The sequence below is a fragment of the Malania oleifera genome, chromosome 11, assembly GCF_029873635.1.
Source record: "Malania oleifera isolate guangnan ecotype guangnan chromosome 11, ASM2987363v1, whole genome shotgun sequence".
Taxonomy (NCBI): domain Eukaryota; kingdom Viridiplantae; phylum Streptophyta; class Magnoliopsida; order Santalales; family Ximeniaceae; genus Malania; species Malania oleifera.
Window position 1 is genome coordinate 68032520 of NC_080427.1, and position 144179 is coordinate 68176698.

Consider the following 144179-nt stretch of genomic DNA (forward strand, 5'->3'; position numbering starts at 1 on the left):
AACAAGAATAGACCAATTGATAGAGCTCTGTGACCATAGGGAGCTGGGACCCTGTCACACAATGTAAGTTCTTGGACTAGGGAGGTGTAATTCCCCTAGAGTTGAGTTATTTTTGGGTATGTGATGGGTATATATATATGTTGATACTCTAAGTGTTGTATTTTGGTGGTTAGGTATGTATTATCTTCTGCTGTTAGGTTATATAAATAAAATGACTTTTTACCCGGTACCCAATGCGGGTCGGGTCGCATGAATGGTAGTAGGGTTATTGACGTGGCCGATTTGTGAATGTTGTGGATGACGAGTGAATATTTATTTATTATTGTTTAAAAAAAATTGTATGAAAATCGGGGTGTCACGGTGTGGCAGGCCTATTGTACTTACAGATATTTTTGACTCGGCAATGGTCGACCAGCCATTGTCGGGTACCTCCTTCAGGCTGCACGACCTATCATGGGGGGTAATACATGACATCAGCTAGCTATACATCCTGGGTAAATTTTAGTATTATCAATTATATCAGACATTTCATGAACAGTATGATTTATTAGAAATTATGTAAGTATATGATTATTCAGTTATATTATGATGAATGTTTTATAGCATATGAAATGTATTGTATATGTATTATAGCACTAAATATTCATGTTGTCACACAACTGTATTTAGTTTATTTTCCCTTACTGAGAGGTGTCTCACCCCCAACTTAAACAATTTTTAAGAAACCCAGAAAAACCGGCGGATCGAGGCTGCCATTGAGTTAGTTTGGTACCACTCCACTAGGAGGGTAAGTTTTGATCTAGGAATAAGAGGTTTATGTTGTGGGTTCTTGGATATGTATATATTTTTGTATTTTTGGAGATTATATATAAACATAGTGTTTTGGAATTTAGTTGACTCTTGTATTATGTTCTTTATGGTTTTATGGATGTAAATTACATTTACTGCTGCCTAGGTTTCCGTTGTGTATGACAGGTGTGTCCCCGTTACCCATGGGTTCGGGTTGACTATATTATTAAATATATTTTATTATGTGATAAGATAAGCAGGTTGTTACAATATGATTTTCACTCTAGCTCGATTGATGATTCTTATGCTAAATGTTGTGTTATGTCTCATGCTGAATCATCTGTTGATAATACTGTTAATGATGTATGCAATGATTCCTGTGAAAAGTATTGCAACATATCGTATGATGAATCATATGATAATCTTTGTGATAGTCCTGTTGAACAAGCATACAATGATTCATATAATTACTATGATATATCTTATAATGAATCATGTGATGAACTAAATGTTAAAAGCATGCCCTCGTATGAAGAACTAGAAAAGGCTTCATTTAAATTTCATAACTTTCTAGTTAGATTATCTAAGTAGGAAATTGTACTGAAAAATGAAAATAAAAGATTGGAAAAACAATTAAAAGATTTGAAAAATTATCATGTCATCTTAGAAAAGAAAAAGATTGTGAAGGTATTGAAAATTATCTATTTAAAAAGAAAGATTGAAGATAATTTTGAAATGATTTTCAAATCCAAAAATGGAAAGTATAGTTCAAACAAACCACTAAGAGTTAAAAAGAAAAACATTTTCAAAAAGGATTCATCCTTCAAATCCCATAAGCATCCTTATACCTCATCAAGAAAAAAGAGTTTAAATAAGCATAATTCTTCACGTATATACAAAATATGCTTACTTCATGAAAGAAAAGGGCACGAGTGGTTTAACTATCTACTTTGAAGTGTCAGAGGCTTAGAAAAGGAAATGAAATTTATAATCAACAAGGCAAACCCTGTAGGATCTAAGGAAGATCGAATTCCAATAGAAATTGTATAAATATTTTTATCTTCCTTTAGTTCCTAGGTTTAGGAGTTGTCATGACTATAGGCTTAGGAAGTGGTTTATGCTTAAAATAAAAATTCTTAGTATATGTATTCACCATACACTTTTGTCATACTAAGAATCATAAGATCAGTAAGCCAATTCAAAAATTGAATAAAATCCACCTCCAAATGGACTAGGCATCATTTCTAAGTAAATATTTCCAAATGCTTAACTCATGCTTAAATATAATACTTTAAGTTAAGCCACTATTTTCCATTGCACAAAATTGAGTGTTAGGGTTCCATCTTATATCATATATCACTATATCCTAAACGCATTTTTGAATATGAAATACCTAAATCAAAATCAAGTCATCACTCTAGGCTTAAAGCACTATTGACCATAAATGACCAACATATATTGAGTGCTTTTCACAAGACATCCTTGAAATCAAAATTAAAGGCATCCACTAGGAGATTGTTCCCTTTGAGTTCAAAATACAAATCCTCTGATTCTGGTTCATCTCATCCATAGGAAAACCTTTACCACATCATGATCACATCTCGTAAAGATCCATTCTCTCATTGGTTTGTATCCTTACTCCAAAATAGTGATCATATCTAAAAAATACTTTCCATTCTTCAAAGAACATCGTTCTTCAAACTGTATTCTCCTAAATGCTCTTTATCTAAATAGCTAGGACTTACCTTCCAGCCTGCTTATTCTATTCAATGTTCTGCTCCACCTAAATACTCTTCTAAGCTTAATGATAATCTTATTATCCAAGAGTATTTATTCTCTATAGCTCAAACAAAGCTCTCAAGTTTTAAAATTAAATCATTTAGAGCTTCATATCATTTGACTATGTTGAATGGCTAAATTGGTTGCTTAGGTCCTAATCTTGATGAATGTGTGTATCCCAAAGTGACTTATGCACATGTAGTTATCACTCAAAGTTATTCGAACTGGGTCTCTCACGTACTAAAAATCATAAGAAAAGAGGCAAATATTGGCTTAGTTCACTTAAAGAAATATCTATTGTGACTTTTTGGTCCTCTAACCTAAAAGCATTTAAAGCCAAGATATAATCATAGAAACTTAAAACACTTGGCTAAAGAACTTGAATAATCAGAAAACGGCATAAAATGAGTTGAGCACATAACTCAGGGGGAGCATATATTTTTTCATGGTTATATAAATTAAAATGCTCTCATATTTTTATTTCATGCCTAAATGTCCATATGATTACTGCACTGAATTCATAACTCTCCATGGTTATTTATTGTTCATGGTATCTAGTTGGACTATTTGCATTTTATATGGACTGTTGATTATACTATTGGAATACATGTTTAGTCTTGAATGCCTCTTGCATGGCGGATGCATTTGATGAGAATTGCATGCTGGTAGTGGATATAGGTTCTCGTGTGCCTTGAATTGAATTATAAATTGCTTATTTGAAACTATTAGATACCGATTTTATGGAAAAAATTCAATTTACAAACGACATGCTGCCAAAATTTTGACGGGAATTTTTCCAAAAGTAAAACCTTGTACATAGATAATTATGGTAAAATTAATGTTAAAATATTTTTGAAATGATGAGTAAAAACTCAAATAAATAATTAAATTTCATCCTAACATAATCATCAAACGTTTAGAAAGGCTCAGATCCATCCCTATAGGAAGTGCATAAATGATCCATACGCATCACTTTCATCTACTGAATTATTGAGGCTCCTATGAAATCCTTGAACATTATATCTTGCGCTTGAAGTTTTATGGTTTGATATGGAATGTTCTTAGGTCATGAATATTATTGCATGCCTTAATATATATCTTCTGATGCATCTATGGTCTATAGGGACAATTATACCGACAAGAATAAATATAGTTGATTAATAATCAGTATGGTTAGTTTAAGAGATTTAAAATGAATGACTTATATTCTTGACATACTAAAATCAATCTTGATGAGTATAAGTTGTTTATTTCATCTAAGTTATAATTCAAATTGAAAGGGGGAGCATCTAAGCATAAATTCCTATTTTGTTTTGCTCACAAATATTTTTAGCTTAGATATATTATGAACTCACTATGGCATGTGCTTAACCAAAATGATCTTTGTAAAAATCTTAAGTTGATATATAATTCTTTGCCACATGTTATTTGTGTTTGCCATATGATCCTTACTTTAAATTGTTTGACATCTTTAGGATCATTGTGGTTGTGATTTTTTGGTTATATTTTAGTATGTGCTTAATTGACAAACCAAATAATTTGTACTTGCTTGCTTTAAATTAAAATCTTATTTTTCAGCAAGCAAACCCTAGTATTTATTGAAAATTATAAGGAGATATATATATATATATAGACACACACACATTTATGAAAGCAAGAATTGAACTTATATAGAATATATTTTATGTCTTACTCGTGTGGTTAAATGTCTTCATGACTTGTGCTTTCTCTGTATTAAAATTTTAAGTCATGAAATTATATACATTTTTTTTTTGTTTAAAAAATTTACTAAGGATGTTGCATTGCATAACTGGTTTATTGATAATACATGAAATGCATGTAAACTAGTTAGATCATTTTTATACTCAAATCTTTCATAGTCTTATGATATGATTTAAATTGCTATGGTTTGTGCATAATTCTGGTCTAATCATGTTTTTTATGTCATTTGAACCTTTTAATGACCAGTTATATAATTTGTGTGCTTCATTGCTATATTTCATGTTTTGTGAATTTGTTTATGGTGTGCAATGCATGACTATCATATTTTTTGCATATTGATAGTTATACTCTTGTTTATTATTTTAATCCATACTGGACTGTTTGAGTTGACTATTGTGGATAATTATATATTTGAACTCAATTAGGTCATTTCTATACAAACATGTTTTTGGAAAATGTTCTATTTTCAAACGGCGTGCTGGCGAATTTTCTTAAAACTTTCCCAAACCATATCTTATATATGAATGATAATTATCTTTTATTTTCCTATATACTTAAAATATTTATCTAGGCCCTTTTTGTTGTTGCCAAAAGGGGAGAAGTAGGCAAGTATTTGTCATCATCAAAAAGGGGGAGATTGTTGACCATATAGGTCATTCCCAATTTTGATAATGACAAATACTCTTTGTGTTTGATGACCTTCAAGTTTGTGTACAGGATCATACTAACTGGATCATATTGATGGCATATGGCGACTTGAAGAGAAGCGAAGACCCAACATATTTATTCATTGTATTTTCTATTTGGGTCTATAATTTTAATTAAGAAAAGGTCTGTAATAATTTGCATATCATGCATGTAGGATCTATAAGCTCAAGATTTTAGAGAGACCTTAGGGATCACCCTTGGTCGACCGACGTAAGGTTTTTTGGCGTACTTAAAAAGACCTTAGAGAGACCCTTCCCGGCACTTGAACTTAAGAAAGTCCCCATAATAACTTGCTCAATCAGGGGATCAAATTGAAATGGATTGAACATAATAGGCATAAAATAATAGAGGTCGGACGACTGAAAACTAGGTGTTCAAATCACCTCAGGCGCCCGAGCTATTGGGATGTCAACGATTTAACCTAACTTCAGGTGATCGAACTAGAAGTGAACCTACCGTCCACAGGTGATCAAACCCTTTAAAGGGAACTTTTCACCAACTCGGGCCACCGAATATTTGAGTTCAAAATAGGCCTTGGGCGACTGAATTTAGCTTCGGGCACCTGAACCGCGAACATAATGTTTCTGACTTTTGCTCAGCCAATCGAACCTAAACTCGGGCGACCGAACCTTTTAAAATGTCTTTTTAAGTTGATTCTATTTGGACGACCGAACCATAGTTCAGGCACCCAAATCTCTCGGGTTAAATTAATTTTTATTGAAAATTAAAAGGGGTAAACTGAGTTAATTTTTCTAAACTTATTTTAAACTTTTCTAATTATCCCCATCAAGTCCCCAACGGTCAAAAATTTCCCCTTGCCTATACATACATGTTCATTTTCTTAGATTAGCAAAAATAATTAAAGTCAAATTCTCTCAAAATCAAAAATTCTATTTTAGCTTATACTAATCCCAAACACTCTAGAACTTCATTTTTCTTGATTTTTCAAGTGTTGTGAGTATATTTAGAGTGCTTGGGCTTAAACCTCATTAGCTCATACTCTCATTTGTTGTGCTTATTATTTTTATTATTGAGAGTAAAACTTAAAGTTCTTCCACTAATTTTATTTGATAAATCTTGTGTGGGAATACTTAGAAGGTTGTTGTTCTTGCATTGTCATTGCAAGACACCTAAGTCTATACTTGCATTCAAACACTCCTTGTGCTTAGCATATTAAGAACATCTTGTTGCGTTTGTTTGAATCATCTTGCTAAGCATATTTGAAACCTTGATATGATTTTGCAATATTCATATACTTATTTAAGTGTTTAACACACATTAGAGCACCGAGCTTATAGTTCATACATACTTGAGGTGCATTGATTATATTGTGCGTAGTGGTACATATTCGCTTGTGTAAGAAGTATTTTCGTGTACGCAAAGTTTTATATTCGTTGTATTCTAGGCGTTGGCCTAAAGAGGGAGATTACCCCTGTTGAATAGTCTCGAATTGGCTTAGACTCGATTAGGAAAGTTAGGTGCGCCACCATGGTAAGGCGTGTTGTATTAGGTGCCACTCCACCCATTTAAGTGAGCTGTAGTGGAATCCTTGTACTGGTGTAGCCAAGGCAAGGACGTAGGCACAGTTGGCCAAACCCCGATAACATATCATGTGTGCACTTTACTTGTCCGTAATTTATTTTCTACATGTGTATGTTATTTTATGAATGTTGTGCATCATTTAATTTCCGCATATTATCTGTGCATTTGGGTTAATGTGTATATAAAAAGACCCTCGGTTGTGAAATAGTGTAGTTGGATTAGCTAAACCTAGGACAAAATTTTAAATACCCAATTCGCCCCCCTCTTGGGAATACACCAAAGTTAACATTATAGTTAATATAATTCTATATTGTTATTTTTTTAATTTAAAATAATATATTATGATGCATATGTTTTAAATTAAAATGTACTAAAATTTTTTCGCTCCAATAAAAATTTGGAGATAAGAATTCAACCAAATGATCAAATACATTCACCTAAATTAGAGTTCCAAATCATCAAATACATACATACATACATACATACATATATATATATATATATATATATATATATATATATATCTTAGTTCAAGACACAAATTAATCAAACTAATTTACAAATCATTACATGAATTCAACCCTAAACCCTAACCTCAGATTATCTAACAGCAAATTAACCAACAACATTTACACATTAAATATACAACAATTTCAAATCAGCCAAATACGAATAATGGAATGAAACCCTAACCTCAGATTGGGTGCTTCCAGATGAAACTTCCAATCATAAAATCGAAAACATTGAATACTATTTTATGAATCCAAAATAACAAATCTTCAAATATTTCAAATTAATCTTGAATGAAACCAACAACTCTCAATGATATCAAAATAGTTTTAGGGCAAGAAAAATGCATACCCCATTGTTTGATTTTTATAGCTTACTTTCCAACAATCTTGTCCACCCTCGAACGGTCACCTGCTACGAGTTCTCAAACAGTCACCTGCGAGTAGGCTGCTGTTGCTACTGCTGCTGATGTCCTCTCCTCTTTGCAACTCTTTTCACTCTGCATTCGCAAGGAAAATGAAGGAGAAAGGAGACTTGAAGGGCCGAAGCAAATCTCGCTGGATGGTCCAACGAGATTTACCATGCGTTAGCACCTGCTTGATTTTTTAAACAAATCTTTCCGAACCATCCAATGAGATTACGTAAGCAACAAAATGGGAAAATTTTTTCCAATCAAATTTTTATTTAATATTTTATTAAAACAATAAAATCAAAAATTGAAAAAACTACAACTTTTAGTGTCAAGTGTAGCCAATGCCCGCCATTCCAAGTCCCATATGAAATGGAAATTTTATATTTATTAATTAACTAGAATATTAAAAGAACAAATTTATTCAAACATTTATTAATATTAAAGTTTAATAGATAATATATTTACTTCTTAATATACATATATTTTTAAACTAGTGCTATTTACTTTAGCAAATCCAATGCTAGGTAAATTTGACTTGGGCTCTAATGAGGATTCTAAGGGAGGACCCTCATTCTTTGGACTCGATAAAGAAGGTCAGTGGTGAGAGTTGGGATGCTACTTGGGGAAATGGAGGACTAGGTAAGTCAGTGCCAAATCTCAAGAATGGGAAGACCCAATTTTAGTCCTTAGAGCTTAAGAAACAAGTAGTGGGAAGGAGGATACTAGACCTCATTTCCAGTCTTCAGCACTCCAAATTTCAAATTTGGTTGAACGAACTTTGGAACATACTCAGAATATTAATAGTTTAGAGTTAGAATTAGATTGTGGTGTTAAAAATGTAACTAGCCTAAAAAAGAGTTCAAAAGCTAGGGTGGTAAGAAGTAAAAACCAAGAGTTGTTTTTAGGGAGGTTCAAGATGTCTTGTGTTCGAAATTCAGCAGATTTGAGGGTAGTAAGGTGTATGATTGTCGAAGGGCAACTCATATGGGTGTCAAGATAAAGAAGGTGTTTGAAGAGAAGAGAGAAAATTCTTGTATGATAGGGATAAAGTTTTTAAAAAGAGATTCTAAAGGAGAACCTAGTATAGTGGAAGACTCTATTACAAAGAAGAAGGTTGGGTGTAGTAGTGAGGAAAGAAAAGAAAAGAAGATAAAGAAATGGGGGCTTTTTCAAATTCAAAGAATGGCGATTTTAATTTGACTATGGTGGGGTATTGTTGTTGGATGAGATTCGAAAATAATATGGGTATGTTTCTAATTCTTGCAATGAAGTAGGGAATTTATTTTATGTTCATCATTCCTTTTTGGAAGGTCTAGAGGGAGCATCTATTTTTGAAATGAAGGTTTGGTCAATAATTTATAACACGGGGATATAACATTGCCTACTCCCATGGACGAAATTCCTAAGGACTTAAGTTAAAGATCTTTTGTATAAAATGGATTTAAAGTTTGATGATATTGGAGGAAATGAAGTTTTCTTAGATGGTCACGACATTCATAAATTGAAGAGTAAAAAAGAATTAGTGATTTGAAGAGCTTAGTAAATTATGATGGAAAGAGTTTGAAAAAGGGTTTCATTAGTTAATTTTGTTTGGTTTCATGTTGTGATGTTATATTTTTTGGTTTTTGTGTTTTTTTCTTTTTTATGTTTCTTTTTTGTGGACTCCTTTTCCCAACACATTGTACCTTCTTCTTTTCCCTATTGTTGGTCTTACAAGGCTTAACATCCTATTTTGATCCTGACAAACAAGTGGAACTTAACATATTTGGTTGAGTGATGATATTTCAGATCTCACATATGTGAAAGCAAGGTCAAGTACTCACAAGGATCAATTGAAACTTATATTCCAAAGAAACATGATCATATGAAGCTTAAAGAATACTTAAAGGCATGGATGATATATTAAAACTTGATGACTATGAGAGGATGAACTTGATACGAAAACTTGAAGAAATGATGGACTCAAAGCATGGACACACATGAAGATTTCAAGAGATGAAGGATTTAGAACCTTAAGGAAATTTCATGTAAGTACTTCAAATAATTTCAATATGGATGCATGAAACTCTTAAGTTAAGTACTTAGACCTAGATACCTTTTAAAATACATGGAAAATATTTTTATAAGGTCAAAAATTATTTCAAAAAGGTTAGAATCATTTTTGGAAAGAAAAGCACCAAAAAGAGGATTTTCCAAATATTGTTAATTTTTATACATCCACATTGATGAGCATTTTTATCTATCAAAAACTCATTATTTTAAAAATTATTCAACATTAAAGTTGTAGGATTTTCTTTTAGATTTCTTTTGATACCAAGATCAACTAATTTGCAGATGTATAGAAACAGTTATGACCAAAATACTAAAGGGGGGTCAAAGCTGTTAGCACATTAGAAAATTGTTTGGTCAACCGACGACCAAAATGAACTGCATTCAGTCAATCGACTGACTAGTTAACAGAATTGATTTTTAGGAGACAGAAAGCACTCAGTCGCCTATCTAACTAGCTGACCCTGTATAAACACCCACCTAGTCGCCTGGTCAGCCAACTGACCCTCCGAAAATTTAAATTTTGACCTTTAACGAGAAAATTCTAAAAATTAGTTTTTTTTAAATCTAAATGTTATAAAAACATGGGGGATACTCCAAGTCACTTGGGGATTAAGTTACATATTTTTTCAAGTCTATAAATTAGTCTCAAGATCATTGAGTTAATTACCAAGAATCAAATTCAACTATCAAACTCTCTCAACTGCTATCATCATTGAAAGACTCTCTTGCTCATATCTTGTGCACGAATTTAACTGAGTATTGCTGACATTCAATCACCAATCTTGTGCTACAAATTCTAAATCTTTCAATCATTGAATGAATTAATCGGTGATATACAGTGCTGAATCAATCATTCAAGTTAAATTCCATATTATTATTTACTTTGAAGTATATTATAGTGCTGAATTGTTGTACTAATCAGCTCTATTTGTGAGCATTCTTTGTACATCTATTTGATTTGTATCTTGTAGATATTGATGGTTCAAAATTATTTGAATTGTTGGTTAAGTGTGGGGATATCGCTTAGAGAGGCGGGCTCTAGCCTAATTGAAGGAGTAACCGAACGAAGGTATATCGTTTGGAGAGGCGGGCTCTAGCCTACGAAGGAGTGTGTAAACAGTGTTGTTCCGCCCAGCAAAGGAAAAATTTTTAGTAAATCCTTTGGTGGTTTCCCAAAGGCAAGTACATAGGCGGGGTATAAGCCAAACCTCATAAAAATCCCGGTCTCACTCTCTCTTTCTCTTACTCTTTTTTTTTAGTACATATAAATTGCGTGGATGATTTAATTTTTAATTATATATACTACGTATATTTGGAAATCAAGTAAACTTAGAGTCTAATTTTGATTTGGGTTACGGAAATCAAAAGGGAATACGTTGGTTAAACCATACTTTGCGGAAACCATAAGAGAGTACGTTACTTGGTTAACACCCAAAGATAAATTTACTAAGAGTTTATTTGAATTCTGAATTTTGGGAAGAGTGTGAATGTTTTGTTGAAAATCACTTTGAGAAAGCTAATTCATTATCAAAAGGATTGCAATTAACCATAGGGCTTGAATCAAATTTTCATATTTATAGGGCTGCAAACAAACAAGAGCTGAAATCTTGTACCTTATATCTTGGTTTGGATATTGTGTTTGATTGGATAATTAGTTTAGTTGATCGATTGGTTACTTGATTCTTTAAATAGTTGTATTGATTGTTCTAAAGGAACTAAGTTCTTGTGTGATTGAAAAATTAAACCAACAAGTCAAGAATTGGTTAAAAGAAATAACAGAGGTTAAGAAGTCTCAAAAGAAATTAAAAAAAAAAATTTAAATCCAATTCACCCCCCTCTTGGGACTACATCTTAGTTTTCAATTGATATCAGAGCGGAGTTATAACAAATCCTAACATGTAGTTATAGAATAATCTAATGGCATACATAGGAGTAGCTCCCTTCGAAGAGGGTCAATCCTCAACCTGACCACCCATCTTTTGTGATTTAAACTATACTTTTTGGAAACAACGTATGAGAATATATCTTCAAACTATGAATTGGAAAGCTTAGGAGGTTGTCATAGATGGTGACCTAATTCCCCTTAAACTAGTAGATGGAAAACAAGTTCTTAAGGAAAAAATTGATATGATAGACTTAGATCATAAAACACTGCAAGTTAATTCTAGTACTATGAATGTTTTATATTGTGTTCTAGATGCTAATGAATTCAATAGAGTCATGGCTTGTAAATCGGCCAAGGAAATATGGGACAAGTTAGAAGTAACTTACGAAGACACTATAGATGTTAGGGATAATAGGATTGATATGCTTACAAGTGAATATAAAGCTTTTAAGATGAACCTAGATGAATCTATAACTAGCATGTACACTAGGTTCACTCACATAATAAATTCCTTACATGTCTTAGGAAAAACTTACACTACTTATGAGATGATAAGGAAAATTCTTAGAGGGTTACCACCTATATGGGAACCAAAAACCATTGCCATAATGGAAGAAAGAAATTTGAAAAACACCTCCTTAGATGAGCTAATAGGTTCTCTACTCACATATGAAATGTCAATGAATGAAAGGAGTAGAAAAATCAAAGTCCAAGAATCTATAAACTTCAAAGCTTCAAAAGAAAACTCTAGTAGTGAAGAAGAGATGGATGAAGATGAACTAACCTTCATATCTAAAAAACTTGCAAAGATACTAAGAAGGAAAAATAAATTCAAAAGAAAATCCAAATTTGAATCAGATGAAGAAGAGGAAGAAGAAATTAGCAAAAAGAAATCTAAAAATAAAACTCCTACATGTTATAATTGTAACAAAGTTGGACATATAAAATCAAAATGTCTACTACTAAAGAAAGAGTCTAAGAAGAAAAATAAAAAGGCCATGAAAGCCACTACTTGGGACAACATGAGTACAAGTAGTTCAGAATATGAATCAAGTGACCAAAAAGTTGCTTATACTTGCTTTATGACTTGGGACGATGAGGAAATCTCCTCGTCCAAATCCTTAAATAATTCTTGTGATAATTCATCAAATGAATCCAATGATGAGTGTATGTCATCTTATGATGAATTACAAAATGATTTATTCAAAGTACATAAGATGCTAATCAAAGTAACTAAACAAAACACATCATTGAAAAACAAGATCGATGGAATAATGAAAGAGCTAGAATCAAGTAAGATTGCTGAAAATGATAAAGATTCAAAACTCAAGAAAATAGAAAATAAGTATGATGCTACAATAATTAGAAGCTAAAAATCTTGCTGAAAAAGAAAAAGATTTGAAAATCAAGAAATTAGAAAGCAAGAATGAAAAGATGATAGAAGACCTTCGATCTCTATCCTCTATGGAATATGAGAAAGATATATATATATTTCTGAATTAGAGGATAAAATTAGAAAATTATCTTCAAGAATTAGAGAAATCACTAAAGAAGGTTGATAACAAGAAAGATATTGAGATAAATGATCTCAAAAATCAAATTAAAGATAAAGAAAAGATCATTTACAACTTTATAAAAGGAAAAGAAAACTTTGACAAAATAATAGGCTCTTAAAGGATGACCTTAAACAAAGAAGACATTGGATTTAATGGCGTTGAAAATAAAAATAAAAAGAATCTTTACATGGGTTATTTTTCAAAAGTATCCAAAGATTATGCTAGCACATCTTCTAATGCCTACACTAACATCATATGCTATCAATGTAAGAAAAATGGGCATATAAAGTATGAATGTCCATTTAAAAGAAAGAGTGTAAAAACTAAATAAGTTTGAAAAATTAAAGAAACATCCATTGTTAAACTATCTAGACCCAAAAAAATATGGGTACCAAAAATGAAATATTAAATTCTTCAACTTCAATTGATATTAAATTTATGGAATATCATACAAATATATTGAATAAATTGAAATGGAGAATAAGAATAAAATTATTCAAGCTTATCTTATTGAAACTCACGAAAATTGTTGGCCTCAAATCAATGAGTGAATCATACAAGGCATAAAATAGAAAGCATTAGGATACATGAAGTTTGGACGTTTAAATGAAATCAAATGAAAAGAAAATCTAAAGCAAATAGAGCTTATTGATAAAGAAGAAAGCTTGGCATAAGAATTGTTAGCCGACTGACCATACGTTCAGCCGACTGACTAAACAAAACCTTTAAAGAGAAAGAATAGGTCAGCCGACTAGACAGAAGCTCAACTGATTGACTGAAGGAAAAACTGTTAAACAAGTTTGAAATAAAATACATAAGCAACATAAGAACAATCCATGTAAAAGTATAGTACAAAGTGTAGACACCCTATTTTTGCCCTAGCCAAATAGAACGAGGGGTTCCCTTTTTATTATTATTATTATTAGTATTTTTATTAGTTTATTTATTCTTACTATTATTATTATTATTATTTTTCATTAGTATTATTATTATTACTTTTATTTTTATTTTTACTTCTATTTATATTATTTATTATTATTATTATTATTATTATTTATTTTCATTGCTATTAATATTATTTTTAACTTTTATTATTATTAGTATTTTTATTTTTATTAGTACTATTATTATTATTATTATTATTATTATTTATTTCTGTTATTATTATTATTATTATTATTTTTTTATTATTTTACTTATTTTTATTACCTTATTATTATTATTATTATTACTATTATTATTATTATTATTATTATTATTATTATTATTATTATTATTGTTATTTGATTATTATTATTTATTATTATTATTTATTTTCCTACATTATTATAAGTAATTTATTATTATCACTATTATTCATTTATTATTATCATTATTATTATTATTTTATCTTTATTATTTTTATCTTTACTATAATTATTTATTACTATTTACTATTTAGTATTATTATTATTATTATTATTATTACCTTATTGATATATTATTATGATAATTATTATTATTGTTATTTCCTTTTTCATTATTACCAAAAGCCTAAAAAAAAAATAAAATAAAATGAAATCAAAAAAAAAAAAAAAAAGGAAGGTTTCTTAGGTTTTCAAAATTTTTCTTTTTATATAACAGAGGCGCTGCACAAAGGAAACAGGGCCGGGGAGAGGGAGCGCACACACCGACAGCACGCACAGAGGCCAGAAAAATTTTTGTGCTCCTCTTCTTCTCCTTCTTCTTCCCAATAGTCTCCGGCTACTAGCATCCGCCAACCACAGCCACGGCTACGTCCACACCCGGCCATCATCTTGGCCGAACCGAGAGCTCGCAGACCACCTGTTCCCCCCGAAATCCCCTCCGCAGCACATCACCACACAATAGCCTCTAAAGCTCCTTTCACTCTTCCGGCCAGCCGTGGCAGCTCCAGCCGAGCACTCCCACCGCAGTAGTCTGCAACCACCTGAGCCCAAGGCCATCACCCGACTCCACGCACCAGACCAGCCGGCCACCAAACACCAGCACAGCAGCCAGAGCAACTTCAGGCTTCTCCTCTACTCCAGACCTCCTTCTGCAACTCTCCGTGAGCCACGCCCCGCAACCACCCGACATCAACCTCCAAGCACCACAACCGCCGGACCTCTACAACACCATTCAGCAGGCACGGCCCTCCTCTGCTCCAGCCGAAGCCCACACAGCCTCCAACCCCTGCTGTGAGTTCCCTCCACATATTGACACACACACACTAACCCACACAGTGCACACACACAACATACACAATACACACGTGCACGTATATTTTATTTTCTTTTCTTTTTTTATTTATTTACTTATTTATTTTTCTGTTTTTTTTTTTATTTGTTTTAATATTTAAAACTGAAGGCTTCATGGGTATGTATATTAATGTATTATTTGTTGTAGTTGGCATCTAGGCTTTTTATTATATATACGTAAAACTTTTAATAGTGTTTATGGTTTCATTTTATTGTGGTGATATTTGTTTAGATTTTTTGTGGTAATTATTTTAAATACTAATCGGTTCATGCTCATTATTGTAGGATTTTGTTTTACTGGGGAGGTGAGAGTTCTATGGTTTGATATTTAAATGTAATAAGTTTTAATTGTCAAATATTATCGAATGTGTTATACCTGTGTTATACATTTAATATTTAAAGTTTTTTTTTGGTCATATTTAAGCATGTGATTAACACTTAGGGTCATGGTCGTGTTTATTTAAATAGGTTGTGTTCATTGTTCTTGTATATGCATTTTTTTTTTTTATTGTTTGTATATTTTTTAGGTTGATTTTAGTATTTTATTTGTTTGTATATTGGTTAGGGTGGTTTAAGGTTATTAAATATTTTTATTCGTATGTTTATTTAAGATGCTTTAATATTGTTGTTATTCTTTCATTTTTTTTATATATATATTGTTTGTATATTAATTTAGGACAGTTAATTTTGTTGTATTATTATTATTATTATTTTTTATCATTATTAAATATTCATTGTTATTGTATGGGGCATTTTTAATATTATGGTATATTTCATCATACATATATTTTTATTTATTTATTTTTATTCAGGATGTCCATATTTATAAATACTAATTCGTTTATCTTCATTATTGTAGGATTTTTCTTTTTATTGCCAAGGTAAGGCTTCAATTGTAATATTTAAATGTTATAATTTATGTTGTCATTTTTTTTTTTTAAGTGCGTAATATTTAAGTTGTATGTGTAATATGTATTCTTAGGTTTCGGGTTTTTTATCTTGTTGTGGTTCTTATGTGTAAGATTTTTTTTTTTTTATATATATTATTTTATTCATGCATATATTGTAGGTTAACTTTATAGTATATTATTAGTATTTTAGAATTTTGGTCATGTTATATATCATGTTAGGAGTTTTAGTAGATTAGTTGTAGTGGTATTTTAAAACTATAGTTGTATGTGCATTCTAGAATGTTAGTCATATTAGGTATTTAATAACTTAGGATTTATAAGTAACATCGTGCATATAATTTAGTATTTTAGGTAACTTTTAATATAGCATCTTGAGTAATACTATATATTTATTATTATTATGATACTTTTAGTATGTTAATTATTATGGTAAGTTTAATATTTTAGGTAATATAATATTTTTGGTGTTTTGGTATCATGCTATTATATGGTATGTTTAGTATATATAGTATTATAGTAATCTATTACGTATTATATTATTTGTAGATATTTATTATTGTTATCATCGTGTTTATGTTTATTATGGTATGTTTAAGTATTTTTATTTATAACACACATGTAGTATTTTAATATTATGATATGCTCATTATCTTAGTCTATATTATATGTTTATATTCTACTATTATTGGTATGTTAGATATTTTAGCTTCTGTTATATATGTTGATTAGTACATATTATGGTATCCTAATACTCTAGTTTATTATTATTTTATTTATTTATTTATTTATTTATTATGTTTAAATTATTATATCTATTATCCAAAACCTCCCAAACTAGTATTTTCATTCTTAGGAAAACCCATAAAATTTCTAAAATTTGGGAGCATATTTTATAAAGTATTTTTAATTTTTAATCCCTATGATTTTACTGCGGGGGTATGAGCCTTCGGGCATCACGTACCCTAAGCTCTGAGGGAATATATATGTATATATTATCTTCATTTATTTATTTATTTTTCACATGTATTTATAAATTCATAAAAAGGAGTAATTTAAAGACTTATTAGGTTAACTTAGGGATAATTTCAAATTAATTAGGTACCGTTCGTAAGAACGGGCGCGTAGGGGGTGCTCGTACCTTCCCCTCGCGTAACCGAACTCCCGACCTCAACTCTGGTAATGTAGACCGATTCTACCCCTAACGGGGTAGTAATCATGTGTTCTAACCGCACTAAAGGTTGGTGGCGACTCCGATATTCCATGATTTTTCCTTAAAAATTAAAAATGATTTTGATTTCGCCGCTCGGGGCACACGCGCTCCCGGGACGTCGCGACACAAAGCACATGATATGATTTACTCCATGCTTATATGAATGCAATATGATACATGTGTACATCTTAAATTTGGTATCGTGAAATTTTTAAGGAAAATGAAAATATTGATAATTTATGGCTCACTATATTTCAAAAATTTGAGCATAAAGTTATGAAGCATGATTTAGAAACATAAATTTTGATATGAATTGATAAATTCTTGGCCATGTATGCTTATGATGGATCACATGGATAAATGGATAAATTTGAATCTAAATAATAGAGTATTTATAAGTTGTGCATAATGTAACATTAACATTGGTATCTATAAAGTGTATTAGTATCCATGAATATATAAATTAGTATTTAAGCATGACAAATATAATTGATATGATATTGGTATTTATTATCCATGAGCATATACATCAAATGTTTAAAATATGGACGATAAATTTAGAAAACATAATTGGTATTAAATCTGAATGAATTAAATTCAAGGGAAGTATTATGACTCATAACTTGCATTTTGTTTCTCCCTAATTTTTTTGGTATAAGGAATTATTTTTTATTGGTATCATAAATTTTCAATTTGAGTCTGGTATTAAAATATTCAAAAGTTCAATTGGAATTAGAATTAATGAGAATCTAAATTGGTATCATATAATTGATATGCATGATTGATATTCATATGCTCAAAAATATGATTTATTTTGTTTATATCCTACTCTTTTTGATTGATGTCAAAAGGGGAGAAGTTTTGAGCAAAAATTGAAAATTGAGTGTGGTATTGAAATATTTTGAAATTTTGAAACATGAATTATATTTCAAAAGGGAGAGAAGTATTTGACAAATGGGAGAAGTACATGACATTGAATGATTTTGAAATTGGTATTGATATGCATGATATTGAATGATCTTAAAATTGGAGTTGATAGTAATCTTGATCTTACAAATATGTTGAAGATGATGCTTATTGAAAGGGGGAGTCTTTTTAAGGCTTACTCATATTTTTGCTCGTTGTTTGTTATTATAAAAAAGGACGAGATTACTGGCCTTACAAAACTTAACATCCTATTTTGATGCTAACAAACAAGTGGAACTTAACATATTTGGTTGAGTGATGATATTTCAGATCTCACATATGTAAAAGCAAGGTCAAGTACTCATAATGATCAATTGAAGCTTATAGTCCAAAGGAACATGATCATATGAAGCTTAAAGAATACTTAAAGGCATGGATGATATATTAAAGTTTGATGATTATGAGAGGATGAACTTGATATGAAAGCTTGAAGAAATGATGGACTCAAAGCATGAACATACATGAAGACTTCAAGAGATGAAGGACCTAGAATCTTAAGGAGATTTCATGTAAATATTTCAAATAATTTCAATATGGATACATGAAACTCTTAGGTTAATTACTTGAACCTAGATACCTTTTAAAATACTTGAAAAATATTTTTATAAGGTCAAAAATTATTTCAAAAAGGTTAGAATCATTTTTAGAATGAAAAACACCAAAAATAGGATTTTCCAAATGCTGTTAATTTTTTTACATCCGCATTAATGATCATTTTTCTCTATCAAAATATTATGATTTTAATAAGTATTCAAAATAAAGTTGTAGCATTTTCTTTTAGCTTTCATTTGATACTAAGATCAACTAGTTTGGAACTGTATAAAAAAAGTTATGACCAAAATACTAAAGAGGAGTCAAACCTATCAGCACATCAAAAAATTGTCTGGTCAGCCGACTGATTAAAATGAACTGGATTCAGTCAACCGATTGACCAGTTAATAAAATTGATTTTTAGGAGATAGAAAGCACTCAGTCACCTGTCCAGCCAGCTGACCCTGTATAAACACCCACTCAGTCTCCTAGTCAGTCAACTAACCCTACGAAAATTTAAATTTTGACATTTAACGGGAAAATTCTAAAAATTAGTTTTTTAAATCTAAATGTTATAAAAACATGGGAGATACTCCAAGTCACTTGGGGATTAAGTTACATACTTTTTCAAGTCTATAAATAAGTTTTAAGATCATTGAATTAATTACTAAGAATCAAATTCAACTACTAAACTCTCTCAACTGCTCTCATAATTGAAAGACTCTCTTGCTCATATCTTGTGCACGAATTCAACTGAGTATTGCTGACATTCAATCACCAATCTTGTACTACAAATTCTAAATCTTTCAATCATTGAAAGAATTAATCGGTGATATACTCCATTGAGCTTCAAGTTAAATTCCATATTATTATTTACTTTGAAGTATATTATAGTGTCGAATTGTTATACTAATTAGCTCTATTTGAGAGCATTCTTTGTACATCTATTTGATTTGCATCTTGTAGATATTGATGGTTCAAGGTTATTTGGATTGTTGGCTAAGTGTGGGGATATCGCTTAGAGAGGCAGGCTCTAGCCTAATTGAAGGAGTAACCGGATGAGAGTATATCGTTTGGAGAGGCGGGCTCTAGCCTACTGAGGGAGTGTGTAAACGGTGTTATTTTTCCCGACAAAGGAACTGTTTTTAGTAAATCCTTTGGTGGTTTGACAAAGGTGAGGACGTAGGCGGGGTATAAGTCGAACCTCATATAAATCCTAGTTTCACTCTCTCTTTTTCTTACTCTTTATTTTCAGCACATATAAATTGCGTGGATGATTTAATTTTTAATTATATATGCTACGTATATTTGGAAATCAAATAAACTTAGAGTCTAATTTTGATTCGGATTGCGGAAACTGAAAGAGAGTACATTGGTTAAACCATACTTTGCAAAAATCATAAGAGAGTACGTTACTTGGTTAACACCCAAAGATAAATTTACTAAGAGTTTATTTGAATTCTGAATTTTGGAAAGAATGTGAATGTTTTGTTGAAAATCACTTTGAGAAAGTTAATTCATTATCAAAAGGATTGCAATTAACCATAGGGCTTGAATCAAACTTTCATATTTATAGGGCTGCAAACAAACAAGAGCTGAAATCTTGTACCTTATATCTTGGTTTGGATATTGTGCTTGATTGGATAATTGGTTTGGTTGATTAATTGGTTACTTGATTCTTTAAATAGTTGTGTTAATTGTTCTAAGGGAATTAAGTTCTTGTGTGATTGAAAAATTAAACAAACAAGTCAAGAATTGGTTAAAAGAAATAAAAGAGGTTAAGAAGTCCTAAAAGGAATTAAGAGAAAATTTTTAAATCCAATTCACCCCCCTCTTGGGACTACATCTTATTTTTCACCTATTTTATATACTTCCTTTTATTATGAAAAATTTAATAAACTGTGTGTGTGTGCGCGCACGCGCGTGCACGGTATTGTAGGAATATATCCCAAGAATTCAAAATTGATAAATTTGATAAATTTATTATGAGGAGTTACATTCTATTTATAGTGATAGAAGAAGAGAAAATTGAATATTAGGCATATAATTTAATGTTGCTATATCTATTGAGTTGTGGCTCATATTTAGAGGGTATACACTTGAAGATTATTACAAATTGGATAAGAGTTCCATGCACAAGACCTCCCTATCTTCTTAAACTAGTTAAGTAGGGGTGCGTTAGGGGGTGCCAGGGGGGAAGGGGGAAGCCCCCTGTGATATGGTACAATATGTTTGAGTTAGGGTGTAATGTAACTAAATATCATATAAGGGTATTTTGGAGTTTTCATATGGAGCTATGTATACCCATTGTAAATAAGGGTTGAAACTTAGGCAATTTTTTCATTTGACATTGAACATTGCACAGAGACTCCATCAATGTAGGATATTGCCAAACCATGTAAATTCGTATTCTTCTCCTCCCTTTTGATTTTCTCTAATTTTCATATTTTTTATGTGTATGCGTGTATAATCTTAGGTTATAATTTCACAACAATTGGTATCAGAGCACCAAGTTTGTGTTAGGTTTTCTAGGATTTACATCTAGATCACAGTAAGGATAAGCAGGGTGAAGATCAAATTCAAAAAGTTTGATGGTAAAGGGAACTTAAGCTTATAGCAGATGCAAGTAACCAATTGTTGGTTCAACAAAAGGTTTATAGGGCTCTAATAGGAGAGAAACTTAAGAAGATGGATGAAGATGTATGGATGGAACTAGAACTGATCGCCTTCCGTACTATCCGATATTGTTTCGTGGTTATGTTGTATTTAATGTGATGTAAGAGAAAATTGCAAAGGGTTTATGGATGAAACTATGAGAGTTTGTATATGATGAAGAACAACACTAATAAATTACTCTTGAAGGAGTCATTGTTCTCAATCAGATTCTCAACGACTTGCTCAAAGTGGATGTAAGAATGGAAGATGAAGATAAAGCGTTGATGTTGTTATCTTTTCTACCTTTTTTATTTGAATACTTGGTTATGACATCACTCTATGAGAAATCCACTATAATCTATGAAGAGGTTGCTAGGGTTCTTAAATCAAACAAGGCTAGAAGAAGAATCAACAAAGATGACCATGAACCAAAGGGCTTAGTTTCCAATTGTTGGCCTAACAATGCTTAATTTCGTTTTAATAATGACAAACCAAGACATCTGATTGTGCTATCAAATGTAACAACCTCAAAAATAATACCAATTTTTTTTCCAAGTACGTATAGATTGATAATCATTTACTCTAATACCCCTGTAATGACAATTGAGAAACACCTATGCAGTGGAAAACATAAAACTATACAGTCATTATTACAATACCAGAATTTAATATTATCCCCAAAACATATATACATAACTACACATCTTCCCAGCAACATCTACCAACAAAAACCCTAAATGCTACTCCAAAAATAAGTCCCCCTGAAAACACTTACCCTACAGACAGGGCAGTGTAAATGATCTCTTTATCTCCGAGCCTGATCTGCTTGTCTGGCTGGATCACCTGAAAAATGTTAAATTACTGGGATGAGACAACTCTCAGTAAGAAGAAATATATTATTAATAATGTGTGGCATCTGAGTTTACATGAACTATAAAATAACAAATATCTGAACTACTATAATAGGTAAAATTAAATATTATGCAACTCACACCTATGTGGTTTAAAATACAACTGTTTTTGAACTTACTATTTAATCATACTTTTATAATCTATAGGTAAGTCTGCTGATTTCTGTAAATATATATATATATATATATATATATATATATATATATATATATATAACTATGAAATTTCCTTGGAAAATTGTATGTCATGATTTAACCACTCATGACAGGGTTGTGCGGCCCATAGACGGGACTTAACACTGATTGGCTTATTAGGATAAGTCAACTGTAACTCTATCAATCATCAGATCGACCACCTTGCAATCCCTCCAAAGGTATGGTAACTGACATCTCCCTCATCAAACCAACCTCCTCAACCCAGATTTTTGAGGAGTCTGTAATCCCTCCAAGGCGCAATTGATGAAAATCCACACACTATCTGAGATATGTGGTTGCACTCTAATCTGAAATAGTCATGGTACCGTGCTCTGCTGATTGAATTTGAACTGAACTGATTCATTAGTGATCTGATACTATATAATAATATCCTATATATATATATATATATATATATTACTATTTTACCATGATTCTATTTCTAGTGAAATAACCATAACATTGTAATAACTGATCTGAATATACTATGTGTAAAGACCTAAAAAATAATAGCAATTAAATAAAGAGGAAAAGGAAAATTTAAAGGAGGTAAAGCAAGGTTTGTCGACGAATGCCTTGGCTTCATCCACGAACTCCCTCATACAGTTCGTGGATGAGCTTTAGTGCCTCATCGACAAAGAGATACCGAGAAGGGGACATGCAAATGCTTTAGTTCGTTGACGAACTCATTATCCTCGTCAACGAACTTCCTTCTTCGACTCATCGATGAGTCCACATGTCTCGTCGACGAAGCCACGTGGCAGCAGTTTATATATATATATGCAAAATCAAATTTTTGGGCGAAAATTCAGCTGACTCACTCTCTCCCTCTCACTAGATTTTCAGTTTCTCTCACTTCTCTCTAGATTTTCGGCTCCAATTCTCCCTGGTTCGACGATCAGAAGCTATCACGATGATCTTGGGGAGATTCTCTGCAACTTAGCTGAAGCAGAATTTCAATTTGAGAAGTTTGGGAACCATCCCAAAATCAGGGTAAGTAGGTTATTTAAGGGTTATTTGGCTTGTAGATTTTTTTGAACCTAGATTTGGTTCTAGATGTTGCTATACAGGTGTTTGGGATGGTTAAATTTGGATGTTGTGAATTCAGGGTTTTGGGACTTATACTGTAAGCAGGTTAGGGAACCTAGTGGGTGTTCTCAGGAACCCAGGAAAATGATAAATAGTTTATTAATTCAGAAAATGTGAGTGTGAAAATTATTCTAAAAATTCAGTTAATTAACAGGGAAATATGTATGTATATAATTTCAAGATTGTGAAATTATGAAGGTCGTGGGCATAAGTTAGAAATCACTAAAAGAGTCTAGTTTGTCAGGTAAGGAAAATATGCTACGCTAGAAATTTTAGAAAGTTTATCAGTAATATATATGTGTTTTGGGGTATATTCTATGGAGTATAAATTATCTTTATTATCAGAAAATACAGATTTCAGTACAGGGATTTTTATTTATTTAGTTGTGTGGCATGAGTTAATATCAGGACAATTCAGAATTTATACATTTTTTCAGAATATCCTCATATACAATATTTTGGCACGGAAAGATGCTTTACCAGATTTTATAGAATTATGAATTATAGAGTATATACAGACATATGTTTTACAATTTTTACAAAATACCATGATTTCCAAAATTTCAAAACCATAATACTCAGGTATTACAGTTTATTCAGTTCAGATATTACAGATCATATATATTACAAATCAGATATTACAGTTATATTTCAGATATTACAGATAAGATATTACAATTATTTCAATTCAGTTATTACAATATTTTCATATTAGTTTTACAGTGTTATAATTATTTTGGAATCATGATGAAAAAGTAAGATAATTATATATACATCTCATTACTAGTCCAGTCGGCGTGACTATTAACAATTCAACATCTAACTGTTGTGCCTCAATCCCAGATAACTTAGCATATCCTGAAAACACGAAAGAATGAGTGACACTTGTGTCAAACAAAACTATAACTTTATATGGTAAAACAGTAATAATACTTGTCACGACGTCACCAGCAGCCTCGGCATCTCTTGGCATCAATGTATAAACTCTCGCTGGTGTTGTGTTCCTCTGCTAGCCTCCGTGGGGCGCCTGGTAAACACTTCGAAACGGTCTATGAATTGGTGCGTGGGTCAACGGTCCCTGACATTATTAAGCTCTATGACCAACTCTCCCACACCGGTAACAGGCATTCTCTCCTCTTCTACATTCACCTGGATGTCTCTGGCCACATCTAGGATAAATAGGGTAAGCTTGCTCTCCCTAAAACCCTCGGTGTCCTGTCATCTGTCTCTGGCCTTCTCTGTACCGATCTCCTCTCCATAGACCCTGGCTGGAACCCGCCTGAAATCCAAGAGGCGTGGGCCTCTTCCTCTGGCTTGGTACACCTACATATGTCTACTTGCTCTCCTCTGCTATGGTGGCTCTGTCAACAAGTTTAGTAAAGTTCTGCATCTTTAAAACCGCCACCTGCTTATATATGTTTCGCCTCAAGCCCCTCTTAAACATTCTAACCTTCTTAACTTCATCTGACACTATATATGGAGCAAATCGTGATAGGTCGATGAATTTTGCCGCATACTGCTGAACCGTCAATGGTCTTGGGTCAAACTCAGAAACTCTTGTACTTTAGCCTCTTTGACTGTGGCAAGAAAATATCTGTCGAAGAATATGTCTTTGAATCGAACCCAGGTCGTAGGCACTGGTATAGGTCTCTGCTCCTCCAGTAATCTAGCAGTCGTCCACCATCTCTCGGCCTCCCCTGCCAACTTATACGTAGCATAAAGAACCTTCTACTCATCGGTGCAGTGAATCACTACTAGTATTTTCTCTATCTCCTGCATCATGTTTTTAGCAACTGCAGGATCAGCTGCTCTTGAAAATGCTGGAGGATTTATTTTCGTGAACTTCTCTATCGTGCACCCCTACGCTGTATATAAACCTCCCTACTCTCTGGAGCTCTGTGCAATCTTAGTCATGACCTGCTGAGCTACAATGCATAATACCACCTTTGAATCCTCGCCTCCTGCACCAGAAGGCGCCCTGCTCCATCGTCACCACTAGTGTGTGTACTACTTCCTCTAAGGTCCATCCTGTAACACACCAAATTATTCTGAGATTTTGAACCTCGTAATTCTATTCTAACTAAAATATTCCCTATACATCTTATCACTAATTTAAGGTTTAGACCTACAACATGGCAAAAAGAAACCGACGATAGTTTACTATGGTTTTCCTGAAATTGTCACCCTAGAAAAAATACAGAAACTGCCCCAAAATTCCTGCTTCCAGACTGCAGAACAGAACCCTAAATTCTCATCCTAGTTTCCCAACATTAACTCACTGATATTTTGTTCTATCCTCCTCAAATTCCATTCCTATATTTTGATATTGTTTTTCGCTGTACTTTAGAGTCTGTAGAACCTAACAACCTAAGCTTTGATACCAAAATGTAACGACCTGAAATTTCATTCCATTTTTTTTATAAATATACTGCAAAATAAAATACCCTAATACCTCTGATAATGTCTGCTATAACATCTCAGACCCTAGGTGGGCACTAAGGAAATTCCTGTCCACAGAATAATAAACTTATGCAACGGAAAACATAAAATCATACATCCATATATACAATACTAGAATCCAATATTTTCCCAAAATACACATACCTAATTACTCATCATCCCAGCATCTACTACCCAAAACACCCAAATGTTACACAAAAATACAACCTCCTGATAACACTTACCCTACAAGTAGGGTAGTGTAGATGACCTCTCTACCTGCGAGCCTGATCCGCTTATTTAGCTGGATTACCTGAAAACTGTTAAGTCACCAGGATGAGACAATGCTCAGTAAGAAAAAAAATATGCTATTACTAGTGTGTTGCAAATGAATTTGCATAAATAATATACTAATAAATAACTGTACTGAGATACCATGTAAAATATAATACTGTGTTACTCACACCTACATGACTTAAAATACACTTGTAATATCTGAGTTTTCTATTTAATCATACTGCTAGTATTATAAGATATCTGCTGATGATCTGTAAATCTATACCTTGAAAACTGCCCTAAAAGTTGATGGGATATGAGCTGACTGGCAACATGTGGTTGCCTACTACACATGAGAGAGAGCTAGAGAGCGCAAGAGGTCCTGCAGGAGCTGCCCCATGTACCATCTACTGCTGAGATCATGACAGCCATCACCGATCTCTCCGCTTCGTTTCAAGAGTTCCAAGTCTCCATGACTGAGCAGGCATCTTCTTCTCAAGCTAGACTTGACTCCTTTTACAGCGAGTTCACTAATTTCCGGTTCGAGGTGCGGGCTAACTTTCACATCCTTGGTGAGCGACTGCGAGAGATGAATGATGAGGATATCGGTGAGGACGACCAGATGGAGCTGAGTGGGGAGGAGGGAGATGATGATCATGACGACGGAGAGACCTAGGAGTGCTTCATGAGGATTCAGTCCATCATTCTACAGCTTCATATTTTATCATCTATGTTATTCAGATACATTTCTTTTATTGGGTCTATACCTATACTTAAAATAGCTTATACATCTGTTCCTATTTGACTTTCACATTCACCACACACACACACAGATGCTATGATATGGTGACTCTGCTATTTGATTATGATATATATATATATATATATATATATATATATATATATATATATATATATATATATATGTAGTACTTTGGTTTGCATATGTTTGTGTTTAAATGATTACTCTGTTAAAATACATGTTTAGTATAGAATGCCTCCTACATGGCGGATGCAATGGTTGAGAATTGCCTGTTGGTAAACTATAGGTTCTCACATGTCTTACTCTTGAAATGCAGCCTGTTTGAGAACCGCTTTTGTGCAGGTTAATTTTGGGAAATGTCCTGTTTACAGACGGCATGCTACCGAATTTTGTGTAGACATTTGCCCAAAATAATTGAGATGATGTGCTTTGCAAATATGATCTACACATAAAATCTAAATTCTTACGCTTGTCTCATTTGCATTATTTGATTAAACTCCTTGGGGCTGGTTGTGCGTATCTATTTAGAACTGGCAGATTCTTATGGATTGTTTACATCTTTAGACAAAATATTGCCAAATTTTTGAAACCTTTGCACATAACCTAATATCATTTTCTTAATGCTAAACTCCTTAAAACTTGAGTGTGTTTCTAAGAAAATTTGTGAATTTTACTCAAGTTGATTTATAAAGAAAATGCATATTCTTAGAGGGAGTCCTTTATTTCAAAATCACTAGGCTCTAAGAAAATATATATATACATATATATCTTGCATTCACTGCTATATCTTTTGGAAAAATAATAACAATTGGTATCAATGTGCACATCTTGGTAAACTTATATTTGATATCATGTTCATTTTAAAACTAACAATGTGTCCTTATAACTAGTGGTATTTTTTTAACAATTGGTATCTTCTCTACCATGTAGTTATAACGATTGGTATTAGACTCACACGTTCAATATACTATACCTTATGGGCATACATGTCTGTTTTGGAAACCAAAGATGATTATGATAAAATTAACTTTAAAATATTTTTTGAAAAGATGAGTGAAAACCAAATGAAAAATTAATCTTCATCCTTACATAATCATCCATTAGGGAAGTATAGAACATTAAGATTGTTGATGTGCTACATGCTACTTATACATGATCCATATTATGTTTGGGTTAATTGATTGAAATATGCTATATACTATTCATTATAACTCCAAACAGGTCACTTAGGTACAGAGTTATGATTGGGAAGAGTCTACTTTCAAATGGCATGCTGTCGAATTTTTTTTAATCTTCCTAATATACCTCTTGTATCTAATTGATGTTCTTTGCCTTCGCGCTTTATTGCTTAAACCTTTTTGTTGTTGTCAAAAGGGGGAGAAGAGGCAAAAGTGGTAATACTGTGCTTAATCACCCTTATGCATAAAGTCAGGGGGAGCCTTTCTTGGCTGAACCCATTTTTACATAGGGTATTTGTCATCATAAAAAAGGGGGAGATTGTTGACCACATTGGTCACACCTAGTTTTGATTATGACAAATACTCTTGATACTTATGATTGTACTGAGAATTGCATGCAGGTTCACCTTATGCGTGCTTTAGGACTAAAAGACATATCATGATGACGTGAGGTGTTTGTGCCGAAGAATGAAAATATATGTGTTATACTTTATATTCATTTGATTATTTCTTCATTCTGGGATGTAATTTATTATGAACTGTGCGCATGTATGGCTTGTAATAATTTGCATCATGCATGGTAGGTAGGTATGCTCAAAATGACCACATTTGGACTTTAGGTATCTACACAAACCTTAGGGATTTTTTCCGGTAGAATAGAAAGTCCTTAGATCTCTAAATGCACAAAAAGTCCCCATTATCATCTTCATATCATGGGAATTACAATTGGCTAAAATGTGGACTTAAATTGAAAAGGTTGAGAGGGTTTGGGTGACCGAACCCATGCCATGTAAAGCGACTCAGGGCGACCGATCAGAGTCAACATTTTGACTTAGCTTCGAGCGACCGAACCTCCTTTGAATGTATCTTCCTCGGGCACCCAAATGCTCTTCAGGGCACTTTTCAACTACTCGGGCGATCATCTATTTACGTTCAAATAGAGGCTCGGGCGACCGAACTATCTGGTTCGGTTAACCGAACTCAGCTTTGGGTACCCGAACCTCGGACATTTAGCTACTGACTTTGATTCAGCCAATCAATCCTCAACTCGAGCACTTGAATCTCTTAGAGTTGCATTTTTGACTGCGTCTATTTGAGCACCCGAACCTCAGGCCGGGCACCCGAACCTTGCAGGTTAAAATAATTTCTATTGATTTTTAAATGGGGTAAACTGGGCTAATTTTCTTAATGATGTTTTAAACAATTCTAATTATACCCATTGTGTCCCCAACGGTAAAAAATTCTCCTTGCCTATATATACTAGTTCATTTGTCTTAATTAGAAAGGATTAATAAACTTGATTAGGGCAAAAATTATCTCAACTCTCAAAACCCTAAAAACCCTATATTAGCCAAATATTTCTTGCAAACACTCACATACTCCTCATTCTCTTTCTCTAAGCATTGTGAGTATCTCTACAAGGCTATTGTGCTTAAATCTCTCTAACTTATACTCTCTCTTAATATATTGATTAATTGATTTTACTTTAGAGTGTAGCCCAAAGTTCTTCCACCAATTTCATTTGATAAATCTAGCGTAGAAAAACTTTAAGGGTTTTGGTTCTTGCATCATTGTTGCAAGTTAACTAAACATAGATTTTGTGTACAAAATCTTTTCTCAACAAGCTAGTCTTTCAAACAACTCCATTATGCTTTATTCATTGAAATATCCTTTTGAATTTGTTTAATTTATCTTACTTAGCATATTTGAAATCAGATCGATTTATCTTACTTAGCATATTTGAAACCCTGATCTGATTTTGTGATATTCAAATAGTGTGTTTCAAATCTTGCTTAGATATACACTCTAGATCTGGACTGAAAATATATACGTGATTGAGTGTTTAGCACACATTAGAGCACTGAGCATATTTACATATCATTTGTTCTTACATTATTGGTTGAGCTATATTGGTGCACACATCTGCTTGTGTTGAAGCGCATTTACGTGTATAAGCAATTTATACACATTGGTTGTATTCCAGGCACGGACTTGAAGAGGGAGACTAGTCCTGTGGTATAGTCCTGGATTGGCTTAGACCCGGTTAGGAAAGCTAGGCGCGTCATCCTGTTAAGGCGTGTCAGTTGAGGTCAGCCCCTTAAATTGACCTGGTTGAATAGGTGTCGCTCCACCCAGTTAAGAGAGCATTTTAGTGGTAATCCTTGTACTGGTGTAGCCAAGGCGGGGACGTAGGCACAGTTGACCAAACCCCGATAACATATCGTGCGTATTCTTTACATTTCTGCAATTTACATTTACTGCACGTGTATGGTTGTTTGATGATTGCATAGACTGACCCTAGGCTAAATTACATTATTATTAATATTTGTAGACCTAGGTAACAAATTTTTAAATACCCAATTCACCCCCCCTCTTGGGGTTGCACCATTACTATCATTTAATCTAACTGAAATATTTCATTAGGATCTGATACTATATAATACTAATATATAATTATCTTACTATTTCATCATGATTCCAAAATAATCATAACACTATAAATCTGATTTGAAAATACTGAAATACCTGACTAAAATAATTGAAATATCCGACTGAATAAACTGAAATATCTATCTGAATAAAATGAAATATCTGACTGAATAAGCTGAAATATCTGAGTGTTATAATTTTGAAATTCTGAAAATCATGGTAATCTAAAAATACTGTAAAATATCTGTTCCTAAAATATGTCTTGTGAAATATCTATCTACAAAATATTTGTCGGTAAATATATTGTAATTCATATTTATGTAGAATCTGGTTAAACATATTCTTGTGCAAAAATATTGTAAATCATGATATTCTGAAAGACTGTTATAAATTCTGAACTGTACTGATATTAACTGATGCCACACAACTAATAAATAAAAACTCTTGTACTGAAATCTGTATTTTCTGATTATGAAGATAATTTATACTCTGTAAAATTTGCTCGTAGAATATGGTAAAACATATTCTTGTGCAAAAATATTGTAAATTATGATATTCTAAAAGACTGTTATAAATTCTAAATTGTACAGATATTAACTCATGCCACACAACTAATAAATAAAAACACTTGTACTGGAATCTTTATTTTCTGATTATGAAGATAATTTATACTTTGTAAAATTTGCTCATTTATGAAGATAATCTATATATATATATATATATATATATATATATATATATATATATATATATTATTGATAAAATTTTAAAATTTCTAACATAACATATTTCCCTTACCTATCTGACTGGGAGACTTGCCTCCAATTCAACCATCATGCCCTCGGCGTACCAATCTCAAAATCCTATAATTACATATATACAAATTTCTCAGTAAAACGTTGAATTTCCCAGAAAATCATCATACTCACATTTCCTGAATCTGCCTATTCGTAATTTTCTAAATTATAATTTACCTGGGTTCCTGAAAAAACAACCGCTAAGGTCCTCAACCCATGCCTGCAGGGTCCTAAAAACACCATAATCCTGAAATTATAACACACTAATTTTACTCCACAAAACACTAGTATATTCTCATACAATACAAAATATGAGCTCAGATAAACTTGATAATACTGAAAATACCTAAATAATCTACTTACCCTGATTTTGGGATGGTGTCAAAGTTACCCTAATCAACAATCTGTTCCAGCAGACTTGTAGAAAATCTTCTTAGAATCAATGTGGCGGCTTTTGATCGTCGAAACAGGGAGAAACGAGGCGAGAATGGTAGAAAGAAGGGGGAAGAACCGAATTGGAGAGAGAGAGAGAGAGAGAGAGAGAGAGAGAGAGAGAGAGAGAGAGAGAGATTTTGATTTTCCTCGCTGAAATGTCATTTTTGGCTATTTATAGGCATCTAGCCACATGGCCTCGTCAACGAGTCCAAGAAGGAGATTCATCGACAAACACATAACCCTCGTCGACAAATTTCAGGCCTTAATAGCCCTTTCGGCAAGTTCTCGTCAACGAGACATATGTCCACGTCGACGTGTCCAAGAAGACTTCTCGTCGACAAACATTCGTCGACGAGACCCTACTGAATCCTCCTTTGAAATTTCCTTTTTTTCTCATTCTTTTACAATTTAATTGCAATAATTCTTCGGGTCTCTACAATCCAAGACTCTGTGAGGCGATTTGAACCTAATGAAATAGAAAGCATATCACCATCACTACTCTTTAGGTCTCATTCTTCCACTACATTTGCTTATTTTGACGAATCCTCTTCATTTTCTACATTCCCTTTCTTCCCCTCCGGTCACTCTGATTTTATGTGCCCTTTTTTCCAGCATTTAAAACACTGAATATCCTTCTTCTTCCTAGACTAGGACTGAGATTTATAATTACTCAAATTCGCTCCAAAACTTGCTTCTCCCACATTCATGATTACCCTTCACCACAAGCCCTTCACCTTGTGAAATCTCATCACTTCCTTTAATGAAAAACTGGCAGAGCACTTGTAACCTCTTCCAAATTTAGGGTTTTTTTTCCCTTATGTCCGAGTTGCAACGAGATTTTCATACATATGAGACGCAAGTAGGGAATTCAATAGTATCAATGTTTTGTCTTCTTCCTCGAACTTTACATCAACCCGCATCAAATCACTTATTATCATATTGAATACATTGATGTGTTGGTTCAAGTCTGAACCCTTCGCCATCTTAAGCCAATACAATTTCTACTTAAAATACAATTTGTTCCTTAAAGATTTGGACATATACCAACTTTCCAGTTTCTACCAAACTGTCACAAGAGATTTCTCATTCATGACGTGATACACCACATCATCGGCCAGACAAAACCTGATAGTCGCCACAGCCTTCGCTCCCAACTCCTTCCAACTTGTTTCGTCCATGCCTTCCGGTTGTCCTCCATATAATGCATTCACCATACCTTATTGCACTAATAGACCTCTAACCCTTCTCTGTCATAGTACGAAGTTTCTCGTTCTATCGAATGTAATAACATCGAACTTTGCAGAAGAAATTCTAGAAGCCATTATAACCTAATGCTCTGATACCAATTTGGTGTGTAAATTAATGCGTAATGAAAAACCAAATCACACAATACAACAAACAACGATAAAATATATAGAAAAACACAATCACACAAATTATATGAAAGCAATTAAACAATGACACAAAGAATTAAGTGGTTTGGCAATACCTACATACACAAGAGCAAACGATAGTGATTTTCACTATCTTATGTCAAAAGACATAGATTACAACATACAACATTTATATATAACCTTCTTGGTGGTTCCCCCCCCCCCCCCCGGCGGAAATCCAACCTATTCAACTTCCTACTCCAAAATTTGAAAATCAGCACTGAGAAATCGAACAAAACCGTCGACGATTTCAAGCAAACCGTCGTTGGTTTCTTCCTACAAGTCAATTTCTCTATTTTTCTATCATGTTTTTTTCATACATACATTCTACTCAATATATGAGCCACATATTACAACAGTATTTGAAGTGAGCAGGGTAATATTCCAAGCTAGTCCATATTATTGGTTGGACAAAAAAAGGCCATCCTAGTGATCGAAGTGCTTACGACTCAGCTTACCTTCCAGGTTTATCCGTTATCGGTTGGAGGTCATTTTTATGACCAAGGTGCTTATCCTTAACTTGGAGCAAAGGCTGTTCTCCAATCATCCTAATAGTTCTGATTGGGCCATGGAGACCAACAATGATGCTGAGGTGGGCCGAGGTGCATGGCAGCCAAGGTGGACCTAGGTAGACTTGGCAAAATGGATAAAAATCCTTTAATCCGACCCGCATCCGATCCGTTTTAACCGACTTATCATCAACCGCTTGCTAAATGAGTCAAATATGGTTTTTAATTTTCATATCCGCCTCCTTAGCGGGTCGGGTCGGTTTTATCTGGCGGATATCCACCAAACCGTTTAAAATTTCATAACTAATTAACCCATAAAAGCTTAAGACCTCAAGCCCAGCAGCCCATAAAAGCAGTGCCCACTACCCACTACCCACACGGCCCACGCTCACCACAATCCACATATTGACACGCACGGAGAAGCAGCAGAAGCCCACACCACACAGCCACAAGCAACCCCTGCGGCCTGCCCCCTTCTCAAGTCTCAAATCCTCACCTGATTAGGGTTTCATTTTCATCCTTTCCAGCTACGCAGCCACATCCCAGTGATCGGTGATCCCACGACGTCGAGTCGACGGTGATTCCCATTGCCGTCGCTGACTGCCACCCACAGCCACGGCCACGACTCACGAGCCACGATTCCCTCGCGGCCTCACCGACACCCAGTCATCCTTTGCGGCTTGCAGTTTCGCCCAGTCATCTTCATCTCTCGCCAGCCACTCGGCCTCGGCCCTGCCCCTCGCTCAGTCTTCCTTTGCACTTGCAGGCCTCGCCCAGTCGTCCCCTTTGCGGCTTGCAGGTTCTTAGCATTTTTTATTAAAAGTTATGGTACTAAAGATTAATATCTTTCTTGATATGATCCAATAAAAAAAAATTTAAAATTCTTTGATGCACTCACTAATAAATGCACAAATATGTATGAATTGCATTTATATGTCATATAGGCAATTATCAATTAGTGACCTTTAGATGGAAAAATATACTTGTTTGAATTTTAGCAGGTAAGGGTGAAATAAACAACAAGTGCCTTATAAGAGTTTTTGAGATCAAGTTAATGAGTTAAAAATCATGTTTTCTTTTCTTTCTTAAAAACAAATCCAAGTTAAAATGCGTTAATAATAAACCTCAAGGGTTGAATAAGTGAATATAATTTTAGATATCAATAGTTTTTGGGAGCATATATTTCTAGGCTTGAATTTGAATTTGTGTTGATTTGCAAGAAATTTAATACAATTTTGCATTATATTTTGTCTAAGTTTACACAATTTCAAATGTAAGACCCGAAACTCATAGTCTCAAATGTAAGATAAATTCTTGGGAATTTAATTGGCACATTTTTTTTAAAGATTTATTAAAGCCTAATCTTTTCTTTTAAAAAAAAAAAAAAATTAATTGTTGGATAGTTGACATATATCTACGAAGATTTGAGTTTGTTAGAAACTGAATTTATATATTTATGAAAGGGCAAGCTTACCAACTTTGATTAATTGACATCTAAAGGTAATTTTGTCCAAAAATTTTTGTACCATGTGCATAGTTAATTTCATTAAAAGTTTAGCATTATTTCTTAACTGAAAAGTTTTAGTGTCAACTAAAACATTTAATCCCATTTCATAATTTTTTGCAGTGCATTACAAGGATTTGGGAAAAAAATGTCTTAGTCAATAGCGAATTCAATTGATCAAAATGATGAAATGAGTGAAGAAGAAGTTCAGTTGCCAGATTCATCAAACACAGAACCTACAAAAGAAACAACTCAACAGGTAAAAAGAGTTAGGAAAAAAACATCTAGTATTTGGACAGATTTTGAGTTGATTGAAAGTGGAGATAAACAATATGCCCAATGTAAGTATTGTCCTAAGAAATATTTCTACCATAGTAAGAATTCTGGGACATCAAACTTACATTGTCATACAAAAAAATGCATGGGAAAGAAAAATAATGATCTGAAACAAATGCTAATGAGTCAAGGTGATGGAAAGTTGTCTCTGCATACCCGAAAACTTGATCAAGTTGTACAACGTAGGAAGTTGGCAATGGCAATTGTGAGACACAATTTGCCATTTTCTTTTGTTGAGTATGAAGGAATTCATAAATGGGCTTTAGAATTAAATCCAGAGACAAAATTTGTGACACGAAATACTGCAAAAGCTGATGTTATGAGGGTTTTTTTCAAGGAAAAAGAGCACATTCTTGAGCTTTTATTGAATAATTCTAGTAGAATTTCTCTTACTTCGGACTTATGGACTTCGTTAAATACTGATGGCTATTTATGTTTAACTGCACATTTTGTGAATAAAAATTGGAAGCTTCAGAAGAAAGTATTGAGTTTTTCAAGCATGCCTCCTCCACACACTAGTCTAGCACTTAGTAACAAAGTCATGGACTTATTGGTGAATTGGGGTATAGACAAGAAGCTATTTTCCATAACATTGGACAATGCTACATCCAATGATTGTTTTGTAGAGTATTTGAAGTCTAATCTGAACTTGAAAAATGCTTTGGTAAGGGAAGGAAAATTTTTTCATGTTCGCTGTTGCACTCACATATTGAATCTCATTGTCCAAGATGGCCTAAAATTATCTCATTTCGCTGTGGACAAAATACGAGATTATGTCAAATATGTGAAGCATTCACAATATCGAAAATTTAGATTTCATGAATGTTGTGAAAAGGTAAGAGTGCCATGTGTGAGAGGATTTCGCCAAGATTGTCCTACTAGAAGAAATTCTACTTATATGATGCTTGAAAGTGCTTTATACTATAGAGATGCTATTTGCCAATTCAGGTTTAGTGAGGAGAATTTCAAGTTTTGCCCAAACGATGACGAATGAAAGGAAATTGAGAAAATTGCTAGTCTCTTGAAGGTTTTTTATGACTTGACAAATCTTTTTTCTGGGACATCTTATCCAATTGCAAATTTATACTTTCAAGGAGTATGGAAGGTACAAGTAACTTTACTTAATGCGGCATTAGGTGATGATGTCTTTTTAAGGAATGTGGCTACTCAAATGCAAGGGAAATTTGACAAATACTGGTCAAATTATAGTAAAATTTTGGCAATGGCTGTTATTTTGGATCCTCGTTTCAAGATACAATTTGTATCTTTTTGTTTAAAAGAAGTGCAACCAATGTCTTGAAAAGATTGAGTAAACGACATTCAGCGTGAGATGCATTCACTTTTTGATGAGTATGTGAAGCACCACTCCCCTTCAACTTTTAAGAAAATGCCTTCCTTTGAAGCAACTATTAGTCATGATCGTGGTCATATGACACCTATTGCAACATCAGTTGATATGACACTAAAAGTAAGATTTTTTTTAAGTACAAATTTTATTTTACTTTTATTATACATTTATAAAATTTTTATATTTCTATTGTTATATACTTGTTTTTAGGGCTTTAAAACTTTTGCTAAAGAAGATGAAGAAGCTCCAATGTCAGAACTAGAAATGTTTTTTAGAGAGAGGACGGTATATTGTGATAAAGAATTGGATATTTTGGACTTTTGGAGGAGTTATGAATATAGGTATCCAATTCTTTCTCGAATGGCAAGAGATATCTTATCAATTCCAATATCAACTGTTGCATCGAAATCAGCATTTAGTATTGGAGGAAAAGTGATAAATATGTCACGTAATTCTCTTACGCCTGATAATGCTGAAACTATCATTTTAACTCGTGATTAGCTATATAGTCAAGGAGGTATGCTTATTTAATTATATTATAATTACTATGTATTATGCAATATTTATTTATTTATTTATATTTTGAATTTTGAATATAGTTGAAGATTTTGTAGATAAGGAAGAACTTGCTGAAGATATTGCTCAAGCTGAAAGAGCAGGTCATACCTCATCTAGTGTATCATCTTGCTCTTTTTGACTTTATTTGAATATTACTACACTAGCACAAGTTGTGCAGCCAGTGCTTCTATTTATCTTCGAAAATTATGTAGTCAATAAATTATTGTTTGTTTGTTATTTTAACTTGTAGTATTGAATAAATTATTTGTAAATTTTTTTCCCAATTTGATAACTTGTAACTTTTGAGATGCTAATCAATAAGTTCAATTTATGTTATTCGATTCATAACTTAAATTATATTTTGAATTCTTTCATGATAGGCACACGAGGAGAAGAAGATGAAAGCTTTGATGTCACAAATGAAAGCATTTCAATTAATTTAAGGCATTCAAATGATTTTGAAGTTATTTGAAGGATGGATTGAGATTTTTTTTTTAATTTGTTGATTGTTTTATTTTGAGAGATTCACACGATTTGACAATAGTTGTATTTAAAAAAACTCACATGCTGTAACAACAATTATAATGTTTACATTTTAGACTCACACGAGTCACACAATTTGAGTTTTTATTTTGAGTTGGATTGAAATTAATTTATTATGTTTTATTGCTTATAGTTTTACTTGCATGAATTAGGAGTTGTTAATTAGTATAAATGATTGAATGATTGATATAGTTACTAAAAAAGTTAATACACAAACTAATTGCAAGTTATCATATACAATTTAAATTATTATGACAAAAATAAATTATTAATAAAATTATATTTGAGAATGGCGGATTATCCGCCCATCCGCCATGAATTATCCGACCCGAAATCGCCTAATTCGCCACTTAAACGAGTTGAATATGGATTATGATTTTTTCATCCGATAATCCGCCTTATCCGTCACGAATAAACCGACCCGATCCGCTTTGTCAGGTCTAGACCCAGGTGCTCCTTTTTCCATGTTGATGTGGTTGTGAAGGTTGTGCTTAAGGTAACCTTCCTTTTTTATCTTTTTTTTTTTCAATTTGGATCTATCTTGACTACATCAACAAAACAAGTGTCACAAATGTGTGTAGACAGGCTGCCTCTTCTCTAGGTATAGTCAGACAGCTTATGGGAATGTATCCAACCATATGAAATCAGTCCAAACTCAAAAATACAATTTTCTCGTCAGAGTTGTGGACAACGCCATGAACTTGCTTTTGCCCTTTGTTTTTTCAGTCAAAAGTTCACTATTTGGCTGCGTCCCTGAGCTAAATCGCAAGCAGACGACAGGTCTACTGCAGTGCCCTAGCTTGTCTCCCTTCAGAATAGTATAGAGAGAGAGAGAGAGAGAGAGAGAGAGAGAGAGAGAGTAGCAAAAGAGAGATTGTTTCTATCTCCAATGAAGTGGGAACCATCCAACCGCCCGCTCTGACCAAGAAAGATATGGGTATGTGCTTATCAGCTGAAGGTCGGCTAAAGAGATTTCTGGCTACATCTGCAACGGCGGTAAGCAAGCTTCGACCAACGAATGACACGCGTATACCTGTAGTCGACAACTGACAGTCGGAGGCGGTGACCAGTGGTGACTTCTCTCTCTTTGGCTTTAAGAAATTGATCATTATAATCTTTCATCCATCAGGGTGAAATCATCTTCCCTTCAACATTAAGAAATTATCAAAAACTTCACCGCCCCAGAATCGTATAAGAACTCCATCATCGCCATGATCGTCTCCGTGTGCTCATTCCCTGAGTTCTTATACTGTACTACAATGTCTGCAGGATCAGTGAGTAGCGGCAACCATGCCAGCTCTTTCGAGGCATTTTTCGAAGCCTGGTTGGTTCGCCAAGCACACTACCTCGACGAACTCCTCCACGTGCAGCTCAACCTTCACGAATCTAGCGAACATGACCTCAACGATTTGGTTTCGCGAGTCCTGGCTCACTACCAACAGTATTACGCGGAGAAATCGATTGACTGTCACCGCGACGTGTTTGTCCATTTCTCCCGCACCTGTTTTAGCTCCTTCGAGCAGAGCTTCTTCTGGATCGCTGGATTCAAGCCGGGTCTGGCGTTTCGACTCGTGGCTGATTCGGTGGGGGATCTTTCGGAAGAGCAGAACCGCAAGATAGGGGTGTTGAGGGAGGAGACGAGGGCGGCGGAGAGAGCTCTGGCGGAGGAGCTGGCGAGGGTTCAAGAGAGCGTGGCGGCGCCGCCGTTGTTGAAGGCGGCGAGGCAGGCGGAGCGAGGAGGAAGGATGGGGCAGGCGGAGGAGATGGTGGGGAGCGTGAGGGTGGCAATGGAGCGGGTGGTGGGGAGGGCCGACGCGCTGAGGATGAGGACGACGGCGAGGGTGGTAGAGATACTGACGGCGGCACAGAACGTGAGGTTCTTGGCGGCGGCGACTCAGCTTCAGACCAAAATTAGGGCTTGGGGTTTGGAGAAAGACGGCGAGAGAGGAAGGAACCGGTAGCAGAGTGATAGTGTGTGTTCGCAAGCCAGGTAGAGAAGGAGAGGAGAACCTCTTTAGTGTGTGTGTGTGTTTTTTTTTTTCGTATCTTTCTTTTTTGGGGCATGCTCTGGCTGCCAAAGGCTCCGCACCGCAATGCCCTTCTTTTTATTTATTTATTTATTAATAAATAATTTTTACCCTTTGATAATTACTATGAAATAACTAATTTACCTTCTTAATTTTACTTACGAGTGAAAGTCAAAAAATAAAATTTTTAAAAATAAATGTAAAATGTGAATAATTTTTTCTTGAGATAAAATTAAATATAATTATATTTTATATTTTATTTAAATCTATACATCTAAATTCTAACCTCTCACATATGGAATTTGCGGACATCTTTTAAGCCTCAAAAGACTTGGGCAGTATATTCCTTTTGCTATGTATATATGCTGACATAATTTTATGTCCTACTTCCGAATTCCAACATGAATTTATTCGAACTCCTAGGTTTTGTAGAATTCCACTCCCAAAGCTCACTTCCAAATAGAAGGTTTAAGTTATAAGTAAACCCAAAAGTGTCGAGCCTTTTTCTTAAATGAATTTAAATAATGGATCTCTAATTTTTTATATAATATATTTACACAGCACAACCTAATAATTTTTATATGCATTCTACAAACCGATTAGCAGGGGTGATATCCCCCAATTAATCCCTCCATGCAACTAAAGGGTAGAAATGCCATCCAATGCTCCACTAATCATTACTGTTGTGAGTTCTACAATCGCTAAAACATAATTATCCTCGTCCCTGACTTAGGATGATCTTTATACTCATTTTATTAGTCAATTAACATGAAAAGCAATACCCGGTTTTCTATTCATCCCTGGCGTGACTTTTGAGCGACCCTGCTCAAGCTTCAAGCTTCGAGTGATTTGCTGCTCCTCTATGCATAGAATTTCACCGACTATTTCAGAAACAAAGAGAATAATCAGTTGCATTGAAATTCCTTTCTTTTATCTTTATTGCAAGGCATACAACAGTAGCAAATTATTATGCTTCATTATATTTTTGTTCAACAATCTGTGTATCAACTAACCCATCTACCAAGGGATTTGTCCCGCCAACAAATTCCCAGGTATAAGTCCACAAACAGAATTTATGCAGTTAAAGGCGGCTCCTTTGGTTCAATGCAGCAGGTTTGATGCTGGCAACGCCAGTTACTTCCCTGCCAGTGACCAAGCTGTTGATGTCGTAGGTGCCTTCATACGTATAGATAGGCTCCAAATCGCAGAATGCCTGAAAGCCAACAAAAACAGTACATTAGTAACCTGTTCATAGTTCATACTAAGGATCCCTGCACATGGGAGGGGTAATGCCTCCCCATCTCTTCATCTTTATTACATTAAAAATCATGGAATCCATATCCTTCAGTTGAAAATTGACAGACAGTAATATCCAATGCTAGGGAATTAACAGAACAAGGCACAGATTTTGTCCTTACACACTCACGCTATTATATCCATCACTCTTCTCTACAAGTTTCGGGCAACACAGCCTAATGATGGGATGCTGTTAGATTGGCTCTAATGACAAAGCTTAAAACTCCCAAGCTCTTAACATGTGACAAGGTATGGATCTCATCTCACATCAAAACAGCTTCATCATACATCATTCATCCACCAGAATTTTTTCCGACACCATTACATTTCCATCATTCTTCTAATAGAAGTTTTTGCATCGCTCACTAAAGAATATCACATGCATTAGACAAATGTGAGACCCTCCAAGGAATTCCTGCACAAATCAGGGGGCTCGTAAAAACAAACTGCTGGTGAACAGTCTGAAGTCTGAAACTCGCTAATCTTTGCAACACCAGCTCTCTACGAGTTTTGTTTGCGAGCCTGAACTCAATAACACTCAAAGCACAATGTCAACAAAATATTTTCCTATGCCTTTTTCCCCCATTTTCTCTAATTATGTAATGTCATATGCCCCTGTTAAGATTTGATTAAAATAATTCAAATGAATGATCCAACTTGAAGATAGATCTCTCTCTCTATTTATAATACAAATTAAATACATTCTAATGACAATAATACCGTTACTAATTGTCATTAATTAACATATTAACACACTTAATAATAATAATAATAATAATAATAATAATAATAATAATAATAAAAGTAAAGCTGGAGCATAAATGTCATATGCTCTTAACTTGTTACAAAAAAATTTAACATGAGCACCCCACAATGCTTTGGTTAACAAAAAAGCAAGCCGCATATCCGACTTCACATAAGCGGTAGTAATGAAATTCTGCACAAGTTTCTCCGAAACAAAGTGGCAATCAACTTCAGTGTTCTTCGTTCGCTCATGAAAGACCGGGTTGAAGGTAATATGAAGAGCAGCTTGATTGCCACACATCAACTTCATAGGCTGAGAATGAGAAATACCCAATTCTTCCAACACGTTCTTTAACCAGACAAGTTCACAAGCAGTGTGAGCCATAGCTATATATTCTTATCAGCACTTGACCTAGCCACCACAATTTGTTTCTTACTCTTCCAAGAAACCAAATTATCACCAACCAAGATACAATACCCAGTTGTGGATCTCTAGTCGAAAGGCGACCTAGCCCAATCTACATCTGCATATCCATGGATATAAGTGTCCTCTCCCTCGTGCACCTTTATGATATCTCAAGATGCGAATTATTGTAAAACAAACCTTGTAAACCCTAGAGCCTATAAGTAATTGCTACGAACACAAGCTCTGGGTTCCTCTTTGGCCTCTCTTAGGTGAGTGACAGACCTAAGAAGTCATTGAAAGCCAAGTTAGAGTAGGAGTAGAGTAGTTTCGGTTTGTGTATGGAGTGTTCGACGGCTTGTGACAACTGACGACGTTCATGCAACAGCCGTGTGTATTAGGATCTCCTCTTGTACTTTTGGCGTTAGTGACAAACGTTTGGAATGATAAAGGGATGATCTTTTTACTCATGCTTTCAATTTACTGCTTTCCATTTACTTGCTATGTGTTTGATGAAAGATTACAAATAAGGATAAGCACTGCTACGTATCAGTCAAAGGAAAATAGTCGGCTACAGAACCGCGGAGGTGTTCATTATTGTTGATACAGGGTATACTCCAGTTCCCGACCGTACTCCGGACGGTTGGTGCACCCTTACTACCCTGTGCCCTCGATCACCCCTCTCCCGCTTTGGCCCGCTCGGGTTAGTACTTCTATGGAAGTCTGGATAAGTGTAGTTAGAGGCATGGCATCCAGCGTCTAATTCAGATCACAATTTCGCTTTGTAAGAGTAGGGTAATTTAGAAATTTACTTGCTTTCCGGTAGTTTAGATTTACTTGCTTTCATTTACATGCTTTCCAGTAGTTGTTAGACAATCACCATTGCAAAATACCATCTTTCACTTCTTTTTCACAAGACTTTAGTAAATTAAATTGGAAGTAGTTTAATATTTGCGCTTCAAGTCTCCGTGGATCAATACTCTACTTATCCACTTTCTACTGAACTTGGGATAGTTAGGTTTTATAAATATTATTTTTTGTAGTTAAGGACCCAAGCCTTGGCAAGCTTACCAAATAGTATGATCATCAGACGAGGAAACCAAAGGCATGGTAGTAGAAGCAAGAGGGGACTCTCTTCCTTGGAGCCGATGTTGTGAATACACCTGCAAATTAGTATGATCAAGACAATGAGAAGGGCTCAAACTACGTGGAGACTCAGATGGTTGGTTGGGCAAGGATAGCAAAGTATAATTTAGAAGATTAGGTAGAGACACATTGACCTCAGAAGCACTCAGTGACTAGGTGTGGTAAGGTATAGACTCAAAAACAATAATATCAGGAAAAAAAAAAACACAACATAAGAATATAACAACGATATCCCTTTTGAGTATATGAGTAGCCCAAAATGACAAATTTTATAGCACGAGGATTCAACTTATCCTTTCCAAGAGTTAGTTGATGAACAAAGGACCCACACCCAAACATGAGAGAAGGGAGAGAAAATAAAGGTGAATTAGAAAAGATAATAGAGTAAGGAATTTTACTACTACGAATAGAGGCTTGCATTTTGTTGATCAAATAACAAGCAGTAAGTATAGCATCACTTGAAAACACTTTTGGTACATGCATTTGATAAAGTAAGGTGCGAGTGATTTCAAGAAGATATCTATTTTTCTTCTCTGCAACCCTATTTTGTTGAGGAGTGTGGACGCAGGATGATTGATTAACAATACCAAACTGAGTCATATAAGTGGTGAATTGTGGACTGAAATACTCTTTAGCATTATCACTTTGAAGTTCGAAGTATTCAAACTGGCAAACCAAATTGAGTCTTTATTTTAGAACAAAAGGCACAAAATACATGAAATAACTCAAAACGATTTTTATTAAATATAACCAAGTCATTCTTGAATAATCATGCACAAAAGTTACAAAGTATAGGGAAACCAACTTGGACACAACCCTACTAGGACCACAAACATAAGAATGAACTAGCATAAAAGGGCTCGCAACCTGTTTATTGACTCGGAAAGAGAAAGTAACACGATGGTGACTTTCCTAACTAATAAGACTCACAATTGAGACTAGACACATAAATCATACTAGGAACAAGGCATTTTAACTTTTCTAATGAAGGACGACCAATGCAATAGTGAATTTGAAAAGGTGTGGCAGCAGCAGTGCAGCTAGTAGGAAATAGGAGATAGAGGCAAGTGATAGTCCACCAGCTTCACACCCTCCACCAATCATCTTCCTCGTCTTCGAATCCTAAATAACCATAGAATCAACGAAGAATGTCACTAAACAATTCATGGATTTAGTAATTTTGCTAGCGAACATAAGATTGAAAGGAATTTTGGAAATATATACAACTGAAGGAAGAGAAATTGAAGTGGGATTAACAATCCCAATTCCTTTGAATGCAATGGTGGATCTATCAGCAAGAGTAACACAAGGTAAATTTACAAGACATTGAAGAATGGAGAAGAAGCTAGGTATACCTATGATATGATTAGTGGTAGCGGAATCTAACCCAAGGACTAAAACGAGAAGTACTAGATGGCAGGCATACTGTGGGATTACTTGTTTGCGCAAGAGATGCAATGGGAAGAGAAGCTTATTGCAACACTTGATATTATTGGAACTTGGAATACTCTTCCTCTAACATGGACACAGTATGTTGCCCCCCACTCGGCCCCCAATGGTGAGGATTCGATGGTGGTTGCATTGACAACACATGAAGGTCTATCGTAAAGATCTCAACACTACTCAATAGTATAATTACTCCATCCACAATAAGTGCACTGGCGAAGAGTACTTCTACATCGTCCATCTCTAAGACTACAACCACTCGAACCACCTCGATAACTTTTTTGCGGTCATTTGGTAGAGAACTAGCTTGATGCAAGAGCAAGAGATTGCGTGCTAAAGGAAGCACGAATGACACAAGAATAAACATCAACAAATTATGGCAGTTTGGCACGTATTTGGGACTGGACTGCTTCATACTCGAGTCTCAAGCCTACTAGAACACAAAGAACTGTTATGTGCTTCCTTTACTTCTGTATCTCATGAACATCGGCAGTTATCAGCAGTTATAGGTTGCACAATGTTAAGCTCCTCATGAATACGCTTCATCTCTTCAAAATAATCCGCAATACTCGTATCTCCTTGTTGTAACTAAAAGTACTCATGGGATAAATCATACATACATGTAATGTTACTAGAGTATAGAAGTTTGACATGATCCCAAATCTCTTTGCACGTATCTAGATGCATACACATCCGTGCAATTTGTGGCTCCATCAAATTCCACAAGAGGGAAACAATCAAGGCATCTTCTTAAACCCACGTCTTTTCTCTTCCCATCAGAAGGATCAGATTGGAGCAAGTGGTCAAATTTTCCTAATCATACTAAATAAACTCGAACAGTTTTAGACCATTGAACATAGTACTTTCCATCCAACTTTTGAGTCATTATTTATGGTAGCGATGTAGGAAACAAATTTTTGGGATTCATAGACTCCATATCAACACTCACAAATCAGCAACCACACCAATGTCAAACAAGAAGAACAATCAAAACCAACAGGAGCAATCACAAGCTACGTGAAGCATTGACGCAACCATGGACAAGGTGAACAACTCACCTATGGATATAGCACTGCCACAGCCTCACAACTGAACATACAAATGCTGCCACTGCTCCAAAAAACTCACAAAGAAGCCTACGCAGACATTGAACAAAGATTACTTGAATACTGCGGGTGCATGGTCAAAAAAGGTTGGACTTTTTAGCAAGAAACAGGCCCAACAGCTTAATAATATTGTCTAGAGAAGGAATAAGAACATGGCAGAGGGGAAAACAAAAAAAAAAGGTCAGAAATTCACTCATGCGCTGACATGCAGGGTCGGTACTGCCGGAAATTGGTCAGCACGTAGGGGCCCGTGAGGGCTCCTCTGGCGATGGGGTTTTGTGGGGTTAGGTTTCGGGGGGTTTCTATTTCTAGGTGTATGGTTGGTTTTGTGAAATAATGTGGGGTGGAGGTGGATTTGGGAAGGATAGCTGCGGAATGGTTTTTCCAGCGATGTTGAGGGGATAGCGTTTAGGTTGGATCACGCTTTGATACCATGTTAAGATTTGATTAAAATGAATGACCTAACTTGAAGATAGGTCTCTCCCGCTACATATAATCCAAATTAAATACATTCTAATGACAATAATACCCTTACTAACTCTCACTAATTAACATATTAACACATGTACTAATAAAAATACAAAAAAGACATAAAGAACCTCTAACAGCCCCAAATGTAAATTTCAAGATACATCAATGATAGCCAAGTAAAGCTGTTAATTTGCCAGCAGTAAATATTTGCTGTCCTAGTATGTTAATCCTAAATAATAGATTGAAATTTTTTAAGCACTATGTATAAACAAACAAATTTTATAGCCATACCATAAAACGTATGATTTGAATGAAGCCAGCAAAGGCAGCAAGCAAGAAGTTCAATGCCATAGGAACAAATGCATTAACATTCTAGTTTTATCTTTTTTCTTTCTTTTGGGTATAATGTAGGAAATTCTTCTTGGAGTTAGTAGGTTGAATTTCAAGACATGACTTTGAGCTGAAAATCAACTCATCTTCATATGATGCCACTTGGATTTGGATTCTACCCCATGAAAAATGCAGTATGAACCACCCAACAGAGTCCAAATCCAATCACCATAATGGTACAGAAATAGAGAAATATCCGAACAAAACCTTTGCAACAAGAAAGTCGGACAAGATTCCGTTGCCACCAAGTAACTCCCGCCCAAGAGCAACAGTCTCCCTCGCTCTCAAGGAAATCCAGGACTGGAAATTGAACAAATATGTCAACAGCAAAAATAATTTGATAAAAAAAAAAAAAAAAAAGACTAGAAAAAAGGGAAAAAAAAAAACTAATCTAAAATTTTAACCTTACCTTTCCCAAGCTTGCATGCCCAGGAGTCATTTTACCTTTCTCATACAACTTGCAAAGACGCCAACCCACAAGAATCATGCCCTGAACATCACCCAGCATGCGGACAAGTTTCTGTTGGTTTATTTGGAAAGCTGCCAATGGTGCTCCAAACTGTTTTCTCTCATTTAGATACCTATCAATTATACAGAAAATTAAATTAGTATACCAAAATAATGTGCTAGAAAAGAATTTAGCCTGCATTGCTCTGTAAAAACTACACAAAAACCATTTTTTGCAGGTGCCTAATAGCATGCTGTTGGGTTGAAAGTTATAGCATAAAAAATAGGTTGAAAGATATAGCATAAAAAATAAACATTTTGTATTAATTCCTGTGCAGTATTGCAGCTCTTACAGAGGCAACCCTGACTTACCCTCTTAAAGAAAAAGGGAAAAATAGGAGAGACACAAAAACACATGCACAAAAAGAGAAAGGAAGACAGAGATTTCCATTATCAAAACAAAAGGTGCAATCTCACATGCACATGATGTGTACCACACAGTATAGAAGATAATAAGCGACAGAACAAAAATAATTTGAACCAATGTTACCTGGTATGAGGAATATTCCTATTTGAGGAACAGGAACAGGATTGTGGTATAACACATAGTTTAAAAGATAGTAAGTTAGAGGTACACATCCATTGGTATATTAGTAAATAATGTGTGTAACACTAATATATTTAAGAGAAAAAGTTGAGGTGTGCATAAATCTAAAACAGATATCTTATTTGGTGAAGTAGATTGAAAATGATTTGAGGATAAAATTATGATGTAATAACACACCACTTTCACTAATAAATATATATTTATATGAAAAATATTGAATTAAAACTTTTGAATGGCTAGATTTAGCATTCTTTAGAACAAGAATTTACCATGTTTTCAGATGTGCATAACAATTTGCAGTTTGTTGGGGTTAGCAACTATGTTTGAAGCATAGAACTCCAAAACTTCAAAATTCTCACTTCCTAGACAACATAGAATAGTTGAAAGCGCTAAATGCCTGTGTTGATGAATTGCACTCAGTTGCAATCAAGATCAGGGATTCATTGATTTGACTTTAAGCAGACTATGAAGCTTGAGATCAAAATTCAAAACTATTTGTAGCAATTAAACAATTTTACTTTGGACCTCCAATGGCATAAAGAGTACAGAGGTCTGTGCAGGATTTGTTGTCTGTGAAGAAGTGAATAGATCTATAGGATAGCTGGGGTGGAGGGGGTGAGGGGAACACTCATGGTTTTAAATAGTAATCGGGGTAACATTGCAAAACAGTCATAGTTGTAAGGGGAAGTGGATGTTACACAGCAGCTGAAGTGGATGTCACACGGCAGGAAGCGGCTGCAGCGGCTGTAAATTTCTTTCGAGCACAGACAACTGTGCATATATGATATATTGAACTTATAAATATTATTTTAATGTAATTTGAATCACTTTATTCTATCTACAAATACTATTTTGTTGGGAAAATAAATTTTATATTAATTTCAGCATGCTGTTTGTAAGAAATTATACATACATATACATCCCTTCTCCTACCCTCCAAGGCTAGGAGCCTTGTGGCCGAGGGATGCCCTTTATACATACATATATTATTGTTGGAAGAGAATATGTTATTTTAGTATTAGGTTGTGTAAATGGGGGTATTTTTGTCCTTAAGAATTTATTATTAATAATACATAAGAAGGCAGACCTGGGGTTGTACGTAGACTCCAGGAAACTACTGCTAGTTTTTCCTCTTCTTCTCTCCTCCAACTTTACAACATGGTATTAGAGCATTGACCTCCTTTAAATCTGATTTATCTAAATTGTTTTTGATACTCTTTTTTTCATTTTTTTTCTTATCCTCCCCTAATCTGTTCTCAAATCTGATTTTATGATTCGTTTGAGTCTTTTAGGGACACCCTTCCTCTTAGTTAGGTTGCACCAGCATCTTTGGTAGGGCTGTGTGTTTTTGTGGTTATTTGCTGATGTGAAGTCAGTTATACTCAGTGCCTAGAATTCTGCTGTCTCTGTTCCTTTGTTCCACAGTCTAGGGGATCAGTTGTATTCTGTTTGTGGTTTACAGTGTCTTCGTCATTGTTTGCTGGTAATCTTGTACCAATTTCTGGTTGGTTTTGATCGGTCTTCCTGTCCTTTCCTGCATTCATTTCCAGTTGCTGCTAGCCATGATGCCTATAGCTGCTGCCAGGTTGTTTATTGAATGTCGGCAGTACTTTGCTGTGGCCTGCCCTGTTCTTTGTGGTTAAGTAATTCCTCCAAGGATATTGTAAGCTCCGTTCTGTAGTCATAGCTACCTCTTGAAGTTCTGTAGTCATAGCTGCCTCTTGAAGTTCTGTATTTTGGAAGGTCTTAAGTGTTATAAGTTCAGAATTCTTGAAGTCCTGAAAATGCTGTTTAGTGCTAGTGTGTGCTGCCTTACTTCTTCTCAAGCTCCTTCCCATGATAATAGAGCCATGGTTACAGCCTCTAACCATAGTAGGGGAAGTTCTGTAAGTCAACGAGAGGTTTGGATTGTGGTCCTAGCAGCGGTTGTGTATTAGGACAAGGGGTTCGTTGTGGCAATTATCGTATTTGCACACATTGTGGCAACTGGCAAGGACAATCATACTGTTGATTGCTGTTGGGATCTCCCTGGGAAGCCAATTTGGGCCAATAAACTTCTTGTGAAGGGTGATTCAACTATTGACACTTCAAATACACCTGCCACTCCACTAGGGAGTTGAGTACGTCATCTATTGTGTCACTGGAGGATTTTTACAATCTTGCTTGTATGGTTCAACAACTCCAAACTCAATCTTTTCTATCTAGTTCTATTGCAGCAAATTTAGGTGCAACCGGGCTTCTTGCCTCTTCATCCTCCTCACTTTGGGTTATAGATTTTGGCACCTCCTCCCATATCACAAGTAGTCATAATTTGTTTAAGTTCCTGAACCCCACTATTTTACACGCTAAGATTTCTCTTCCTATTGGTTTGGTTACACCGGTTTCTAGTTCTGCCAATATTCATTCAATTCCTTCTACACCTCTTTTCTATGTTATATATGCCTAAATTTTCCTTTGAATATGATCAGTCAGTTAGTCAATTAAAGTCTTGTAATTGTTTCTATGACAATCTTTCCTTCTCATTGTGTTATTCAGGATCTCGAGAAAGAAAAAAGAGGATTGGTTGAGGGCTTGGGAAGGATGGCCTATACTATTCCAACAAAGGTCATAATGGAACCAGTTCTTGTCATAAGGCTTCTTCCATTTTTACTCATGGTGTTTCTCCTTATAAATGGCACACCTGTTTGGGTCATCCATCCCTTCAAAAACTACAAGTTTTTCCTATGCTCAAGTCCATCTCTCACTCTAGAATGAGATAGCTTCTTGCGGAAATAATTCTCATTAATCGTAACATAGGTACAGGTCTATATAAATGATATACAGCAGAAGAATGGAAGGAAAGAACCAAGAAGGAAAGAACCAAAGATGCTAACTTCTAAGGAAACTAAATACTCTAGGATATTCACACATTTACATCTAAGATTCTCTTAGAAAAATAGGAAAGTTAACTAAACAGATTTGAAACTTTCCAACACTCCCCCTCAAGCTAGCTTGAAGATATCTTCCACAGCCAGCTTGCTAATGAAGTTTTCAAACTGTTTCTTCGGCAGTCCCTTTGTCAGTATGTTTGCTACTTGCTCGGTGGTCGAGATATATGGTAGACAGATTACGCCCTCATCAATTTTCTCCTTGATAAAATGCTTGTCTACCTCATCATGTTTAGTTCTATCATGAAGAACTGGATTGTGAGCGATAGCTATAGCAGCTTTATTGTCACAATACAATTTCATTGGTAGTGAATTAGTAACCTTTAATTCTTCCAGCAGCCTTTTGATTCATAGTGCTGCACAAATTCCATGAGCAACAGCCCTAAATTCTGCCTCTGCCCTACTCCTTGCCACCACATTTTGTTTCTTGCTGCACCATGTTACTAGGTTTCCTCCAACAAAGGTGCAATAGCCAGAAGTTGATCTTCCATCAGTGATACTTCTAGCCTAATTTGCAGTGTATACTTCAACCTGTAAATTCCTATGTCCTCCAAATAATAAACCTTTACCTGGAGTCCCTTTTAAGTACACCTTAGAATCCTGTACACAGCATCAAAATGCTCGGGTCCTGGTGAGTGCATAAATTGACTTACCACGCTTATTGCAAAGGCTATGTCAAGACGTGAATGAGAGAGATAAAGGAGTTTCCCTACCAATCTTTGGTATTGCTCTATGTTGATCACTTCTTCAGTCTTAGCTGGTTGGAGTTTTATGTTCAGCTCTATAGATGTTTCTGCTGCTTTGTACCCTAGCAAACATATTTCTCTAAGTAAATCAAGCACATACTTGCGTTGGGAAACAAAATGTCCTTTCTTTGACCTGGCAAATTTCATACCAAGAAAATACTTCAAGTTGCCTAAGTCTTTGATCTCAAATTCCTGAGCAAGGATCTTCTTTAACCTCTCTAGCTCATTGCTATCATCATCTTTCAGAATTATATCATCTACATAGACAATAAGGATGGTCATTTTACCTTCACTCTTGTGTCTATAGAACATAGTATGATCGGCTTGACCTTGGCTGTAGCCGTAACTCTTTACTACCTTCCCAAAGCGAAATCTCTAGGAGATTGTTTGAGTCCATAAAATGATTTCCTTAATCTGCACCCCTTGCCTTTGCCACCTTTCCCTTCAAATCCTGGCCGTAGATCCATAAAGACTTCCTCCTCTAAGTCTCCATTTAAGAAAGCATTCTTCACATCTAGTTGATATAAGGTCTAGTCAGAGTGAGCTACTAGAGAGAGCAACATGGATTGAGTTCATCTCGGCTACAGGACCAAATGTTTCCTGGTAGTCAATTCTATATGTTTGAGTGAACCCCTTCGCCACAAGTCTTGTTTTGTACCTTTCTATACTCCCATCAGCCTTGAATTTTACTGTAAATACCCATTTACAGCCAACAGTCTTTTTCCCCTCCGGTAGGTCACCAATTTCCCAAGTGTCGTTAGCAATTAGTGCATCCATATCTTCTTGAACAGCCAATCTCCATTCCGGGCGATCTAGTGCTTCTTGAATGGTTCTTGGAATAAACAGATTAGAAACATTTGTGAAGTAAAGGCCTTATTAGAATCGGAGACTCTATGATAGGATAAATGGTTGGAAATAGGAAATGTGGTACAGGTTCTAACTCCTTTCCTAAGGGCAATGGGCAAGTCAAGATCAGAAGAATGATCAAAACAAGGATTTGGAGATGATCAAAACAAGGATCTGGAGAAGAAAAAGTACTTGGAGTATGCGAAGGAGGACCAACTTGTGTAGGTGATGATGATTGGCCTTGCTCTGGATTTGATGAAAGAGCTCTATTATTCTGATGATTTCTTCTTATAGTATAACACGAAGCTCAGATGAGGGAATATATGATAGTACTTCTCCCCCTGTTTGTGAATCAAGGTATGCCTTATATAGGTAGACTAGGATTTCCATTATTTTCGCTAGTTAAAGTATCAGTTCCCTGGCCCTTTCAAGAGTGGATGTCAATGTCAAGGAAAACATTTAGAAGAGGCTTAGAGGTTTTCCAGAACTCATCTTCAATTTACTTTTTCTCCCCCTGAGGATAGTTATGGCCAAAAAAGGGCTGGTTTTCAATAAAAACAACATCCATACTAATATGAATTTTCCTAGTCAGAGGGTTCCCTTTTTTATTAGGAGCATATCCAAGGAAAACACATTCTTCTGCCTTAGGATCAAGCTTGGATTGAAGATTGGTAAGTATATGAACAAATACAGTGCATCCAAACACTTTTAGTGGCAGAGCTGATGTTATCCGACATGTAGGAAACAGTTTTTTTAGGCAATCTAAGGGACTGAGATAGCTTCTAGTGGAAATAATTCTCATTAATTGTAAAATAGGTACAGGTCTGTATAAATAGATGTACAGCAGAAGAATAAAAAGAAAGAACCAAAGATGCTAACTTCTAAGGAAACTAAATATTCTAGGATATTCACACATTTACATCTAAGATTCTCATAGAAAAATGGGAAAGTTGACTAAACAGATTTGAAACTTTCCAACACTCACTTTAAGTATTCCGCATATCAGTTGGGAAAGCATATTAGGGCATTTTTTTACATCTAGAGTCAAGTCTTGCAATAAATCAGTTTTTTTTTTCTCTTATTCATTCAAATATTTGGGGTTCGTGTGAAGAATTTGACTCGTCATCAATACTTTGCGGATGATTTGTCGCAAATGACCTGGATCTATTTGTTAAAGAATAGGTCTAAATTTTTTATCTATTTACTCAAATCCAAGAAATAAAAACACAATTTGGCATTGGTGTTCAAAATTTTCAATCTAATAATGCACTTCAATTTGTTCAAAATGAGCTTCAGTCCTTTTTTCTTTGCCAAAGAGATTAGAATGACGTAGTTGAATGAAAAAAATAGATATTTACTTGACATAGCATGGTCTCTACTCCATCATATGCATGTTCCTAAAACCTTGTGGACCAACGCTTTTTTTACATGTTTTCTCCTCAACTAGATGTCCTCTAGTGAATTAGGGAAAAAAAATTTCCTTCTACATTGTGTACCTAGAAGCATCCATGTTCTCTGTTGTGGCTCATGTTTTTAAGTGCACGTGTTGTTCATGTCTCACATACTGGTCAAGACAAGTTCTCTTCTCAAGTGGTTAAATGTGTCTTTGTTGGGTAGTCAAGAACTTAGAAAGTACATAGATGTTATGATCCTCACACTCGTAAAAAATATGAGTGTCGATGTCACCTTTTTTAGGTGAGTATTTCTCTATTGTCAGGTCCTCCTTGGATGAATCTATTTTGATTCATATGGTTCTCCCTATGTTGGTCCTCCTGTTCATAACCTTATACCTTTCAACAAATCTAATCCTCTTCCAAATCCATCTACTGACATGAGGTTTATGAATGACAAAAAGAAAGCATAAACATCACTACCACCATGCAGTTGCCTTTTTTGCCCATTGTTGTTACGACTTATGGTTCCAGAGATCTATCCCAATGTGACTTGAGTTTGCCCATTGCTCACCAAAAAGGTACTCAAAACATGTACTCAGCAGTCCATAGTTACTTATCCTGTTGCTCATTATGTTTCAGTTTTTCACCATCTTAATCCTCTGTGTTCTTTTGCATTGTCTATTTCCTTAATTCCTATTCCTTTCCCGCATGTTGAACACTTGCTAACCCTGGGTGGAAGCATGCAATAGATCAACAAATGCATGCCTTGATCACAGGAATAAGCCATATGGAGAGTCAAAGACTCACATGACTCTTTCTCTCTCTCTCTCTCTCTCACACACACACACACACACACATCTGCAATTGGCATCTAACCATTACACAAGATGACCCATCGCCATTGTTCAGCTGCATGATGAAGTGAGTTTACTAGACCCATGACCTATCGATCTTCTTGCAGATTAGTGCATTGGAATTGGGCAATCTCTCTATCTTCTTCGCAATAGAAAACGAAAGCTTGTTTTAGATTAAAAAAATCATGGGGGCTGTCAGCATAGCAACTCCTACGGCACACAATTGCAGCTGTAATGGCCACTACGCCCATCACCGTGACCAAGTGGCCATCACGGCCATGATTTCTACTCTAAACATTAAAGAAATCTAGAGCATGGTTTTAAATTGCAGTTATGGGTAGCGTAACATAACGGTAACAAGTGTAACAGGAAGCGGGGGTAGCGGATGTTACATAACAAGAAGCAGGTGTAACGGCTGTGAATTTTTTTGAAGAACGCACAACCTTGTGCATATTAGCGTACTTGCATTTTTAAGCTTTTAGCCCTTCTTAGAAAGAGTTTTAGTGTATTTTGGATCCTCTAGTTTGAGTAATTAAGTTATTTGGTAAGGGCAACAAGTTTACATTTGTTTTAAACCACCATTGATAAAAAAATTACATGTGTGTGCGTATTTATACTTCTCATTGTTCTTATCTATGATAAATTCTTGTGTGCGCTAAATTAATTAATAGAACAAAATGCATTATATACTTCATTAATCTATTAGACACATAAGACATACAAATAATACAAATATAAAATAGCTAGAAAAGAAGAAGGTTGAAGTTGAGAAATATAGAACATAAATATCACATTACTAGTATTATCAAAATAAAATATTTTCCTAACAAGTTAGTATTTTCAAATTGTTAATTAATGCATCTATTGGGAGTATTTAAAGAAATAGTAAATTTTGTATTATTGTCATCATTTTTATTATCTTTTCCTCCTCTTGCCACTTGGTATATTGAGAATGATATATGAAAGAGAGGGAAAAAGTGAGAAGAAAAAGTGAAAAAATAATTTTTTGATGTAACAGTTCCGTAGTGGTTACGTAACAGCCGTAGCAGCCTTTAAGTAGTGGTCGCGGTCCGTAACGGCCGCTACAGCTGTGATTTTTCTTCCCACCGATTTCGTGGTGTGTAACAGTATCGGAAACCCAAAAAACCGTTACGTAACGGTCGCGGCGTTTGTTTAAAACCATGGTCTGGAGAGGTATCAGAGGGCCAATTTTCCATTAGGTAACAGCTGTTATGCTACGCAACATCCGCTGGTATTTAAAACCATGCAAACACCACAATCACAAAAGATCCAAGTCATTTCAACTTCACTGATGATAGTATTGAGGTTCAATTTGGTACAGAAATATGATTCCAATTTCCAAGAGCCCTTTTTTTTTAGAATAAAGAAAAATAAAATAAAATAAAGTACCAGCTTCAAATGTAATTTTTCTACATCATATTACCTGTGGCACATATCGTAAACGCCCATAGAAATGCCAATGGGTTGCCAGGCAACCATAACACGTGAAACAGCCAGCACCTGCTACCATGTCATAATAATTAAATAAGCTTCTAACACTAAAGGAACACAGAAGACTACAAAAATAAAATGGTACAACATTGAAAGATAAATAAAGATGATATGTGAAATAGAACGCAGCTGATCCAGTCAATGGTGAAAAATGAGAAACAAAAAAATCACCGAGAACATGGTAATAACAGAAAGGTGCAAAAAGCTTCTGTTCCTTACATGTCACTTTATTCTTATTAGCATGTTGGCAAAAGCCACTGCTTAACTTGAAAATTTGTCTTTAAAAGAAAAGCATGAAAGATGAAGAACAAAAGGAAAAGGGTGGGTGAGAAGGACAAAGCCTCGATTTTCCTTAAATGATACTTCATGACAATTAGCATGCCAGAAAAAAAATAAAGAATCCCTACTCTAGTTCATCATAAATATCAAGCTATCCTTTTGGTCATCCTGAAGATTTGGAAGTGCATACATAGCAAGTCAAATTTCAAATTATTTTTACCCCATTGCTACAGCAATGTACTTTATTACACCACCAGCAATCAGTTAGGCAGTTGGAAGTTACCAAGTCCAGGAGGAAAAGATGTATTATTCAGATGGATGATTAGTCCCTAGAGATGTGCTAAACATGATAGAGCAGCCAGTAGAAATCCGTGAGAAGAAACAATCCCAAGAACTAAATAAGTTCTCATTTCCAAGAAAACATACGATTACAGTTTTACAGTTGCAGGCTTGCAGCCCTTACATATCGAACAAAACTGGCCATTAAAATGTATAGAATTTTATGGGTGACATCTCATCACCACGGAGGAGGATCCTTCACTCCAACAACAATAAGGGTTCACCGAACGACGAGATATCTCACACAAGGGAAATCCTTCACTCAACTTTACACCCTCTTTCTAAGTGGATAGAATGTTCTTGTGAATTATAGCTCATACCAAGAAGATGGGCAATTACTTCAAATCAAGAATAACAAACTTCGGTAACTTTTCATAAGATAGTATTTCAGTTTGGCGTTATAGTTGAAAATCTACAGAACTGCCAAGGCAGGATAATTGAAAAGACAAAAAATGGAGATGAGTTAGATATTACAATTCTCTGAAATGTAAAACATTTTCCCAAAGTAACTGCAGTAGATTCTACATATAAAGTCACCCCTGGCAAGTCTGGAGTGCCAAACTATGAGAGATGCCAATAGAAGGGATCACATGTCCAGAGTGTTCTGTTTTGAAGGGAGACGTATGCCCAAGCACGCATTAGTCAATGATGTAATGGGTGCACACACATATGAACTCCCAACCTCCTACGGCTTGCTTCAACAAAAATTGCCAGCAAATCCATTGATTTCCCGCTTTCAACTAATTAAAATAATGTTACGTGAAATACATAGTAGTTAAAGGCACAAGGCGCACTAAGGCGTAAAGGGAAGGCACCCACCTCACCATTATTAAAATCATGCACAATGCCTATTTGATGGGTAATTGATATATGAAAACACATCAATAGTAATATTAAAATTTAAAATGGCAAATATTCAATACCAAAACATAAATGCATAGAAATTATGACAACCAAGTACCAAGTGAAACAAACATAGTTCAACATAAGTAATTATGCATGCAAGAGTTCAATCTTCAAATTAGAAAGAAGAAGCAGAAGAAGTACTGAAGAAGAAGAAGAAAAAGAAGAAGAAGCCGAAGAAGACGGCAACAGCAGCAGCAAAATCCTAAAGATGAAGAAGAAGAACAACTGCAAAGGAAGAAGCAGAATAAGAACTGCAAAAGAAGAAGAAGCAGAAGAAGAACTGAAGAAGAAGAAGAAGAAGAAGAAGGCAACAGCAGCAGCAAAATACTAAAGAAGAAGAAGAAGAAGAAGAAGAAGAAGAAGAAGAAGAAGAAGAAGAAGACTTACTAGTTTGAAACAGCCTGACAAATCACGAAGACTGGTGATGACGACTCAATGGCTCGAAGCCTCTCACATATTCGAAGGCTCTGGCGAAGGCTCTCTTGCTGGCAGAAGGCTCGAAGACTCAAAGACTCAAAGACAAAGGTCGTGCTGGTTTGAAGGCTTGAACCTCAAAGACGAAGGGCACTTGCTAAGGCTCTCTAGCTGGTGAAGGCTCGAAGACTAGAAGGCTTGAAGATGAAGGCATTTCGTGCTGGTTCGATGGCTCAATAAATCATGCTATAGTTCACATGTTTAAGGATTTTGAAAAGGTATATGATGCTGTTCAGAGATAAGTCCCCAGAGTTCTTTCACAAAGGAATCAAGTTAAATGCGGAAAAGATGCTATTTCAATATTTCAAGAATAAAGTTCTATGTCTAGCAAGCAATATTCTCACAATTGATTTTAAACTAGCAAGTATCAATATTTAAGTCAATAGATTCAAATGTGGTACTCAAGTATGGAATTTCAGACTTTCAAGCAAAGGCTTTAATATAAGCAAGGGTTTACAATATATAGTAAGGATTCAAACACAAGTACTGAAATTACCAAGAGAATTGTTTAGATGACTTGACGTTGTTCAACACAAGTCTTAGATCACGCCAAAAAATTCCTTGGAAAAAGCTTTGAAACACCGAGACAAACGCAGCAATGTAGTGGAGGGGAAGTGGAACTGCTGTAAGTATGTAATGATCCAAATGAATGTTGAATTTACCAATCAAAATGATGGTTGACTTGACGATATTCTACACAAAATAGAACTCTCCTGAAGTCCTTTGTGCAAACTTTGAAATGTAATATGTATGCTGCAATGGAATCGTGGATTGTTGGCCTTGGGTGTAAATTGGTGGTGGCCGTGTGGGTGATGGTGGGAAGTCGTGAAAGTGGGATAGGGATGGAGTCGCTAGATAAAATAGTGGTCTCTCACCACCTGATCTCCGAGGAGAACGACGTAGCCTCTCACTACACAATCACAAGGATTGGACAAAGTTTAACAAGCTTCAACAAGGAAAAACTTTTTTAATTCAATAAAAATACTTTTCTCTCTACATAGTTCTTACAATGAATGGGTATATATATAGCTAGCATAGGGGGACAAAGCATTAATAAGGTTAGCTAGCATAGTGGGGCAAAGACATTAAACAACTAACAATTCCCATACAAGCATGGGAGGCACAAATAATAAAGACACCAACTTACTAGACACGCAAATTACTCTTACAAGTTACTAACAAAATAAATGCTCCAACTTTCTAGACACAATAAATACTAAGCACAACTTACTAACACTCCAACTCACTAGACATATTCACACAATTTCCTAACATACACATGCAAGCAAGTTGTCTTGCATGTTTACAAATTAAATACAAACAAAAGTCAAAGGGAGGCCCAATTTGTGTGGGACCAATGGTGCCGTGTGGGGCCCACAAGATTGTGTGGGACCCACATGAGTCTTGAACTCGGGCTTACTTTGGCATCTCTACTCGGGTCTTTCTTATACTGAAAAGTCTTCAAAACAAGTATTCAAATAATCCATTCAAAATCTACAAACAATTAACCAGTGTGGACATCGGGAGGTCGTCCACGTGTCATCATGTCGGCAAAGGAAATGTGGACATTGGGAGGCCGTCCACATGTGTCGCGGTCCGACTATTTTCACACCCTTGTGAAGGGCTATGCGGCGCTAGCTAAAGCACTCTTGTTTTAACTAACCAGCCTATCGTTTACCAACATTCATCCACGATGCACTTTCATTAACATTCATTCAGATAGCAGCGGAAACAGTAATCAATTCATGAAAGTTGTGGCAAGCAAGCAGTAAACATTGAAGCAAACGTTATTCATTAACAAATCCTCCGTTGACATGGGGTACTTAGCGAGGGAGGCAAGTAGGCTAAGCATGTTGACAATTGCTAGTGAGTTTTACAATGATTGATGAACACTCACCCTCCCCTAAAGAGATTTTTATGTAATTATCATCCTGACACTAGGAAACATCAAAGTGACCAAGGAGTCATACTGCCTTATTTGGCATACAAAGACACTATTAGCAGAAAATAACCCTACACTAGTATTTACATGATGGAAACCCATCCAAAGCACACGAGATAAGCGGTCACAGGCAAGCGTAATGCCCTGAACAAGCTCAGCTCGTGACACTCTCCCCCACTTATGCGGTCGACGTCCTCGTAGACTTTTGGCGGTAGGTACACTTCAAATTTGTCCACGAATGGTTGAATATCTTCCGCAGAAATCCAGTTGATTTCTTTGTCATCAAGGCATTTCCACTTCACTAGGAACTTCTGCCGCTTCTTCCTTGAAGATGTGAACTTTCTGTTTGCAAGGATCTCTTCAACGTCATGTCTGTCAGGTTGCACTGTCTTCAACTCTGCTCTATTGGACTGACTTCTGCTCAGGTCATTGGTGTTGGCGTTGAATGGCTTGAGGTAGCTGACATGAAACTGCGGTCTTCTCCCCTTATCTGCCCACTTCTTCATCTGCTTAGAAGCTTTCTCCAGGTAGGCTTAGGCAAACCTTGCATTCTGTCTCCCTTCACTGGTGAAGATGTACGCCCTGGGACTCTTTCGTCTGTACGGCTCACCCACTGTGTGAGGTAACAGTGGTAGTTGGCCTGTAACAAGCTCAAAATGGCTCTTGTTGGTTGTTGAGCGCCTTTGGGCATTGCCACAAAATGGAGCCACATCAAGTAGTTACACGTCATTCTTCTGGTTGTCGTTGACACAATGGCACAAGTACTCATCTAGTAGCTCTCTGAATCTCTTCATTTGTTGGTCTATTTGTCGGTGATAACTCGAAGAGATGTCAAGATGTGACCTGAATATCCTGAAAAACCCTGTCAAGAAGTTGTTAGTGAACATTAAATCTTGGTCACAAATAATAACTTGGGGAACACCCCAATGTTTCACAACAGTCACAAGGAACAATTGTGTTGTCTCCTCAGCCGAACAATACTTTGGTGCTGCCATGAAAGTACCATACTTCTTCTGCTCCCCCTTGTCTTGTTGGCAAGTGAGACAAGTTTTGGTATAATCAACCACATCATCCCGCGTGTACGGCCAATAATACCTCCCCAGTAGTCCTATCATTGGAGTCATTCTCCGCGAATACCCCTCAACGAACTTCCCGCATTATTTAGTAAGGCCAAAAAAGGAACGCAACTTCTTCACTGTCGTGGGGATCTTCCGTTCTTGAATCATCCTTACCTTCTCCATATCCCTCTGGATACGACCTTGTTCAACCACTTGACCAAGGAATTTGTTGCTTCGCCGAGCGAAAGAGAAATTCTCCTTCTTCACATCCAGACTGTTTCCCCTCAACCTGTCAAACACCTTTCGTAGATGTTCTTCATGTTTCCTTTGAAACAACACTGATGCTCCCAATGGTGTTTTGGAAGGGCGAACACATCCCGCTTCCAATTCATCAAGTTGCTTCCCCAACTCTACTATCTCTCGAGGCGCAATCCAATATGACCCTTTAGTAGGTGGTTTCACTCCTGATAACAACTCGATCTCATCCTCCACAGTCCGTCGTGAAGGCAAATTGTGAGGCAGCTTATCTAGTAATAGCTCCTTATACTCATCCAACACCGCTTGGATGGTCGTAGGCTCCAACTCTTGGCCTACTTCTTTGTCTACCACCACCGAGGCTAGACGTGTTTGCTCACCCTGACCCAATCCCTCATTGAGTTGTATGGCTGAAAGGGACTTCCCGTCGTCTCCTTTCGTTGCAACGACTTGCACCATGCACGAGTGATCTCCCATCAGACACAGGGAACCAGCCAAAGGCATCAGCACTGCCCTCGTTCTCCTTAGGAACTCCATTCCTAGAATGACTGGAAAGTCATCCAATGGCACCGCTGTAAAATTCGCATAACCTTCCCACTGTCCCAGCTTTACAATCACTTGCTTGGCTACTCCCAGAGTAGGCTGGGCTACAGAGTTAACTGCTTTCATGCGTCCCGTATCCTTCTCTAAGGATAAGTTGAGTCTCCATGCTTCCAACTGCGAAACAAAATTATGAGTAACCCCCGCAAGTACTCTTCCCATTTATCCTCAAGTCCACAAACATTAACCCTTTTGCTTGTGTAACTTTTGGTGTTTTTTCCTGCTTTTCCCATGCGCTCACCAACCGCACCGAACCCACCCTCGGGGCATCATCCTCTTCCTTATCGTCTTCCACTGCCTGCTCTGCAATGGAAGTCTGTAAAGCATTAAGTGATGCTTTGTGAGGGCACTTAAAAACTCTATGAGGCCCACTACACAAGTGGCACAAAATTTTACTCTTCCCTTTTCCATTGGCTGTGTTGAACCCTTGAAACGACGAAACTTCCTTTAAGGTTGATGATTTAGAGTCAGCTCCCCCACTCTTGGGTTTGCCATTCTTGAAAGACTTTCCACAGTTTCTCTCTCCGCCAAACCGTTTGGACGAAGCGGTATCATCATCAGCATAGTCAGTCAAGCGTTCTGCAGCCGCTTGTGCAGTTGACAAGTCTTGAACCCTTTGCCTATGAAGTTCAGTTCTTGCCTACGGTTTCATCCCCTCAAGAAAATAGAACAACTTGTCCTTCTCCGACATATCCCGAATATCTAACATTAAAGCAGAAAATTGTTTCACATATTCGCAGATCGACCCCGTATGCTTGAGATCTCTCAGTTTTCTCCTTGCATTATACTCAACATTCTCAGGAAAGAATTGGGCCTTGAGCTCTCTCTTCAAGTTTGCCCATCTATCAATTACACAGCTTCCATTTTTAATTTCTCTATACTTGGTACGCCACCACAGTTTGGCATCACCAATCAAGTACATGGTCGCAGTATCCACCTTTGCCTGTTCTGAGGCCATCCTCACAACGCAAAAGTACTGCTCCACATCAAATAAGAAGTTCTCTAACTCCTTGGCATCTCAGGCACCCCCATATGTCCTAAGTTCTGGCACCTTAGTCTTGCTAACTCCCGGAGTGTTGGAGTTCCCCATAATGAGAACCATCACATTCATCTTTGCATCCAGATCTGCCATCCGGGCCTCCAAAGTTTCCACAGTGTGGTGAAAGTCCTCTGACATTTCAGTTGTCAAACTTGCTTGATGCTGCTATGATCCCATCACTTCATCAACAAGTCCCCTCAGTTGGGCCATCTCATTGGCCATATTGTTGGTTGTCTCTTCAACCTGTGCTTCCAATGCACTGATTCTTTCAGCGTTGTTTGGTGCCATGGTCACTTACCAAAGCTTCCCACATCCAACGACGAAGGCAATCGAATTCATGTAGCAACTCAACCTTGGGCTCTCACCAAGTGTCATCGACTTGGCTCTAATAATGTTACGGTCCGACTATTTTCACCCCCTTGTGAAGGGTCGTGCGGCGCTAGCTAAAGCACTCTTGTTTTAACTAGCCAGCCTATCGTTTACCAACATTTATCCACGACGCACTTTCATTAACATTCATTCAAATAGCAGCGGAAACAGTAATCAATTCATGAAAGTCGTGGCAAGCAAGCAGTAAACATTGAAGCAAACGTAATTCATTAACAAATCCTCCGTTGACATAGTGTACTTAGCGAGGGAGGCAAGTAGGCTAAGCACGTTGACAATTGCTAGTGAGTTTTACAATGATTGATGAACACTTACCCTCCCCTAAAGAGGTTTTTATATAATTATCATCCTGACACTAGGAAACATCAAAGTGACCGAGGAGTCATGCTGCCTTATTTGGCACACAAAGACACTACTAACAGAAAATAACCCTACACTAGTATTTACATGATGGAAACCCATCCCAAGAACACGAGATAAGCGGTCACAAGCAAGCATAATGCCCTGAACAAGCTTAGCTCGTGACAACATGTCACGACATCTGAAAATGACATAGATAGGGCATGCTGATCCCCATCATCTTTCCCGAGCCCTAAAGAATTCTTCTCCAAAGAATCAGAGGTGAAGTACTAGGAGTAACATTCTGAGTTAAGATGAAGGAGATCTCACCTCTCCATTTGACTAAGTACTTTCGGTATGATCCTGTTTGTGTAAACTTTGTCTTGTCATCCAAGATTACATCAAGGCTCTTGGGCATGGGTAGGGGTAGAGGCATAGGCAATTTCGGTTTTTCAGGTTCAAGAGGAGTGGGAAATGGAGTGGGGTCACCTACAGGGTTAGAATTTGAAGGTTCCACAAAAGAAGATGCTACAAGAAATGGGGTGATATTTTTAACATTAAAAACATTGCTTATGCTAAAATCATCAGGAATATTAAGCATCTAAGCATAAGAACCAGTTTTCATTAAAATTTTGAAATGATCCATCTTGTTAGCATGTAACTTCCTCACCTTTCCTACAAGAATTTGCTCAAGACGAATACAAACCATAACCATATCACCCATTAAAAATTCTTTCAATATGCAATGTATATCAGCACAATATTTATGATGTTCAAAATTTAAATTAACCTTCATTCTTACTTAAGAGTATAGATTGTGTATATGCTTTGCAAAAACATCAGTTGGCTCACTCACTCTAGACTTAAGTGGTAGTGGAATAAGATCTACGGGCTTCCTAGGACTATATCCTGTGATAACCTGAAATAAGCTAAGGCATGTGGTCCTATTCACTACTTCAACTTGCCAATTGGTTTGTGAGTGATAAGCACTAAGATATTTAAGTTTGGTGCCTAACATGGTCCTCAAGGCTTTCAAGAAGTAACCTATGAGTTGTACATCTTCATTGGTAACAATGGTTTTGAGAAAGCTTTTCTCGGTGACAATCTTGTTGGTTGCTTTATCATTGATGCACATCCCCCAAGTGTCATCTTTCTTGGGAGTAAGGAGAGTAGGGCGGGCACATAGACTTATGGTATCCTGAATAGAGTCATGTTCCCTCATTTCATTCACTTGTTTCATCAACATCTCATGTTTTATTGGGTTTACTTTATGATGTGATAAATGAGGCAAAGATGAATTAGGAACAAGATCCGTGACATGTGGAATCTTTCTCACAGGAGATAACTCACTAGGTGGTTCAAGAATGACATTCTCAAACTTGGAAAGTATAGGTGATACTTCCAGTGTTGTGTCATGCTCAAGAAGGGTTGTTTCAATCTCCTTAGTAACATCCACTAACACTACCGTTGTATTTTGACTTTCTTACTCACAGCTTTTTACTCATGGTGTTCAAGGATTCACCACTAGTTTCTTTCTTTTCCTTTTTCTTTTTCTCACTATCTTCCCTTTCAAGTGTTGGGTTCATGGTGGGACATTGTTTGGAAAAATGTCTTTGTACTGCACTACCAGAGCTTTGGTGAGAGTATCCAGTCATAGGTGCTTTTCCTTTGTCCATAGATTGTTGGATTGTGGAATTGCTCCCTCTAGAGATATTTTGACCTGATTTCGCTGGTCGTGACTTGTCATAACTCTGTATCTCTCCCGAGTATTGACTCATTTGAAGACCTATGGGCCCGTTAGTCATTTGCTCAAAGTCATGAGCTAAATTATAGGCCTGTTCAAGGGACTCAGTATGATGGGGGAACAGTTTTCTCCTCAATTAGGGCTTTAATCCTAGGCAGAACTGGGAGATTTGCTGATTAACAGTCTCATAGACATCACATCTTATAGACAACTCATCGAATTGACACATGTATTCTGAAACAGTCATGTTACCTTGACGCAAGCTGTAAAGTTGATCTATAAGGTGCTCTCTATAACTAACGGGTACATACTTCTCCCTTAACCTATCCTTCATTAGATCCCAAAGCTCAATGGGTCGATGATCTAACCTCGCTTCCTGCCTCTCGACATTCATCCAATAAAGCTTGACTTGCCCCATTAACTTCATTTTTGCAAACTTAACCCGATTAGGGTTAGTCACCTTACACCAATCAAAATAGGAATCCATCCCAATCAACCAATCTTGGAAGACTTTAGGATCCATCTGCCCATCATACGTGGGGGCTTCTATCCTCATCACATCCTTGTAAGGATCACAATGGTCCCTATGGTAAGGTCTCCTAATGTGAAAGTCATCAATGTCATAGTCCTCATCATTCCAATGTTGGGCATAGGGCTCATGAAGTGGGGGTCTCTTAGCAAAGTCATCTTAATGAGTCACTCACCTTTGTGGAAGAAGAGGAGGTCTTCCTCTAGGAGGCATAGGTGGTTCTCTTTCATCATTAATCCTACGACCTCGGAAAGAATTCCTAACTTGAGCAGACATCTTAGGGGTTGGGGAAGGATTCAAACACACTAGGGAAACCCTAGAATGGTGTTTGGTCACACAAGGTAGGGTCAAGTGTAAACCTAACCAAACTAATTCAGAATATAGGTGGGCTGTTTTGGGCAAAATCCTGAGTTGTTTTAGTCTAAACCTGCGAGCTACGGGAATGGGACTTTGAGGGTTCAGCCTAACTAAACCTAGGCTCTGATACCAAGATGGTGTAGGACGGGTAAGGGTGGCCTAGTCCTACGGTTTCAACCCTCACACAAGCACACACACTCGAGACAATTTGATTTAAGAAAGCAATTAACTAAACATAAACACAATAAAGCAAGCTTCATTTCACATGTTTTAGGATTTTTAAAAGGTGTATCATGTTGTTATGAAATAAGTCCCAAGAGTTCTTTCACAAAGGAAACAAGTTGAAACTGCAGTAAAGATGTTATTTCAATATTTCAATAAATAAGTTCTATGTTTAGCACAGCAGTATTCCACAATTGATTTATACTAGCAAGCAGTAATATTGAAACTCTAAGGATTCAGATATGCAATTTAAATTTTGGAATTTCAAAATTTCAGGCAAAGGGTTTATCAAATATGAAAGTGCAGAATTTGAAACTAAGGATTTAGTAATAGTAGGGGCTGTAAGATATAACAAAAAATCAATTAGAAACTGATGTTACCATGAAAGTCTATGGATGCTTGACATTGTTCAACATGCAGTGGGATCGCACCTGGAGTCCTTTGTGCAAGCTTGTGAATACTAATAATGAACGCAGCAATGTAATGGAGGGGAAGTGGAACTGCTATAAGTATGTAATGATCCAAATGAATGCTGAATTTACCAATCAAAATGATGGTTGACTTGACGATATTCTACACAAGATAGAACTCTCCCGAAGTCCTTCGTGCAAACTTTGAAATGTAATATGTATGCTACAATGGAATGGTGGATTGTTGGCCTTGGGTGTAACTTGGTGGTGGCAGTGTGGGTAATGGAGGGAAGTTGTGAAAGTGGGATAGGGATGGAGTCGCTAGATAGAATAGTGGTCTCTCACGACCTAATCTCCGAGGAAAACAACATAGCCTCTCACTATACAATCACAAGGATTGGACAAAGCTTAACAAGCTTCACAAAGGAAAAACCTTTCTAATTCAATAACAATACATTTCTCTCTACATAGTTCTTACAATGAATGGGTATATATATAGCTAGCATGGGGGGACAAAGAATTAATAAGCTTAGCTAGCATGGGGGCACAAAGATATTAAACAACTAACAATTCCCACACAAGCATGGGAGGCACAAATAATAAAGACACCAACTTATTAGACACATTAATTACTCTTACAAGTTACTAACAAAATAAATGCTCCAACTTTCTAGACACAATAAATACTAAGCACAACTTACTAACACTTCAACTCACTAGACATACTCACACAATTTCCTAACATACACATGCAAGCAAGTTGTCTTGCATGTTTACAAATTAAATAGAAACAAAAGTCAAATGGAGACCCAATTTGTGTGGGGCCAATGGAGCCGTGTGGGGCCCACAAGGGAGGCCCAATTCGTGAGGGGCCAATGAAGTCGTGAGGGGGGCCACAAATTGTGCTAGTTCGAAGGCTCGAACCTCAAAGACGAAGGGCTCCTGGGATGGCTCTCTTGCTGGCGAAGGCTTGACGACTTGAAGATGTGTAGACGAAGCTTGGACTGCTAGTTTCGTGCTGGTTCGAAGGCTTGAAGACAAAGCCTAGATCTGCTACTTCGAGTTGAAGCCTGCTGGTTCGAGTCTGGCTACGTTTTCTTTCTTAAAAGGTTAAAAAGAAAAATGAAGTTAAAGGTTAGATATCTTAGGCACGACTCACTATGCCTACATGCACCTATTGAAGGTCGCCTCGCCTCAACCCTGATGAGGTGCTAGCTTCGTCACCCCACTGCACCTCACACCTAGGCCTTTTGACTACTATGGTGAAATATATTAATTAAAAACTTTGGATCGTTAGATTTAGTGTTATGGAACATTCCACGTGTTGGAACATTCGTACCAATATGTAGTTCGCTAGGGTGTTAGCATTTTCTAGTAACTATGCATTGCACAAACTTTATTTCTAAAAAGGCTTATAATAAGTAATCTTCTTTCAAAATGTTGGTAAAATCTTGATAGAGTAATGAGTTCACAGAACAACAAGAGATGTACAGGCGATGAACTTCCAAATATAGAGATCATATCCTATCTATAGAGTACACTTTTGAGATTATCAATCATAGATATATGATATTTAAAAGAATAATTAAAGAAGCGATCTTTTAATGGAGCCAGTATACCATACCTTGCTTGTATCCCGAAAAGAATTGACACCGGGTAATCTGTCCTCATCGGGGACAAAGACTTTCTTTAAGAGAATATCTCCATTTTGAACAATCCGCAAGCCAATTTTGTTTTCTATTTTAGTAGCCCTTAGTCCTGGGGCGTCCTTCTTCACTATATATCTGAAGCAGGCAAAAGAAGCACAAACATGTTAGGAAAAGGAATTTACCAATATGGAACTCAAGTACAACTACAAGAAAATCATACCTAATGTTGCAAGCACAAATTCAACCATTCAAGTATCATAATAAAACTTCAACCTAAAGGAAAGGAAGCACAAACTACCATTTCATTATTTCCTACATAGAAACATTAGCACATCACATGAAACTAACCACCAATTCGAAGGCTTTGTAGAAGTTCGTTGTTCACTGCAGTTCATTTCCTATTCAAAAATTACAACGCCACACCCATTTGCCATCCTATCTTCTTTGGAAAAATGTAAGAAAAGGGGGTCTCACTTGAATGTGTGTCAAAATCCCCACAGGTACAAGGTACAGCCCTTCCATATATGTTAGAAGTTTTTTAATCACTGCCTTGCAAACCATTATTCACTTAAAGGTAGGGGTGTACAAAAATTACCAAAAAACCGAAAACTAAACTGAAACCAGACCGAAATCACAAGCGGTTCAGTTTTTCAGTTTTCAGTTTCTGGTTTCGGATTCCGTTTCCAAACACATAAATTTTTGGTTTTGGTTTCGGTTTCAAAAATATAACCAAACCAAAAAAAATCAAAAAATCGATTTAAATAAAAAATTAATATATAAATTAATATAACTACTTAATATATATATGGGATGGGGAGTGACCGAGTGAGGGACTAGGGTTTCACTCGATTTCTCTCTGCACTACGAGTCACCGATGCCTCTCTAAGTCTCTGCCTCTCCCTCAAATCAGACTTTCGGATCCGATCTAGGTCTCTCTCTAACTCTTGTCGTCGTCGTTGTCACTCGTCACTGGCACACTACTCTGAGCCTTCGAGCTATCGGCAACTCGCCGACTCTACCTCTCTCAAGTTCTCTTTCTCTCTCGGACTCTCTGTCTCTCAACTCTCACTCTTCGCGAGAAGCCGAGAAGCTCGCCAGTCACCTTCTCAGTTCTCGCCTCTGCTCTGCGCACGCAGCGCAGCTTTGCTGCACCACCCCTGCGGCTTTGCCTCCCTCCCCTTTCCTCTCAACTCTCAAGCAACAAAGGACCTAAGGTACCACCCTGCTCCGCTTATTAACTTTTAAATTGATCCTATATTCAGCAATTATCAAGGAAATAAAATTGTAGAATATTGAAATTCTTTCTCACTGTCCTTAACAACGAAACACTAAAAATTGGATCCTTTAAATTTTCCTTTCCTTTCCCAATGTTCTCTAAGTTCCAAACAGGGCCATGAGGATTTATTCTCATGGCAAAGATGTCACTATCCTCAAAGAGATAGATAGCAGATTAAGCAAACATCAAGCACAGGAAAAAGATGATGAATCTTCCCACAATGCTAAAAATGGGGTATGTCCCTGCCACACCCAAGCGATCATTGTTTTGAAAGAAAAGATCATTGTCGAAGATTCTAGAACCAAGAACTTCCATGATTGTAGGGAATGGTATGACAATAATGTAATAATTGCAAAATGGTTTTAATATAATTTAGTAATGGAACTGTTTTATGAAATTTAAAGGACCTATTGGCTCTATTGTGCTCTAGAGGGTATTGACTTGAACTCGTTATCCACCAATTGTGGCGAAGGCAAATAAACCCTTAACCTTAAGGAATGGACATTTGTAACGTGCTTTGAAGCCACTTTCTACTACTTAAATCATTTGTATCCACAACTTGTAGAATCCTATATTCACTTTAAATGTTGTTATAACAAGGTGGAATTTTTGCCATTTTACATGGCTTTTAAGACATAACAAAGACTTAAATTTAGCTGTAGGATATGATTTGAACTCTTGCTTGAGTTGATGCTGGGCTGGCCACAATAAATTTTAAGAAATTTAATGCTTTTGCCATCTTTTGTGTGAATATCGACTTAAATATGCCTCATCTAATGAATTTGCACCTATGCATGATTTTTATAAATGTCTGAATTTGGGGACGACGCAAGTCTCAATACAACTCCTTGTTCGAGCCCAAACCCAAGTCCACGCCCAAGCATGAATATAGAATTAGGAGATAATGTTGCTACTTCAGCAATAGAGTTGGGTGAGAAGAGGAAATTTAAATCAAGATCAGAGGTATGGGACCATTTTACTAGATTATGTGTTGATGACATTCCATAGATAAAAGCTCAATGTAAATATTGCCCGAAAGTGTTCTATGCTGATTCAAGAAGAAATGGAACAAGAGTTTTGTGGAATCACTTGAATACACGTGCTAAGTATCTCTATAGGAGACCTCGTGATCGTAATCAATCACAAATTAACTTCAAACCATAAACAAAAATGGAAGAAAAACAATTAACATGCCAAATATATGATGCCGGTGTTCTTAGAAAGGCTTTAGCATATATGGTGATAGTGGATGAATTACCTTTCAGATTTGTGGAGGGACAAGGTTTTAAATATTTTTGTGGCCTCATGGACCCTAGATTTAAGGTTCCATCACGAGTGATAGTGGCAAGGGATTGTCTTCTTTTATATGGAAAAGAGAAAAAGAAATTGAAAAAAATTTTGAAACATAGTTGTCAACGAGTTTGCCTTATAACAGACACTTGGACGTCTTTACAGAATGTCAGTTACATGTGTTTAACTGATAATTTTTTTGACAATGAATGGAGGTTACAAAAAAAAATTTTAAGTTTTGGTCCAATTCCTAATCACCGAGGGAAAGTGTTAGGTTTTGCTATTGAGAAAGCTTTGCTAGATTGGGGAATAGATAAATTTTCTACTAATACTGTAGACAATGCAAGTTCTAATGGTACAGCCATTAGTTACTTAAAGAGGGTGAACAATTGGAAGGGTAGTGTGCTCAATGGTGAATTCTTGCACATGAGGTGTGTTGCACATATCATTAATTTAATTGTGCAACATGCATTGAAACTTGTGGGAGATTCAATACTTCGAATTAGGCAAGCAGTAAAATATTTAGGCAATCACCTAGTAGAACTGCAAAATATAAAGAGTGTGCAAATGAGGAAAAGGTTAATTGTAAAAAACATTTGTGTTTGGATGTGCCTACTAGATGGAATTCCACATATATGATGTTGGACACTGCTCAAAAATTTCAAAAAGTTTTTTATAGATATGATGAAAAAGATTGATATTTGCACTTGATCTTTCGAGAGATGGTGGAAAAGGAAAGCCAATGGAAGATGATTGGGATAATGTGCGGAGGATGGTGCAAATCTTAGGATGTTTCTATGAATTCACTTTGCGTGTTTCTAATTCTAATTATGTGACTTATAATACTTTTTTCAATGAAATTTGCATGGTTAATGCTTTTTTTGGAAAATTGGTGCAATAGTGATGATTTTGAATTAAGTGAAATGGCATTCAAAATGAAACATAAATATGATGATTATTGGGGGAATCCAAACAAGCTGAACATGATGATGTTTGTTGCCACCGTTCTTGATCCTCGATACAGGTTAGAGTATGTGGACTGGGGCCTTTCTCAACTATTTTCTCCTCCTACATCATCAATTTTGAGAAAAAAGGTGAAAGATGTTCTTTTTTTAATGTTTGATGAGTACAAAAATGAGGGTAGACAATGCAATGGACCTAGTGGTAAAACTTCTGAAATTAGCTCCGGTTCTTCTAGTGGTAGGGACCATTTGGTGGATGCTGAGCAACCATCAATGAAGATAAGGATGCTTATGGTAGATAAATTCAAGAGGCATAGGTCAGAAAAAGGAGGTGGGGAAGGCAAGAGTGATCTTGATAGGTATCTTCCTAAAGACCTTGAAGAGCCAAGTCATGAATTTGATATTTTAGGATGGTGGAAGATATTTCCTATCCTTTCACAACTAGCACATGATGTTTTGGCTATCCCCATAGCTACTATTGCCTTTGAGTCTACATTTAGTACGAGAGATCGTGTTCTTGATTCTTTCAGGATATCATTGACTACTAGGATTGTGGAGGCTCTTATATGTTCTCAAGTTCGGTTGTGAAATTCACCATTACCAGTGAACTATGAAGAAAGCCTTGAAGAACTTGATAAACTTGAGAAAGGTAAAAAAAAAAAAATTCTTACAGCATCTTTTCACATTTACTAGTTGTTTTATTCTAATTATTGTTTTGTATTTATTTTCTCTAATTTATTGACTTTTTATTTTTCATTCATTTCAAAATTTGATTAAATTGGCATAAATTCTTCTAGTATTGACACCGTTGATGATATATTGGTAAGATTATGTGTTCATCTCTTTTTATGAACAATTGAACATTGATCGTCAATTTAATTTTATCTTGTTATAACTTTCATATTGTTTCATTTTATTAGGAACCATAAATGATGAATCATGCTTGCATGGAGATTGGAGAATTCAAGCTACAATCTTTGAAGATTGAAGAATATGGATTGAAGAATGTGGATGACTTCAATTTCTCAAAATTTTAAACCATTGATTTTCTCTTTTGATGAACTATTTGAATGTCTGTTTTCATTTGTAATTTGGGATTTTTATATTTTCTTTGTTTATTGTGAATGTTTGCTTGCTTGTTTTATGAAATTAGGGATAGAGAGATTTAATTATTAAAGTGCCCAAGGATTGGGACATTGTGGTTAATTGATATGTAATTCGCATTATGATGGTTTGTAGGAGCCACTAAGCTACTAAGCTAGTAGGAATTAGGAACAAAGAGAAAAAGGTCCAACAAGACATACACGTTTTCAGCTGTCTAAACAATTTAATAGGTTTAATTTTGTTAAAATTATGAAACATTATAAAAATCAAAATGCCCAATAGATTCTCAACAACCCTAATGAAAAATAAATATTGAATATTTTGAATATCAGTATTTTGAAAATTGGTTAAAAACCAAAAAAAGGGTAACCGAACCGCTGAATGTTCAGCTCTCCATGAGATAACACGTTCGGGTCGGTTTCGATTTCAGTTTTGGAATTTCAAAAACTGCAATTTTCGGTTCAGTTTTCAGTTTTGCCCATAACCGAACCGCACAAAACCCGATTACACCCCTACTTAAAGGTAGCATTTTCTGCCTAGACTGCTGTTCGTCACATGCCGACTTTGTTCATAAGATTTGAACTGCCTTTTTCTCTTTAGTCTGATTCCCCTATATGCCTTGGGTTTAGACATGCCAATGCATGCACTGCACCTGGTGTTGGGATTCTAAAGATTGGAACATCAGGGCAGATTCTTCACACCTCCCACCCCCACTGGCAACAACAACAAGCCTTAAGCCCCACTAGGTGGGGTCGGCTATATGAATCCTTTTCAGCCAAATCACCAGATCCAAAGTATTTTCCTCTATTAGATTAAGGGCTATTAAATCATTCCTCACTACCTCATTCCAAGTTATTTTAGGCCTACTCCTACCCTTTTTCATGCCAGTAACCATAACTCACTCACTCCTCACAGGTGCTCTACTAGGCCTGCATTCCAAATGCCCAAACCATCTAAGTCGCTCCTCCCTTATCTTGTTTTCAACCGGTGCTATGCCTAAATTATTGTGTAGATATTCATCTCTTACTTTATCTTTTAATGTTAAACCACTCATCCACCTTAACATTCGCATCTGAGCAACTTTCATTTTTTGTACGTGTTTCTTAGTTGCCTAGCATTCTGATCCATAAAGCATAGCTAGCTTTATAGTCATCTTATAAAACTTTCCTTTTAATTTTAAGGGTATTCTACGATCACAAAACACACTTGACACACTCCTCCATTTTAAACAACCTGTCTTAATTCTATGTGCTACATCTTTATCAATTTCTCCTTCACCTTGTATAATAGATCCAAGATATCTAATTCTATCAGTGCTATTTATCTCTTGATTATCCAATTTAATCTTCTCTCTGTTGCTACTCCTTACATTACTGAAATTACATTTCATTTATTTTGTCTTATTCCTACTTATCCTAAACCTTTTAGACTCTTATGTGGCTCTCCAAAGTTTTAGCTCCACTCCACTCCTACTATCATTAGTCAACACGATATCACCTACAAACAACAAACACCAAAGGATCTCATTTTGGATATTCCTAGTAATTTCATCAATTACTAAAGTAAAAAAATAATGATTAAAGTAAAACTTTGATGTACACCTATTGTGATTGGAAATTCTCTAGAATCTCCTCCTACAGTCCTAGCACTAATTACTACTCTATCATACATATTCTTAATGGCCTCCGTATATCTACTGCAAACTCCCTTCTTTTCTAATGCCCACCAAAATACCTCCCTATGAACTCTATCATAAGCTTTCTCTAGGTCAATAAAAACAATATGCAAGTCCTTCTTTCTTTTCCCTAAACTTTTTCATTAAACTTCTTAAAAGATAAATAGATTCTATTGTTGATCTCCCAAGCATAAATCAAATTGATTTTATGAAATCTTTGTTTCTAATGTTATTCTATATTCAATTACCCTTTCCCATAATCTCATCATGTTGGCCTTACAAGGCTTAAAATCATGTTTTGATGATACCAAACAATAGGAACTTAACATATTTGATTGAGTGATAATATTTTAGGATTCAAGTATATGAATAAAAGGATGAATACTAACAAGAATCATTGAAAGCTTATACATCAAAAAAAGATGATCATATGAAGCTTAAAGAGTAAAGGCATGGATTCCAAGATGATATATCAAAGCTTGAAGATTATGAGAGCAAGGATATTAAAGAGAAAACTAAAAGTATATTAAAGCTTGAAGACAAGATGGAGCCAAAGCAAGCATGAAAACTTAAGTGTTTAGAATGTCAAAGTCTTAAGAAGTCTTTATGTAAGTATTTCATATTTGAATATCTTGAAATATGTTGAAGCTCTTTAGGATGCCATATAGACTTAGAGACCAAATTTTTGAAAACCCTGGAAAATGCTTTTTAAAAATCCTATTTGAGTTTTTGAAACAACAAGGAATCAAAGACGTAAAAATGAAAGTTTTTGAAAAGTTGAAACAATTCAACCGACTGACCTGAATGAACTATGTTGACTCAGCCAACTGACAAATTGGACTATCTAGCCGACTGACCAATTTGAACTATGTTCACTCAACCGACTGACAATTAACTCCTAAAATTCCTGTACAGACAGAATGGTCTCAACCAACTGACCTATACAAAAACAGGTCCAGTCGAGTGACTCAACCGACTGATCCACAGAGTTTTTAAAATTCAAAAATTCAACGGGAAAATTCTGAAAAATTAGGTTTTCAAATTTAAATGTTCGGGGGCACTCCAAGCAACTAGGGCAACAAGGAAACTCACTCTAAAAACTCTATAAATACTCCTTTAACCCAATGAATTAGAAAACCAAGCATTACAATCAGCATTCAAGCATTCTAATTGCTAAAGCTCTCTTTTGCTCAAACCTTTGTACAACCGAATTGCTGAAAGTTTCCGAAGAACTGATCTTTCCTACACTGATTCATACTACTAATCATCATCTAAGAAGGAATCTTGGTGAATTCTATACTTACGCTTTAATTCTATTTCATATTGATATTTGAATTTTGAAGTATATAGTGCTGAATTTGTACTAATCTGCTCTATGAGAGAGTGTTCTTGTACGCAACGATTATCTTGTATTCTTCCAGTGTTTTCTGACGATTCCAGGTTGTTGGATCGTTGACCAAGCGTGGAGTATCACTTGGAGAAGTGATTACTTCAGCCTATTGAAGGAGTGCCCAAGCGTGGGGTATCGCTTGGAGAGGTGTTGCTCTAGCCTAGTGAAGGAATGGTTGAGTGTGGGATATCGCTTGTAATGGTTTTGTTCCGCCCGGAACAGGTATAGTGGAATCCTTAGGTGATTTGCCTAAGGCGAGGACGTAGGCTGGGGATAAGCCGAACCTCGTAAAAAACGTGGTGTCATTCTCTTTCCCTTACTCTCTTTATTTTTCAACATACCTATAAACTGCGTGGATGATTTAAATTCTTGATCATATATACTACGTAGTTTGGAAATTAAATAAGCTGAAGATTAATTTGTTTTTGGGCTTGCGGAAACCAAAAGGGAGTACGTTGGTTGATCAATAATTTGCGTAAACCGTAAGGGAGTATGTTGATTGGTTAACACCCAAGGACTCTTTAACCGAAAGTTTATTTAAAGTCTAAGTTTTTGGAAAGAGTGTTGGATTTTATATTGCGCATCATATTGAGAAAGCAAAATCATTAATACAGGGTTTTATATCAGCAAGCATACTTTCTCAATCTTTACTTTAAGTACTGAAACTTGCAAGCATTAAAATCTACCTTTGAATTAATCTTGATAGTGCTGCAGTGCATACATGGACTTGTGCTTGGTAAATCAATTGATTGGTTGTTTAAGTTGTGTGGTTGTGGATTGAATAAAGAACTAAGTTTTTGTGTGATTGCTAAATCAACATGAAGTCAAAAATTCATTAAAAGAATTAAAAGTGGTTAAGAATTCATAAAAAGAATTAACTAAAATTTTAATAACTCAATTCACCCCCCTCTTAGGACTACACCTTGGTTTTCACATCATATGACTCATAATCTTAATTCCACGATAATTATTACAATTTTGAATATCGCCTTTGTTTTTATACAAAGGCACTAACATACATTTTTTATACATTTTCGAGGGCATTCTTCAGACATTTTCTTGATTTTTATAATATTATTGAATAGCTCAATTAACCAAATAATTCCTTTACCCCCTAAACATTTCCAAACTTCAATTGGTATTTTATCTAGTCCTATAGATTTCCCACTTTTCATCTTTTTTTAATGTCATCTAAACTCCAAGGACTCTAATTTTGCGAATAAATCTCCTATTTTTAATCTTCTCTTCATTTATCACTTCCAAGTTCAATTTTTCATTTTGGTTTTTATTAAACAACTTATCAAAGTATATCTCTACCACCTCTCTTTTATGTCTTATTTAATTAAGGCATTGTCATTCTCATCCGTTATACATTTTACATCACCTAAATCTTTGAATTTTCTTTCTCTAACTCTAACAAGTATATAAATGTTTTTTTCTCCTCCTTTTGTATCGAGTTTAGTATATAAAGTATCATAAGCTCTATGTTTAGCTTCATCGATAGTCTTTTTAGCATTTTTTATCGCTTCTTTACATTTTTCAAGGTTTTCTATATTTCTAAATTTTTTTCATATTTTATACCAATTTCTTTTTCGTTTTTAATGGCATTTTGGACTTCTCAATCCCACCACCAACTTTCTTCACCACCCAAGTATCTTCCTTTAGACTCACCTAAAACCTCTTTCGCTATCCTTACAATAGAATTTGCCATTTTATTCCAAATAATATTTGCACCAACCTTATCCCCTACTATCCAATCACACTCTTTGTTCATTTTATCTTTGAATTTTACTTTATTATCTTTGTTCAAGTTCCACCATCTAGTCCTCTTGTGTTGATTTATGTTACTCCTTCTCTTCCATTTTTTTTATTTGCATATCGAATACAAAGACTCTAGGTTGTGTAGCGAAACTTTCATATGGAATAACTTTACAATCCTTACAAGATAGACGATCCCCGTTCTTAGTTAAGAAGAAATCTATTTGACTTTTATTGTACCCACTCTTGAAAGTTATTGAGTGTTCTTGTCTTTTTATAAAGCAAGTATTCAATATAACCAAATCGTAAGACATGGCAAAATCTAGGATTGTATTACCGTCCTCATTTTTATCTCTATATCCATGGCCTCCATGTATCCTCTCGTATCCTATATTATCCTTGCCATGTGACCATTCAAATCAGCTCCCATGAATGTCTTTTTAGACATTGGTATCCCTTGTAAAATACTGTCCATATCTTCCCAAAATTGTCTTTTCAAATTTTCTGCTAAGCCTATTTGGGGTGCATACACATTAATGACATTCACTATCTTCAGGCCTAAAACTATCCTAATTTTAATGATCATATCCCCTATTCTTTTAACATCTACTACACTATATTTTAGGTCTCTATCTACAATAATACCCACCCTATTTTTATGTTTCTCTTTACCAGTGTACCAAAGTTTAAATCCTGATTTTTCAATAACTTTTTCTCCTACACATTTCATCTCTTAAAGGCAAATTAAGTTAATTTTCTTTTAAATATTATTTCCACAATTTCCATACTTTTTCTCAAAAGAGTCCCTATATTCCAAGTTACTAATCTTATCTTAGTTTCTTGTGCTAACTTATTAACCCTCTCCACTTTATATTGACCCGATCTATTCCCTTGATCTAGGTGAATTTGGTAAGAATTCATGATAATAAGATACGACAAAGTTTTAAATTGGTTGTCCGCTACCTAATAAAACCATGCTCCTTTATCCAAGCTTGGGAGTGGCTGTGTACAAAGAATTTGTGTTACACAAGCAAAATACACGTTTGCTTTTTTTTTTTTTTTTTTTTAATAGCAAAATTATTTCACATAGACTATTTTCTAAGTCACCCTACAACTAGTAGAAACCACACACACACAACAATGCATTAAAAAATTTTAAAGCATACAATTTTGGTTGTGAATCCAAGTTAGACTAAAAATCCATGCGATAGTACTTTTTAAAAAAAGAAATTGTTATATTCCAAGACTTGCAAATGAAAACACAAAACGGCATAGATTAAGCCTACAAATCCTAAACACAAAATCACCACAGCCAACCGCTATTTTAAAAAATTATTAATAATAGTTATAAGAAACGAAATTACAAGAAAGGAGAAGATCTCACCAGTGACTGAAACTAAAAAGGTAAAGACAACTACCTGAAAAACACCCTTTGATGCAGAAAAATTGATGCGGTGATTGAAATTAAAAGGCAATGATAACTGACTAAAAATACAACAGTAAATATCCCTTGGTGCTGAAAATTTGATGCAATGGCTAAACCGGCAAGGTTGTATTCTAGGCAAAGTTGGGTGCCTCAAGAGAAAGGGCAATAACAGCTGACAGAAAATACCGTAGTAAGTATCCTTTGATGTATGTTGAAAATTTATGACCGATTAACAAAAATCAATTGAAGAATATGGAAAGCAATGAGGGATTGCAAGAATTCTTCAATTCAAATTCAAGATTTGTGATGGAGTTGATTAGTCAACAATGTCGACGTAACCTCTCATGCAACTCACACCACCTCACATTGTCATGGTCAGAGCTACTGCAAACAAAAGATCAATGGACAGCTTAATTGATGACTGACCTAGGAATTCTTGAAGTTTATTTTATCCCAAATCTCACTGAAAAAGAGGTCTGCAAAGAGCTTGATCAAGAATGACAAACCTGTTGGTACCTGAAGGTTCTTTTTCCAGCACGGTCTTGAGCGAAAATACACAATCTTGCAGATTTTCAGAAGCTCAAGAAATCAATTTTGCAAAGAAGACGAACAGAGGAAATGGCTACAGGTAGTGGAAATTGAGATGTGGGCTCAAAACAATTGAGAAAATGTAATTATGGACAATGCCTAAGCAATTTTAGGAGGATTTGCTTGAACAAATATAGAGACCCTTGGCCAGTGATCTCCGCAACTAAAAACCAAAGAAAGCACTCAAGCTCCAAGAATGCAACCGGATCCTGACACGGACGCTAGGATATGGACACTGGGGCCGGAGAAATGTCTGGAGAGAGCGAGGTCTTCGGAAGACCTGGAGAGGCGGAACTAGACTCCAAAGATTCAACTTCTCCCCAACCCCCACTGGCCATGTGCATTTTTTTTGTGTTTTCTTTCTTTCTTTTTTTCTTTTTTAGGCATCTTTGAAAGGCACACTTTTACAGATTCAAGGTCTTTTGCACATCATAATTACCATGTACTTCTTTAGCTTTTTGTTGCTCCTGTATTTTCTGATGTTTCTGAATTGTATTGTTAGTCTCTAAATTTGATAGATTCAAAAGACAGACACAAGTCATAGTCAGCATGCGTTTATGCAAAAGAGTTTGCATGCGCACATTCTCTATGCCATTTTTATTTTCAATATAAGCGTAATCACAAGGCTGACAAAATAAAAAATAATTGCCTACCCATTTATTTGATTTGTAATAGTGTTCCTTGCAAAAATAACCAACACATCTGCAAAAGTACTGTTTCCTATCCATCGTTTTTGGCCTTCAAGAATCCAACCACCTGCCACCTAACCATTGCAATCCCATAAAAGTGACATGCCATGAACTTAAGAAAGCTTAATGCTTATTCAATCCAAATCAAAAAGAATGACTGCCAGTTGCATCAAATATATAAATAAGAAATTGAGATATTGGACCTTTGTTGCTGTTGTTCTTAATGCACTTGCATCACTTCCATAGTCAGGCTCAGTCAAACCCTACAATATGGAGAAAAAATTTGGGCAGTTCAATTATAATCGATGAAGAAATAAAAAATGTGTTCTCAGACTCAATAAACACTCCTAAGAAGAACTGCTTACCCAACAAGCTACAGTGTTTAGTTCAGCCAATGATGGTAAATATTTCTGCTTTTGTGTCTCTGATCCACACAGTGCTATTCTTGACAATTCCAAACAAGTAATCTAATAGTCAAGATTTACTTTACATATATCTGCATTAAAAAAAGAAGTAAATAAATGACATGAATCTCACCAATTGTTAGCATTGCCAGAGAAGAATGGACCAAAATGAAAGTGGAGCAACTCGCATCAACTCTTGCAATTTCTGCGGAAGCAATAGCAGTTCCAGTAATGGAAAGACCAGGACAACCGTAGCCCTGGTAGCAAGAACAAATAAAACATTCCATTTGACATAACTTCAAAAAGAGAGAAACAATATCAATAAACATACAAAAATACCTTGATAGTACCACCAGCAATACGCAGCGCACTTAGCTTTGGAATAACATGAAATGGAAACTCTGCCTTCTCCCAGAACTAAGCATGGGAACCACAAAATAATTATACTCGCAAAATGTAACATGCACTCAAAGCCCATTTATGTTATTAGGTATTTTAAAACAGATACACAAAAACATGTATAAAGTCAAAACTTTTTCCTTTCACTTATCTGTCAAATGGGCTAGCATATCATTATTACACCTCTAAAAAAACTGAGATCTTGGAGCAAAATAGGGATGATACCTGTGCCATTATTGGTGCTATCTCTTTTTCCATGCATTCTCTTACTTTTACCCTGAGTTCCTGCTCCTCAGGAGTTAATAAATCATTAAAATGGTAGTAGTCTGAATCTGTACAATAAAAATAAAAATAAAAATAAAAATAAAAAATATATTTATATTAGGAAGAGAATAACATGAAGATCTAGTATGTAGATATGTAAAAAATTTCGGATGCATCTTGTAAAAAAAATTCCATATCTAGTCATGAATATTGTAAGATACCAACACTTTATCATAAAATTCAATCTAAGCCAAGGAAATAAGTAGGAATACATAAAATGAATAAACTGCAATTCCCAACTAGTTCGAGATTTAGTGTAACAGCTTTTTGCACATGCTGCCAAAAAAATTGGAGATTTTATGCTCAAACCACCACACCTCCCAATTATTGCATATATTTCAAACCACCAATCCTCCTAATAATTGCTGTGTCTGTAGTGTCTCCAGGTGAATGGCCAAAAATCACACGAGCGGAGTGTAGGAGTAGATAATATGAATAAAACCATTATTCTTTAAATCTTGAGCTTTTAGGGTAACAAGTTGTTCCACAATCTTTAGCACAAATCAAATAGTAAAAATCAATCTTAAACTCTTACTGCATGGAGGAAAGAGGGAAGCCGGAGTTGCTTGGGGGAATGCTGCAGAAACATCCAGTGCTGGTAAACCAAAATAAGAGCTCCTGAAATCCTTGTTTGGATCATCTGCAAGACATTGAAAGTAAAACAACCCATTTACTAAAGATTCCGCCCAGAAACATCCTTATCATAACTACTTGACGACTCAACCCCGAAGCGGCCAACAAACCTAGAACATTTTATTCTTGATCAACAATGTGACCTATAAATAAGAACTGGATACAGAAGAAAAATTCAATTGCTACAGGAATTGAGTGCCCTTAAAAATTTGTATCAAACTCAAGGTTCTAGAACAACTTTCTACTCATTATACCACTTTACCTAAAAGTTTAAGTTGTTAGATTGTAGACCAAAAATGCATACCAAGCTTTAACACTCCCCCACACGTGCAACCCGATAGTACATGGAGAGATAAATACATGATAAATAACATCCATGCTAAGGAATACAATATTTTTTTAAACACCACACAATAAATGCGGACAACAAGACTAGAACCCAAGACCTCCTAGTAACCAGCTCTGATATCATGTTAGATAATCACTTTACTTAAAAGCTTAAATTGTTAGGTTGTGGGCCAATAATGTATATCAAGCTTACACTTCCCATATAAAGGAAGAATAAAAAATTCAAAATAGATACCAAAGAAAACAAACAAAAGGTGAAGGATCTAGCACATGTTCAAGGATATAGCAGACCTCCTCCACTCCCAGCCCCAGCCCCAGCCCCAGCCCCCTCTCCCAAAAAAAGAAAAAAATGCATTAACCAGATGGATGATGAATCACTACCAAAGAAAGAACTAAATTTTTTTTCCTTTATCATATATACTATTCAAAAACGCTCAAGAAAAAGGTCCCCTACTCTCCAGGAAAGAATGCAAACTACAATCCATTTCATCCTAGTTAAATCAAACATCAAGAGGGTGTACAATTCCTTAAGATTCAATTAGCATATGTCAAGATGATGGCAAAAAAACTATAGTCAAAAGATTATTTCAAACATTATTTTTATTTTTCAGGGCTGAAAGTCAGTTATTTTAGCTCTAAAATAAATAGAAGCCTTAAAATATAAACAAGTTCAATCAATTGAGCTACTTGGCAAAAGAAGCAAAAGAAAAGAAAGGATTGCTTGCTTTCTCATCATTCTCCAAGTCACTATTTTTAGTCACGTTTATCTGCTTTCAAGCAGCAAACCCGGTGTGCACATGTCGGCTGTTAATATTCTACCGTGCCATCTATGTTGCATTCTTCTGCATATGTGTGCCTCATGCGGTTAATTCTCCCCATGGAATTTGCGGATGGCAATTGGTATTGCAGACTGTAGTAGGTTCGTTTATGACACGAACCCATGCTCAGATTTCTCAGCCAAAATCCACCAAAAATTCGAAATTTTTTCCCCGAAACTCCCTCAAATTTTTACTTTGTTCGTGTCCAAAAATAAAATATCTTTTTGTTACTTTTGGGTTATTAGAAATAAACCTCAAGAAACCACTCCCAAGGCAATAGCTGCCTTTGGAGTCTCTCCAGGCAACTAAGAACCTAACCTCCGCACGCCTTGAATTTATCAACTAAGCTAAATTTTCCTTGGACTTCCGAACAAGGCAACAGAGAGAACAGAAAATAGCTCAACTATCCCGCAAAAGAGCCAAAAATACAGTACACGCTTTTGTATCAGACGGAGCACGAATTATCAAATGAAAGGAATAGTCATACCTTGGGCATTAGACGAATCGACTATCGCCATTGGTACGGAAGAGTTCGCCATTCGTACGGAAGAGTTACGCTAGCGTTAGGGTTTTGAAACGGAACTGGACGAGGGAGAAAACAAACTCGGAAAAGATAGCAATTGAACTGCTTGTGAAGACCAACTACACATTAAAGAGGAAATAAAATGTAGGAAGCCGATTGGAGACGAGGAGGGAGCACGGCTCTGTCTTGAAGTCAGATAACTGCAGCGTGCGTCACGTCCTTATCTGGAGCTCAACTTTTAATGCCAGTCTGGTACTATATTTGCTTCTTACAAGGAATATGATGGTGGGTCAATTGCAGAGGCATAAAATATAATAATTAAAATAAATAGGAAAAAGAAGAAAATTTGATAGTTGACGATTTGGAGAGGGGTGCAGAAAACTGTGATAGTTTTCTTTTTTACTGCGGCGGCAGGATAATAGGATAAATGGTTAAAAAAGTTTGGTTAAAGACCAAACTACCGACAGTTTTTGTGACACCTAGAAAAACCATCAACGATTTTATCTAGCAATGCTGAGATTATAAAAAATCCGACGAGCTTCATTTGTAAATTAAAAACAAAACACACTCTCTCTTTCTCTCACCAAACCCTACGACCCTACCTTCATTTTCCTTCTATTCTCGTTCCGTTAAATCTCGTTTCGACGATCACGAACCACCATGAGGTTTGTGGGAGAATTCTCACTATTTAGGCAGAGTAGGTTTTTAGTTTGGGGTTCTAGGGCATCACTCCAAAACTAAGGTAAGGGTGTTAAATATTAATTTTAATTGTAAAATTTGAGTATTTAGGGCTTAGGGAATATTAAATGATAATATTTTGGAGATTGAGTTGATTAATTTGGGAATAATATAATTTCAGGGTTTTGAGTTTCGAACGTTGTGGGGCGTAGATTTAGAGTTTCAGCAGGCTCAACAGGAAACGGGTAAGAGAATAGATTAAGTCAGGTATTTTCAGAAAAATTTAATGTATATTATACAATATTTGTTTCAAAAAATATATGTACGAAATAATTAGTTTTGGGAATACTGATGTTGAGTTAAGGAAACCTTGATTTTAGATTTAATATTATTTTGTCAGTAAAATATGTTTTCTTGGTCAGATAATATGATATAGTAGTACTCACTTGTGTGGCCTGAGTATAGACGATTTTACCACAGACTTATAACATGTTAGAATATTTTATGTTTTCACAGAGCAAGTATGATTTGACAATAGTTTTAGAAAGATGATGATCAGTATAGAAATTAAGATATTTTTCAGTATATTATGTTAATACAGCCAGCGCAGATGTCGTGAGAATACAGTCGGCGCAGATGTCATGATATGATAGTTAGCGCAGATGCCGCGATCAGTTTTAATATGACAATTTATTCAAAAATTATGAAATGACAGCTTTTCTTCATAAATATGTAAAAGCTAGATTTTATTTCAAAAATATGAAAAATGTTATTTACGAACAGAAATATATTATGTGAAATCTATTATATAGTAACAGAACGCGGATGGTTGTGAATGTTAAGAGTAAGGTACCGTAGCTAGCTAGCTAGCCAGATCGGAGAGCAAGATGCCCATTCGGAGAGTAGGATACCCACTATGTGCCGACCCGTAAGAGGTTGACGGAGAGTAGGATGGGCAAACTAGATTGGTGTATAGCCGACAGTGCAACCACATTATTCAAGAAGTGTGGGTCGGAGGCCGATTAGCCCCAAAGTGTAGGCGGTGAGCAAGATACCCTCCGTGTACTGACCCGTTAGAGGTTTAACGAAGAGTAGGATGGGCAGACCAGAATGGGTAGGCAATCGTGTGTAGTTATGTCATGTTTGACTTAACCTAGTAGGTCAGCCAACATTAAGTCTAGCCTACGGGCTGCACAACCTGAATCATGTAAGGTTAATTCATTATATGTAGATATACATACATGGTATAATTTTAGTAATATGCAAATTCAACGGATGATTTTAATGATACAAAAAATTCATTATGATATAGTAAGATTACAGTAAGATCTATATGAGGATTGACTCTCGGCAAAGGGAGCTATGCCTAGGTGTGCCATAAAGATCTTTATATAACTTCTAATTAAGATTTGTTATAACCCCACTCTAATACCGATTGAAAGTTAAGGTGTAATCCCAAGAGGAAGGGTGAATTGGGTTTATAAAATTTCTTTTATTCTTTAGAAACTTCTTTAATCAATCCTTTCTTTACTCACAAACAAAGTTGGTTTATAATCACAAGTTCAGCAAAAAATTAATTAAGTTATAAATCTTTATAAATAAGTGTAAGTATACTAACTTGAATACTTTATGAACTTTCAGATATTTTTTCTAGAAATTCAATTCAACCATAATGATCAAAACAAGATACACATGATAGATTGATTTCAGCACTTTAATAACTCAAAGTAAAGATTGAGAATGTATGCTTACTAATGAAAAGCCCTGTAGTAATGGATTTGATTTCTCAATATGATGTGTAATATGAAATCCAACACTCTTTTCAAAAACTAGACTTTAAATAAACTTTCAGTTAATGAGTTTTGGGTGTTAACCAATCAATGTACTCCTTTACGGTTTCTGCAATTAGTATTGATCAACCAACGTACTTCCTTTCGATTTCCACAAATCTCAAAATCAAATTAATTTTTAGTTTATTTAATATCCAATCTACGTAGTGTATATGATCAAAAAAATTAAATTCAACCACGCAGTTAATATATGTTGGTCTTTAAAGAAAGTAAGGAAAGAGAGTGACACCACGTTTTTTACGAGGTTCGGCTTATTCCCAGCTTACGTCCTCGCCTTAGGCCAATACCATCTAAGGATTCCACTGTAGTACTCTTTTCTGGGGTGGAGCAAACTGGTACAATCCCTCCTTCAATTAGGCTAGAGTGTGCCTCTTCAAAAAAATACCTCACGCTTGTTCCAACAACGATTCAAGAACCTAAACTATCTACAAAAACAAAGAACAAGATTTTGTATACAAAGACACTCTCAAACAGAGCTAATTAGTACAACAATTGAGAACTAACAATATACTTAAATTCAAAGTAATAATTGAAAGAGTTTGAAGCTTTAAGAAGTATATCACCGTAAGCCTTCTTTCTAGGTTGAAAGAATTAGGAGTAGGCTCAGAATTGTTCAAGAAATTTGTAGCAAAACCTCAGTAGAAGATTTCAGAACTTGTTTGCACAAGAGAGCTTTAGAGAGTATTGAAAACTTTGAGAGCAAGAGAGCTAAATTGCTGTAATTGCTTGGTGTGTTTAATCCTTAACCTTGGGGGGTTATTTATAGATTGAAAATCAAGTCTATTTCGTGTTCCCCAAGTGACTTGGAGTGTTTCCCATGTTTTCATAATAGTTGGAATTTAAAAAATACAATTTGGAAAGTGCCCGTTATGTTTAATTTTCAAAAACTCAAAGAGTCAGTCGACTAGAAATTTAAAGTCAATCGCCTGGATCCATTTAAAACAAAGATTTTCAAAGGCAGAACCGAGTCAGTCGACTAGAAAGTCAGGAGTCAGTCGCCTGGGTCCTCTCGAATTAGTTCAAAAATAGTTCAAAAAATGATCCCGTCGCCTGGGAAAACCTTCCCAGTCGCCTGGAAAGACCAAAAAACTATTTTTTTTGAGTTTTTTCTTCCAAATTCTTTTTGCTCATTGCTTTCCCAAAAATAAGTTAAGGCTTTTGAAAAATATTTTCTGGGGTTTCTCAAAACATGGTCTCTAAGTCTTTGTGATTCCTAATGAGCTTCAAGTCTAAACAATTTATCATTTTGAATGAAGTACTTACATAGACTCTCTTAAGACATAAAGACATTCTAAGCTTTGGAGTCTTCAAGCTTGTTCATTTTTGAGTCATTTTTGTCTTTGAGCTTCAAATCTCTAAGCTTTCATCAATTCTTCTTCTTTGCGCTTTCATATTCCTTTCACTTTGAAATCTTGCAATGAGCTTTAAATACCTGTTACCTGAAGATTATTACTCAAAACAAAAACACGTTAAATAACCTTTTATTTGTTATCATTAAAACAAGATTGGTAAGCCATGTTAGGCCAACAAGGATATTCCGAAGACAGCATTTGGGACTGCCACTACGAGTTTCTAGTTATGTTATTTGGTCTGATTAATGCACCTGTAGTGTTTATGGACTTGATGAATCAGGTATTCCATCAGTAATTAGATCAGTTTGTTGTTGTGTTTATTGATGATATACTGGTCTACTTGAAAGTTTTGAAGAGCATGAAAATCAACTGAGACTAGTATTGAAGGTACTGAGGGAAAAGAAGTTATATGCTAAGTTCAAGAAATGTGAGTTTTGGCTGAGGCGGGTCACTTTCCTCGGACATGTGATTTCCGGAGATGACATATTAGTGAAGATAGAAGCGGTGGTGATTTAGGTAAGATCAGGAAATGTTTAGGAGATCAGGAGTTTTCTAGGTCTGGCGGGGTACTACCGGTGTTTTGTGGATGATTTTTTCCGATTATCGAGTCCATCGACAAGACTCACAAGGAAAAATGTGAAGTTTGAATGGACCGACGAGTATGAGCAGAGTTTGTAGGAGTTGAAACAGCGGCTTGTCACTACACCGGTGTTATCCATTCCATCAGGAGAATATGAATTTGTTATATATAATGATGCATCCCAAAAAGGACTCGGGTGTGTGTTGATGCAGCATGGGAAGGTTATTGCATACGCTTCTTGGAAACTTAAGGTGTATAAAAATAATTACCCTACCTATGATCTGGATTTAGCTGCGGTGGTCTACGCGCTGAAAATTTGGAGACATTATCTCTATGGGGGTTGGTATGAAATTTTTACTGACCATAAAAGCCTGAAGTATTTTTTTCATGCAGAAAAAATTAAATATGAGACAGAGGAGATGGTTGGAACTTATTATTTATTACGACTGCACCATCAGTTACCACTCGGGAAAAACAAACGTGGTGGCTGCTGTTTTGAGTCAGAAATCGATGGGAGCAGCACTATCATCAGGAATGATTCAGCATCCAATTCAGATGGATTTAGAGAGGCTCAATGTGGAGTTGGTAGAGGGTGAGCACCAGACATTTATTGCTAACTTGATACTACAGTGAAAATAGAATATAGTTCCCAAGAGGAGGGTGAATTAGGTTTTAAAAGATTTATGTTCTTTTCAAAAGTTTTTATATTACAACAATAAACACAACCCAAACACAATCACAAAGTACTTGTAAAATAATCAATCCAACTCAACCACAATCAATACAAAATAACCAAGCACTTGATTCTTAATAGCCTTGTAGTAATATGCAATGCTTGTTGGATTTGTGTAAGCCCTGTGTTGAAATTCACAATCACACTTCTTTCCAAGGTTCAGATTTTAAATAAACCTTCAGTTTAATAAGTTTAGGATGATCAACCAACGTAGTCCCTTTCGGTTTCCGCAATCAATGTTGATCAAACCAAAACAAATTATCTTTCAGTCTATTTAATAACCGAACTCTCCGAATTTAGAAATTATAAAGCATCTATGCAGTTTGTAAAGTATGCTGAAAAGTAAAGAGTAGGGAAGAGAGGGAGAGGAACACAGAGTTTTACAAGGTTCGACTTATACCCAGCCTATGTCCTCGCCTTTGGAAAACTACCAAAGGATTCATTAAGTCAATTCCTTTGCCGGGCGAAACAACACCGTTTACAACACTCCTTTGATTAGGCTAGAGCCCACCTCTCCAAACGATATCCCCTCGCTTGGCATGACAATCCAACAATCTTGAATCATCTAGAAACAAAAAACAAGTAGAGAGAAATTTGTGTACAAGAGACACTCTCACAACAGAGCTAGTTTGTAGAATATTTAGCACAAATATACTTCAATGTAAAACAATATAAAGAGATTGAAGCTCAATTGAATTTAGATCACCGAATTTATCTTTCGTGTATTGAAAGATTTAGACTTTGAAGACTCAAATTTGGAGTTGGTATTAGCATCAATTCAGTAGTGAAAGCAAGATGAGCACAAGAGAGATTTAGAGTTTTGAGAGTTCTTAATTGCTAGAAAATTTCTTGGTATATAAAATCATTATAGTTGGGGCTATTTATAGATGTTTAAAAGATAATTCCTTGCCCCCCAAGTTTGCTTGAAGTAAACATCAAGTTTTCAAAAAGAGTAGAGCCCAAGAAATCCATTTAAAAAATTTTCCCATTGAGTTTTTTTTTAAAAAAAAAACTTATTCGAGTGACAGTTGCTTGCCATGACCTAATAGTCGCCTGCCATAGTGAAAACAAAACAACTAAAAGACTGGCAGTCTACTGCCTATATTGGGTAGTCACCTGGCTCTCTAGAAAATTCCTTTTTCACTTTGAAAATTTCTTTCCCCATTTGAGACCTTTATCATTTTGTTTTAGAAAACATATTTTAAGGTCTTTCAAAAATATTTTTTTAGTTTTTTTTTTTATTTGTAAAAGCTTCAATTCAATTTATATTGAGGTTTACATGAAGTACTTACATATGGACATCCTTAAAATTCTAAACTTCTGATCTTCACGTAAATCCTTGCTTTGAAATCTTTCTTTGATCATATATCATCTTTGAGCTTTCAATCAACTTTCATTCTTCAAGTTTTTATAAAGTATGTCCATCATGAGCTTTATTTGTCCTTTAAGTTTGGCTTTGAAATACTTGAGCTTTGTTAGTTTCTTGAAACAGTTTAACTTGAAAATCATATCAAACTTATCTTGATTTGTTACCATCAAATTAAGAATTGTAAGCCTTGTTAGGCCAACATACAACCTACCTTGTAGGAGAGGATTAAAGTTACTTAGAGGAATAATGTAGAATTATAAGAGCTTATGGGTAAAGTGCAGGACGGATAGGGGGAGGAGTTTAATATTTCAGATGATGGAGTTCTGAGGTTCTGTACTAGGCTGTGCGTACCTGCAAATGCTGAAATTAAGAGGACTATCCTAGAGGAGGCGCAAAGATCCCTTTACACAGTACATCTTGGGAGCAATAATGTAATAACCCCAAAAATAGTTAAACAAGATGAGTGGAATGATCTTATATATATATTAGTTATTGATTATTAATTAATTAAATATTGTTAAACTGAATTAATTAATTAAACATTATTAAATTAGATTTATTAAATAATTAAAATGATATATATATATATATAAAACAAAAGATAAAAGTAAATATATATGTAATATATTAATATATGTTATATAGGATTGGTATGTACTTCTCCTGAAGCAAACTTCAGGAGAATAAAGCAGATTAAAAAAGAAACCCCCCTTAGCCGTCAGTCTCTTTGCGCTCTCTCTTAGTTCATGTCGCTCACCTCCGTCTCTCTTTCCCACTCTCCTCGATTTCATTGGCCAAACAGGCATCGATCGAAAATTGAAAAGTACTGTTAGGCTCCATTCTTCGCCACCGACATTTTTACCGGAGTGGATTTATCATAGGAGCGGCGTAGGCATATCTCCTAGGGTAAGCTAAATTCTTACTTTTACCTCAATTTCTTGTAAATCTTAAGCCTAATTGATAATTAGACACCATCATGAGAATCTAGGGATAATTCTCCACAAATTTAGTAGAGTGGATTTCTCGTAGGGTCGTCATAGGCATAATCTCAAAATTAGGATAATGGGTTATTAAGAGGCTAATTATTATTTAATTAATGTAGATTTAGAAATGCTAGAATATTGGGCATTCTGAAGTTGAATTTGGGTTATTGAATTCAGGGCTCAGGTAAGTGTCACGGGTGTAATTTTGGGACCCTGCAGGCATAGTTCAAAAAACCAGGTAAGGGTGTTAAATATTAGTTTAAATATTAATTTGGAGTATATGGAGCCTAGGTAAAGTTATATGGGTATTATTTTGGGAAATGAGTTAAGTAATCTAGGGAAAATGCGAATTGCAAGATTTAAGTTTCGGGCACCAGGGGCGTAGGATCTGAGTTTTAACGAGACTCTCAGTAAGCCAGGTATGGGGAATAAATTATTACAGTCGATTTGAGAAATACCGATTGAGTTATTATGTGAAAATGGTATTATGATATTTTACCTGAAATTTATTATGATATAAATATCAGGTGAAACTTGTGTGGCATATGATTATATATATATATATATATATATATATATATCTTCTGAGAAATGATGAAACATGGAATATAGAAATGTGTATTGAGAAACACTGAATAATGTGAAATGTGACATGTATATGTTATTAAGAGATTAAATGAATTTTGAATTGATGAAATATCATTGAAGTGATGTAATAAGTTGATAATACTGAAAATGTGAATATTGTAAGGTAAATACTGCAATGCAGATATTGAATTATGAATATGGAAATGGGAAACATTGCCATGTAAAATTCTGCAATATGAATATTGAATTTTGAGAATTGAAATGTGAAATTCTGAAATATGTATATTGAAATATGAATACTGAAATGAGAATGATGATTGTGAATACTGGGGAAATGTGAACATTGCAAAGTGTGAAAGCTGCAATGGGATCATTGAAATGTAATTGATAAAATGCCAATACTGCGTAATAATTGCGGATATGTGGTAATTATAACCCTGGTGGATGGATATGGAAACCATAATGATGGGTTGTGATATTGAGCACGGTACCATTGCTAGTGGTGTTAGTGCAACCACACGGACTTGTCGAGCGTATGGCGTGACAGTTGACTGAGTTGTATAGTAGAGTTGTTGTGCCCCCTGAGTCCGGATCTGGGCTATAGGTCTGTCAGTCGTACTACGGATACATGATATATGATATGATATTTTGATCTAACCGGGTTGGCAAACCACAGTTAGATCCAGCCTTTGGGCCGCACAACCTCGACCATTGAGGGAAGCATGGCGGAGTGGATATCCTTAGGGCAGCCATAAGTTACAGACATGGGTATAATGGTTACCAGGGACACTTATGAGCTAGATGGAAATGGAAAGGAAATGAAAATGGAAATGAGAAATGAAATTGCGTGAGTTAATAATATAAATAACTAAAGCAAAGTAAAACACACTGCCTGAGGGCTTTCTGAGTAAGGTGAGTGCCCTGATAAGTATCAGTTGTGGCCGAACCCGAGTTATTTGGGTAAGAATACAAACGATGTCAAGGCATAGCTTGTATGAGTGGGTAAGCTTCCCTATTCTTAGGAACTTTGCTGATAAACATGAGTTGTGCATGAATGGTTTTGGAAAACAATTAAAAGCTTTTGAAAGCTTGTGTTGCATATCTATATGATTGTATATGAAATGATGTATTTTCTCAGAAGTTAAAATTACTGATATGTTTATATATTATGGTATAAGGAAACTCATACTACCACACACTATAAATAATTTATTCCATCTTATTGAGATGTGTCTCACCCAAATTATCTAAACTTTTCAGAGAACGGAGATAGGCCAGGTGATAGAGCTCCGAGACAATAGGGAATTGAGACCCCGATATACAGGGTGAGTTCTTGAACTAGGGAGGTGTAATTCGCCTAGGGCTGTGGTGTTTTGGGTATGATAGAAATGTATATGTTTATGTATAATGATACTCTGGGTATTGTATTTTGAATAGTTTGTATTTTATGACTTCCACTATTAGGTTAATATAAATGAAATGTCTGTTTACTTGGTGCCCAATGCAGGCCGGGTCGTGTGAGTGGTATCAGAGGTGTTGATGTTGACCCTATGGGTCATACCCGATTTTGATAATGACAAATACTCTAGTATTTAATGGCTATCTAGTTTGTGTGCAGGTGTATATATTTGCAAATCAAGTTCATGACACATGAAGTGAAGACCTGAAGACCCTAAAAACTATTTCATGTTGTATTATAATTCAATCCTTCATTTGGATTTGTAATAGTATATAGGAACTGGTCTATAATAATTAATGCATTACATGCGTAATAGGGTTTAAGCTCAAAAAGACCTAAAACGACCCTAGGATCCACATGCATGCATAAACAAATGTGCTTATATGAACAGGGTTTGTTGACCTTATAGGTCACGCCCGGTTTTGATAATGACAAATACTGTTGTATTTGATGAATATCTAGTTCTTGTGCAGGTCTACATTAGCAGATACATTGATGGCACGAAGAGAAAGTGAAGTTGAAGACCAAATCTCCTTTTGTAATGCATTTCATATCTATTTGGTCTGTAATAGTAATTAGGACATTTGGTTTGTAATAAGCTCACACACATCATATGTATGATCTATTTTGTAAGCTCAAACCAGATGCGAACTAAAAGTGACCTTAGAAAGACCTTAGGGTTGTCAACCAACACCGAACTTTTTTGGTGTCTTAATTTTGGACATAAATGACCCTAGGACACACACATTTGCACATATGTTTGTTAGGCACTTTATTATTAGGGTTTGAATGTCTCAAAACAAGACCGAAGTGCACATTTGGTGCACTTTTGGTCGACTGAACCAGGCAGTTCATTCTGCCCTGGTCGACCGAACGAGGCCTGGGTCAACAGTTGACCAAGGCCTTGGTTAACCGAACTAGGTAGTTCAAAAAACCCCGGTCGATCGAAACCTCCCCAGGTCAACATTTTGACCATCTGGTCGACCGATCCCTTTTTGTACTCCAACTACCTGGTCGACTGAGGGTCATCGGGAGAAATCCCAGTGGTCTGGTCGACCAAACCAACCAGTTCAAAATGGCCTGGTCGACCGAACCTCGGAAAATTGAGAAATCGCCCTCTCCTAGTCGACCAAGCCCTTAGTTCAAAATTCCCCTGGTTGATCGAACCATATAAGACTTGGTCGACCGAAACATTTCTAGTCTACTGGACTTCTCGGGCTTGAGAGAAGATACGGAGCACCCATGCAAAACAAGGTGATATCTTCGTGTGACTCAAGCTCGAGAGGCCCATGCAAAACAAGGTGATATCTTCGTGTGACTCAAGATCTACTGATCTTGAAGGAGGTAACCAGTGCTTTGTTGCTTTAACTGATAATGAGGTTATCTCTATTCCTTCTATTTTAGAAGGTAAATCAGAAAATGATTCATGTGTTGATTTGAATGATGTGTCTGATTGTGAATCATATGATAGTATTGATGATGAAAGCATGCCAATTTATGAAGAATTGCAGATTGAATATGTTAGAGCTCATAAGTTACTTGTTAAATATAATAAGAAATATTCTGTTTTGGAAAACTAGTATGAAGCATGCATGTAAGAATGTGAATCTAAAGTTCTTACTAAAAGAGAAAATGACCTAAAAATTAAAAGGCTGGTAAGTAAGAATGAATCATTAGAAAAGGAATTGATTGTCTTGAAATCTAAAATTTGTAATGATAATAATAAAGACCATTTGATTACAGAACTTGAACAAAAGGTAAACAATATAACTAAGGAATTCATTAAGCTTCAAGATGTTTGCAAGGGTCTTAAAAACTTAAAAATGAAAGAACTAGAGAAGAAAATAGAAGACCAATCTAAGATCATCTACACGTTCACTAAAGGCAAGGAAAACTTTGATAAGTTGTTAAATTCATAAAAAATGATCTTAGATAAGGAAGGTATAAGTTTTAATGGAGTTGAAAATAGGAAAAGAAAGAACCTATACATGGGGTACTTTGTAAAAGAATCGAAACATTATGCTAGTACCTCCTCCAGTCTATACACTTACACCACATGTGTCTTGTGTAAAAAGAAGGGACATATAAAATTTGATTGCCCATTTAAAAGAAAAGGTGTGAAACCCAAACGAGTATGGAAAGTTAAAAAATCACCGACTCCTAATCCATCGAGAATAAAAGATAGAAAAATGGTATGGGTTGTTAAGAAAACAAACCCCTTGAAATTTAAGGAAGAATTTACTCAAATAGGAATTACATGATCACATAATTCTTCCTTAGCATTTAGGATTAGCTATAGGGGGTAGTGTTGTCTAAAGGCTTAGGAAGTGGTTCAGGCTGAAACCGTAAAAACTTAGTACTTATCCTCTAATCAAAATTTTACATACTAAGGATATTGAAAAATTAAGCCAATACGAAAATTCAAGTAAAATAACCAATATGAAATTAATGCATATATTGGATAGTATCTAAAGCTAAGCATACATTTTGTCTGTTGCACTAGCTTGTGGTTTAAGGAATCCATCTCACACTATATATCATTTAATCCTAAACCCATCATTGAACTTAAAAGCCTAAATCAAAATCAAGTCATCACTCTAGGACGTATTAACTAGCATGAATACTTTTTGAGCAATGTCTTACTTCTGAATACTCTCTTGAACTTAAATAAAATGTTTAATCTTTAAGAGTATTCATTCTTTACTTCTCACACAAAGCTTTCAAACTCTAAGTCAAACCCATCAGAGCTTTATATACTTAGAGATGAGTTGAATGGCTAATAAAATTGCTTAGGTCTTAGTCTAGATGAATGTATAAAATTCAAGTAGACCTATGCACATGTAGTTTAAATCGAAAGCCATTCCAACTTGGTGACACGCATTAATATTCATATCAATAGAGGCAATATTGGCTTAGTTCACTTAAAGAAATATCTACTGTGACCTTTTGGTCCTCTAAGTTGAAAGCATTTAAAGCCAAGATATAATCATAGAAACTTAAAACACTTGGTTAAAGAACTTGAATAATCAGAAAATGGCATAAAATGAGTGGAGCGCATATCTCAAGGGGAGCATATATTCTTTCATGATTATATAAATTAAAATGCTTTCATATTTTTATTTCATACCTAAATGTCCATATGAGTACTGCACTGAATTCCTAACTATCCATGGTTATTTATTGTTCATGTCATCTGTTGGATAGTTCGTTTCTTTTATGAGTTGTTGATTGAACTACTGGAAAGCATGCTTGTGTTGAAAGCCTCCTGCATGGCGGATGCAGTGATATAATTTGCATGCTAGTTGTGGACATTAGGTTGTGGCTTGCTTTATATGATTTATCTATTAAAAACAACCCACTATTAGGTACAAATTTTATGGGAAAATGTCCAATTTACAGACGACATGCTACGAAAATTTCGGTAGATTTTTCCTAAAATTAAACCTTGTATAAAGATGATTATGATGAAATAAATATTAAAATATTTTTGAAAGGATGTGTAAAAACTAATTAAAAATTAAATTTCACCCTAACATAATCATCAGGTAGTTAGAGGAGCTCAGCTCCATTCCTATAGAAAGATCATAAACGATTCATATGCATCAATTCACATTTTTTTTTTTTTAATATTGAGGCTCTTCAGAAAACCCTGAACATTATATCCTGTGCTTAATGCTTTATGATATGATATGGAATGTTCTTGGTTCATGAACTATATTGCATGCCTTAATATCTATTTCTGAAGCACTTATTGCCTATAGGGATGACCATACTAATCAGAATATTGTTAATAAATCATTAGTATGGTTGGTTTAAAGGATTTAAAATGAATGACTTACACTCGTGACATACTTTGTGAAATCAATCTTAATGAATATAAGTGGCTTATTGCATCTAAGCATGAATTCAATTTGAAGGGGGGAGCATCTAAAACTAAACTCTTATCTTGTTTTGCTCACCCACACTTTTTGGCTTAGATTTGTTTTTTGAAATCATGTGTGGCATGTGCTTAAATGTAATGTTCTTATTGAAAATCATAATTTGAAATGTGTTGATTTGCCACAGTCATTTGATGTGCCATATGATCTTGCATTTGTTTGTTAATATCTTCTTTGGATCCATATGGTTATGATTCTGGTTATATTTTAGTTTATGTGCTTAATTAACAAACCAGAAAAATGTTGCTTGCTTGCATGATCTTTAATTTTTTTTTGCAAGCAACCCCCAACACTTTAAGCAAACATCATAAGGGGGATATATATTTGTATATATATATATATATATATATATATATATATATATATATATATATTTATCGTAATACTTCATGGCAACAACTAATTTTAAAACTAAATTTTTCTCTTTTGCCTTAATATTATTATATACATATATGGTTTTAAAGTAGCATAACTGGTTCAGTAACTACCTATAGAAATGCATGCAAACTAGTTAGATTGTGTTTATGCTCAAACCTATTCTTTATATACCACATGTCTTTAAATTCAAATTTTTTGCGGGTCTCATGAAATGCTTAAATCGCAATGGTTTGAGGATATTTTTGGTTTAACTACGTTTTTCATTTCATTTAAATATTTTAATAACCAGTTATATAGTTTGTGTGCTTAATTACTAAACCTGTCATAACTTTATACTCTATCAATTTGTTTGTGCTATAAAATGCATAACTATCATATTTCTTGCATGATTGATAGTTATATTTATATTTTGAGAATACTGAACTGTTTGCGTAAGTTGTTGTAGATATCTTGAAAATATATTACTCAATCAGGTCACTTGTTTACAGAGATTTTGGGGAAATGTTCTATTTTTCAAACAGCATGTTGCCGAATCTTCTAAAAACCTTTTCCCAAATATTTCTTGTATTCAGATGATTATTTGCATATATACTTAAATGCTTATTTAAGCCCTTTTTACTGTTGCCAAAAGGGGGAGAAGTAGGCATGTATTTGTCATCATAAAAAAGGGGGACATTGTTGACCCTATGGGTCATGCCTGGTTTTGATAATGACAAATACTCTACTACTTGATGGCTATCTAGTTTATGTGTAGGTGTATATATTTGCAAATCAAGTTGATGGCACATGAAGTGAAGACCTGAAGACCCTGAAAACTATTTCATGTAGTATTGTAATTCAATCCTTCATTTGGGTCTGTAATAGTAAATAGGAACTGGTTTGTAATAATTAATGCATTACATGCGTAATAGGGTTTAAGCTCAAAAAGACCTAAAATGACCCTAGGATCCACATGCATGCATAAACAAATGTGCTTATATGAATATGGTTATTGTATAAGGGGATTAAAACTAAAATGCATTAAAAATGCATGTTCGGTCAGCCGAACCGGAATGTATAAAAACATTCGGTTGACCGAACCGATCAGAGGTCAACATTTTGACCATAGCTCGGTCAACCGTACCATGCCAAGTTCATATAACTTGGTCGACCAAACTCCCACCGAATCAACGTTTGACTCCTTGGTCAATCGACCACATTTATATGGGCAACGCTCTGGTCGACTGAACCCCCACGTGGGAGAATCCAACTACCCAGTTGACCAAACTACCTAGTTCAAAATCACCTGGTGGACCGAACCGCCCGAATTTGGAAAATCGCCCTTAAACCATACATGTATGGTCAACCGAACTCTCAGTTCATTTTTGTACGGTCGATCGAACTCTGTCACTTGGTCAATTGAACCTTAAGTTTGGTCGACTGGTGCTCTCAGGTTGGACTTAACCTGGTGGGCCAGCCAGCATTAAGTCCAACCTATAAGTCACACAACCCGAATCATGTGGGGTTAATTCATGATATGTAAATATACATCTAGGGTATAATTTCAGTAATATATAAATTTAACGAATGATTTTATTGATCCGAAAATTCATTATGATATAGTAAGATTATGTTTAAAAGTATATATTTTCATGTGATATCAGTTACAACTTAAAATATATATATATATATTATAGTTATATTATTTGCAGTATATGTTTATAATATGATAAAACTCACTAATATTAGTCTATTTCCTTTACCGAAAGGTGTCTTACTCCAGCATTACAAATATTTCAGGAAATTTCGATAGATGAGTGGAGCGAGCTCTATGATAGAGGAGTTCGTTGGTATTACCCCAGTTGTAGGGTAAGTAATCATGTCGAAGATAAGATGAATTTTTGGGGTATATATATGTATATATAGAACAATGAATCTCTGGTATTTTATATAAGTTATAGTTCTGCTGCTTGGATGACATGTATGTATAAACGGGTAAATCCCCGGTACCTATGAGTCCGGGTTGACTTTGACTACGTTTTATGGTATCGGAGTATTATTAGTATGTGAACAAAAAATATAGCAGGAATTTGGGATCGTTACATCAGTAGTATTAGGGATGATCATCCTTGTCTTATAATTGGAGTTTTACTATGGAAATTTAAATATTTTATGACATTATTAGTATATTACAAAATGTTATACATAATCTAGAATTGAAAAGGGACCTGATTTCCCTAAGTTACTTAGAAAACACTCTATATAGGCTTTTAATACTCTTGGAAGTGGAATCCTAAAGGTTTCAAAGGGTTATATGCTATTGGCTAATAAGCAATACAATTGTGGGTAGTGCAACAATCACTTCATCGGATACCAACACAGTTGACACTAAGCTTTAACATATGCATTTGGGACATATGGGTGAGTGAGGTATGATGGAACTATTGACTTTTTGAGTCCGATTCTTGTTTTGATGCTGACAAAGTGCAAGTTACTTATGTGTGCATTTAGCATGTGAACATGTTTACACTTCAGCACACATGAGGCAAAAGGGAAATGGAAGCCATGAAGGACCTAAAGTACATACATCCTAGCGTTTTCCATGAAGCTTAAAGAGCAAAAAAATGAAGACAAATTTACTTTGTAAATTGCATTTTGTTTTTATATTTTGGTTTGTAATAATGCATGACATGCATGGTATGAATGAAAGCTCAAATGACCATAGACAAACCCTAGGGACTAACACTTTTTACTAGAAAAACCTTTTCTTAATAGCTAATTGGTTAGGGTAAAAAATTAGGGCTAAAATGAATTTGACAAAGCCTCGGTCGACCGACCTTATAGTGTTATAATCACCTCGGCTGACCAACCTTGTATTCTGGCCTGTTTATTATGCCTTGGCCGATCGACCATTTAATTGAAATTTGCCTCAGCTGACCAACCTTCATGAACCGACAAACCAACTTTAAGACTGGGTGACTAAACCTATGAAGGTTTGGAAAATCGCCTTGGCCAGCCGACCGATCACCTCTCACAGCCAACCGAACCCAAAATTAAATTCAAAATTCTGTGTGTAGTTGGTCAACCAACCCTAGCATTAGTCGACCCAACCTCTTGGGTTCAGTAAATTTTTAGTGGTTAAAATGGGGCTAATTTTAATTAAATAAATTCAAAATGACATCAGTGTTCCCAAACGGTCATATTTTCAGAAAAACTATAAATAGCCCCTCATTATTTATTTTCAAAATTAATGCTTAGATTATAAACTCTCTTAAATTATTTTTTACATACTCTCTTATACTAAGCATTGCAAAAAATTCTTTAAGAGAGAATTCCACTTGGGCATACATTTTCATATAAAAAATCATCTTTACTTTTACTTTGCTTATGTTGGAATAGGCGTGATCCCAAGAGGGAGGAGGGGGGGGGGGTGGGTGAATTGAGTTTTAAAACATTTTGGCTAAATTAAGCATTTACATCGATTCACCACATATTATATCCCATTCAATATACAAGCATGTATGTAAAATAATTTTAACAGTGAAAGTGGATACACATGTGCACAGTATATCTTATTTAAATCAAATGCATGTATGCAAATAATTATGACATGAAACAAACATTCATACATATACTAAAATTTAAGTGCAGGAATTTAAATTAGATGGAGAGAGAGAATGACACACAGATTTGTTAACGAGGTTCGGCCAATATTGCCTACGTCCCCAACTTGGGCATACCCCCAAGGATTCTACTATCCCTACTGGCTTAAACGGGTGGAGCAAAAGCCGTTTACATCATCTCCTTACAGGGTGAGGAAAACCCTAGCTCAATTATAAGGCTGAGCCAAACTTGTCTTACTTACGGGGCTGAGACTCTCCAGTTCAATTTCGGGGTTGAGACTCCCTAGTTCAATTCCGGACTGAACCCAACTAATACATAAAAAATATTTTTGTACATATGAAAAAGCTTCTAAATACAAGCATGGATGTACACATTAAGCGTATAAAAGTACACACTCCAATGATATGAAATAATGTTCAGGGAGTAAGGGTGCTTTCAAAATAATTTTTGTAATCTTTGAATATAATATGTATGATGTGCACCTCAAAGATTTAAACCCTAAACCAAATATTTCTCCAAAAAATATTTTCAATAAAACGTGGGAGAACCTAGGGTTTGAATGTAAACAAAATCCCTAAATAATACTCTCTTGTAAAAATGATTTTCAAGAGTAAATAAAAGAGAGTGTTTGGAGAGTATGAAAAATTTTTGACCCCAATAAAAGAGTTTTGCAATAAAAATGTGTTTTGAGGGAACTTTGATTAGGATAAAATTAGAGAGAAAAGTTGGCTAATCAAAGTTGCTAATCAATGCAAATAAGAGGGTATTTATAGATTTTACAAAAATTATGTCCGTTGGGGACACATTGGGTATTTTGAAAAAAGATTAATTGAATTTAATTAAAAATAACCCAGTTTGACCTTGGTAAAAATTCAAGCAACCCGAGAGGTTTGGTTAACCATTTTCAAGGTTCGGTCAACTGGGGTGCTCAGTTTGGTCGACCAGGAAGAATTTGAACTACGACTTTGGTTGACCATTTATAAGGCGATTTTTGAACCTAAGAGGTTCGGTTGACCGAACTTGGGTGTTCGGTCGACCAAGAAATTTTTTTTTTGAGAGTTTGGTCGATCGAGAGGTTGGGATCTCCCATGTGTCAGTTCGATCGACCAGAGTGTTGCAGCTCATTTTAGGTTCGGTCGACCGATGGGTCAAATTGTTAACCTAGTGGAGGTTCGATAGATCGAAGGGCCCTGAGTATTAGGGTTTGGTCAACCGAACATGCCAATTTGGGCATTTCAGTCCTTTTCTTCTTATAAGATTGTCCCTATTTGTATGATGATTAACTTTAAAACAAAAGGGAACTTTTTCATGCATAATTATGGGTCCTATGGTCGATTTAAAGCCTTTGAGAGATACCCCAAAAATCCAGCGTTGGTCGATCGAAGGGTGCCCTATGGTCAATCTATGGTCATCTAAGCATTTAGAAATATCATGCAAGATGTATGCATTATTACAAACCAAATATTAAAAAATTAAATGCATTATACAAGTAAAAAACAAAATGTCTTCTTCTTGATCTTCTTTGCTCTTTAATCTTCATGAAAAACCTCCTGATCATATGAGCTTTATGCGTCTTTGGCTTCAATTCTTTGTCCCCTTATGTATGTGTCAAACTATAACCTATTCAATCACTAGATATACATATAAGTAACTTGCGATTTATCATTATCAAAACCAGGGATCGGACTAAAAAAGCCAACAACTTACATCTTTCAAAATCACTTGAGAGTAAGACTTTAGTTTCTCCCATATATTTTATTTGATAAATATCTTTGGGAGTAAACTTTGCATAGCTTGTGAATTTTGCACATTTATTACAAGACTTCAAAAGCTCACATTCTTCCTTGCAAAATCTTTGTGAGCATTTAACCATAGCTTTCTTTAACAGTGTTTTTGAATATCATTGTTAGAAGAAAGATTTTGTGATTTTTAGATCTTTGAAAAACACTTATTGCATATTTCTTTGTTGAAATCAAAGATCATATAAATTTCTTTGTGCAAGAAAAACCCTAGGTTCTCCTATATTTTCTATGAAAAGCTTTTTGTGGAGAAATAGCTATTAGGGTTTAAATCTTTGAGGTACTTATCTGAGAAAATTATTTTAAGAAAACCTCACATACTCACTTAAGCTTCATCTTCATTTCATATATGAGTGCATTGTGCTTATTGATGTACACATATGCTTTTTGAGAAGCATTTCTTTGTACGTAAATTTATATTTGTTGCATTCTCGACGTGTGGTCGGAAGAGAATTGCACTGGCCTGTAACGTGCACTGGATAGACTTAGATCGGGTTAAGAAAGTCCTGGATAGACTTAGACCCGGTTAGGAAATCTTGGATTTGCACTATCTCGTAAAGTGTGCACCGAATTTGCTCAGACTCAACTAGGAAAGCACCAGATGGTTTAGACTCAGTTAAGAAAGCCAGGTGCACCTTTCTAAGGTATGGTTGTAAAGGTTTAGGTCAGCCCTATGAATATGATCTGGGGTATTCCTATGCCCAGTAAGGAGAGGGTGCTGTAAACGGTGTCGCTCCACCTGTTAAGCGAGCATTAGTGGAATCCTCTTGCTTGTGAGCTTGAGGTGGGTATGTAGGCAATATTGGCCGAACCCCAATATCATATTTTGTGTTCACTTTCTCTTCCCTGCACTATTTAATTTTTGCACTTAAATTCCTGCGCATGTGTGCTTATATTTAAATTTACTTTGAGTGTGTGCATGCTTTAAGTATTGTGAATGATTGGGAAGTACTGAGCCTACTGAATTTGTTTTATTTATCTGTTTAGTTTTATTTTGTTGGGTGATTGATATTTGTTTAGACAGACCCTAGGTTGAACTATACTGATTATGGATTTGAACTTAACCTAGGAAGAATTTTTTAATACCCAATTCACCCCCCCTTTTAGGATCACACCATTCTTGTCAATTGGTATCAAAGCCTCATTGCATAGACTTAAACATTTTTGCAAAAGATCGCAATGACTCATATTGGTATATCCCCATTCAGTGGGGGACAATCATTTACTAGGTCTCCAATATTTTGTGGTGTCAATTACACCACCTGGAAAATAAGGATGAGTATATTTGTAAAAGTAATGGATTGGAGGGCCTTGCAATTGATTGCCAAAGGAAGTTGTGCACAAATAAATGAAAATAATTTTAGCTTCATTAATTCAACTGCCATGGACATGTTATACTGTGCTTTAGATTCTAATATTTTTCATAATATCATGGCATGCAAATGTGTGTGTGAAATTTAGGTAGGGTTAAAAAAGAAATATAGAGAAACCCAGGAGAAAGAGACTGCCACTCTAGACGCTCCAAGCTCAAATGATTAGGTAATGGAAAATCATGGGCAAGAAGAATTTGCAGACAGTGAGGTATATGATCCTCACTTAATTTCTATTGATGACTCCTGTAGTGAATGCTGATATATGTCATATGCTGAATCTAGGGATAGATCTATTGATGATGCATACGATGATTCTTGTGACAAATATTGTGTTATATCATGTGATGAATCATCTAAAATTTCAACTAAATCTAGTTATATTACTATTAATGATGCATGCAATGATTCATGTGATAACAATTGTAATAATTCCTGTAATGAATCATATGCTGAATTGAATAATAAAAGCATGCATGCATGTGAAAAGCTATAAAATGCTTTATTGAAAATGAATAAGTTTCTAGCTAAAACCTTTTTGAAAAATGAGAGTAAAAGGTTGGTAAAGCAATTAGAAAAATTAAAAGAGTATCATGCCATCCTTGAAAAGAAAAAAGGTTAAGAAGATATTAAAAATTATCTGCCTAGAAGGAGAAATGGAAGATAATCCTAGTATAGCATCCAAGGCCACAAATAAAAAAAATAATCATGATAAACCCTTAGGAATTAAAAGAAATATATCTTTGAAAAAGGGTTCATCTTTTATTACCCGTAGTCATATTCATGCCTTATCGAGCAAAAACAGGTTTAATAAACATAATCTTTCATATGTTTTTAAGGTTTATCTTTATTGTGAAAGAAAAGGGCACACTTGTTTTATTTACCTATCTAGAAGTGTCTGAAGCTTGGACAAAGAAATGATATGGGTGATCATGGAAGCAAACCTCTTAGGACCAAAGGAAGATCGAACTCCAATAGGAATTATATAAATGTTTAAATTCTTCCTTAGATCTTAGGTTTAATTATTTAAAATTAAAAGGGTTAGTGATGAATGTAGGCGTGGGAAGTGGATCTGGCTTAAAATGTAAAAACTTAGTATGTTCATCTACTTCCAAATGGACAAGGCAACTGTGCTGGTTATATAATTCCTAATGCTCAATCCATGCTTGAATATAAAAATCTTAAGTTAAACATATTTTGTCCATTACACAAGTTCGAGGTTTAGGGAATCCATTTCACACTACATATATATGTCATTTAATCCTAACCTCATTTATGAACTTAAAAGCCTTGACCATATATTAGTCATCACTCTAGGCTTAAGCACTGTTGATCATAACTCCTTATTCTTCTAGTGCTTATTAAAAGCGTTCCTTCTCGTAATCAAAATTAGAGGCATTCACTAAGGGATTCAAGTCTTATTATTAAAACAAAATATTCCCTTTGAACTTTAAATATAAAAAGTCTCTATTTTGGTTCTTATCCTCCATAAGAAATCTTTATTATACCATATCACAGTCGGTAAAGATGTTACATATTCAGTGGATCGTATCCTTACTCTAAATCGTGATCATATTTAAAGGATATCCTCCAGTAATGGCCAATTAGAAATGTCCAAAGAGCAATGTTTGAGAAATTCATATTCTCTCAAATGCTCTTGGTCTAAGTCGATAGTACATATTTCCCAACCCGAAAATATCTTGATTATTGTCCTACTCCAAAATAGTCCATAGAGCTCAATAGTGATTTAAATATTTAAGAGTATTTATTCTATACCTTTCTTCATAAGCTCTCAGACTTTAAGTCAAATCATTCAGAGCTTCATCTTTGTGAATTAAGTTAAATGACTAATATGATTGCATTAGGTTTCAATCTAGATGTTGGAACAAAGTTCAAAGAAACCTATGCATGAGAAGTTAAATGGAAAAACCATTCTAACTTGAGCCTCTCACATATTGAGAATCATAAGAAAAGAGGCAATATAGGCTTATGACCTTGAATAAAAATTGTTTATGACTTTTTGGTCCTCTAAACCAAAGCATTCAAAGCCAAGCTTAAATTATTGAAAATCTTAAAACACTTGGTTAAGATCTTAAAAAAAATAAAAAAAAATAAAAAAAATAAAAAAAATAAGAAAATAAATAAAGGCATAAGACAATGATGGTGCATAACTCAGGAGGAGCATTTCTTTTTCATGACTATATACATATTGAATGCTCTTATGATTTTATCTTATATATCTATATGCCTTCATAAGAACAGTACTGAATTCTTACTCTCCATAATGCATTAAATGATTACCTCTTCCAATGGATAGTTTATCTATTATATTATTGGTTGTTTGAACTACTGAAATGCATGCTTGTATGAAACGCTAACTGCATAGTTGATGTAGTGTCTTGTGTATTCCATGCTGGTAGTGGATATAGGTTCTCGCTTGCTTGAACTGAATGGTATTTGCATGATGCAAATTATTTTATATTGTTTGCTTGAATTTATCAGGTGCAGGTTTTAAGGGAAAATGTCTAATTTGCAGACAACATACTGTCAAAATTTCATAATTTTTTTCCAAAATAAAACCTTGTACAAAGATGATTAAGATAAAATGAATGTTAAAATATTTTTGAAAGGATGAGTGAAAATTAAATGAATATTAAACTTCATCCTTACATAATCATCGAATATTCAGGAGAGTTGAGCTCCATCCCTATAGAAAGAGCATAAAAGACTCATTACTTATTGAATATTGAGGTCTTCTGAAAAACCCTAAACATCATATACGACTCTTAAAGTTTCATAATTAGATATGGATTGTTCTAGGTTATGAGTATCATTTCATGCCTTAATACACATTCTCTGATGCATTTGAAGGCTCTAGGGAGAGTATATTGGTTGCAATGTTTGAAATGAGTTAATCTCTATCCTATATAGTTGCATTAGAAAGGGTGCTTATATTATTTGGTGTACTTAGTGGAATTAGTCTTTGATCAATACAAGCAGTTATTTCATCTATGCTTGAATTCAAATTCATAAGGGGACTCCTTGAGCTAAAATTTCTATCTTTTTGTGCTCACCCATTATTATGCTTAGATGTGCATTAAATTCTCTGTGGCATGCATTAAAATGTCATGATTTTATTGAAAATCTTAAGTTGGAATATGTTGATTAGGTGCAGGTTCATAGGTTCTACCATATGGTCCCTGTTTTTAAATTGTTTTATACCCTGAGGATCGATATGGTTGCTTTTTTTGGTTATATTATGGATTGCACTTAAATGCCAAACCAGAAAGACATTGCTTGCATGATCTTTAAAGTTTCTTTTTCAGTAAGCACACCCCTAGTACCTTCTGAATATTATCAAAGGGGGAATTTTTTTTAATGCTTTATGGCAAGAACTATTTTCAAACTAAAACTTTTATCTTTTGCCCTATTATTTATATATTTTCTCTTTTTATTTGTTTTCGAATAACATAGCTAGTTCATTCATTCATATATAAAAAATGCATGTTAATCAGTTAAACCGAATTCATACTCAAACCCACACTTGCCTTCATATGCCGTGTGCTTTGAACTCATATCTTTCACGGGTCTTATGAAAAGTGTTTTAATTGCAAAGGTTTGTGGATATTTCTGGTCCAACAATGTTTAACATGTACTCTTAATCTTTTAATGACCAGTTATACTATTTTGTGTGCTTTATTGCCATACTTTTCAAAATTTTAACTTAATTATATTTTTCTATGCCCATATCTTATACCTAAAGGGGGAGCATTTTCTAAGCAAAATCAAATGTATTTCGGAAAGGGGGAGTTTTCTTAAGATGAGAATTTTAATGCTCAAATGGTTTTATAACTTAGCTTTTTTGCTGATGACAAAAGGGGGAGAATTTTTATGAGCAAAATGACAAATCTCTAATTGGAAAAAAAGGGGAAATTTTTAAATGAAAAAAATATCTGAGCTGTATGCATTATGTATTTGTGCTTTACTGCTAAAACAAAATGCATTCTTTTAAAAGTCTTCTTAACATACTTGAATAATATTGTCCATGTTTTTAAATTATGCATATTGTTAAGGGGAGCCTTTTCTGGCTGCACCTATTTTGCTCTTATGTGTTTGTCATCATTAAAAAAAGGGAGATTATTGATTTTTTGAGTCTGATCCCTATTTTGATGCTGACAAAGCACAAGTTACTTATGTGTGCATTTAGCATGTGAACAAGTTTACACTTTAGCACACATAAGGCAAAAGAGAAATGGAAGCCATAAAGGACCTAAAGTACATACATCCTGGCGTTTTCCATGAAGCTTAAAGAGCAAAGAAATGAAGACAAATTTACTTTGTAAATTGCATTTTGTTTTTATATTTTGGTCTGTAATAATACATGACATGTATTGTATGAATGAAAGCCCAAATGACCGTAGACAGACCCTAGGGACCAACACTTTTCACAGAAAAACCTTTTCTTAACAACTAATTAGTTAGGGTAAAAAACTAGGGCTAAAATGAATTTGACAAAGCCTCGGTTAATCGACCTTCAAACTCTGCAAGTGTTGTGGCAGATAGTTCAGACGATAGAGAGCTATTGTTGGTTGCTTCAAGTAACATTTCTTTTCAGGATACTGGGACTATGGAATGTGGTTGCTTATTTCATTATTGTCCATATAGGAAGTGGTTTGATACTTTCAAGGAATTTGATGGTGGGTCAGTAGTCTTAGGGATGATCATCCTTGTCTTATAATTGGAGTTGGTACTATGAAATTTTAAATGTTTTATGACATTATTAGTATATTAAAAAATTTTATACATAATCTAGAATTGAAAAAGAACCAGATTTCCCTAAGTTACTTAAAAAACACTCTATATAGACTTTCAGTACTCTTGGAAGTGGAATCCTAAAGGTGTTAAAGGGTTATATGCTATTGGCTAATAGGCGGTACAATTGTGGGTAGTGCAACAATCACTTCATTGGATACCAACATAGTTGACACTAAGCTTTAACATATGCATCTAGGACATATGGGTGAGTGAGGTATGATGGAACTGTTGACTTTTTGATTCTGATCCTTGTTTTGATGCTGACAAAGCACAAGTTACTTATGTGTGCATTTAGCATGTGAACAGGTTTACACTTCAGCACATATAAGGTAAAAGGGAAATGGAAGCCATGAAGGACCTAAAGTACATACATCCTGGCGTTTTCCATGAAGCCTAAAGAGCGAAGAAATGAAGACAAATTTACTTTGTGAATTGCATTTTGTTTTTATATTTTGGTTTGTAATAATGCATGACATGCATGGTATGAATGAAAGCTCAAAAACTGTAGACAGACCCTAGGGAACAACACTTTTCACAAGAAAAACCTTTTTTTAATAACTAATCGGTTAGGGTAAAAAATTAGGGCTACAATGAATTTGACAAAGCCTCAGTCGACCAACCCTATAGCGTTATAATCACCTCAGCCGACCGACCTTGTATTCTGGCCTATTTATTATGCCTCAGCCGATCGGCCATTTAATTGAAATTTTCCTGTGCTGATCAACCTTCATGAACCGACAAACTAGCTTTAAGATTGGGCGACTGAACCTACTAAGGCTTGGAAAATCGCCTTGGCCGACCGTTCACCTCTTACGGCCAACCAAACCCAAAAAGTAAATTACAAATTCCATGTGTAGTCAGTCGACCGACCCTAGCATCAGTCTACCGAACCTCTTGGGTTCAGTAAATTTTTAGTGATTAAAATGGGGTTAATTTTAATTAAACAAATTCAAAATGACAATAGAGTCCCTAAATGGTCATATTTTCGAAAAAACTATAAATAGCTCCTTATTATTCATTTTCAAAATTAATGCTTAGATTATAAACTCTCTCAAATAATTATTTTTTCATTATTTTTTTTATATATTCTCTTATACTAAGCATTGCAAAAATTTCTTTAGGAGAGCATTCCATTTGGGCATACATTTTCATATCAAAAATAATTTTTACTCTCACTTTGCTTACATCTTTCAAAATCATTCTTGAGAGTAAGACTTTAGTTTGTCCCACATATTTTATTTGATAAATATTTTTTGGAGTTAACTTTGCATAGCTTGTGAATCTTGCACATTTACTGCAAGACTTCAAAAGCTCACATTCTTCTTTGCAAAATCTTTGTGAACATTTAAACCTAGCTTTCTTTAACGGCATTTTTGAATATCATTGTTAGAAGAAAGTTTTTGGGATTTTTAGATCTTTGAAAAACACTTATTGTATATTTCATTGTTGAAATCAAAGATCATATAAATTTCTTTGTGTAATAAAAACCTTAGGTTCTCCTGTATTTTCTGTGAAAAACATTTTGTGGAGAAATAACTATTAGGGTTTAAATCTTTGAAATACTTATCTGAGAAAATTATTTTAACAAAACCTCACTTACTCACTTAAGCTACATCTTCATATCATATGTGAGTGCATTGTGCTTATTGATGTACACATCTGCTTTTTGAGAAGCATTTCTTTGTACGTAAATTTATATTTGTTGCATTCCCGACATGTGGTCGGAAGAGGATTGCACTGACCTGTAACATGCACCGAGCTGACTTAGACTTGGTTAAGAAAGTCTTAGATAGGCTTAGACCTAACTAGGAAAGCTTGGATTTGCACCATCCTATAAAGTTTGCATCGGATTTGCTCATACCCGGTTAGGAAAGCACCGGATTGTTTAGACCTAGTTAAGAAAACCAGGTGCACATTTCTAAGGTGTGATTGTGAAGGTTAGGGTTAGCCATGTGAATGTGACCTGGGGTATTGCCTTGCCTAGTAAGGAGAGGGTGTAGTAAGCGGTGTCGCTCCACTTATTAAGCGAGCATTGGTGGAATCCTTTTACTTGTGAGCTTGAGGCGGGGATGTAGGCAGTATTGGCCGAACCCCGATATCATATCTTGTGTTCACTTTCTCTTGCCTGCTGAAAACTAAGGTGTAGTCCCAAGAGGGGGGGGGGGTGAATTGGATTTAAAAGTTTTCTTTTAATTCTTTTCAAGAATCCTTAACTTCTTTTTCTTCTTTTAATGAATTTTTTACTTCTTGTTAATTTATTCAAATAATAAATACTTAAAAAAAATTCAATCCACAACCAACAAAGTACTTAACCAATTAATCAACCAATCAATTTCCCAATCATCCACAATATTCAAATTAAGATAGAAGATTCAGCTTGTGTTTATTTGTAGCCCTGTAGTTAATGAATTTGCTTTCTTAAAATGAGGTGCAATATAAAATCCAATACTCTTTCCAAAAGCTTAGATGTTAAATAAACTTTCAGTTTAAAGAGTTTTTGAGTGTTTCACCAATAAACATCCTCCTTTACGGTTTCCGCAAAGAATGGATCAACCAACGTACTCCCTTTCGATTTTTGCAATCCCAAAAATAAATTAAGCTTAAGTTTACTTAATATCAAATCCACGTAGTGTTTATGATTAAAGAATTTAAAACATCCACGTAGTTCATATATGCTGTAAGTAAAGAGAGTAAGGGAAAGAGAGAGTGAAACCATGGTTTTTACGAGGTTTGACTTATACGCAGCCTACGTCCTCGCCTTTGGCAAACTAACAAAGGATTCGCTAAAACCAGTTCCTTTACAAGACGGAACAACACCATTTACACACTCCTTTGATTAGGCTAGAGCCCGCCTCTCTAAACGATATACCCTCGTTCGGTCACTCCTTCAATTAGGCTAGAGCTCGCCTCTCTAAGTGATATCCCCTCGCTTAGCCAACAATCTAAACATCTCGAATCGTCTGAGAACTACAAAAGATATGAAGTAATCACTGCATACAAAAGCACTCTCAAAACAGAGTAGATTAGTACAAATTCAGCTCTAGGTGCTTCACCAATTTAAATACCATTAAGAAATAGAATTGAAACTCAAGTGTAGAATTCACCAAGGGTCCCTTGTGATTGAGAAAACTCAGCATAAGAACCTTAGTTGGTGTTTTAGCAGCAATTCAGAAGATTTCCCTTCAGAAAAAGTATGAGCAACATGGAACTTTAAGAGAAATTGTGAGATTGAATGCAAGTGTGCTATGTAATTGCCTTGGTTATAATTTCTTGAGATTAAGGAAGTATTTATAGGTTTTTTTTTTTTTTGTTTCAAAATTGGTTTCCTTGTTTCCCAAGTTACTTGGAGTGTCCTCCAAGTTTTTATAACATTCATATTTCAAAAACCAATTTTTAGAAATTTCACGTTAAGTTCAAAAATTTGAAATCTCGTGGAATCAGTCCATTGGACAGGCGACTGGGTAGTATATTTCCATAGGGTTAGTCAGTTGGATAGGCGGTTGACACCCTACTGTCTACCAAAAATTAATCCTGAATAATTGTCTGTCGGCTGGCTTGACACAGTTCAAAATGGGTCAGTTAGCTGGGCACTGTCAGTCGGCCGAGTGATTTCAGTTCATTGTGTTAGTCGGCTGGGCAGTTATCTTAGTTGTTGATTTTCTATCAGTCGGCTAAGTAAACCCAGTGTTTTTCTGGTCAATCGGCTGACCAATCCTCTTTCTGGTTTTTCATTTTTAGTTTCCAAATTTAGTTTTGCTCTCTTACTTTAATCTTTAATAAAATATTTTTTAGGGTTTTAAAATAGGTCTCTAAGTTCATGCATCCCCTAAAGAGTTTCAGCATTATTTCAAAAGATATTTAAATTTTAAAACACTTATATAAAGACTTCTAAGCCATTTGTCGTTCTTAAACACTTAAGTCTTCATGCTTTGATCTGCTACTTGTCTTTAAGATTTTAGATACTTTGAGCTTTTCTTCGAGTTCTCTTTAATATCCATGCTTTTATGATCTTCAAGTTCTAGTCTTTGAATTCATGTCATTTAAGCTTCATATGATCATCCTTCTTTGAAATATAAGTTTTTAACGATCCTTGTGAACACTTGACCTTACTTTCTCAAGGTTGAGTCCTAAAATGTCACCACTTAACCAAATATGTCAAGTTCCACTTGTTTGTTAGTATCAAAATAGGATGTTAAGCCTTGTAAGGCCAACAATCTCCCCTTTTTTGATGATGACAAATAATGGGCAAAAATATGAGTAAGCCTTAAAAAGACTCCCCCTTTCAATAAGCATCATCTTTAGCATATTAGAAGATCAAAATTACTATCAACACCAATTTTAAGATCATTCAATATCATGCACATCAATACCAATTTCAAGGTTATTCAATGTCATGTACTTCTCCCCTTCGTCAAATACTTCTCTCCCTTTTGAAATATAATTCATGTTTCAAAATTTCAAAATATTTCAATACCAAACTCAATTTTTAATTTTTGTTCAAAACTTCTCCTCCTTTTGACATCAATCAAAAAGAGTAGGATATAAACAAAATAAATCATATTTTTGAGCATATGAATATCAATCATGCATATCAAGTATATGATACCAATTTAGATTTTCATTAATTCTAATTCCAATTGAACTTTTGAATTTTAATATCAAACTCAAATTGAGAATTTATGATACCAATAAAAAGAAATAATTCATGATACCAAAAAAATTAGGGAGAAACAAAATACAAGTTATGAGTCATAATACTCCCCCTGAATTTAATACATTCAGATTTGATACCAATTATGCTTTCTAAATTTATCGTTAATGTTTCAAACATTTGATGTATATGCTCATGGATATCAAATACCAATATCATATCAATTTCATAATTTACTCATGGATATAATTATACTTGTCATGCTCAAATACCAATTTATATATGTAATGACCCAAAAAAAATAAAAATAAAAATAAATAAATAATAATAATAGTCATTTAGTTAGCATCAAAATGAAAGTGTTTCTTTGTTAGGATCCTTGATTCCATGTTTGATGCCTAAGAAAGACCTTGTCTAAGCAAGTGCTCAGAGACCATTGTGGCTCAGTCGCTCCCTGGAGGTCGGTCTGATCAAAATGGAATTTCATAAGATAAAACAGAGTAGACACTTTTTATATACGTAAATAAGTACATAAAATAATATTTTGACTGATATAATTTGTAGAAATATATGATAAAATAATAATAATATAAGTATCTTATGCGGGGCCCACAAGACTGTGTGGGACCCACATGAGTCCCAAAGCCGTGTGGAGGTTTACACGAGTCTCGAAGTTGTGTAGGGCTCATAAAATCGTATGAGGATTATTGGAGTTACGTAGGATCCATTTGGATCTCGAAGTTGTGTGGGACAAGACCATGTGGGGCCCACACGAGTTTTCAAAATTTAAATTTAATTCTTGTTCAAAAATAAATAATAAAATAAATAAATACTAAAAATAGTTTAAAAGTAATAACGATGATAATAATAATGATAATAATGATTAAGAAAAATAATAAAATAATAAAATAATAAATTAACTAATTTATTAATTAATTAGGTAAGTGATTAATTAAAAATTTATTTAATGGGCACTCCCACATGGCCTCCATCCCCATCCCATACTCAACCCATACCTTACCCATCCCTTGCACATTCTTTAATTTTTAAAAAATTATAATTTCACCCATCTCCCCACACTTTTATAAATTTCATTTCTTCCCCAAAATTTTCCTATAAATAGAAAGGTCTCAACCTTCATTTTTCACAACAATTTTTCCAAGGAAGAGAAGGATTAGTGAGTGAAAGAATTTATAGTGGAAAGAGAATTTTTGAGTAAGTTCTCACTCACCAACTTTTTCCGATTTCATTTCTTAGAGATAGTTATTGTGTTCGTAGCACAAGGTAAAAGAAGAAGGTAAGTAAATTTGATTATGTTAGTTTATTTTTATTTAAAATTCATACCCGAGTATATTTGTAAGTAAATTTCGTTTATGTTACTTAGTTTCGTAAAATTTCCTTGAGTTTATTTTTATGCATATTTAATTATACCAGTTTTAATTTTAATATTTTTGCATTTATTTTTGGGTTAAGAAATATTCAAATCCACTTAGGTAATTTTCAGCATTTCTTTCTATTTAAAAATAGATAAATAAATATTTTTAACACAAAAATTGTGTGACATGAGTTTATTTTTACGTTGCATGTATTTATGAAAATATGAGTAAATATGAGGTTTTCACGCTATTATTTTAAATTGCATAAATTATAATAAGATGATTTTAAAACCCCTTAAGGCAACGAAAGTTTAAAGTTACAGATGTTCGGTATCGCAGCTTAAAGTTTAAACGGATTAGAGTATGCCCACACTGTTTATAGTGTGGTTATTTATGTTAGTGGATTTCTCTTGAGTGCACACCTGGTTCCGGATCAGGACTTAATAAGGAAAATCTCACTTAATGTTTACGTACGTTGATTTAGTTTGGTCGGCCAACCAGTTAAGTCCAGTCTTCGAACCGCACAACGCAGTCATGGAGGTATACATGACCTACGACAAATAGGCCTAAGGGTGGTTTTTACAATATATGTGTATACATAATTAATTACGTGTACAAAGTTATTGATGATTTGAAGGAAAAGTGTAGGTTTACATGAAAAGGATCATTCTAGTGCTTAAATGACGATATAAAGAAAACGTATAAGGAAAAGTATATGTATGTTTATTATTAAATATTTATACAGTTTTAAAGTTAAAAGTTTAATTTAACAGTTATAGTGTATGATTATAAAATTTTACTGTTATAGTTGATGGTAAAAGTTTTATGTAGAAATTTTTAAATTTATATTTATTCTAGAAGCAGTTTTGAAGTTATAATATTAAATATTGTTTTACGAAATTTTTAAAAAACTTATTTTGGCCACACACTAATAATAATCTTATTTACTTACTGAGCGTTGTCTCACTCCAATCATATTTTTATTTTAGATAACTCTGAAGGGCATGTCGGAAATCAGGCTTAGCAAGCATGCGGGTGGGGATAGAAAAATAAAGATTGATTAGAAATATTAGTATAATGTTAGATATTTATGCTTATGTAATTTTTCTTCTTTTGAAATAAAAGATTGTAATATAGATAATTAGCGCTCGGTTTAATAACAATTGAGTTTATTTACTTCCGCTGTAAATCAATAGTAAAAAGTTAATATGCCAGGCCCTTTGGGGTTGGGGTGTTACAATATATTCATAGATACTAATACTCTTTATAGATACCAATGTTAATGTCACATTATGCACAACTCATGAATATTCTATTATTTTGATTCAAATTTATCCATTTATCCATGTGATCCATCATGAGCATACATGGCCAAGAATTTATCAATTCATATCAAAATTCATGTTTCTAAATCATGTTTCATAACTTTATGCTCAAATTTTCAAAATCTAGTGAGCCATAAATTATCGATATTTTCATTATCTTTAAAAATTTCAAGATACCAAATTTAAGATGTACATATGTATTATATTGCATTCATATAAGCATGGAGTAAATCATATCATGTGCTTTGTACTATACTTTTGCTTGGATTGTTCTTATGTTGCTCAAATATTTTATTTCAAACTTGTTTAACAGTTTTTCCTTTAGTTAGTCGGTTAAGCTTCTGTCCAGTTGGTTGACCTATACTTTCTCTTTAAAGGTTTTGTTCAGTCAGTCGGCTGATTGTATGGTAAGTCTGCTGACAATTCTTCTGCCAAGCTTTCTTCTTTATCAATAAGCTCTATTTGCTTTGAGATTTTCTTTTCTTTTGATTTCATTTAAACATTCAAACTTCATGTATCCTAATGTTTTCTATTTTATGCCTTGTATGATTCATTCATTGATTTGAGGCCAACAATTTTCATGAGTTTTAATACGATAAGCTTGAATAATTTTATCCTTATTCTCTATTTCAATTTATTCAATATATTTGTATGATGTTCCATAAATTTAATATCAATTGAAGTTGAAGAATTTAGTATTTCATTTTTGGTACCCATATTTTTTTGGGTCCGGATGGTTTAACAAGGGATGTTTCTTTAATTCTCCAAACTTGTTTAGTTTTCACACCCTTTCTTTTAAATGGACATTCAAAGTTTATGTCCTTTTTTCTTACATTGATAACATATGGTGTTAGTGTAGGCATTAGAAGATGTGCTAGCATAATCTTTGGATGCTTTTGAAAAATAACCCATGTAAAGATTCTTTTTCTTTTTAGTTTCAACCCCATTAAATCCAATGCCTTCTTTATTTAAGGTCATCCTTTGTGAACCTATCATTTTGTCAAAATTTTCCTTTCCTTTTGTGAAATTGTAAATGATCTTTTCTTTATCTTCAATTTGATTTTTGAAATCATTTATCTCAATATTTTTCTTGTCATCAACCTTCTTTTGTGATTTCTCTAATTCTTGAGATAATTTTATGATTTTATTCTCTAATTCAGAAATATATATGTCTTTCTCATATTCCATCGAGGATAGGGATAGAAAGATCTTCTATCATCTTTTTATTCTTGCTTTTTAATTTCTTGATTTTCAAGTCTTTTTCTTTTAGCAAGATTTCTAGCTTCTAATTCTTTTATTGTAGCTTCATACTTATTTTTTATTTTCTTGAGTTTTGAATCTTTATCATTTTCAGCGATCTTAATTGATTCTAGCTCTTTCGTCATTCCATCTTTCTTGTTTTTCAATGATGTGTTTTGTTTAGTTACTTTGATTAGTATCTTATGTACTCTGAATAAATCATTTTGAAGTTCTTCATAAGATGACATGCTCTCATCATTTGATTCATCACTACTATAACCATTAATTGATTTGGATGAAGAGTTTCCCTCATCGTCCCATGCCATAAAGCAATTGTAAGCAACCTCTTGGTCACTTGATTCACATTCCGCACTATCCCAAGTAATTCATTGCTTTTTTTTTTTTAGAATTTTTCTACATTTCAATTTTATGTGTCCATCCTTTTTGCAATTATAACATGTGGGGATTTTATTCGTTGATATTTTTTGTATTAGTTTCTTCTTCATCTGATTCAGAGTTTTGGTTTCTTCTTTTGAATTTGTTTTTCCTTCTAAGGATTTTTGCAAATTTCTCAGATATGAAGGCTAGTTCATCTTCATCCATCTCTTTTTCACTACTAAAGTTTTCTTTTGAAGCTTTGAATGCTGTATATTCTTGAGCTTTGATTTTACCATTCCTTTTATTCATTGACATTTCATATGTCAGTAGAGAACCTATTAGTTCATCTAAAGAAGTGGTTTTAAGGTTCCTACCTTCCGTTATTGCCTTGGCCTTTGGTTCCCATATAGGTGGCAGCCCTCTAAGAATTTTTCTTATGGTCTCATAAGTAGTGTAGGTTTTTCCTAAGGTATTTAGGGAATTTATTATGTGAGTGAACCTAGTGTACATATTAGTTATGGATTTATTCGAATTCATTTTAAAAGCTTCATATTTGCTTGTAAGCATATCAATCCTATTATCCCTAACATCTATAGTGCCTTCGTACATTACTTCTAGCTTGTCCCATATTTCCTTGGCCGATTTGCAAGCCATTACTCTATTAAATTCATTCACATCAAGGGCACAATATAAAGCATTCATAACACTAGAATTAACTTGTAGTTTCTTATGATCTAAGTCTTTCACATCCTTTTTCTCCTTAGAAACTTGTTTTCCATCTACTAGTTTAAGGGAAATTAGGTCACCATCTGTGACAACCTCCCAAGCTTTCCAATTCATAGTTTGAATATATATTCTCATACGCTGTTTCCAAAAAGTATAGTTCAAACCACAAAAGATGGGTGGTTGGGTTGAGGATTGACCCTCTCCGAAGGGAGCTACTCTTATGTGTGCCATTAGATCTTTCTATAACTACTTATTAGGATTTGTTATAACCCCGCTCTGACACCAATTGAAAACTAAGGTGTAGTCCCAAGAGAGGGGGGGGGGGTGAATTGGATTAAAAATTTTCCTTTAATTCTTTTCAAGAATCCTTAACTTCATTTTCTTCTTTTAATGAATTTTTTACTTCTTCTTGATTTATTCAGATAATAAATACTTAAAAACAAAATTCAATCCATAACCAACAAAGTACTTAACCAATCAATCAACTAATCAATATTCCAATCATCCACAATATTCAAACTAAGATAGAAGATTCAGCTTGTGTTTATTTGCAGCCCTGTAATTAATGAATTTGTTTTCTTAAAATGAGGTGCAATATAAAATCCAATACTCTTTCCAAAAGTTTAACTTTAAATAAACTTTCAGTTGAAAGAGTCTTTGAGTGTTTCACCAATCAATGTATTCCTTTACGGTTTCTGTAAAGAATGGATCAGCCAATGTACTCCCTTTTGGTTTTCGCAATCCCAAAAAAAAAGTTAAGCTTAAGTTTACTTAATATCAAATCCACGTAGTGTTTATGATTAAGGAATTTAAAACATCCACGTAGTTCGTATATGCTATAAGTAAAGAGAGTAAGGGAAATAGAGAGTGAGACCACGGTTTTTATGAGGTTCAGCTTATTCCTAGCCTACATCCTCGCCTTTGGAAAACCACCAAAGGATTCACTAAAACCAGTTCCTTTTCCGGGTGGAATAACACTGTTTACACACTCCTTTCATTAGGCTAGAACCCGCCTTTCCAAATGATATACCCTCATTCGATCACTCCTTTAATTAGGCTAGAACTCGCCTCTCTAAGTGATATCCCCTCACTTAGCCAACAATCTGAATATCTCGAATCGTCCGAGAACTACAAAGATATGAAGTAATCATTGCGTACAAAAGCACTCTCAAAATAGAGTAGCTTAGTACAAATTCAGCTCTAGGTACTTCAACACTTTAAATACCAATAAGAAATAGAATTGAAGCTTAAGTGTAGAATTCACCAAGGGTTCCTTGTGATTGAGAAAACTCAGTATAAGAACCTTAGTTGATGTTTTAGCAGCAATTCAGAAGATTTCCCTCCAGCAAAAGTATGAGCAATATGGAACTTTGAGAGAAATTGAGAGATTGAATGCAAGTGTGCTATGTAATTGCCTTGGTTACAATTTCTTGAGATTAAGGAAGTATTTATAGAATTTTTTTTAGAATTGGTTTCCTTGTTCCCCAAGTTACTTGGAGTGTTCTCCAAGTTTTTATAATGTTCATATTTCAAAAACCAATTTTTAGAAATTTTCCATTAAGTTCAACAATTTGAAGTCTCGTGGAGTTAGTCGGCTGGATAGGTGACTGGGTAGTATATTTCCACAGGGTCAGTCGGCTGGACAGGCGGTTGACACCCTACTGTCTGTTAGAAATTAATATTGAATAATTCTCAATTGGCTGGCTCGACACAGTTCAAAATGGGTCAGTCGGCTAGGCACTGTCAGACGGCTGGGTAGTTATCTTAGCTGTTGATTTTCTATCAGTCAGCTGAGTAGACCTAGTGTTTTTCTGGTCAGTCAGCTGTCCAGTCCTCTTTCTGGTTTTTCATTTTTAGTTTTCAAATTTAATTTTTGCGCTCTTGCTTTGATATTTCATAAAACATTTTTTGGGGTTTTAAAATAGGTCTCTATGTCCATGTATCCCGTAAAGAGCTTCAACAATGCTTCAAAAGATACTTAATTATTAAAACACTTACGTAAAGACTTCTAAGCCATTTTTCATTCTTAAACACTTAAGTCTTCATGCTTTGATATGCTACTTGTCTTTAAGCTTTAAGATACTTTGAGCTTTTCATTGAGTTCTCTTTAATATCCATGCTTTTATGATCTTCAAGCTTTAGTCTTTGAATTTATGCTATTTAAGCTTCATATGATCATCTTTCTTTGAAATATAAGCTGTTAACGATCCTTGTGAATACTTGACCTTACTTTGTTAAGGTTGAGTCCTGAAATGTCATCACTTAACCAAATATGTTAAGTTCCACTTGTTTGTTAGCATTAAAATTGGATGTTAAGCCTTGTAAGGCCAACACCTACACTATTTAATTTTTGCAGTTAAATTTGTGCACATATTTTCTTATATTTAAATTTAATTTGAATGTGTGCATGCTTTAAGTATTGTGAATGATTGGGAAGCAATTAGCCCGCTGAATATGTTTTATTTATCTACTTAGTTTTATATTTTTGGATGATTGGTATCTATTTAGACAGACCCTAGGTTGAGTTGTACTGATTGTGGGTTTGAACTTAACCTAGAAAGAATTTTTTAATACCCAATTCAACCCCCTTTTGGGATCACACCATTCCTGTCAGGAACTTGATGAGTCCCTAAAATGCACTATTTTAGGCCCTCATTTACCTTTGTTTATTCTTACTTATTTTTTATGTAACCCTTTATTATCATATTTCAAGCTATGCAAGGTTTGTTCGTGTTTTAGGGAAAATAGGTTAAAACCACGGAGTTAGACATTACGAGAAGCCAAGGGAATATTTGGGACACTCAAAGCTCAAATCAGATGTTTAGCCAAGCCCCTAGAGCATTGGTGCATTCAAAGAAGAAAGATCTTGTTCGACCATTTGGAGTGATTAGCTACCAACAGGGGTGACCATGGCAATAGATGCAGATTTCAAGGTTCAAGCCTAAAATAGAACAAGTGCAAGGTTCAACTAAGTCCTCGACACAGTGACTCTTTGGGGTGACTGAGTTTAGAGGCTGAAGCTGACTGAAGATAGAACTACTGAGAGTCTCGACCAAATGTTCGACTAGAGAGACCATTACGGGCGATAGAGTCGAGTTCCTAAGATTTCTTGAAGCTCAAAATCCTGCAAGTCTCGACCTTCCACTCGACCAACAAGAACCAATTGTGTGACTATGTCAAGAAGAGTTGAATTCAAATCCTTGCTTTCCCAGGAGCTCCGACTAGGGTGCAACCGAGGAAGAACATGGATGCGATCTGGTCGAAACTGAAGATCTGCGTCGCGAGATACTTGCAGAACTTTCCTATTTTGAATTGCAAGCCTTGTAAACCCTAAGGGGGTATAAGTATTAGCTTCGAATATGTTCTTAGGGTTCCTCTTTGGCCTCTTTTAGGTTAGTGATAGACTTAATGTGATGACCCAAAAATATATATATGATTAAAGCACAACAATAATAAAATAATAAAAATGGTCATTGAGTTAATATCAATACAGAAGTGTTTTTCTGTAGGATCCTTGATTCCATGTTTGATGCCTAAGAAAGACCTTGTCTAAGTGAGTGTTCAGAGACCATTACGGCTCAGTCGCTCCCTGGAAGTCAACCTGGTCAAAATGGAATTTCATAGGATAAATAGGATAGACACTGTTTGTACATGTAAATAAGTATATATACATAAAATAGTGTTTTGACAGACATAATTTGTAGAAATACATAATAAGATGATAATAATATAGGTATCATATGTGGGGCCCACAAGATTATGTGGGGTCCACATGAGTCCCGGAGCCACAAGACACTGTTTATATACGTAAATAAGTACATAAAATAATGTATTGACTGATATAATTTGTAGAAATATATGATAAAATAATAATAATATAGGTATATTATGCGGGGCCCACAAGACTGTGTGGGGCCCACATGAGTCTCGAAGCCGTATGGAGGTTTACACGAGTCTCAAAGCTATGTAGGATGCATAAAATTGTATAAGAGTTATTCGAGTTACATAGGATCCATTCGGGTCTCGAAGTTGTGTGGGGCCCACAAGATCATGTGCCCCACACAACCATGTGGGGCCCACATGAGTTTTCAAAATTCAAATTTAATTCTTATTCAAAAATAAATAATAAAATAAATAAATACTAAAAATAGTTTAAAAGTAAAAATAATGATAATAATAATGATAATAATGATTAAGAAAAATAATAAAATAATAAAATAATTAATTAACTAATTGACTAATTAATTAGGTAAGTGATTAATTAAAAATTTATTTAATGGGAATGGTGGCAAGCACTCCCACATGGCCTCCATCCCCATCCCATACTCAACCCATACCTTGCCCATCCCTTGCCCATTCTTTAATTTTTAAAAAATTATAATTTCACCCATCTCCCCACACTTTTATAAATTTCATTTCTTCCCCAAAATTTTCCTATAAATAGGGAGTTCTTAACCTTCATTTTTCGCAACAATTTTTCAAGGAAGAGAAGGATTAGTGAGTGAAAGAATTTGTGGTGGAGAGAGAATTTTTGAATAAGTTCTCAATCACCCACTTTTTCCGATCTCATTTCTTAGAGATAGTTACAGTGTTCGTAAGGAAGAAGGTAAGTAAATTTTGATTATATTAGTTTTTTTTTTATTTAAAATTCATACCCAAGTTTATTTTATAATTAAATTTCAATTATGTTACTTAGTTCCACAAAATTTCCACGAGTTTATTTTTACGCATATTTAATTATATAAGTTCTATCTTTAATATATTGTACCTATTTTTGGGTTAAGAAATATTCTAATCCCCTAGGGTAAATTTTCAGCATTTCTTTCTATTCAAAAAGAAAATCATATATATTTTTAACACAAAAATTGTCTGGCATGAGTTTATTTGTACGTTACATTTTTTTTATGAAAATATAAGTAAAGATAAGATTTTTACGATATTATTTTAAATTGCATAAATTATAATAAGATGATTTTAAAACCCCTTATGGCAACGAAAGTTCAAAGTTATAGATGTTCGGTACCGTAACTTAAAGTTTATACGGATCAGAGTGCACCCACACTGTTTACAGAGTGGTTATTTATGTTAGTGGATTTCTCCTGAGTGCACACCTGGTTCTGGACCAGGACTTAATAAGGAAAATCTCACTTAAAGTTTACGTACGTTGATTTAGTTTGGTCTGCCAGCCAGCTAAGTCCAGTCTTCGGACCGCACAACCCAGTCATGGGGGTAAACATGACTTACGGAAAACAAGTCTAAGGGTGGTTTTTATAATATATGTTTATACATATTTAATTACGTGTACAAAGTTACTGATAATTTGAAGGAAAAGTGTAAGTTTACGTGAAAAGGATCATTTTGGTGCTTAAATGACGATCTAAGGAAAACGTATGAGGAAAAGTATATGTATGTTTATCATTAAATATTTTTACAGTTTTAAAGTTAAAAGTTTAATTTAACAGTTATAGTATATAATTATAAAATTTTACTGTTGAAATTAATGACAAAAGTTTTATGCAGAAAATTTTAAATTTATATTTATTCTAAAAGAAATTTTGAAGTTATAGTATTAAATATTGTTTTACGAAATTTTTTAAAAAACTCATTTTGGCCATACACTAATAATAATCTTATTTACTTACTGAGCGTTATCTCACTCCAATCATATTTTTATTTCAGATAACTCTGAAGAGCATGTTGGAAATCAGGCTTAGCAAGCATGTGAGTGGGGATAGAAAAATAAAGATTTGCTTAGAAATATTAGTATGATGTCAGATATCTATGCTTGCGTAAAATTTTCTTCTTTTGAAATAAATAATTGTAATATGGATAATTAGCACTCTGGTTTAATAAAAATTGAGTTTATTTTGCTTCCGTTGTAAATTAGTAGTAAAAAGTTAATATCCCAGGCCCCTCGGGGTCGGGGTGTTACACTTAAGACGTCATTGAGAGTCAAGTTAGATTAGGAGTAGTATAGATTTTCAATACCTGTTGTGGTTTGTTCATGAAGCATTCGAAGGTCTGTGACAACCGGCGAAGCTTGTGTACTTTTCATTTAGAATATACGATCGTTCAGTTGCATTTTATAGTTTTAGTGACAGACGCTTTGATGGCAAAGGAATGATCTTTTATTGCTTTCATTTATAGCTTTTGTTTACATGCTTTCCTTTATTGCTTTCTTTATCAGCTTTGCCACCTTTTATGTTTTGATTGTAATGAAGTCTTAGAGATAGGATAACACCTCTACAACTTTAGTCAGGTACACATAGTAGGCTACGGTCTCGCATAGAGGTTCTCATGATTGTTGTGATAGAGTATACTCCGATTCCCGACTATGCTCTAGACGATTTGTCCACCCTTGCTACCTTATGCCATCGAATGGCTCTTTGGACCGTTCAATCGATTCTTGATTAGCTTAATATAGTAAACTGACCGAACTTAGATTATGCACATGACCTCCTAAGTCTGATTTATGATTGAGCATTGTTTTTTAGGAGTAGAGTTAACTTAGACTTTATATGCTTTCATTAGGATTATTAAAAAAAAATCCTACCTTTACACTGTCTTTTTACACAAGGCTATAATAAACTGATTTGGAAGTGGTTTGATAACTACTCTTTAAGTCCTTGTGGATTGACACCCAACTTCCCCCACTTTTTATTGAACTTGGGATTAGTTAGGTTTTATAAATATTATTTTTGGTAGTTAAGGATCCAAGCCTTGGTGAGCCTACCAAATTTTGGCGCCGTTGCCGGGGACTTAGCTATGGTTATTAGCCAAATTCTATGTTAATTTAGGTGTAATCCCAGGAGGGGGGGGGGGTGAATTGGGTGTTTAAAAATATTTTGGTACTTCAATCCTTAATTGAAAACCCAAACTTAAAAGTACAAATTTGGATACACACCGATTTCAGTATTATACAACAAAATCGATTTAATCCGTGGATATCTCAATTAATTCAGTATTACCCAATTATTCTCACGTAATTTAGATATTCACATCTATCAATATTTAACACATGCATAGCAATTATAATTTGAATATAAGTGTGGAAATATAAAGAGAGATAGAGAGATAGAGCGTAGACACCGAATTTTTAACGAGGTTCAGCCAAACCCGACCTACGTCCTTGCCTTGGGCAAAACCCCCAAGGATTGTACTAATCCGCTCCTTTAACTAGGACAGAGCTTCCCGTTACAAACCCGTTGCTTATAAGAGGCACAACTTTCTCCTACTCTGCTACTTACAAGAGGCGTAGCTTCCTCCTACTTCGCTACTTACACGAGGCACAACTTTCTCCTTCCTGGTTCACAACCCAAATCGTCAATATAATAGATAGATGAAATTCCTGAACACTCAGATGCTTTTGAACAAGCTAATGAGTAAAATAAAAATTCCTAACACATATTCATATGATAAAACTTGAAACTCAGTATGTATGTAACGATAAGATCGTTATATGAATGATATGCTTCACAAATTTACCTTTTAAATCAATATCTCCCAAAAATGATTTTATAAATAAATGCTTTGGAGAAACGTATGATTCGATTCTAGAATAATTTACGCAAGATTAGAAAATAAGATCTTTTAAAAAATAATCTTTAATAATATGCAGATCTATATTCTTGCTATCAATGATTTTTCAAGTTAAATCTTTGAATAAATATACGACCTTGAATATTGCAAATATTTAAACACTATGTTTCAAAAATAATATTCTTCAAGGATATGTATTTAGAGGCTCTTAGTATTTGCAAACAAATAAATCCAATATCTTAGAATGAATATTCAAGAATAAGTTTGTGAGATGAAAAAATATTTGCGTATTATGTAGATCTAAGTTCTTGCTATCAAATAACTCGTACGATTAAATCTTTGAATAAAAATGTGACTTTGAATATTTCAAAGATTTAAATAATATTTTTCAAATACTTTTTGCACCAATAAGATAGATCTCTTTGAATAAAAATACAACTTTGAATATCACAAGGATTCAAACTTTAGAAAGCTATTCCCAAAAAAATTTTCAAATAAATAACTATGGGAAAATAAGTTTCTTACTCCCAAAAAGATTTTTTCAATAAACGAATAATGGAGAAGATGATCGATTAATAAAAAATTGAAAGTTCAATAAATTATTTTTCCAAACCTCAAGATCAAACCTAGATTTAGCAGAAGTTGCGCGTGTATTTGCTCAGATCTTGAATATGCAAATGCTCAAGTAAAAGTGTGTTCTTTGCAGGGCAGACAATGATTCTTAGCAAAAGTAGTCAAAACTTCTCAAGAGATGGGCAAGAATGTTCAAGTCTCTCAATATTATGCAAAACGTGAGGCATTAGGGTTTCTAGGTTAATTTTATAAGATTTCTCGGCCTTAGATGGATTTTTGGCCATTGGATCAATTTATTTAAAAGAAATTTCGCGCGTATCCGCATTGAATCACGTTCTGCGCGAGCGACCTTCAGTGTTTTGGACATAACTTTTACTATATAACTTCAAATTGATGCTCTTGGTGTTAAAAGAAATATAAGATAAAATCACATAACTTTTATGTTGAACATATTTTAAGATAAGAAGTTATGTATTAATAAAAATGACCATCAATGTGACGTAAGAAACATGAAGGGAATTTTTCTACTACGTACACCTTTCAGTGTTTTGGCCATAACTTTTTTTATACAATTCCAAATTGGACATTCTTAGTATCAACATAAATATAAGAGAACATCCCATAATTTTCATGTTGAGCACCCTTTAAGATAATAACTAATTGATTAAGAAAATTGCTCATATTAACTGTTCGGTCGATTGGCCGGTTGACTAACCCCTTTGAAAAAACTAGTTTTTGCCTTCTTTTAACTTCAAAACCATTTAAAAACATTTGTATAAGTTAGGAATTTTATAAAAAAAAGTTTTTCCTATTACTTGGAGGTCCTATGGTCAATCTAAGGTCATATTTAAGCTTCAAATTTCATCATACGATATATGTAAATACATTCAATTTCTAACTGCCTATTCCCATGAAGATCTTGGACTTGACGCTTCCATCTTCATTCTTCTACACTTCTAGTTCCATGAATTGAGCCAGATGGTATGTTCTTTAGGTTTCTTGTGGCTTCCATATCATGCTTACCATTCGTATCATCCGTGCATGCTAAATAATGATCTTGCTAAAAAGGCTCAATGCACAGATGAGATAATTGTGTTTTGTCATTATCAAAACGGGATCGGACTCAAAAAGTCAACATTCCATTTTAGAGTATTGTAGCTTTATTTTTATTTGTTTTCTTTTTATTTTTGTTTTTTTTTTTGCTGATTCTGAAGTCTTAAATATGAGTGCTTCAAGTGTGTATGCTGGGCTTGCGATCTTTGGATCTAGAGCTGATTCCTATAGACCCTAAGATTGAGAGATCTCGTAGGTCCCTTAGAAAGCCAATCTCCAATCCTTAGTTTGCAGAGCTATTTGAACTTAAAGAAATGGCCGAACGTCCACCAGTCCCCGCTGACCAAATCCCGGAACCCCAAGCTCCCAGCCTACCTATGGTGGGAGAGCAATCACTTGGGCCTTTTAGGGACTACTTTGTGCCCGACACATACACCTCACCATCTTGCGTTCGGTTTTCGGATGTCTAGGCAGCGCATTTTGAGATAAATACTTTCATTATCTCAGTGCTGCCCACTTTTCATGGGGATTCTTCTAAAAATCCTTATCAACATCTAGATGAGTTTATCGAGATAAGTTCCACCATTCGAATCCATAATTTTGATAATGATGCCCTTCGCCTAAGGCTTTTCCCATTCTCTTTGAAGGATTAGGCCAAATACTGGCTGACATCCTTAGAGTCGAACTTAGTGACCACCTGGGCCACTATGCAGCATGAGTTCTTAATGAAGTACTTCCCAATTGGGAAGACTAATCAGCTGTGAAGAGCCATCATGAGTTTCAGACACATGGATGGGGAACACTTTTTCAAGACTTGGGAGCGCTTTAGGGACTTGGTCCGCAAATGCCCACATCATCAGGTCCCCGAGTGGAAATTAGTTTAGACCTTCTATGAAGGGTTAGCCAAGAAAGATAGAGACATGGTTGATGCTTCGTGCAGAGGTACTTTCCTCACCAAGCACGAGAATGAGGCATGGGTTCTCTATGAGAACCTTGCTGAAAACTCTCAACAGCATACTATTGCTGCTCGTAGACCCTCCAACCCTTCCACTTCCACATCAAAATCCAAGGGAGTCTATGAGTTGGCTTCAGGCCATGACCTCGCACCAACCCTGCACACAATAGTTCAAAAGTTAGACCAGTTCTTGTCCTTAGGACAGCAACCACAAACCATGGTGTGTGCCTGTATGTGCCATCTGTGCTAATCCTTCCCATACTTGTTACAATTTTCCAAAGGAACCTTCCCAGCCTGAGCTTGTGCAAGAGGAAGTTAGGGCCACCTATAATTCGTACGATAAGCCATCAAATGATTCGAATTCGTTCAATCCTGGGTGGAAACAACACCCTAACTTCTCCTAGAGGACACAGGTTTCGGGATTTCAAGCCCAAAGACCTCAACAAAACCCTGATGCTCCATTTCTTCGCCCATATCATAACTCTCAAAATCATCCGTTTTCTGCCCCTAGAACTTCACCCTTTCGGTAACCATCTCCTCCTCAGCCTAAGTATGATACGTTTTAGGAGAAGGTGCTGAAAGCACTTAAGAGCATTGAGGTTGTTGACAAGTAGATCGGAAACTCCTTTACTCCCACTCTCAATCCATTGCAAAGTTGGAAGCCACCATGGGGCAACTCCTTGAGTCAGAGAGATGAAGGAAAGTTTCCGAGTTAGCCGCTAGTGAACCGCAAAAGTTAGTACGAGGTGGAATGTGAACCGGATATTGGTTCCTAGTCATATCATGAGCAGGCCCAGGCAGTAACCACTATTTAGAGTAGTAGGATGGTAGACAAAAGGGTAGAGGAGCAGTTGAACAAAGGAGAGAATGAGGAGGAGAAGGAAGTAGAACCCAATGCTGAAACTTGTGCCACCTCCTCTTATTTCATGAAGAATCCTAAGACTCCGTCATCCACTGCTGGAGGGACCAAGCCATATTACACCCCTCATAGGGCATTTCATGTCTGTCTAGACCAATACCCTGTAGCTCTACCTACGCCCTCTTCACCTAAAAAGGAGACCACAATGGAGTCCATCTTGGATGCATTTGGACAAATTCAGGTCAACAAGCCCCCCTTAGATGACATTAAGAAAACACCTATGTATGCCAAAATCCTCGAGGACTTATACAAGCTACAATAAGAGTCAAGAGCATCTATGTATGAACAAGTGAGGTTGGCCGAGCGCATGAGCTCAATGATAATTGGTCACCTCCCTCCTAAATTAAAAGACCTCGAAACACCAACCATTTCGTGTGTAATTAGAAATTACACCATTGATGAGGCTCTTTTAGATTTAGGTTTGAGTGTGAACATTCTCCCATATTCGATGTACTGGAAATTTCACTTAGGAGTACTGAAACCCACCCCGATCACCTTATGCTTGGCCGACCAATCAATAAAACAACGTCGGGGTGTGGTAGAAGATGTATTGGTCAAAGTGGCGGAGTTCTACTATCCTATTGATTTCATTATCTTGGATTTGGAGTCGTCCAAAAATATGATTGTGGTCCTATTAGGATGACCATTCTTAGCCACGACAAACGCCTACATACAATGTAAAACAGGAATTATGGAGATATCCTTTGGCTATAGACAACTCGAGCTGAACGTATTCCATGCATTTCAGCATTTACCTCATGCCATCCAAACTGTGGATGGTGACATGAATGATAAATATATTAAGGAAGTTGATCCCTCAACTCTATGGAGGGATCCGTTGGAAGAAACACTTTAGCTTGAGAGGCCTTCTTCATTTGACTTGGAGGATCCCTATGTGCAAATTCTTGAAATTCATGATTCAGCCTCCAGTTTAGAGTTCAAGTTATGAGGTAGGATGGTGTGGGGTGACCTAGTCCTGCTTGTTTTCAACCCTATTAGATTCAAATTCAGTCCCAGGTGGCTCTTTCACAAGATAGTCAAGTTACGTGCCATAAAAATGTCATTCAATCATTCAAGAAAATAAGTCAATGTAATCATAATCATATCCCACGGTTGACAAGCAAGTATGTGCCTAAAGAATGAGAAATTTCAAGTTTTAAGGTTCCTCAGGCGACTGGGGTGGGTAGGTCAGGTGACTGACTAAGATTCTGGGTGAGAAATCAAGAGGGAACAAAGGTCAGTTGAGTGGGCCAAGAGGGTCAGTCGACTAATTGAATTTTTTGGCAAATACTGAGAGAAACACAGGGGTCAGGCGACTGGACAGCGAAGGGTTGGCTTAAAAATGGGATTTTTTTGGGGATTTTCGAAACTACGAATTATGTAATCTTAAACAAAGAGGGTAAACAAAGTTATGGATGATTTGGGATGAGTTTTATCGTGTGGATCCTTTGAATAACTTACCAATGATCACGAACGTGAATCAAACCAAGAAATCCATTAAGATCTTGGTGAACTGGTGTAATGGTTGATGCTTGTTGTTGTTCGAACGCGGATGATATGGATGGCTCCGAGATGGATAGTTGTAGTGGATGGATTTTGGTAGATAAATGTTGGATAGATTGTTGGTCTTATACCAAATGATCTCCTAAGAGAACGCTTTAGCCTCTCGCCACTCAATCGCAAGGCTCAGAACAAAGCTCTAAGCTTTCCAAGGAAGAACCTTTTTTCAATCAATAATAATCTAACTCCTCTTTTTCAATGCGTACAATAGCAATATATATGGGAAAGTAAAAACCTAAATGATAAATGACCTAAACGTCCCCATATAGACATGGGAAATAACTTACTTAATGTTCAAAATTAAAACTTATTAATCACTCAATTACATTCCTCTCACAACTCATAATGTTAGTAATTAAATGCAAATAAAGTCCAAATGGGAGGCCCAAGCTATGGGGCCTAGAGTAACCATGTGGGATCGTGTGGGCTCAGTAGATCCAAGGTGGCAATTAGTTTAGACCTTCTATGATGGGTTAGCCAAGAAAGATAGAGTCATGGTTGATGTATCGTGCAGTGGTACTTTCCTCACCAAGCACAAGAATGAGGCAGGGGTTCTCTATGAGAACCTTGCTGAAAACTCTCAACAACATACTATTGCTGCTCGTAGACCCTCCAACCCTTCCACTTCCATATCAAAATCCAAGGGAGTCTATGAGTTGGCTTCAGGCCATGACCTCGCACCAACCCTGCACATAATAGTTCAAAAGTTAGACCAGTTCTTGTCCTTAGGACAGCAACCACAAACCATGGTGTGTGCCTGTATGTGCCATCTGTGCTAATCCTTCCCATACTTGTTACAATTTTCCACAGGTACCTTCCCAGCCTAAGCTTGTGCAAGTGGAAGTTAGGGCCACCCATAATTCGTACGATAAGCCATCAAATGATTCAAACTCGTTCAATCCTGGGTGGAAACAACACCCTAACTTCTCCTAGAGGACACAGGTTTCGGGATTTCAAGCCCAAAGACCTCAACAAAACCCTGATGCTCCATTTCTTCGCCCATATCATAACTCTCAAAATCATCCGTTTTCTGCCCCTAGAACTTCACCCTTTCGGTAACCATCTCCTCCTCAGCCTAAGTATGATACGTTTTAGGAGAAGGTGCTGAAAGCACTTAAGGGCATTGAGGCTATTGACAAGTAGATCGGAAACTCCTTTACTCCCACTCTCAATCCATTGCAAAGTTGGAAGCCACCATGGGGCAACTCCTTGAGTCAGAGAGATGAAGGAAAGTTTCCGAGTTAGCCGCTAGTGAACCGCAAAAGTTAGTACGAGGTGGAATGTGAACCGGATATTGGTTCCTCATCATATCATGAGCAGGCCCAGGCAGTAACCACTATTTAGGGTAGTAGGATGGTAGACAAAAGGGTAGAGGAGCAGTTGAACAAAGGAGAGAATGAGGAGGAGAAGGAAGTAGAACCCAATGCTGAAACTTGTGCCACCTCCTCTTGTTTCATGAAGAATCCTAAGACTCCGTCATCCACTGCTGGAGGGACCAAGCCATATTACACCCCTCATAGGGCATTTCATGTCTGTCTAGACCAATACCCTGTAGCTTTACCTACGCCCTCTTCACCTAAGAAAGAGACCACAATGGAGTCCATCTTGGATGCATTTGGACAAATTCAGGTCAACAAGCCCCCCTTAGATGACATTAAGAAAACACCTATGTATGCCAAAATCCTCGAGGACTTACACAAGCTACAACAAGAGTCAAGGGCATCTATGTATGAACAAGTGAGGTTGGTTGAGCACATGAGCTCAATGATAATTGGTCACCTCCCTCCTAAATTAAATGACCTCGAAACACCAACCATTTCGTGTGTAATTGGAAATTACACCGTTGATGAGGCTCTTTTAGATTTAGGTTTGAGTGTGAACATTCTCCCATATTCGACGTACTAGAAATTTCACTTAGGAGAACTGAAGCCCACCCCGATCACCTTGTGCTTGGCCGACCAATCAATAAAACGATGTCGGGGTGCGGTAGAAGATGTACTGGTCAAAGTGGCGAAGTTCTATTATCCTATTGATTTCATTATCTTGGATTTGGAGTCGTCCAAAAATATGATTGTGGTCCTATTAGGATGACCATTCCTAGCCATGACAAACGCCTGCATACAATGTAAAAAAGGAATTAAGGAGAAATCCTTTAGCTATAGAGAAATCAAGCTGAACGTATTCCATGCATCTCAGCATTTACATCACGCTATCCAAACTGTGGATGGTGACATGAATGATAAATATATTAAGGAAGTTGATCCCTCAACTCTATGGAGGGATCCGTTAGAAGAAACTCTTCAGCTTGAGAGGCCTTCTTCATTTGACCTGGAGGATCCCTATGTGCAAATTCTTGAAATTCATGATTCGGCCTCCACTTTAAAGTTCAAGTTATGAGGTAGGATGGTGTGGGGTGACCTAGTCCTACTTGTTTTCAACCCTATTAGATTCAAATTCAGTCCCAGGTGGCTTTTTCACAAGATAGTCAAGTTACGTGCCATAAAAATGTCATTCAATCATTCAAGAAAATAAGTAAATGTAATCATAATCATATCCCACGGTTAACAAGCAAGTATGTGCCTAAAGAATGAGAAATTTCAAGTTTTGGGGTTCCTCAGGTGACTGGGGTGGGTAGGTCAAGTGACTGACTGAGATTCTGGGTGAGAAACACAGAGGGAACAAAGGTTAGTTGACTGGGCCAAGAGGGTTAGTTGACTAACTAAATTTTTTGGCAAATACTGAGAGCAACACTGGGGTCAAGCGACGGGACTCTGGTGTCTAGTTGACTGGACAATGAAGGGTCGACTTAAAAATGGGATTTTTGTGGGGATTTTCGAAACTACAAATTATGTAATCTTAAACAAAAAGGGAAAAAAAGTTATGGATGATTTGGGATGAGTTTTACCGTGTGGATCCTCTGAATAAGTTATTAATGATCACGAATGTGAATCAAACCAAGAAATCCATTAAGATCATGGTGAACCGGTGTAAAGGTTGATGCTTGTTGTTTTTCGAACGCGAATGATATGGATGGCTCCGAGGTGGATAGTTGTAGAGGATGGATTGTGATAGATAGATGTTGGATAGATTGTTGGTCTCACACCAAATGATCTCCTAGGAGAACGCTGTAGCCTCTCGCCACTCAATCGCAAGGATCAGAACAAAGCTCTGAGCTTTCTAAGGAAGAACCTTTTTTCAATCAATGATAATCTAACTCCTCTTTTTCAGTGCATACAATAAAAATATATAGGAAAGCAAAAACCTAAATGATAAATGACCTAAAAGTCCCCATACCGGCATGGGATTAACTTACTTAATATTCAAAATTAAAACTTATTAATCACTCAATTAAATTCCTCTCACAACTCATAATGTAAGTAATTAAATGCAAATAAAGTCAAAAGGGAGGCCCAAGCTATGGGGCCTAGAGTAGCCGTGTGGGACCGTGTGGGCTCAGTAGATCCGAGGGGGACCCACAAAAGCTGGAGCTCGGATGTGCAACGATCACCATTCGGGCTTCTTTATTCTAAAGTCTTCTAGCATCTCCATAAAGTCTTCAACATCTAGTAAGTATTATGGGCATCAAGGGGTCATCTATGTGTCAACATGTTAGCGAACGAGAGGGGGAGTGGTTGCCGATCCCCATCATCTCTCTCGGGTCCAAAAGAATTCTTCTCTGAAGAATGAGACAAAAAATACCAGGAGTAGAGTTCTGGGTTGAGACGAAGTAAATCTTCCTTCAAAATCGAGCTATGCTCTGAATTGGTTCACCTTTCTACTTGACCAAGAATTTCTGATATGATCCAGCTTATGTGATCATGGTTTATTCATCTAGGATTTCCTTAATATCATCACGGTTGTTTGATATCAGTAATGATGGTGGCAAAGGCAATTTTTGCTGCTCGGGATCATGATGAGTGGAGAATGGTGTGGGATCACCTGCAGGGTTAGAAATATGAGGTTCCACGAAAGTAGAAACTTCAAGAAATGGGGTTAAATCCTCAACATTAAACACATTACTAATGCCGAATTCAGTGGGAATATCAATCATATAAACATTAGAACTAATTTTCTTTAAAATCTTGAAAGGACCCATTTTCTTAGCATATAACTTTCTTACCTTTCCTACTGGAATCCATTCGGGACGAATACAGATCATGACCATATCACCCTTTGAGAATTCTTGCAACTTGCGATGAATATTAGCAATAGATTTATAATGTTCATTGTTCAAGTTGATCTTCATTCTAATTTCAGAGTGTAGGTCATGTATGTGTTTAGAAAGTGCTTCAGCCTGTTCACTCACTTTAACCTGAAGCAGTAATGGGACAAGATCTATCGGCTTCCTAGGTTGATAACCAGTGACAACCTGAAATGGGCTAAGACCTGTGGTTCTATTCATGGAGCTATTGATTGCAAAATTGGCTACAAGAATGCTTAAATCCCAAATTATGAAATGTTCAACTATGAAACATCGTAATAGGCTACTAAGGTTCCTATCAACTACCCCAACTTGCCAATTGGTTTGCAGGTAATAAGCACTAGGACATTTAAGCCTAGTGTCTAACATGGTCCTTGAGGCTTTCAAGAAGTAACTTATGAGCTTCACATCCTTATTGGAAACAATGATTTTGGGAAACCTATTCTTGATGAAAATCTTGTTGTTTGTTCTATTATGGATGCACGGGCTCAAAGTGTTTTCTTCCTTGGGATTAGGGAAAGTAGGGTAGTCAAGTGTACCTACACTCTTTTGAACAAGGTTAGGTTCCTTTAATTCATGCATTGGTTTCAGCCCCTCATATTCTATTAGGTTCACTCTAAGATGTGGTAAATGAGGCAAAGATGAACTAGGAACAAGATCTATGACATGTGGAAGCTTTTCCATGGGAGGTAGCTCACTAGGTAGCTCAGGAATGACATTATCAAACTCAGAAGGTAGGGATGATACTTCTAAGGGTGTTTGTCTCTCAGGAAGGGGTATCTCAGTTTCCTTAGGAGCATCCACCGACACTACCTTAGTATATGGACATAACTTTTTACTTATGGGGTTTAAAGACTCTCCACAAGTCTCTTTCTTTTCCTTCTTCTTTTTCTCACCATCTTCCCTATCAAGCGCCAACTTCATGGGTGCTTTTCCATTATCCATAGGTTGTGGGACTAGGGAGTTGCTTTCTTGGGAGGTGATTAGACCTGATTGTGCTAGTCGGGACTTATCATAACTCTGAATCTTGTGAGAGTATGACTCATTGGAAGGGGCCTCAAACTGTTTTCTCTTGTGCCTTTTAGTTATTTTCTTAAATTTATAAGCTAAACTATGGGCATGTTCAAGGGACTCAAGGAAACAGTTTTCTCCTTAGTTCAGGCTTTAATCCTAGGGAAAATCGGGAGGTCTATTGACTATCAGTCTTATAGACACCACATCTTATAAACAACTCATCAAATTGACTAATGTATTCTAAAACAGCCATGCTACCTTGACGCAAGTTGTAAAGCTGATCTATAAGGTGCGCTCTATATCTAAGGGGTGCATACTTCTCCCTTAATCTATCCTTCATTAGATTCCAATGCTAAATGGGTCTATGGTTTAACCTCGTTTCTTGCCTCTTAACATTTATCCAATGGAGTTTGGCTTGCCCAGTTAGTCTCATTTTTACAAACCTCACTCGGTGTGAGTCATGCATCTTACACCAATCAAAATAGGCATCTATTCCAGTCAACCAATCTTGAAAGACTTTAGGATCCCTCTGCCCATCATAGGTGGGGGCTTCTATCCTTATTTCATCATTGTAAGGATCACGATGATCCCTACGGTAAGGTCTCCTAATGTCATAGTCCTCATCATCCCAATGTTAGATATAGGGTTTATGACGTGGCGGTCTCCTAGCAAAGTCATCTTAACGATTCACTCACCTTTGTGGAAGGAGAGTGGACCTTTCTCTAGGAGGCATAAGTGGTTCTCCTTCATCTTAAATCCTACAACCTTGATAATGGTCCCCAGCTCTAGTTGTCATCAAAGCATAACAACACAAGGACAACAACTCACATCTAAAAGAGACTTTGAGGGTTCAGCCTGACTAAACCTAGGCTCTAATCTACGCTTTGATACCAGGATGATGTAGGACAGGGGGGGTGACCTAGTTGTACTTGTTTTCAACCCTCAATGAACATGCACATGAGAAACACTTTGAAATGATAATTTAATCAACCAAACATAAACAAATAAATCATGCTTTATCATATGATCCATGGATTTTAAAAAGGTATATAATTAGATTGAAATTTAGTCCCAGGTGGCTCTTTCACAAGATAGTCAAGTTATATGCCAATAAAATGCCATTCAATCATTCAAGAAAATAAGTCAATGTAATCATAAAAATATATCCCACAGTTGACAAGCAAGTATGTGCCTAAAGAATGAGAAATTTCAAGTTCTAGGGCTCCTCAGGCGACTGGGGTGGGTAGGTTAGGCAACTGACTAAGATTCTAAATGAGAAACTAAGAGGGAACAATGGTTAGTCGAATGGGCCAAGACGGTTAGTCGACTGAATAAATTTTTTGGCCAATACCGAGAGCAACACAGGGGTCAAGTGATTGGAATTTGGTGTCCAGTCGACTAGACAGCGAAGGGTCGGCTTAAAAATGGGATTTTTGTGAGGATTTTTGAAACTACGGCTTATGTAATCTTAAACAAAGAGGGTAAACAAAGTTATGGATGTTTTGGGATGAGTTTTACCATGTGGATCTTTTGAATAACTTTCCAATGATCACGAACGTGAATCAAACCAAGAAATCTGCTAAGATCACGATGAACTGGTGTAAAGGTTGATGCTTGTTGTTGTTCGAATGCGGATGATATGGATGGCTCCGAGATGGATAGTTGTAACGATGGATTGTGGTAGATAGATGTTGGATAGATTGTTGGTCTCACACCAACTGATTTATGAGGAGAACACCATAGCGTCTCGCCACTCAATCGCAAGGATCGGAAAAAAAGATTTGAGCTTTCAAAGGAAGAACCTTTATTCAATCAATAATAATCTAACTCCCCTTTTTCAGCATTTACAATAGCAATATATATGGGAAAGTAAAAACCTAAACGAAAAATGACCTAAACGTCCCCATATAGGCATGGGAAATGACTTACTTAATGTTCAAATTTAAAGCTTATTAATCACTCAATTAAACACGTCTCACAACTTATAATGTAAGTAATTAAATGCAAATAAAATCAAAAGGGGAGGCCCAAGCTACGGGGCCTAGAGTAGCCGTGTGGGACCATGTGGTCTTAATAGATTTGAAGGGGACCCACAAGAGCTGGAGCTCGGATATGAAATGATCACCAATCAGGGGGTATGCAAAATGAGGGATGAGAAGGAAATGAGGGAGGAAAATTTTAGCTTTGAACCCGGCTGATTTCGATAAGGAGCCTTATATGTGTCTGGCTGAAGACGGTAAATTTAGCGCTTCCGAGAGGCAACCCAAGTGTTTTTTCTCTTTTTTTATTGAGTATGTAAGGTGTCGTATGTATAGTAGATAGTGCTTAGGATCTTTAAGGATAGTCTCAAATGGTTGAGATGTTACCTGGTGCGACTTAGACACCGTGCATAGTTCCCTGCACTCCCACAGATATCAATCCTTTAAGTGACCTGGTTGAACTTTTACCTTGTCTAGACTTGTAAACTATAGAGGCGTTTGACTATGTGTGTGACTGGCACTGAGTTGGGCACGACCTAGTCAAATATCTGCATATCGAGGATTAGTTAGGGGTGGCGACGAAGCGCGACCATCCCTATGGTTGATGCGACTTGGTCGAGGAAGTTGGAAAGTTGTTTAAAATCTTGTTTCACCCTCGATTTTTTAACTCTCGCTCTTTCTACTCCTTGGTCGATCCTCGGCACCCTCCTTTCCGCCTTGGTCGCCTGAGCCCCGAGTACTATATTTGAGCCTTCAGTGACCTTCGGCTACCAGACATAGCCCCGGTGCCCTTCTCACTGTTCGTCACCCTTTATAGTGTTCTAGGGTTTCATTTTTCTCTTCCGTGTGCCTGCACAGCTTCGCCTTCACCTCCACCTTGCAAGTAGCAATAAGGCTATGCTCTGGAGCTCAGATGGGTGAGAAGAAAGGCCAGCTCTCCCACACTACACCACGGAAGTGAAGGCCCCGTTGCTCAGAGGGAGGTATGATGCCCACACGTACCATTGCTCCACCTCTTGCTTACGTGCCAATCACCTCCTTCTTTTCTTTTCTTTTCTTTTCTTTGTATTTTCTAGTATGAGCCACACCATGTTTTTTATGATAGTACTAGTGCTTGTAATGATCTATACACCTTGTATTGACTTTGATATTAATGAAAATTACACAATGTTTTTGGTCTACGGGTCTTTTGTGCTATAGTGTATTCTTGCACGCATGTTGTTTTTGGATAATATGTATTTGATGCAGGTACACTGATTACTATTCATTGCACCATGCAGTGTTTCCTCTCCCATTTCCAGGCTCTTTCTTTCCACACTTTAGTGAGGATACTAAAGTTTTAAGTTGGGGTTAGGGGGTAGGTAAACACTACGTGGCATTTTAAGCACAAAAATGATCAAAATTTAAACTTTTCAATGAACATTGTTTATTTTATTCCTCGCTAAACATGGTTTATACCCTTTATATACTTTTATATAACCTAGATGTTAGATGCATAGGCTTATCATTTATATGATTTTATTATGCTCACTAACGAAGTAATGAGTTACTTATGTGTTAGTCTTACATACTATGGTCAATATATGCTTTGAAACTCTAGGATAGTTGACTAATAATTTATTCACTTTAATATGGTTGTGTAAAGGCTGGTATTTACATGGTATTTCATGAGGCTAGGATACACTTACACGTGATTTGTAACACTTAGGGTTCCTTGAGAGCATTGAGAGAACAACTGTGGAGACTATGACACCTTGTGAAGTACTATTGAGCCTTTCATATTTCTTGTGAGTTTTTGATGTCAAACTCTGAGTTTATGAAACTCAACTTTCCTTTTTCTGGATGTTCCTTGTATATTAGTCTTTCTCTTTGCAATTGCTAGCCTAGAAGTGACATCAAATGGGGAGATATAAACCTAGGTCTTGTAGCTTACTCAAGACGTGAAAATTGAGCCACCTTTAGAAAGACTTATTTCATAGACTCCTATTCGAGCGTTAATTTCCTTTGGTGGTATGAAGATGACAAAAGAGTGTAATGATTGTCCTAACTGACCATGAAAAGAAATAAAATGAAAAAGAATGAGTAGAAGAAAGAAAAAGAGAAATATAAATGCAAAAGAATGAAATGAAAAATATATACCTACTCCAAATGAATGAAAAAAAAAGGTCAAGCTAGGGACACGACACCACACTTCTACACATATAAAGAGTTTTCAGCTAACAAATGCACTTGCTGTATTCATGCCTAGTCTATGAATAAGTCAATCTAGGGTGGTCTTGGGTGGATGTGGTGAGTAAGGGAGAAGATGCTAGGGTGAAGGACCCGACACCTCATAAATAGGTTGGATTCCTTTTGAGACTAGTTCACTCCATAGTCCAGCATTGTTCCTTAAAATATATGGGATATTTGATTATGACATTCTTCCTCACATATGAGAGTGAACCTATTTTCTTGAGTATTTTTTAGGGTATACCAGTGAGGCTGAGTCAAAACGACCGTTCTGTAGGTGTCTAAGGATATCCTTGTTAGGCATTTATACTAAAAGACATGCTACATGCTTTATGTAATCGATTTTAGTATTTATTAATAACTTCAATTATTTCATTTTAATGAGAATCTTTGTGAGCAATATTTGCCTGACATTATCTATTTAATGATTATGCATGTGTCTTTTATTCTATATAGTAGGTGATCAAGTGTGTAGAGTACGACTTACACACAAAAGATTAGATCACCAGTTCTTATAGAATATAAGTTTTTTGTTCACAGTCTTAAATGGAATTGGACACATCATTGGTAGGACTGTAGCACAACGTTTTAATAGGTCTGTCTCGACTATGTGGAATGGTATAGCTCCAACTCCTTGTGTTAGTACACTTTGTGTGTATTGAACAAGGCTGTCTTGGGGTAATTGTTTTTATACTGACTATATAAAACAATTAATACCTCATGATTATTATGAGTGCTTATGCTCTTAATCCTGATATGATTATTGGACACGTGCATGTAGTGTTTATTATTTTGATTCATAGAAGAGTGAGATTCTTTATGGGTCAATAAACTCAGTGAGTCGGGTAATGACATTATGTGTATGGTGAACATTAATTATTGATGGAATCCACATCTCGATATTGGGATTGATAATACCCCTTTGAGAAAGCTTATAAGTTTTGATTGTGTCAAACCCTGTAGGTGGATTTTGAATCTGACACGTTAAATAAATTAAGTGGAAGGTCTCAGGGAATTAATGTGTCAATTAATTAAATTGTTAGTAATTTAATTTAATTGACGGGGTATCTGTAATCTTTACGTGGGGGGGATAAATAAGCATTTAATGATAGGTGCTCGAAATTTAACTTCGAATATGACAGGAAGTGCAATTATAATTCTTTAGTGATATGAATTGTAATTAATGTAATTAAGGATTAATTTGGGTCAGATTAGGAATTCTTAATTATGTTGGAAGCCCTAGTCATATTTTCCCAGAGGTTCCTACTGTAGCCTACATACACGCTCTCCATTTGGCGGTGAGGGTTAGATGAAAATGCACACACAGAGGCAGACGTCTTTGTGAGAAGCAAACCCTAGCCACCACTGACGAGCCCACACTATGAGGAGCAAGGCATGTTTGAGGAATACAGTAGAAGATCCTTGGTCATCATCAAGAGTTCTTCTTCGATCTCGCAGATCTGGGAGTTCTTCTTTGTGCTTGCAATTTTGGGAGTTCTTCTTCGTGCTTGCAAATTTGAGATCAAACTAGAGGGATCTCGTATGTATGATCCTAATCACGTAATTAGGATTTGTAAGATCAAATTTTTATTCTGATCCAGGTATGAAAGATCAAATTTTTATTTAATCTGGGTATGCAAGATTGTTTTTTGGTTATCCGTATGCACTATAGCCAAATCTTAGGGCTATTTTGAAGTAGGCCCCTTCAATTGGTATTAGAGCCTCAACTGATACTTTATACGGATAATAATACCATGTTCTTTAGTTTTCGAACTAGTGCATGTGTAGGGTAGAACGTGTGGATGCGCTAACTTCCGTTTTGCAGTGTTTTTCCCGGTTATTATGGTCATACGAATGTATGGTTTGTGAATACGATTGTTTAACAATTTGTAGCATGTGAACTCCGGATTATGGAGGCATAGGATTCATTAATTTGATTGTGATTTTTTTCGTAACATGTGAACTCCTATCATGGAGGCATAGGATTCTATAATCTGATGTAGCTTCATTTGAGAAGGAGGCAAAGTTTCGGCGTGTGCATAGCAGTGACGAAAAATAGGAAAAACCCTAGAATAGTGATGTGGTTTTTCATTCCAATTTGAATTTGAATTTGAATTTTTTAATTTGAATTTGAATTTTTGAATTTGAATTTGCTTTTGAAATTGAAATTGAAATTGAATTTGATTTTGAATTTGAATTTGAATTTGATTTTGATTTTGAATTTTAATTTTATGAAATG

At 35.4% G+C, this 144179-nt stretch overlaps 2 protein-coding genes and 1 non-coding gene across 6 annotated transcripts; 1 reads left to right on the plus strand and 2 right to left on the minus strand.

Moving 5' to 3' along the window:
• The first annotated feature begins 38440 nt into the window (after positions 1-38440).
• Positions 38441-40378, plus strand: LOC131168027 (protein ZW2-like). Its single transcript, XM_058127174.1, has one exon. It carries the CDS (start codon positions 39442-39444, stop codon positions 40189-40191), a length of 750 nt encoding a protein of 249 aa, XP_057983157.1. The 5' UTR covers positions 38441-39441; the 3' UTR covers positions 40192-40378.
• Positions 40379-40910: 532 nt separating this feature from the next.
• On the minus strand, positions 40911-85013 carry LOC131168028 (acyl-coenzyme A oxidase 4, peroxisomal-like). 4 transcript variants are annotated; one of them, XR_009140211.1, is made up of 14 exons: positions 84693-85013; positions 82942-83046; positions 82308-82414; positions 82023-82100; positions 81817-81940; positions 81645-81718; positions 81483-81542; positions 81244-81353; positions 69097-69256; positions 56525-56601; positions 47669-47840; positions 47467-47559; positions 41271-41470; positions 40911-41138 (listed from the first exon to the last, which is right to left on the minus strand). XR_009140211.1 is itself a non-coding variant. In XM_058127177.1 (13 exons), exons 1-13 carry the CDS (start codon positions 84742-84744, stop codon positions 41339-41341), a joined length of 1344 nt encoding a protein of 447 aa, XP_057983160.1. In that variant the 5' UTR covers positions 84745-85013; the 3' UTR covers positions 41167-41338. The 4 variants fall into 4 exon arrangements, 2 of the variants coding, with proteins under 2 accessions (XP_057983160.1, XP_057983159.1); XR_009140210.1 differs by having other exon boundaries at positions 56525-56604; positions 84693-84986; XM_058127177.1 differs by lacking the exon at positions 40911-41138 and having other exon boundaries at positions 41167-41470.
• Positions 85014-129839: 44826 nt separating this feature from the next.
• On the minus strand, positions 129840-129945 carry LOC131143579 (small nucleolar RNA R71). The gene has a single exon (XR_009133564.1). It is a non-coding gene; the product is annotated as a small nucleolar RNA R71 (small nucleolar RNA).
• Between the last annotated feature and the right edge of the window lie 14234 nt (positions 129946-144179).

Excerpts from the sequence above, each read along its gene's own strand:
- LOC131168028 (XM_058127176.1), bottom strand. The coding sequence starts at position 84,744 with ATGGCGAACTCTTCCGTACCAATGGCGATAGTCGATTCGTCTAATGCC. Across the intron at positions 83,047-84,692 it reads CGATTCGTCTAATGCCCAAG|ATGATCCAAACAAGGATTTC; the intron begins GTATGACTATTC and ends AATGTCTTGCAG. Across the intron at positions 81,354-81,482 it reads TAAGAACAACAGCAACAAAG|GTGGCAGGTGGTTGGATTCT; the intron begins GTCCAATATCTC and ends TGCAATGGTTAG.
- LOC131168027 (XM_058127174.1), top strand. The coding sequence starts at position 39,442 with ATGATCGTCTCCGTGTGCTCATTCCCTGAGTTCTTATACTGTACTACA.